Source organism: Pseudorca crassidens, chromosome 16 (assembly GCF_039906515.1).
Source record: "Pseudorca crassidens isolate mPseCra1 chromosome 16, mPseCra1.hap1, whole genome shotgun sequence".
Lineage (NCBI taxonomy): Eukaryota > Metazoa > Chordata > Mammalia > Artiodactyla > Delphinidae > Pseudorca > Pseudorca crassidens.
Genome location: NC_090311.1, coordinates 59,469,019 through 59,613,197, shown reverse-complemented (window position 1 = coordinate 59,613,197; position 144,179 = coordinate 59,469,019). Strand labels below are relative to the sequence as shown.

General features: G+C 37.1%; 1 protein-coding gene, 1 long non-coding RNA gene and 2 pseudogenes across 7 annotated transcripts; 1 reads left to right on the top strand and 3 right to left on the bottom strand.

The window, feature by feature from the left end:
- Nucleotides 1-35,833: 35,833 nt before the first annotated feature.
- Nucleotides 35,834-128,851, bottom strand: P4HA1 (prolyl 4-hydroxylase subunit alpha 1). Of its 6 annotated transcripts, XM_067710594.1 has the most exons (16): nucleotides 128,697-128,833; nucleotides 97,573-97,735; nucleotides 96,217-96,324; nucleotides 95,175-95,271; nucleotides 93,725-93,876; nucleotides 90,648-90,785; nucleotides 77,354-77,593; nucleotides 74,373-74,569; nucleotides 71,460-71,636; nucleotides 69,385-69,455; nucleotides 53,504-53,603; nucleotides 46,919-46,972; nucleotides 41,487-41,552; nucleotides 39,128-39,196; nucleotides 38,533-38,629; nucleotides 35,834-36,938 (listed from the first exon to the last, which is right to left on the bottom strand). In XM_067710594.1, exons 3-16 carry the CDS (start codon nucleotides 96,290-96,292, stop codon nucleotides 36,868-36,870), a joined length of 1,605 nt encoding a protein of 534 aa, XP_067566695.1. In that variant the 5' UTR covers nucleotides 96,293-96,324; nucleotides 97,573-97,735; nucleotides 128,697-128,833; the 3' UTR covers nucleotides 35,834-36,867. The 6 variants fall into 6 exon arrangements, with proteins under 6 accessions (XP_067566695.1, XP_067566693.1, XP_067566694.1 ...); XM_067710592.1 differs by lacking the exon at nucleotides 97,573-97,735 and having other exon boundaries at nucleotides 128,697-128,851; XM_067710593.1 differs by lacking the exons at nucleotides 69,385-69,455; nucleotides 97,573-97,735 and adding an exon at nucleotides 68,284-68,354 and having other exon boundaries at nucleotides 128,697-128,851.
- LOC137209209 (vesicle-associated membrane protein 7 pseudogene) lies at nucleotides 45,032-46,906 on the bottom strand (annotated as a pseudogene).
- On the bottom strand, nucleotides 53,786-59,883 carry LOC137209210 (enolase-phosphatase E1 pseudogene; annotated as a pseudogene).
- On the top strand, nucleotides 127,542-130,446 carry LOC137209211 (uncharacterized). Its single transcript, XR_010935944.1, has 3 exons — nucleotides 127,542-128,143; nucleotides 128,838-129,114; nucleotides 129,925-130,446. It is a non-coding gene; the product is annotated as an uncharacterized lncRNA (long non-coding RNA).
- Nucleotides 130,447-144,179: the final 13,733 nt, after the last annotated feature.

The window sequence follows — 144,179 nt, the reverse complement described above, 5'->3', positions numbered from 1 at the left end:
CCCAGTCAAAATGAAAATGCAGAGCTCCTTTTCAAAAAGCAGGGGAAAAGTGCCATTAAGGGACCTAAAATACAAAGTTTTCCTTTAAAAATGTTTTATTGTGTTATCACTGTTGTAAAATATAATTGGGTAATAGTGATAACTGAGTAACAATTTTTAGTGTCATAATTTTATATAATACGATGTGTAATACTTTATTAATATATGATGTGATTGATCATTTTTCTGACTTGCTTTTCTGTAAATTCATCTATTAGGTCATCAAAATTTATACTTTTAATAACTTCATTTTCAATTCATACAATTGAAAGCAATGTCAATTGCTCTTGGCAAATGCAAGGTCACAAATAATATTTGATAATCTTTAATTTTGAGAAGGCTCTGCTGATCCAGCTCTTACTGGAGCTAGTAATAGTATTTTTCCCCCATTTCTTGATACCTTAAAATTTTTTGTAATTGCAGTAAACTATTCATACTTACCATTTTAACTATTTGTAAATGGACAGTGCAGTGTCTTTAAGTACATTAGGTATACATTCACAATGTTGTTCAGCTGTCGTCACTTCACATCTCCAGAAATTTTTTATCATCCCAGATTGAAACTATGCGTATAAAACAATAATTCCCCATTCTCCTTTTCCTTCAGCCTCTGGCAACCACTATTCTCCTTTCTGTCCATATGAATTTGTCTATACAAGGTACCTCATAGAAATGGCTCATACAATATTTGTCCTGTTGTGTCTGGCTTGTTTCACTGAGCATAACGTTGTCAGGTTTCATCCATGCTGAAGTATGTGTCAGTACTCATTATTGTGAATAATGCTGCTGTGAAATTAGTATACAAATACCTGTTTGAGTCCCTCCTTTCAATTCTTTTGGGTACATACCTAGAATTGGATTTGCTAGATCATATGGTAATTCTACATTTAACTTTTTGAGGAATCATCATATTGTTTTCCACTGTGGCTGCACCAGTTACATTGCCCCCAGCAATGCACAGGGTTCCAATTTCTCCACATCCTTACCAATGCTTGTTATTTTCCTTTTTTTTTTGACAACAGCCATCCTAATGGGTATGAGGTAGTATCTCATTGCCGTTTTGATTTGCATTCTCTAATGATTAGTGATATTGAGCACCTTTTCAGGAGCTTTTTGGTCATTTGTATGTCATCGTTGGAGAAGTGTCTATTCAAATCCCTCTTTGCCTAGTTTTTTTCCTCAGTGTTATTGAGATATAACTGGAATATAACATTATGTAAATTTAAGGTGTACATCATGATGATTTGATACTTATATATATTGTGCAAGGATTACCACAGTAGGGTTAATTAACACCTCCATCACTTCACATAATTATCATTCCTTTTTGTGGTGGGAACATTTAAGATCAATTTTCTTAGCAGCTTTCAAATATATATAGTAAAATGTTGTGAACTGTAGTCAATGTGCTATAGAGTACATCCTCAGAACTTTAAAAAAATTTTTTTTTGGAGTCTAGTTGATTTACAGTGTGTTAGTTTCAGGTGTACAGCAAAGTGAATGAGACATATATATACATATATATATATATACACACATACTTTTTCAGATTTAAAAAAATTTATTGGAGTATAGTTGATTTACAATGTTGTGTTAGTTCAGCTGTACAGCAAAGTGATTCAGTTATACAGATACATATATTCATTCTTTTTCAGATTCGGTTCCCATATAGGTTATTACAGAATATTGAGTAGAGTTCCTTGTGCTATACAGTAGGTCCTTGTTGGTTATCTATTTTATATATAGTAGTGTGTGTATGTTAATCACAAGCTCCTAATTTATCCCTCCCCCTCCAGGTTTCCTCTTTGGTAACCATAAGTTTGTTTTCAAAATGTGTGAATCTGTTTCTGTTTTGTAAATAAGTTCATTTATATCATTTTTTAAAATTAGATTCCACATATGAATGAAATCACATGGTATTTGTCTTTCTGTGTCTGACTTACTTTACTCAGTATGACAATCTGTAGGTCCATCCCTGTTGCTGCAAATGGCATTATTTTGTTCTATTTTGTTTTTTGACAGTCGTAGTCTAACCAAGTTTATTTTTTTATTTTTATTTTTTTAACATCTTTATTGGAGTATAATTGCTTTACAATGGTGTGTTAGTTTCTGCTTTATAACAAAGTGAATCAGTTATACATATACATATGTTCCATATCTCTTCCCTCTTGCGTCTCCCTCCCTCCCTCCCACCCTCCCTATCCCACCCCTCTAGGTGGTCACAAAGCACTGAGCTGATCTCCCTGTGCTATGCAGCTGCTTCCCACTAGCTATCTATTTTACATTTGGTAGTGTATATATGTCCATGCCACTCTCTCACTTTGTCACAGCTTACCCTTCCCCCTCTCCATATCCTCAAGTCCATTCTCCAGTAGGTCTGTGTCTTTATTCCCGTCTTACCCCTAGGTTTTTCCTGACCTTTTTTTTTTCTTAGATTCCATATATATGTGTTAGCATATGATATTTGTGTTTCTCTTTCTGACTTACTTCACTCTGTATGACAGACTCTAGGTCTACCCACCTCACTACAAATAACTCAATTTCTTTTCTTTTCATGGCTGAGTAATATTCCATTGTACAGATGTACATCTTCTTTATCCATTCCTCTGTTGATGAATATTTAGGTTGCTTCCATGTCTCGGCTACTGTTCGCCATAGTGGCTCCACCAATTTATATTCCCACCAACAGTGTAGGAGGGTTCCCTTTTCTCCACACCATCTCCAGCATTTACTGTTTGTAGATTTTTTGATGATGGCCATTCTGACCAGTGTGAGGTGAAACCTCATTGTAGTTTTGATTTGCATTTCTCTAATAATTAGTGATGTTAAGCATATTTTCATGTGCTTTTTGGCCATCTGTATGTCTTCTTTGGAGACATGTCTATTTAGATCTTCCCATTTTTTGATAGGGTTGTTTGTTTTTTTGATATTGAGCTGCATGAGCTGTTTGTATATTTTGGAGATTAATCCCATGTCACTTGCATCGTTTGCAAATATTTTCTCCCATTCTGTGGGCTGTCTTTTCATTTTGTTTATGGTTTCCTTTTCTGTGCAAAAGCTTTTACATTTAATTAGGTCCCATTTGGTTTTTTTTCTGTTTGTTTTTATTTTCATTATAATCTAGAAGGTGGATCAAAAAAGATCTTGCTGTGACTTATGTCAGAGAGTGTTCTGCCTATGTTTTCCTCTAAGAGTTTTATAGTGTCCATCCTTACTTTTAGTTCTTTAATCTATTTTGAATTTATTTTTGTGTGTAGTGTTAGGGAGTGTTCTAATTTCATTCTTTTACATGTAGCTGTCAGTTTTCCCAGCACCACTTATTGAAGAGATTGTCTTTTCTCCATTGTATTAGGTTGGCCTAGAAGTTCCTTTGGTTTTTAAGTTAAAATAAAAGACCCTTTTTTCATTTTAACCAAGAACTTTATTGAACAATGTATTCACTGTTTTTTCCCACTACCTTCTGCCATTTTTCAGGCAACGTCATAATTCCATCTTCCCAAAACTTTTTATCTTTTTGAACAAAGAACCATTCCAGATGCCTTTAGAGTCTTCCAGGGAATTGAATTTTTTCCATTAAGAGAATTTTGTAAAGACCAAAATAAATGGAAATCCGAAGGTGCAATGTCTGGTGAATATGGCAGATGAACCAGAATTTCCCAGCCAAGCTGTGACAGTTTTTGCCTGGTCATCAAAGAAACATGCGGTCTTTCGTCATCCTGATGGAAGATTATGCGTTTTCTGTTGGCTAATTTCGGATGCTTTCATGAGTGCTGCTTTCAGTTGGTCTAATTGGGAGCAGTGCTTGTTGGAATTAATCATTTCGTTTTCCAGAAGGAACTTATAATAGAGGACTCCTTTCCAATCCCACCATGTACACAACATCACCTTCTTTGGATGAAGACTGGCTTTTGGTGTGGTTGCTGGTGGTTCATTTTGCTTGCCCCACGATCTCTTCTGTTCCACATTATTGAACAGTATCCACTTTTCATCACCCATCACAATTTGCTTTAAAAACGGAAGATTTTGTTACATTTAAGTAGAGAATCGCATGCAGAAATATGGGCAAGAGGTTTTTTTCGCTTAACTTATGTGAACCCAAACATCAAAGCCATTAACATAACGAAGCTTGTGCAAATGATTTGGATATTTTGAGTATGTCGGCTATCTCCTGCATGGTATAACATTGATTGTTCTCAATTAATGTCTTGGTTTGATCACTATCAACTTCAACTTGTCTACCTGACCGTGGAGCATCGTCCAGCCAGAAATCTCCAACGCAAAACTTCACAAACCACTTTTGACACGTTCGATCCATCCCAGCGCCTTCTCTATACACTGCACAAATCTTTTCTTGCATTTTAGTTGCATTTTTACCTTCCTTGAAATAGTAAAAGCATAATATGTGGAAAATGTTGTGTTTTTTCTTCCATCTTCAATATTAAAATTCACCAACTTTAAGGTTTTTTTTTAAATGCATGCTGATATGATACCTGTCACAATACAGTCTAACAAAATTGTTTCAAATGAAGTTAAAGACAACTAAGCACTACTAGAGTAATCATATGGAAAAAACCTGAATGAACTTTTTGGCCAATCTAGTATATTCTTGCCTCCTTTGTCATAGATTAGGTAATCATAGGTGCATGGGTTTATCTCTGGACTTTCTATCCTGTTCCATTGACCCATATTTCTGTTTTTGTTCCAGTACCATACTGTTTTGATTACTATATCTTTGTAGTATAGTCTGAAGTCAGGGAGCCTGATTCCTCCAGCTCTGTTTTTCTTTCTCAAAATTTCTTTTGCTATTCAGGATCTTTTGTGTTCCCATACAAATTGTAAAAATTTTTGTTCTAATTCTGTTAAAAATGCCATTGGTAATTCACTAGGGATTGCATTGAATCTGTAGAATGCTTTGGGTCATTTTCACAGTATTGATTCTTCCAATCTAAGAACACGGTATATCTCTCCATCTGTTTGTGTCATCTTTTATTTCTTTCGTCAGTATCTTATAGTTTTCTGAGTCCAGATTTTTTGCCTCCTTAAGTAGGTTTATTCCTAGGTATTTTATTCTTTTTGATGCAATGGTAAATGGGATTGTTTCCTTAATTTCTTTTTCTGACCTTTTGTTGTTAGTGTAGAGGAATGCAAGAGATTTCTGTGTATTAATTTTGTATCCTGCAACTTTACCAAATTCACTGATGATCTGTAGTAGTTTTCTGGTACCATCTTTAGGATTTTCTATGTATAGCATCATGTCATCTGCAAACAGTGGCCATTTTACTTCTTCTTTTCCAATTTGGATTCCTTTTATTTCTTTTTCTTCTGTGATTGCCGTGGCTAGGACTTCAAAAACTATGTTGAATAATAGTGGCAAGAGTAGACGGCCTCATCTCTTTCCTGTTCTTAGAGGAAATGCTTTCAGTTTTTCACCATTGAGAATGATGTTTGCTGTGGGTTCGTCATATATGACCTTTATTATGTTGAGGTAGGTTCTCTCTGTGCCCACTTACTGGAGAGTTTTTATCAGAAATGGGTGTTGAATTTTGTCAAAGGCCTTTTCTGCATCTATTGGGATGATCATATGGTTTTTATTCTTCAATTTGTTAGTATGGTGTATCACATTGATTGATTTCCATATATTGAAGAATCCTTGCATCCCTGGGATAAATCCCACTGAAATCATGGTGTATGATCCTTTTAATGTGTTGTTGGATTCTGTTTGCTAGTATTTTGTTGAGGATTTTTTGCGTCTGTGTTCATTAGTGATATTGGCCTATAATTTTCTTCTTTTCTTTTCTTTTTTTTTTTTGTGGTACACGGGCCTCTCACTGTTGTGGCCTCTCCCATTGCGTAGCACAGGCTCCGGACGCACAGGCTCAACGGCCATGGCTCATGGGGCCAGCCACTCCGCATCATGTGGGATCTTCCCGGACCGGGGCACGAACCCGTGTCCCCTGCTTCAGCAGGAGGACTCTCAACCACTGTGCCACCAGGGAAGCCCAATTTTCTTTTTTTGTGATATCTTTGTCTGGTTCTTGTATCAGGATTTTGGTGGCCTCATAGAATGAGCTTGGGAGTGTTCCTTCCTCTGCAATATTTTGCAATAGTTTCAGAAGTGTAGGTGTTAACTCTTCTCTAAATGTATAGTAGAATTCACCTGTGAAGCATCTGGTCCTGGACTTCTGTTTGTTGGAAGATTTTAAATCACAGTTTCGATTTTGGTGCTTGTGATTGGTCTGTTCATATTTTCTATTTCTTCCCAGTTCAGTCTTGGAAGGTTGCAGCTGTCTAAGAATTTGTCCACTTCTTCTAGGTTGTCCATTTTATTGGCATATAGTTGCTTGTAGTAGTCTCTTATGATTCTTTGTATTTCTGTGGTGTCCGTTATAACTTCGTTTTCGTTTCTAATTCTGTTGATTTGCGCTGTCTCCTTTTTTCTTGATAAGTCTGGCTAAAGGTTTATCAATTTTGTTTATCTTTTCATAGAACCAGCTTTTAGTTTCACTGATCTATTGTTTTCTTCATCTCTATGTCATTTATTTCTGCTCTGATCTTTATGATTTCTTTCCTTCTAACTTTGGGTTTTGTTTGTTCTTCTTTCTCTGTTTGCTTTTGGTGTAAGGTTAGGTTGTTTATTTGAGATTTTTCTTATTTCCTGAGGTAAGATTGTTTTGCTATAAACTTCCCTCTTTGCTGCATCCCATAGGTTTGGATCATTGTATTTTTGTTGTCATTAGTCTCTAGGTATTTTTTGATGTCCTCTTTGATTTCTTCAGTGACCCATTGGTTGTTTAGTCTCCACGTGTTTGTGTTTTCTACAGTTTTTTTCCTGTAATTTATTTCTTACCTCATAGTGTTTTGGTTGGAAAAGATGCTTGATAGTGATTTCAGTTTTCTTAAATTTATTGAGGCTGCTTTATGGTCCAGCATGTGATCTATGAGGAGAATGTTGTGTGTGCACTTGAAAAGAATGTGTATTCTGCTGCTTTCAGATGGAATGCTCTGTAAGTATCAATTAAGTCCATCTGGTTTAATGTGTCATTTAAGTCCTCTGTTTCCTTATGGATCTTCTATCTGGATGATGTGTCCATTGGTGTAAGTGGGGTGTTAGGGTCCTCCACTATTACTGTGTTACTGTCATTTTCCCCTTTTATGGCTGTTAACATTTGCCTTATATATTGAGGTGCTCCTATGTAGGGTGCATATATATTTACAATTGTTATATCTTCTTTTTGGATTGATCCCTTGATCATTATGTAGTGTCCTTCTTTGTCTCTTGTAAGAGTCTATTTTAAAGTCTATTTTGTCTGATATGGGAATTGCTACTCCAGCTTTCTTTTGATTTCCATTTGCATGGACTATCTTTTTCCATCCCCTCGCTTCCAGTCTGTGTGTGTCCCTAGGTCTGAAGTGGGTCTCTTGCAGACAGCATATATATGTATCTTGTTTTTGTATCCATTCAGCCAGTCTATGTCTTTTGGTTGGAGCATTTAATCCACTTACATTTAAGGTAATTATCAATATGTATGTTCCTATTACCATTTTCTTAATTGTTTTGGATTTGTTTTTGTAGGTTTTTTTTCTTCCCTTCCTCTTTTGTTATTTTTGGTTTTCAGCTCCCATGAGGTTATATATATATATATATATATATATATATATAGTTGTTTTAAGTTGCTGGTCTCTGTCCCTTCTAGAGAAGTTCCTTTAGCATGTGTTGTAAAGCTGGTTTGGTGGTGCTGAATTCTCTTAGCTTTTGCTTGTCTGTAAAGTTTTTGATATTTCTGTCGAATCTGAACGAGAGCCTTGCTGGGATAGAGTATTCTTGGTTGTAGTCTTTCCCCTTTCATCACTTTAAATATATCACGCTGCTCCCTTCTGCCCTGTAGAGTTTCTGCTGAAAAATCAGCTGATAACTTTATGGGGATTCCCTTGTATCTTGTTTGTTGCTTTTCCCTTGTTGCTTTTAATATTTTTTCTTTGTATTTAATTTTTGTCAGTTTGATTATATGTTTCTCAGCATGTTCCTCCTTGGGTTTATTCTGTATGGGAATCTCTGCACTTCCTTGACTTGAGAGAATGTGTCCTTCCTCATGTTAGGGAAGTTTTTGGCTATAATCTCTGCAAATATTTTCTCAGGCCCTTTCTCTTTCTCTTCTCTTTCTGGGATCCCTATAATGCAAATGTTGGTGCATTGAATATTGTCACAGAGGTCTCTGAGACTGTCCTCATTTCCTTTCATTCTTTTTTCTTTATTCTGTTCTGTGACAGTGATTTCCACCACTATGTCTTCCAGCTCACTTATTCGTTCTTCTTCCTCAGTTATTCTGCTATTGATTCCTTCTAGTGTATTTTTCATTTCAGTTATTGTATTGTTCATCTGTTTATTTGTTCTTTAAATCTTCAAGCTCCTTATTAAACATTTCTTGTACTTTCTCAGTCTACACCTCCATTCTTTTCCGAGATTTTGGATCATCTTTACTATCATTACTCTGAATTCTTTTTCAGATAGATTGTCTATCTCCTTTTCATTTAGTTGTTCTCAGGGGTTTTTTCTTGTTCCTTCATCTACAACATATTTCTCTAACTTTCTGTGTTTGTGGTCTCCTTTCTGCAGGCTGCAGAGTCGTAGTTCCTCTTACTTCTGGTGTCTGCCCCCTGGTGGGTGGAGCTGGGTTTTGTCCCTCTGGTGGTCAAGGCTGTGTTAAGGGGTGTGTTTTGAGGTGGCTGTGAGCTCAGTATGACTTTAGGCAGCCTGTCTGCTGATGGGTGGGGCTGTGTTCCTATCTTGCTGGTTGTTTGGCCTGAGGAGTTCCAGTGCTGGAGCCTGCAGGTTGTTGGGTGGGGCCCAGTCACTATATTGTTTCTCTTTCTTTTATCTCTTATCTCTCTGAGACACAGTAGTGCATGGAATCCAGAATTATATTATCACAACCCAACTTCCTTTCGTTCAGGTGGAACACATTGCAGTTCTTTTTCTTTTCCTTTGTGCTCAGTGTAGTTTCACTTGTTTAAGGGTACTACATTCAGAGGCCTGTCACCTGGCCCTTCAGAACAGAGTTCCTGGTGTGAAATGGCTCTGTCAACACCTCAGTTCAAGAACTTACTCACTTAGTAACTGAAAGTTTGTATTCTTTGACTGACATCTCCCCAATTTTCCCAGCCCTCAACCCCTGGCAACCACTGTTCTATTCTCCGTTTCTGAGTTTTGCATTTTTAGATTCCACATACAAGTGATATCATAAAGTGTATGTCTTTCTCTTTTTGACTTATTTCACTTAACATAATGCCCTCAGGGTCTATCCATGTTGTGGCAAATGGCAGGATTTCTTTCTTTCTCATGGCTGCATATATATAATTTTTTATTAGGATGTTTCCATATACTGGCTATTGTGAATAATGCTATAGTGAACATGGGGATGCAGATATCTCTTTGATCATGATTATATTTCCTTGGATATATGCCCAGAAGTGGGATTGCTAATCATATGGTAGTTCTACTTTTAACTTTTTGTGGAACCTCTATACTGTTCTCCATAGTGGCTGAACCAATTTATTTACCCACCAACAGTGCATAAGTGTCTCCCTTTCTCTATATCCTTGCCCACACTTAACTCTTGTCTTTTTTTTTCTTTTTTTTTTTTTTGCAGTACGTGGGCCTCTCACTGTTGTGGCCTCTCCTGTTGCAGAGCACAGGCTCTGAGGCCATGGCTCACGGGCCCAGCCGCTCCGCAGCACCTGGGATCTTCCTGGACCGGGGCAAGAACCCATGTCCCCTGCATCAGCAGGTGGACTCTCAACCACTGCGCCACCAGGGAAGCCCTAACTCTTGTCTTTTTGATGATAGCCATTCTGACAGGTGTGAGTTTATCTCATAGTAATTTTGATTTGCATTTCCCTGATGATTAGTTATGTTGAAAATCTTTTCATATGCCTGTCGGCCATCTGTATATTGTTTTTGGAAAAATGTCTATTCAAGTTGTCTATCCATTCTTTAATCTGTTTAGGTGTTCTTGTTACTGAGTTATATGAGTTCCTTGTATATTTTGGATAGTAAACCCTTATCAGATACATGATTTGTAAATATTTTCTCCCATTCTGTAGGTTGCCTTTTTATTGTGTTGGTCATTTTCTTTGCTGTTCAGAGCTTTTTAGTTTGATGTAGTCCCACTTGTTTATTTTTGCATTTGTTGCCTTTGCTTTTGGTGTCAAATCCAAAAATATCATCACCAAGACCAGTTTCAAGGAGCTTACTACCTGTATTTTCTTCTAGGATGTTTATGCTTTCAGGTTTTAGGCTCAAGACTTTAATCCATTTTGAGTTGATTTTTGTGTATGGTGTAAGATAGTGGTTCAGATTCATTATTTCGAATGTGGCTATACAGTTTTCCTAGCACCATTTACTGAAAAGACTGCCCTTTCCCCATTGTATATTCTTGACTCCTTTGTTGCAAATTAATTGATCGTATATATGGGGGTTCACGTCTAGGCTCTCTATTCTGTTCCATTGATCTATGTGTCTGTTTTTATGCCAATCCTATACTGTTTTGGTAACTGTAGCTTTGTAATATAGCTTGGAATCAGAAAGTGTGATGCCTCCAGCATTGGTCTTCTGTCTCAAGATTGCTTTGGCTTTTCACGTCTGTTTTGGTTCTATACAAAATTTAGGATTGTTTGTACTCTTTCTGTGTAAAATGCCATTGGAATTTTAATAGAGACTGTGTTGAATCTAGAGGTCTCTTTGCATAGTATGGACATTTTAACAACATTTATCCTTCCCATTCATGACCATGGAATATCTTTCCATTTATTTATGTCATCTTCAATTTCTTTCATCAGTGTCTTTCAGGTTTCAGTGTATAGATCTTTCACTGCCTTGGTTAAATTTATTCCTAGGTATTTTATTCCTTTTGATGCAGTTGTAAATGAGTTTGTTTTCTTAATTACTCTGATAGTTTGTTATTAGCACATAAAAAGGCAACATTTTTGTACATTGATTTTTGTATCCTATAAATTTACTGGATTTGTCTTTAGTTTTCATAGTTTTTTTGTGGAGTCTGTAGGAGTTTCTACATATAGTATCACATCATCTGCAAATAGTGACAGTTTTACTGCCTCCTTTCCAATTTGGATGCCATTATTTCATTTTCTTGCCTCATTGCTCTGGCTAGGACTTCCAATGCTATGTTAATAAAAGTGGTAATAGTCAGCATCCTTGTCTTACTCTTAATCTTAGAGGAAAGCTTTCAGATTTTCTCCATTGAGTATGATGTTAGCTATGGGTTTGTTGTATGTGGCCTTTATTATGTTGAGGTACATTCCCTCTGTACCCATTTTGTTGAGAGTTTTTAATTATAAATGGTTGTTGGGTTTTGTCAACTGTTTTTCTATATTTATTGAGATAGTTATATGATATTTATCCTTCATTCTGTCAATATGCTGTATCACATTGCTTGATTTGCAGATATTTAACCATCCTTTCATCTCTGGAATAAATCCCACTTGATCATGGTGTATGATCCTTTTGTTTTGTTTTGAGGTTTAAAAGGACGCTAGATTTCACATTTATTTCTGCTGAAATGAAGAAATAATGAAGGCAACTCCTTCTAGGTTAATGCAAGAGACAGCATTACAAATCAATATATGTCACCAACAGATAAAAGACACATGTCTCTGGTTAATCAAAATTCAATTTTTGTAAGCAAAAAACCCCCAGCAAATTCAAAGCAAACTTTTTTTTCTACAATTTTTCATTTACACCTGATTAGCCACCTATTTTTTCTTACATATGAAAGTTTTAAAATGGCATGACTGATATTGTCATTAAGTGGTATCAGAGAATCAGTTTTTGTCAACAGATTAAACATTTGATTCCAGCTTCTGAGTAATTATATATTTCTTCTTTTTCTTTTTTTATTGAAGTATAATTGACTTAAAATATTATGTTAGTCTCACATGTACAACATAGTGATTTGATATTTTTATACATTACAAAATGATCACTATGATAAGTCTGGTTACCATACAAAGTTATTACAATATTATTGACTTTATTCCCCATGTTGTACATTTCATCTCCGTGACTCATTTATTTTTGTAACTGGATGCTTCTGTCTCTTAATCTCCCTTACCTTTTTCACTCATAGCCATACCCCCTCCCCTCTGGCAACCACCTGTTTGTTCTCTGTATCCATGACTCTGTTTCCATTTTGTTATGTCTGTTCATTTGTTTTGTTTTTTAGATTCTACATATAAGTGAAAGCGTATGATATTTGTCTTTTTCTGTCTGATTTAAATTTTACTTAGTATAAATACCCTCTAGGTCCATCTTTCTTGTCTCAAATGGCAAGATTTCATTCTTTTTTTGTGACTGACTAATAGTCCATTGTGTGTGTGTATATATACACACACATACTACCTCTTCTTTATCCATTCATCTATACATTGACACTTAGGTTGCTTCCACATCTTAGCTATTGTAAATAATGTTCACACAGTGAACATAGGGGTGCATATATTTTCAAATTAGTGATTTTGTTTTCTTTAGAAAAAATCCCAGAAGTAGAATTGGTGGATTGTATGGTAGTTTTATTTTTAATTTTTTTAGGAACTGTTGTACTCTTTTTCATAGTGGCTGTACCAATTTACATTCCCAACAACAGTGCACAAGAGTTCCCTTTTCTCCACATCCTTGCCAACACTTGTTATTTGTTGTCTTTTTGATAATAGCCATTCTGATAGGTGTGAGATGATATCTCATTATGGTTTTGATTTACATTTCCCTGATGAGTGATGTTGAACATCTTTTCATGTGTCTGTTGACCATCTGTATGTCTTCTTTGGAAAAGTGTCTATTCAGGTTCTCTGCTCATTTTTGTTTGTTTGTTTTTCTCTGCCCATTTTTAAATCACGTTGTCTGGGTTTTTTTGTTTGTTTTTTATTTTGATGTTGAGTTGTATGACTTCTTTGTATATTTTGGATATTAACCCTTATAAGATAAATCATTTGCAAATATCTTCTCCCATTTAGTAGGGTGCCTTTTTGTTTTGTTGATAGTTCCCTTTGCTGTGCAAAAGATTTTTAGTTTAATATAGTCCCATTTGTTTATTTTGCTTTTGTTTCCTTTGTCTGAGGAGACATATCCAAAAAAATGTTGCTAAGACTGATGTCAGAGAGCATACTGCCTATATTTTCCTTTAAGCATTTTATGTTTTCAGGTCTTACCTTTGAATCTAGTTCATTCTGAGTTTATTTTTGTATGATATAGTGTAAGAAAGTAGTTCAGTTTGATTCTTTGCACGTAGCTGTCCAGTTTTCCCAGCAACATTTATTAAAGAAGCTGTCTTTTCCCAGCTTCCTTTGTTGTAGATTAATTGACCATATAATGTGGATTTATTTCTAGGCTCTCTGTTTTGTTCCACTGATCTGTGTCTGTTTTTGTGCCAGTACCACACTGTTTTGTTTACTGTAGCTATGTAGCATTGTTTGAAATCAGGGACAGTGATGTCTCCACCTCTGTTCTTTCTCAAAATTATTTTGCCTATTTGAGATCTTTTCTGTTTTCATACAAATTTCAGAATTACTTGCTCTAGTTCCATGAAAAATGCCATTTGTATTTTGATAGGAATTGCACTGAATCTGTAGATTGCCTTGGGTAGTATGGTCATTTTAACAATATTAATTCTTCCAATCCATGTGCATTTGCTTGTGTCATTTTCAATTTCTTTGATCATTGTACGATCATTTTCTGAATACAAGCCTTATACCTTATTGGTTAGATTTATTCCTAGGTATTTTATTCTTTTTTGCACAATTGTAAATGGAATTGTTTTCTTAACTCCTCTGATAGTTGTTGTTAGGGTATAGAAATGCAACAGATTTCTGTATTTTAATTTAATATCCTGCAACATTACTGAATTCATTTATTCTATTTTTTTTTTGGTGGTGTCTTTAAGATTTTTTTATATATATAGTATCATGTCATCTGCAAACAATGACAGTTTTACATCTTTCTTTCCAATTTGGATTCCTTTTGTTTCTTTTTCTTTTCTGATTGCTATGACTAGAATTTCCAATACTATGTTGAATAAAGTGGTCAGAGTGGGCATCCTTGTCTTGTTCCTAATCCTAAAGGAAATGCTTTCAGCTTTTCACCCTTGAGTATGACGTTGGCTGTATGCTTGTCACACGTAGACTTTATTATGTTGAGGTATGTTCCCTCTATACTCACTTTGTTAAGAGGTTTTTTTTTTAATGATAAATGGGTGTTCAATTTTGTCAGAAGCTTTTTTTTGCATCTATTGAGATGATCATGTGATTTCTATTCTTCGATTTGTTGATGTGATGTATCACATTGATTTTTGTGTGTGTGTATATGGGGCCATCCTTGCATTTCTGGAATAAATGCTACCTGATCATGGTGTATGATCCTTTTAGTGTATTGTTGAATTTGGTTTGCTAATATTTTGTTGAGGATTTTTGTGTCTATGTTCGTCAGTGTTACTGGACTGTAGTTTTCTTTTTTGGGGGTGTCTTTGTCTGGTTTTGGTATCAGGATGATGCTGGCCTCATAGAATGAGTTTGGAAGTATTCCTTCTTCTTCAGTTTTTTGGGAATAGTTTAAGAAGGATATGTGTGAACTTTTCTTTAAATATTTGACAGAATTTACCTATGAATCTGTCTGGTGTAGGACTTTTGTTAGGAGTTTTGTGTTTTGTTTTTGTTTTTTTATTACTGGTTTATTTTCATTATTGGTAATCAGTCTCTTCATATTTTGTTTCATCCTGATTCAGTCTTGGGAGATTGTGTGTTTCTAGGAGTTGATCTGTTTCTTCTAGATTGTCCATTTTATTGATATATAATTGTTTGTGGTAGTCTTTTATGATCATCTGTATTTCTATGGTTTGGTTATAACTTCTTCTCTTCCATTTCTGATTTTATTTATTTGGGACCTCTCTTTTTCTTCATGAGTTTGGCTAAAGGTTTATCAGTTTTGCTTATATTTTCAAATAACTAGTTCTTAGTTTCATTAATCATTATTATTATTTTTAGACTCAGATTCATTTATTTCTGCTCTGATATTTATTATTTTTTTCCTTCTACTAACTTTGAGTTTTGTTTTTTCTTCTTTTTCTAGTTCATTTAGGTGTAAAGTTAGATTGTTAATTGGAGATTTTTCTTGTTTCCTGAGGTAGGCTAATACTGCTAAAAAATGCCCTTTTAGAATTGCTTTTGCTGCATCCTATAGATTTTTGGATCATTGTTTCTACTTTCATTTGTTTCTGAGTATTTTTTTAATTTCCTCTTTGATTTCTTCAATGACACATTGGTTGTTTAGTAGCATATATTTTAGCCTCCACATGCTTGTTTTTTGCAAATTTTTTCTTGTAGTTTATTTCCAGTCTCACAGTGTCATGGCCAGAAAAGATGCTTGATATGATTTCAATTTTCTTAAATTTACTGTGACTTTTATTGTGGCTGAGTATGTGATCTATTGTGGAGAATGTTCCATGCCCATTTGAAAAGAATGTGTTTTCTGCTGCTTTTTGAAGGAATGTTCTGTATATATATATATATATTGAGTTCATCTGATCTAAGCTGTTGTTTAAGGCCTGTGTTTCCTCATTGATTTTTCTATCCAGATGATCTGTCCATTCATGTAAGTGGGGTGTTAAAGTCCACTATTATTATTGTGTTACTATCAATTTCTCCCTTTTGGTTTGTTAATATTTGCTTTATGTATGTAGGTGCTCCTATATTGAGTGCATATAAATTTACAATTGTTATATCTTCTTGTAGGATTTATTCCTTTATCATTATGTAATATCCTTTGTCTCCTGTTACATTCTTTGTTTTAACGTTTATTTTGTCTCATTGATACCCCAGATTTCTTTTCATTTCCATTTATGCCAAAGGATGGAATACCTTTTTCCATCCCCCTCACTTTCTGTGTGTGTCTTCAGATCTGAAGTGAGTCTCTAGGCAGCATATATATGGGTCTTGTTTTTGTATCCATTCGGCCACTCTATGTTTTTGATTGGAGCATTTAGTTCATTTACCTTTAAAACAATTATTGCTAGGTATATACTTATTGCCAATTCTTTTCTGGTTGTTTTTGTATTTTTCTTTTGTTTCTTCATCTGTTGCTCTCTGTGATTTGACTATCTTTAGTGTTATGTTTGGATTCCTTTGTCTTTTGTGTGTATGTATCTATTATATATTTTTGGTTTGTGGTTACCATGAGCTTCAAATATAAAAGTATAACTATATATAAAAATATGTATGGTTATCTTAAGTTCAAACACATTCTAACAACACTGCAATTTTACTCCTTCCTCCCAACACACACACATTTGGCATAATTTTTTTTTTTTTTTTTTTTGTGGTATGAGGGCCTCTCACTGTTGTGGCCTCTCCCGTTGCGGAGCACAGGCTCCGGATGCACAGGCCCAGCGGCCATGGCTCACGGGCCCAACTGCTCCACGGCATGTGGGATCCTCCTGGACTGGGGCACGAACCCGTGTCCCCTGCATTGGCAGGTGGATTCTTAACCACTGCACCACCAGGGAAGTCCTACCTTGAACTCTTTATTGGATAGATTCCTTATTTCCACTTAGTTCTTCTTCTGGGGTTTTGTCTTGTTCCTTCATGTGGAAAATATTCTTCTGTCTATTCATTTTGCCTAGTTATCTGTATATTTCTATATATTATGTACGTCAGTTACTTTTCCTGATCTTAGAAAAGTAGCCTTATGTAGATGTCCTATGGGGCCCAGCAGCACACTCGCCTCTTGTTTCCAGGGCTGTACACTCTAGGGTGCCCCCTATATGGGCTGCATGGGCCCTTCTGTTGTGGTGAGGCCAACTAATGTGGGAGTCCTGGTAGGCATGGCTGACCCCAGGTCTGGTTGGCTGCCAGGCCCTGACTCATGCAGTGGCTGCCAGATCACTGGTGGGTGGGGTCAAGTTCATAGGCATAGTTCAGGTGCCTATGTGGCCTGGAGGGCCCTGGGGTTGGTGATGGCCTGCTGGTGGGCAGGTGCCACCACAGTTGGCTTCCCAGTATGTGTAGTCATAGGGCTGGTTTCAGCCTGCTGGTGGGTGGGGCCATGTCCCAGCATGGCTGGCTGTGTAGTCAAGGGAATCACAGGGCTGGTGCCAGCCTGTTGGTGGATGTGTAAGCCCCTGGCACTAATAGGCTACAGAGAGGACTCCAAAATGGAGCTTACCAGCACAAGCATCCTTGTAGTAGAATAAGCTCCCCCCAAAATGGTGCTATCAGCATCTATGTCCCCAGAGGGAGCTCCAGTTGGCTCCTGAATCTCAAGGATGCTCTCCAAGATCAGTAAGTGGGTCTGACCCAGGCTCCTTTGAAATTACTGCCTCTGCACTGGAACTCAGAGTGTGTGTGATTATATGCATGCCCTTTAAGAGCAGAGTCTCTGCTTTGTACAGCCCTCTGGCTTTCCTATACACAAGCTCCACTGGCCTTCAAAGCAGGACATTCTTGGGGCTTGTTTTCTTGGTGAAGGACCCCCAGGCTACAGAGCAGAGCATGGGGCTCGGTCTCCCCACTCATCAAGGAGAACTTCTGCAGTTGTGATTATCCTCTCATTTGTGGTCACCTGCCCTGGGGATGTGGTGATTATCCTCCCATTTGTGGTCACCTACTCTGGGGATGTTGGTCTTGACTATACTAAATCATCTTGTAGTGCCTTATTTACATATTTAGTTGTGGAACATCTTTTCTGCTAGGCCTCAGGTCATTCTTATAGATAGTTGCTCTGTAGATAGTTGTAATTTTCCTGTGCCTGTGGGAGTAAGTGTGCTCAGGGTCTTCCTACTCTGCCATCTTGGCCACACCTCCCTGGTGTGTGATCCTTTTAATGTATTGTTGAATTCTGTCTGCTGATACTTTGTTGAGGATTTTTGCATCTATATTCATCAGGGATATTGGCCAGTACTGTTATTTTCTTGCAGTGTTCTTGTCTGTTTTTGGTATCACGGTAATGCTGGCCTTGTAAAATGAGTTTGGAAGTGTTTCCTCCTCTTTGATTTTTTGGAAGAGTTTGAGAAGGATTGACATTAATTCTTCATTAAATGTTTAGTAGAATTCACCAATGAAGCTATCTGGTCCTGGATTTTTGTTGGGGGGTTTTCGACTAATTATTCAAGCTCCAACTAGTAACTGTTTGGGTTTTTTTTTTTTTTTTTTCATATTCTCTATTTCTTCCTGATTCAGTTTTGGTAGATTGTATGTTTTAAGAATTTATCAATTTCTTCTAGGTTGTCCAATTTGTTGGTGAATAATTGTTGATAGTAGTCTCTTATGATCCTTTGTATTTCTATGGTATCAGTTGTAACATCTCTTTCCTCTCTAATTTTATTTGAGTCCTCTCTTCTTTTCTAGGTGAATCCAGCTAAAGATTTGCCAATTTTGTTATCTTTAAAAAAAAAATAGCCCTTAATTTTAGTGATCTTTTCTGTAGTCTTTCTAGTCTGTATTTCATTCATTTTCATTTTGATCTTTGTTTCCTTCCTTCTACTAATTTTGGGCTTTCTTTGTTCTTTTTCTAGTTCCTTGAAGTATAAAGTTAGTTTGTTTATTTGCAATCTATCTTATTTCTTAGTGTAGGCATTTATCACTATGAACTTCCCTCATAGAACTTCTTTTGCTTCATTACATAATTTTGGTATGTTGTATTGCCATTTTAGTTTTTCTCAAGGTATTTTTAAAATTTCACTTTTGACTTATTCCTTGACCCATTGGTTCTTCAGTAGCATGTTTAATCCCCACATATTTATGAATTTTTCAGTTTTGTTCTTGTAATTGATTTCCAGTTATACCATTCATGTCAGAAAAAATGCTTGATCTGATTTCAATATTCTTAAAATTATTAAGATGTATTTTTTTGCCTAATATATGTTATATCCTAGATATGTGCACTTTGAGGAAAATATGCATTGTTACTTTGGGGTGGAATGTTCTGTATATATCTATTAAGTTCCTTTAATTTAATGTATCATTTCAGGGTGATCTGTTCACATTGAAAGAGTTTGGTGACCTATGAGCTTCATGAACTTGGATATCCAAATCTCTCTTCAGATTTGGGAAGTTCTCAGCCATTATTTCAGGATTTTTAATTAATTAATTAATTATTTTGGCTGCATTGGATCTTCGTTGCTGTGCACAGGCTTTCTCTAGTTGTGGTGAGCGGGGGTTACTCTTCGTTGCGGTGCGCGGGCTTCTCATTGCAGTGGCTTCTCTTGATGCAGAGCATGGGCTTCTAGCTGCGTGGGCTTCAGTAGTTGCAGCACGCAGGCTCAGTAGTTGCGACATGTATGCCCTAGAGTGTGCGGGTTTCAGTAGTTGCAGCACATGGGCTCCAGGGTGCACGGGCTTGAGTAGTTGTGGCACATGGGCTCAGTAGCTGTGGCTCGGGGGCTCTACAGTGTGGGCTCAGTAGTTGTGGCACACAGGCTTAGTTGCTCTGCGGCATGTGGGAACATCCTGGACCAGGGATTAAGCCCATGTCCCCTGCATTGGCAGACAGATTCTTAACCACTGTGCCACCAGGGAAGTCCATCGGCCATTATTTCTTTAAATAAGCTTTCTTTCTCCTTCTCTTGTCTTTTCTGGGACTCCAATAATTCACAGACTTTCTTTTGATGTTGTCCCATAGATTAAGTTAGCTTTTTCTATTCTTTTTCATTCTTTTTTCTCCTCTTACTGGATAATTTCAAAGGTCCTATCTTCTAATTTATATCTATTTTTCTTCTGCTTGATCCATCCTGCTGTTGGTGCTCTCTACTGCATTTTTCTTTTACTTACTGTATTCTTCAGATTTTCTGTTTGGTACTTTTTTATGATTTCTACCTCTTCATTAAGCTTCTCATTTTGTTCATGTATTGTTTCCTGATTTCATTGAATTGTTTTTCTGTGTTTTCTTATGGGTCATTGGGGTTCCTTAAAACCATTCTTTTGAATTCTTTATTTGGTAAATTGCTGATCTCCACGTCTTTGGGTTCAGTTACTAAAAAATTATTGTGATCCTTTAGTGTTGTCATGTTTCCTTGATTTTTTTATGTTCCTTAAATCTTGCATTGTTCTCTTTACATTTAAAGCAGGAGTTACCTCCTCTTGTCTTCAATAACTGGCTTCAGGAGAGAAATACCTTCCATCAGCTCTGCTAGAAATTCTCAGCATTTATCAGATTATTTGAATGCATCTGCTCCATGCTACCTGCTCCCTCTTTTGGCTGAATTCTTAAACTCATATGCCTTCTCTCAATCCTGCAATACACTAGGCCTGGTGCTGACAGCCTCCCTTTTGCTTAACCAAGGGCAGACTTAAAACTTAAGTTTCTGGTCTCTCCCTGGCCTGCAGAGTCAGGCTGGCTTTCTGCGAGTCCCCACTAGCCATCTGCCAAAGCTCATTCCAGGTACCATCAGGAACATGCACCAAGAGGCAGCCACAAGTTGTGGGGATATAATGGGTGAGGCATGCAGAGTGCTGGAGTTGGGGGGATCAGTGGGTGAGGAGGCATCCCCAGTGACTCGTGGGTAGGCTTCTTGATGCAGTCCCTGATGTGGCTAGGATCTGCATCCCTTTTATGCTATCCAAGAGTCCTATTTGCCACTCTCCTGGCCTCTTCCTGTCCCCCAGTGATGCAGCTGATAACTCAGTACTCTGGATGAAGTAAGAGATAAATGGGCCTCATTGGCTGTATCCTGTACAGCTGGGAAGGCTACTTTGCCCAGTTTTTAATTGCAATGGTGGTGGTTGTTGAGTTTTAGGGGTTTTTGTGTACTCTGGATATTAGTCTCTTATAGGATTTGCAAATACTTCATCCCATTCTATGGATTGCCTTTTCACTCTCTTGATAGTTTTAAATTTTGCAGAAAAGTTTAGATTTTGGTAATGCCCAATTGATCTGTGTTTTTCTTTTGTTGCCTGTGCTTTTTGTGTCATATCCAAGAAAGCATTGCCATATCTAATGTCATGAAGATATTCCTCTATGTTTTTGTCAATAGTTTTAGCTGTTACGTTCAGGTGTTTGATCATTTCTGCATTAATTTCTTTTAAATTTATTTCTTTTATTTATTTATTTTTGGCTGCGTTTGGTCTTCATTGCTGCACATAGGCTTTCTCTAGTTGTGGTGAGCGGGGGCTACTCTTCATTACGGTGCATGGGCTTCTTGTTGCAGTGGCTTCCCAGAGCATGGGCTCTGGGCGCATGGGCTTAAGTAGTTGCAGCACATGGGCTCAGTAGTTGTGGCTTGTGGGCTCAGTAGTTGTGGCTCACGGGCTCTAGAGCACAGGCTTAGTAATTGTGGCACACAGGCTTAGTTGCTCTGCAGCATGTGGGATCTTTGTTTTTAAAGGCCAGATTTTTAAAAATTAATTAATTAATTAATTTTATTTTTGGCTGCATTGGGTCTTCGTTGCTGCACACAGGCTTTTCTCTAGTTGCAGCGAGTGGGGGCTACTCTCCGTTGTGGTGCATGGGCTTCCCATGCGGTGTCTTCTCTTGTTGTGGAGCATGGGCTCTAGGCACATGGGGTTCAGAAGTTGTGGCAAGCGGGATCAGTAGTTGTGGCTTGTGGGCTCTAGAGCACAGGCTCATTAGTTGTGGCACACAGGCTTAGTTGCTCTGTGGCATGTAGGATCTTCCCAGACCATGGCTCGAACCCATGTCCCCTGCATTGGCAGGCGGATTCTTAACCCCTGCACCACCAGGGAAATCCCATTCTGCATTAATTTTTACATGTGGTATAAGATAAAGGACCAATTTCATTCTTTTGCATGTAGATAGCCAGTTTTTCCAGGATTATTTTTTGAAAGGAGAGTCCTTTCTACCTCTCAATGGCTTTAGCACCTTTGTCAAAATCATTTGACTATGTAAGAGGGGGTTTATTGTGGGCTCTTTATTCTAGTCTCTTTATTCTGGTCTATATTTCTTTCCTTAAGCCAATATCACAATATTTTGATTACTTCAGCTTTGTAGTAAACTTTGAAATCAGGAAGTATGAATCCTCTAGCTTTGCTCTTTTTAAAAATTATTTTGGCTATTTGGGGCCCCTTAAAATTCCACATGAATTTTTGAATGGGTTTTTTATTTCTGCAAAAAAATGTTTTTGGGTTTTTAGTAGAAATTGCATGGAATATATATATCCCTTTATGTAATATTACCGTCTCAATAATATTGTCTTCTAGGCCATGATTAAAGGATGTTTTCCATTTATTTATATCTTTAATTTCTTTTAGCAGTGTTTCATAATTTTCAGTTGAAAGTCTTTTACCTCCTTGGGTAAATTTATTCCTAAGTATTTTATTCTCTTTGATGATTTTGGAAATGGATTTTTTCTTATTTTCCTCTCTCAATTGTCAATTATTATTGTATATAATTGCAACTATTTTTTAAAATTGATTTCATACCCTGCAACTTTGCTTAATCCATTTATTGGATCTAGTGGGGTTTTTTGTGTGATAGTTAGGATTTTCTATATATAAGGTCATGTCACATGTGAATAGAGATAATTTAACTTCTTCTCTTCCAATGTGAATGCCTTTTGTTGCTTGTCCTTGCTGAATTGCTCAGGCCAGGACTTCCATGGACTTCCATGGACTTCCATGTCTTGGCTATTGTAAATAGTGATGCAATGAACATTGGGGTGCATGTATGTTTTCAAATTATGCTTTTCTCCAGATATATGCCCAGTAGTGGGATTGCTGGATCATATGGTATTTCTACTTTTAGGGTTGTTTTTCAAGTCTCTTTTTAAAAAAATTATTTATTTTATTTTTGGCTGTGTTGGGTCTTCATTGCTGCGCACAGGCTTTCTCTAGTTGCGGTGAGCAGGGGCTACTCTTCGTTGCAGTGTGTGGGCTCCTCATTGTGGTGGCTTCTCTCGTTGCAGAGCACAGGCTCTAGGCACGCAGGCTCAGTAGTTGTGGCACACGGGCTTCAGTAGTTGTGGCTCACGGGCTCTAGAGTGCAGGCTTGGTAGTTGTGCCTCACGGGCTTAGTTGCTCTATGGCATGTGGGATCTTCCCGGACCAGGGCTCGAACCCGTGTCCCCTGCATTGGCAGGCAGATTCTTATCCACTGTGCCACCAGGGAAGCCCTATTTTTAGTTTTTTAAGGAAGCTCCATACTGTTCTCCATAGTGGCTGTACCAATTTACATCCCACCAACAGTTGTAGGAGGGTTCCCTTTTCTCCACACCCTCTCCAGCATTTATTGTTTGTAGACTTTTTGATGATGACCATTCTGTCTGGTGTGAGGTGATAGCTCATTGTCATTCTGATTTGCATTTCTCTGATAATTAGTGATGTTGAACATCTTTTCATGTGCTTTTTGGCCATCAGATTTTAAAAATATTGAACCATCTTTACATTCTTGGGATAATGTGGTAATCTTTTTAATTATTAATTCAATTTCTTGACTCGAAATGGGGCTATCCAGACTGTTTCTTCTTGGGTAAATTTTGGTAATTTTTCTCTTTCAAGAACTTTGTCAATTTCAATAAATAAAATCAATTTGTCAATTTGTCAATAAGTTGTCTAATTTTTGATATAAAGATGTTCATAATATTCCATTATCATTTTTTTGATGGGATCATTTTAAAGTCTTTATTGAATTTGTTACAATATTGCTTCGGCTTTATGTTTTGTTTTATTGGCCAGGAGGCATGTGGGATCTTAGCTCCCTGACCAGGGATTGAACACTCACCCCCTGCATTGGAAGGTGAAGTCTTAGCAACTGGACTGCCAGGGAAGTCCCTCCATTATCCTTTTAATGCTTGTAAGAGCTGTAGTAATGTCCCTTTTTTGATGCCTGATGTTGGTAATTTGTTTCTTTTCTCTTGGCTCTTTATCAGTCTAAAGATTTATCAATTTTTATTGATGGATTTAAGAAAATAGCTTTTGGTTTCACTGAATTTCTCTATGGTTTGTATATTTTCCTTTCATTTATTTGTGCTCTTAGTTTTCTTCTGCTTTTGGTTTAATTTGTTCTTCCTTTCTAGTCTTTAAAAAACAAAACACTTTTATTGAAACAGAATTCACATACCATACAAGTGAACAACTTAAAATGTACTATTTAATGACTTCAGGTATATTCAAAGAATTGTGTTTTCATCATCACAATCAACTTGAGAACACTTTCATTAACCCAAAAAGAAACCTAATGCCATCACTCCTAATTTCCCCACCCCAGGCAACCACTAATCTGCTTTCTTTTTTAGATTTGTCTATTCTGGACATTCATATATATGGAATCATACAATATACAGTCCTTGGTGATCAATTTCTTTCGCTTAGTGTATTTTTAGGGTTCATCCATCTTGTAGCATGTATCACTACTTCACTTCTTTTTTTAAAAAAACCTATTTCCTATTTATTTGTTTATTTTTGGTTGCGTTGGGTCTTTGCTGCTGTGCGTGGGCTTGCTCTAGTTGCATTGAGCAGGGGCTACTCTTCATTGTGGTGCGTGGGCTTCTCACAGCAGTGACTTCTCTTGTTGCAGAGCACAGGCTCTAGGCACGCGGGCTTCCGTAGTTGCAGCACCCGAGCTCAGTAGTTGTGGCTCGCAGGCTCAAAAGCGCAGGCGCACGGGCTTAGTTGCTCCGCGGCATGTGGGATCTTCCTGGACCAGGGATCAAACTTGTGTCCCCTGCATTGGCAGGCATATTCTTAACCACTGCGCCACCAGAGAAACTACTTCATTTCTTTTTATTGCTGAGTAATATTCCCCATTGTATAGCTTTTCCAGCTTCTTAAAGTGGAAACCAGGTTACTAATTTTTGGACCTTTCTTGTTTCTAATGTAGACATTTGGTGCTGTAAACTTGCATCTAAGCACGAATTATTTCCATCATACTTACTAAATGTTTTCTCTATTTTTCTAATTGAATACATTTATTTTATTATTACATTTTTTTGGTTTTTATAATGCCTTTAATGTTCCAAGAAAAAAAGGAATAGGATGAAGAACATGATATCTGATGAATACATCTAGCAGGCTCAACTGTTATACAACCTGAAGATTTTAAAGACAAGTTCTTCAAACCAGCACTTCATCAAAATGAGTACATTTCTTTCAGCTGTTCTTGATCAAGTGACTTAGTCACTTGATCAAGAACAGCTGAAAGAAATGTACTCATTTTGATGCGATCAGGGTTTCTCAACCTTGGCACTACTGACACTTGGGACTAATAATTTTTTTTTGAGATGTAACTCACATAACATTATATTAGTTTCAGGTGTACAATGTAATCATTCAATACTTATATATATTGCAAGATGATTACCACAGTAAATCATTAACATCCATCACCACCCAGAGTTACACTTTTTCCATGTGACTTCTTTGTCTTACAACTGGAAGTTTGTACTTCCTGACCTCCTTCACCTATTTTGACCCCACCCCCATCCCTCACCTTTGGAAACCACTAACTCTGTCCTCTGTATCTATGAGTTTAGGTATGTTGTTGTTGTGTTATCTTTCTAGATTCCACATGTAAGTAAGTAAGATCATATAGTAGTTATCTTTCTCTCACTTATTTCACTTGACATAACATCCTGAAATCCATCTCTGGTGTCACAAATGGCAAAATTTACTTTTTTATGGATGATTAATATTCTATTGTGTGTATATATATCACATTTTCTTTGTCCATTCATCCACTGATGGACACTTAGGTTGCTTTCATGTTCAATGCTGCAAAGAACATGAGGGTGCCTATATCTTTTCAAGTTAGTGCTTTCATTTCCTGCAGATAAACAGCCAGAAGTGGAATTGCTGGATCATATGGTAGTTCTATTTTTAATATTTTGAAGAAACTCCATACTGTTTTCCATAGTAGCTGCACCATAAATACACTAATTAAAATTTTTTTTTGGTTTTATACTGTAAATGTTAAAAGTTAAATATTATTCTGTAGTTACTGCTATATCCTATGGGTTTGATAATTAGTATTTTCATCATCTTTCATATCTAACTAATTTCCATTCTGGTGTCAGATGTTCATTCTCTAGATTTCTTGGGAAAGTGTCACAGGAACAATATTTTCTGAGTTCTTGCATATTGATAGATTTGTCTGTGCCCTTTATACTTAAAGGGTAGTTATGCTGGATATAAAACCTTTCATTCACATTTTCTTTCCTTGACTACCTTAAATATATTTTATATCCATTTTCTTCTGTGATAAAGTGTTGCTGTTGACATCTACTAATGATCTAATTCTCTCTCCCTTATAAGTAATGTGGTCTTTTTGCCAAAATGCTCAAAGGAAATTTTTTTGCTCTTTAAAATCTGGTCCTTTTATGAGTATGTATTGATGTTGGTCATTCTGAGTTGTTATTCTCTGGTACACAATGTGCTCTTTCAATATATAGTTTTAAACGTTTTTATTTTAAGAAAGTATTGTGTCCGTCCCAGCCTACTGATAGTGATGCTATTGGGTAGGAATGCCTGAGACACTTGCCTGGGTCCCTATTACTTGTGGGAGTCCCCGCAGACGTTTTCTGGACTGGAGCCAATGTTGTGGCTGGACCAGCCCTTGTGGTTCTTACTATGATTGCAAGGAGCACCTCAGCAAAAACCATCAGGGAACTTTGAAGAACAAGATTACTCAAATATCCTAGAGGGTACACAGCACCTACCAAGGGCCACACAGTAGGTCACGGGTAGAGTAGGAGGGAGGGACCACAAACCTGGTGGTCTGCCTTTATTAAGTTCCGAGGGTGGTGTGCCTGAGATTTTGTGGGTTCACTCTTTATTGGCAAGCTTCAAGTATAAGAGTGGGAATAGGGCATGGGAAGTGAAAAGCAGGTATGCTCAGGTGGTTATTTATCTAGGACACAGGCTTTCTGAAAGCGAAACTTCATGTGTGGGGCAGCCTGATTCCTTATCTAGTTGTTTTGCTTGTAGCTGTGTCATAGAGCTGGCAATATGGTTATTCAAGATGGATGCCTTTGAAATGGATGTCTCAGCACTCAAAAGCTTAATGTCAGGCATACTACAGACAGTTTTCTTGAAATATAACTTTTAAGCATGATTCTCTTTACTTGGTTTTGTTGTTTATTTAGGGATTCCCATTATCTCTGTTAGATCTTCTTTGCTTATTTTCAGTTTCATTTTCTTTTGGATTGTTTTATTAATTTCTTTTTTATTTTAAAAACTGTCCTCCTTTTTATGTTTTATTTATCCATTTATCTGTTGATGGACACTTGGGCTGCTTCCACCTTTTGGCTCTCGTAAATACTGCTGCTATTAAAGTGAGTGTACAAATAAATATCTCTCTGAGTCTCTGCTTTCATTACTTTAGGATATATACCCATAAGAGGAATATATAGTGGCTAAACTATTTTACATTCCTACCAACGATGTGTGAAGATTCCAATTTCTCCACAGCCTCACCAACACTTGTTATTTTTTATTTTTTTATGTTATTTTTTATTTTTTTGTTTTTATTTTTTTGTGTTATTACTTTTTGTGGTTTTGAGTTGCATTTCCCTAGTCATTAGTGATGTTGAGCATCTTTTCATGTGTTGATTAGACATTTGTATTTCTTCTTTGGAGAAATGTCTATTCAAGTCCTTGATCTTTTTTTAAAATTTGGGTTATATTTTGTTGAGTTATGCGGATTTATTTCTAGGCTCTTTATTCTATACTAATTGTCTATGTCTTTATGCCAGCATCACACTATTTTGATTACTGTAGCTTTATAATAAGTTTTGAAATCAGGAAGTGTAAGACTTCTGTTGTTACTCTTTTTCAAGATTATTTTGGCTATTTAGGGTCCCTTTTGATTCCATATTAATTTTATTTATTTATTTGAAGTATAGTTGATTTACAATGTTGTGTTAATTACTGCTGTACAGCAAAGTGAATCAGTTATACAATATATACATTCTTTTTTTATATTGTTTTCTATTATGGTTTATCATAGGATTTTGTACATAGTTCTCTGTGCCATACAGTAGTAGGACCTTGCTGCTTATCTCTTCCATATATAAAAGCCTACATGTGCTAACCCCAATGTTCCAATCCATCCCTCCCACAACCCTCTCCCCCTTGACAACCATCAGTCTGTTCTCAATGTCCATGATTCTGTTTCATACATAGGTTCATTTGTGCTGTATTTTAGATTCCACATATAAGTGATATCATATGGTATTTGTCTTTCTCTGTCTGACTTACTTCACTTAGTGTGATAATCTCTAGTTGTGTCCATGTTGCTGCAAGTGGTATTACTTTGTTCTTTTTTATGGCTGAGTAGTATTCCACTGTATATATGTACCACATCTTCGTGATCCATTCATCTGTTGGTGGACATTTGGCTTGTTTCCATGTCTTGGCTATTGTGAATAGTGCTGCTATGAACATAGGGGTGCATGTATCTTTTTAAATTATACTTTTGTCCAGATATATGCCCAGGAGTGGGATTGCTGGATATATGGTAATTCTATTTTTAGTTTTCTGAGGAACCTCCATACTGTTTTCCACAGTGGCTGCACCAACTTACATTCCCACCAACAGTGTAGGAGGGTTCCTTTTTTTCCTCATCCTCTTCAGCATTTGTTATTTGTAGACTCTTTAATGATGGACATTCTGACTGGTGTGAGGTGGTACCTCATTGTAGTTTTTTTTTTTTTGGAACTCCAAATTAATTTAAATTCTAAATTCCCCCCCCTTTCTGAGCTTGGGCCTACTTCAGGCTGGAAAACTAGCAGCAGTTTCTGACCCCTTTGGGTTGGGTCGAGGAGAGGTAAAATGGGGTAGAGAGCAGTGGCCGGTGCTGCTGTAATTGGGCCACCATGTGGCGACAGTTGTCTGTGGAGGTGGTGTGCACAAGGGGGGCCCTTCTTTTCATTGTAGTTTTGACTTGCATTTGTCTAATAATTAGCAATGTTGAGCATCTTTTCATGTGCCTATTGGCATCTTTATGTTTTCTTTAGAGAAATGTCTATTTAAATCTGCCCATTTTTGGATAGGGTTATTTGTTTTTTTTTTATTGAGTTGTATGAGCTGTTTGTGTATTTTGGAAATTAAGCCCTTGTCGATTGCATCATCTGCGAATTATTTTCTCCCATTCTGTGAGTTGTCTTTTCATTTTCCTTATGGTTTCCTTTGCTGTGCAAAAGCTTTTAAGTCCCATTTGTTTATTTTCATTTTTATTTCTAGTGCCTTGGGAGACTGACCTAAGAAAACATTGGTATGATTTACGTCAGAATGTTTTGCCTGTGTTCTCTTCTAGGAGTTTTATGGTGTTGTGCCTTATGTTTAAGTTTTTAAGCCATTTTGAGTTTATTTTTGTGCATGGTGAAAGGGTGTATTCTAACTTCATTGATTTACATGTGGCTGTCCAACTTTCCCAGCACCACTTGCTGAAAAGACTTTTCCCCATTGTATATTCTTGCCTCCTTTGTCAAAGATTAATTGACTGTAGGTGTGTGGGTTTATTTCAGGGCTCTCTCTCTATTCTGTTCCATTGATCTGTATGTCTGTTTTTGTGCCAGTACCACGCTGTTTACTGTAGATTTGTAGTATCTTCTGAAGTCTGGGAGGGTTATGCCTCTGGCTTTGTTCTTTTTCTTCAGGATTGCTTTGGCGATCCTGTGTCTTTTTGGTTTATATGAATTTTAGGATTATGTTTTCTAGTTGCATGAAAAAGGTCATGCATAATTTGATAGGGATTGCATTAAATCTGTAGGCTGCTTTGGGTAGTATGGCCATTTTAACAATATTCTTCCAATTCAAAAGCATGAGATATCTTTCCATTTCCTTGAATCATCTTCAAATTCTTCTATTAATGTTTTATAATTCTCAGCATGTAAGTCTTTCACCTCCTTGGTCAGCTTTATTCCTAAGTATTTTATTTTTGGGGGTGTGATTTTAAAAGATATTGTTTTTTTACATTCCCTTTCTGATATTTCATTGTTGGCATAAAGAAATGCAGCCAATTTCTGTATGTTAATCTTGTATCCTGCTACCTTGCTGAATTCGTTTATCAGTTCTAGTAATTTTTGTATGGAGTCTTTAGGGTTTTCTACATATAATATCATACCAGCTGCATATAATGATAATTTTACCTCTTCCCTTCCAATTTGGATATCTTTTATTTCTTTTTCTTGTCTGACTGCTGTGGCTAGGACTTCCAATACTATGTTGAATAGAAGAGGTGAGAGTGGGGATCCTTGTCTTGTTCCAGGTTTTATCAGGAAGGATTTCAGCTTTTCACCAGTGAGTATTATATTGGATGTGGATTTGTCATAAATAGCTTTTATTGTCTTGAAATCTGTTCCCTCTATACCCACATATTAATTTTATGATGGGTAAAAAAAATCATTGGGATTTTGATAGGGAATATATTTTCCCATCCTTTTGCTTCCAACTTATGCATGTCTTTAGATAAAGTGAGTCTCTTTAAGACAGCGTATACTTGGGTCATGTTTTTTATCCATTATGTCAATTTACGTCTTTTGACTGGGGAGTTTAATCCATTTACATTTAAAGTAATTACTGCTAGGGATGGCAAAATTACTTTTGCCATTTTTTTTTATATCTTACAGCTTTTTTTTTGTCCCTCATTTCCTCTATTACTGCCTTCTTTTCTGTTTACTTTCTTTGTAATGACACGTTTTGATTATTTTTCATTTCCTTTTGTGCATATTCTATAGATACTTTCTTTGTGGTTAGCACGTGGACTACACATAACATCCTAAAGTTATAACAATCTAATCTGAATTAATACCAGTTTCTGCAACCCCATCAAAAACTCTACCCCTTTACAGATCCACTCCCCTTTATGTTAATGAAGTCACAAATTCAGCTTTATATATTGTACTCATTAACATATTTATAATTTTTTATGCATTTGTCTTCTAAATCCTCTAGGAAAAAAGAGTGGAGTTGTAACCCAAAATCACAGTGTTGATTTTTCTGTTGTTCCATATATTTACCTTTATTATATTTATATTTTCATATGATTTCCATTCAATGTCCAGAGTCCTTTTAACTTGAAGCATTTCTTGCAGGGCAGGTCAAGTGGTAATGAACTCCCTCAGCTTTTATTTATCTGGAAATGTCTTAATTTCTCCCTCATTTTTGTAGAATAGATTTACTATGTACTATGATTATAATATGTCTCAGTGTTTTCTCTGAGTTTATCCTACCTGGAATTCTTTAAGCTTCTGGAATTTGTCAATCCATGATTACAAATTTGGGAAATAACTGACCATTATTTTTTCAAATGATCTCTCAGAAATTTTCTTTCTTCTTCAGGGATTCACATAATGTATATACTGGGCTGTTTGATGGTGTCATGTAAGTCCCTTTGGCTCTGTTCACTTTTCTTCATTCTTTCTGCTCCTTGGACTTGACTTGATAATTTCAAATGACCTGTCCCCAAGTTTGCTGATTTATTCCTCTGCCTATTTGAACCTGCTGTTGAACCCCTCTAGTGAATTTTTCGATTCACTTATTTTTCAGCTCTAGAATTAGTTGGTTCTTTTAAACTAATTTCTTATTTTTTATCCTTTTGTTGATATTCTTATTTTGTTCATGTATCATTTTCTGCCTTCTTTTAGCTCTTTGTCTATGTTCTCTTTCAGCTCTTTGAGCATATTTAAAACAGGTGTTTTAAACTCTTAGTTTAGTACATCCAGTGTCTGTGTTTCTTCAGGGATGGTTTCTTCCAATTAATTTTCTCCTTCTGAATGGGAGAAATGAGAAATGTTTTCCTGTTTCTATGTATGCTTTGTGATTTGTGTGTGTGTGGCGGGGTGCTGAAAATTAGGTACTTTAAAGAGTAGCCTCTCCCAGTCTTTGCAGAAGAGCATATTTTAATCCTTGGGATCAGCATGGGGCTCAAGGTCTTTCTTTGGCACGCATCTTGCCTGGACCCTTGTTGATGCTTTTCTCCATCTCCCCATATACATTCCTGCTTTTTAAAGTCTTGTTTTCCCTAGAAGTCTCATCTCAGCCACTTTTCAGGGCCTTCTATTGTATTCCACTACCTGTAATCTCTTGCATCCGGCTACTCCAGGTCTGTAGTTCCTCTGCAGCTTTAACAAGCAGTGTCTGATGCTTCCCAGGGCTTTCCCCAGCTATACCCTTTTCCTTCTGAGCTCTGAATTAAGTGAAAAAGACCAGTCCTTCACACAGCTTCCAAACAGATTAAAAGGTTACAAACAAGATCTGCTCTGCTCCTTCAGGTTAAAGATAAGAACTGGGAATGGGGCAGCTACTTCCTCCCACCTGTGCTGTACCAGGTTTGGGGTGAGGCAAGGTTAAGTAAAAACACTGTGAAATTTCCTACCACTTTGAACATGGTTTTTTCTTAACTTGGCTTTCACTTGGTTAATTTAAACCTTTGGCTGTTTTCCAGACCTCTATAAAGTTATTTCATCCAGGCTCTAGTTGCTGGTTTCATGTTTCCATGGGGGAACAAAGGTCTGGAGCTTCCTAGTCCACTAGCTTCCTCTAGAACCAATGTTCTTAAATATGTCTTATACCAACAAGAATAAGTCACATTAAGTTTAAGTGGTCTTAGAACTAGAGGAAATGTTGATCCAAATCTATCAGCTTAAGGATAGTATGTTGATTCCTTGATACATTATACGCTAAGCTAATTAATTATTCTGAATTGTTTTTCCCATTATGCCATGACATAAAAAGTCTGCTCCCACTACCCCACCAAGATCCAAACCACAGATATGAAACTCTTTAGTGCTGTTAAAAATGTAGAATCAAACAAAATTTGTACTGTTCTAGAGCAATGCTATTTAAAGCTGGTTCTCACTGAGATACAAGGAGCTTGTACCACAATGTAAATAACACATTGCTTTCTTCATCTTGAAAATCTTGCTATGAAAAAAGTCAACTGAACAAAACCATGTAGTTATTGATGTACTGTATTTACATTCTGATGTAATCTCCTTATCTCATTGTGGAACAGTAACAAACCCCATGGCAACTCTTTTGCAAGCCACACTCTAAGTAGGACTGTTTCAGAGCACTTTTAATTATTGCCTTACTTCAACTTTTCCATAGACTATTTTCCTATAGTTGCAGAAGTAAAATAGATAAAAATCTGAAAGGTGTTTCATGTTACAGAGCCTTAACTTTTGTGCCTTTTAAATGTAAAGTAAAAATAGAACATAACTTACTTTATAGGTGAATTTAATTATTTCATCTTCTAAGAGTTAACAACTGTAAGGTTATTTACATAATATGATTTAACCCATGATATTTCCAAACCCATGTAAAACCTACATTGCAATGGAGCTTAATTACATTTATGACTTTAAGGTAGATATTAAAATAATAATTTTTGCTCTTTGTAGACTTAAATAAGTGAATGCCTTTTCTAGAAGAAATTGACTAAAGCTAAAATTCATCTCCCTAAAAAGCCATGAAATGTCAAAGTGTACATCACTCTACATATTCTCTTTAAAATGTTCTATTCTGAATCTTTTAAAGTGTTTAGCCTAAAACAGATTTGTATTATAAACCAGGCTGTTAGGAATTGGAACAACCAAATGACAAAATTTAAGGATTTTCTTTTTTCAGATTTTAGAGCTCATTTTATCTGTGATTATCTTGTTTTGTACAACTGACTTCAATATAACAGTGCTGCAATGGGAATTCAACAAGGCCTCAAAAAGCAGAATATAGAGACTAGCACTCCTTTTCAGTGGTTCCTTTTATTTAAACTTTTACGTTTGATAAGACTGCCTATTAATTTTTTTTTACAAATTAGTCTTCCTGCATCAAAACGTATATTTAATTGAAGGCTACATTCACACAGAAAGTAAACTGCAAAGTCCTCAAATAAGTCAATAAAGCAGGCAGCCAAGAAATTTACTGTTCTACTAGTTACTTTTGCAAAACTCATTAGTGTGGTAGAATAATATCCAAGGACATTAGGAAATTGGAATATGAAATCTATTTCATTCTGATAAATCTGATAATTTAATAAACAGTAGTACTCTCTAGTGCTGACAGTTCATTCTTATTTCTCTAAGTTACCCAATACTGCTCCTGCTAAATAACAAACTTTTACCCCAGTGAAGTAAGCGCTGCCAAGAGAAGGGATTGGTTCTTGTGCTGCTGGGCATCCAGACTAAGATGTTATTTTTCTTTCTTTCTGCTTTCTCCTAGCAATCTCCATTTCATAATTCTGTTTATTCCTTCTCAAGTGATTTAGTTATTTAATCATGATTGGGTATTTGTTGTTGTTATTTTGGTATTACACTGTAAGTTTCTTAATGGCAGCCATCTAGTCATTCAATTGTTTAGCTCATTAGGCCCTACACATGGGTTGTTCATTTTCAGCTATATGGACTTAAGTGGAAACCTGGCATGGAATTTACATATAACCAGCAACACATGAGTCTGTAAGGATATTTAGATTCTTCTCAGCAGCAATAATATATATCTTATATACACATACATATAAGGTATTATATTTTTATATCACACATATATAAGGTATTATATGTGTGTGTGTTTACTGCTTACAACAACTCTTCTCAATCCTTTTATATTGTAGTAACCATTTTATTATAAATTCACCAAAGTTCATGGTTGGTTGTGTCTTTCATTACTGCATTTACCATCTAGCTTTCTGAAGAATCTTAAAGTCACTTCATTATTTTTTTAAATAATCCTACTAGGTTATTACATAGTTATGACATTTACTTACCCTGCTGATTGAGTGTTCTGGTGGATACTTCAGTTAACTTGGTGATATTGGTGATAACACATGGTTAAAGTTAATCAATGATGAAACTTCCAACCTTAAAGGATGGACACTTAGGGTTGGTGAGGAAACCACAGTTTCCACATTTTCCATGACAGCTCTAGCCCTCATTTATTTTAAAGTTCAGCATAAAAAAAAAGGATTGCAAAGTTTTATACTGGAATTTTTTTTCTCCTTTTCATTTGGAAAGAAAAATAGTTGGTAATTATGAAACTTGGGAGGGTTCTGTAAGACCTAACACTGACAAGAGTTTACCAATCCCTGTGTGGGGTTTGGGGTTGAATATAATGAAATTTGTAAGATTATGGAATATGTTGTTTCCTTGTGAAATAGATATTTTTTATTCTACTTTCTAAAACACGTGGCAATTAAGGATTAGTATCCTTTCTTTGAACACCCATTTTATTTCTTCAATTTTGAATTTACATTGCTTCCATCTAAAAAAGATTTTTAAAAAATCTGTGGTCACAAAATCTGATTAGATTAATGAATTTAATTCTCAATATTTCTTACTAAAATACTTGTGGTGGAACAAAGGATAGTTCAGAGAAATAAAGTTCTCAGTTCACTTTTTTTAAAAAATGGTAAAGTAATACCCTCTTTCCCAGAGAATTAACCAAATTCCTCCTTATTTAAATACTGCATAAAGGATAAAGAGCCCTTATGTGAACTATGATTCACCATAAGAAATATAAAGGTTAAAGGGTCAATTAACATACTTCATTAGGTTCAGAGCTTTCTACTACCATACCATGTATTTGAACAACAGAAAATCTTAAGTAGCATTACTGTAAAAACTCCATAACCATAGTAATAAAGTTGTAGAGCTCCCTTTGAAGGTAACATATTTTGATTGATTAAATATCTGAAAGTTCAAAGAGCCTTAATTGTCTACCATAACAATGTGACTTTAGAGTGAATGAAAATCAGGAGGATAAACCTAAGTCCTAATTCTAAAGAAATAACCTGTTATTGCTATAGCACACATTCACATTTAAATACGAAAAATACCACACAGAAAACGGAAACATTTAAAAAAGATTTAAGATCATAAATAGGTCACTGTTGTCACAACACATTTCAGAATTGAAAAAACAAACATTTTGGCTTTTTAGGAAAAACTCCTTTTATATTAATTCCCTCATCATTGAAAGGACTTGTACATTTTTAAATTTCCAGTCTCCTAAGGCACAATATTTTTTTAATCCGAATGCCAACATCATCATCCCCTGCTGTAGGTAGCTGAAATAAGAGGCAAGGAATTAGCACTAAGAAAAACAGCAAAATTTTTTGGACAAAATCATCAGTCATTTAAGAAAAACAAGAAACAGACTAAGTCATGATCATTTTAGTTAAGAAGGCCCAAGCTTTTAATGTAGGACCTTCTGTTAAACATTTTTTTTTTAATCAAGGTATTGTAACTCAGATTTAATTCACCACAGAGGAGCTATGAAAGAAGGGGTTTGGTAAAATAAAGCATACTTTAAAAATGACTTGGGAGAAAAAAAATCAAATTAGAATAGCATATGGAGGGGCAAACATTGTATGGAACCCACTTTACAGGGCTAATTTATTCCTAGTCTTCAGGCAGATCCAGAAGGGAGTTGTTGAGACTAGGTAAACATAATACCTAGGTCCATACTATACGGCATCTGTTCCTTAATCACACGGACCATTCTAGCCTACCACCCACCAACTGAGATGTACTGAAATACTATAATCAGATGCCTAAATTGTATTTTTTATCCAACCAAAAAAAGTTCTTTAAAATATACCATAAATATAAAAATTCCTCATTTTTTACCTTGCCTTGCTTTGTCCTCTGTGATACCAACTGAACTTTAAGGTTTCATATGTAAAATGTGGTGTTTTAAGTGTTACTTTTAAAAGAAAAAAAAAAACCCCACAAAGTTAGCGATTGTCCACAGATGAAACATAGGATGAGGTTCATGACTGAATCAATCATGGAGTGTTAGTCAACTGTAAACTCTTCAAAGTTAAGACTGGGAAATGTGTGTATCAGACACATCAGAGTACAACAGGAGAGAAAGGGAAGTCTGTCATTCCAATTCCGACAAGGTGCATGGTCTTCGAAATTCCTGTCCACGTTCATGGAGCCATTTATTGGATACTGTGAAAGAAAATAATATATTAATGTCCCCCACTATCTAACTAGTATTTTTTTTAACATCTTTATTGGGGTATAATTGCTTTACAGTGGTGTGTTAGTTTCTGCTTTATAACAAAGTGAATCGGTTATACATATACATATGTTCCCATATCTCTTCCCTCTCTCTAACTAGTATTTAATTAACTCCTAGGAGCTAGGACTATAATGAAGTTTCTACATGGGCTAAAATAGTTCAAGACCAAAACCAGACAAAGACAGATGCTACTTAGGCTGTCTTTTTAAGAACTTCACTAAATGCTGGAAATAAAAAAGATTTTATATATATGTATGTACATTTGAGAATCTGTGCATGTGTATTTCCTAAAGTTTCTAATGTTCAATGTAAGACTTGAGATGTAGGTATAGACAGAACAAAACACTGTTTTACCTGTTTGCAAAATACCACTTCTAATACAAAGACATTTTAAAAATGAACACAACTCTATGATTAATCTCTCGTATTATGTGCTCATCAAGTTTCCTTTGTTCCAAGATACTGTTTTTTAATATACCCCCAAAGGAATTAATTTCTTTCTCCTCCTCGTATATCATAGAACCCAATCAATGGCATCAACATGTATAAGATATTTAAACTAGCACTCATTAATTCTTAACTACTTTGTTTCCTTTCTCAACCTGTGTATCCAATCTTTTATTCATCAAACCCTGTTGATTTTACTTCTATGATCTCTTCAATCTATTCTTTGCTCTCCAAACCTTTTGCTGCTGCCTTAGTCCAGGCTTTTATCATCACCCATTTAGACAACAGAAAACAGCCTTCTAAACTCATCTCTCCTCCACTAGCCTCTCTTCATTCTAGTCCAGTGGTTCTCAAACATTAGTTATCATCAGGGGAGTTCTTTTAAATCCTGATGATCAGGTATCACTCCTTAATCTTGCTATGTCCAATACGGTAGCCTCTAGACACATGTAGCTACTAAGCACTTCAAGTGTGGAATGTGGCCAAGTGACACATACGGAAATAGATACATGGGGTTAAATAAATCTATATAAAAATAAGTTCACCCATTTCTATTTCTTTTTCTTTTTTTTTTTTTTTAATGTCGCCAGTCCTATACTTGCATGAACCTGAGAGTACCTCTCTAGCTTCATATGATTCCTGGCCCTGGTCCGTAACATGCCTGGAAAACTACTGCTCTATCTTCAAGACTAAATATAAAAATTAATTAAACTTCGAAGAAGCCTCCCTAAATGTAAGTAGTTACTGTCTTCTGTTTATATCTTTGTATTAGTATCTACTACAAGAGACAACTGTGAACCCCATGAGAGGAAGATTCAACTTTGAGTCAATTAACGTTTCTTAAATAATGAGTGGAAATAGTGTTAAAAATGTCATAAAAAATCTGATCTGTTGAAAGCAAATTTATATTAAGATAAGAAACTTGCTTGGTTGAATCTCTTTCAGTGTTAAAGTCATATTAGGCAAATCTGTCAGGAGTTTTTTTTCACTTTCTTTTAAGATGTAAATTATAATAATTTTTAAATAAGAGACAAAAATCACAAATTCTATTCAGAGAATATAGGAACTATTTACCCCATTTGTTTCCAACCAGCACTGGACAGGCTGCATGCCGTGTACTATAATCTCCTTCTCCACTGGCAAACAGATTATACCAGAAAACTGCAGTTCCCTGTGGAAAACAATACAAAATTATCCCCAAATAAAGTATCAGGTTATTGCTTTTTATAGTAACTAAATTTTCCTCTGTTCTATGGAAATAATTCTCTATGGCAGCACTATATCTTCCTCTAATATAGTTCTGAAAGTATCATATAATGTACAAAATTTTGGTGATCACATGAAAGCATTAACAGCATTACTTAACAAAAAAGTGTATTTGCCAAAGCTAACACATCTTACAATAGCAAGTATCATACGGAACCCATTTTAGAAATGAAAACTTCTAAATACTAATCCCTGGTTGTTCATACCTCTAGGTACTCACATTGTAAATTGTACAATATCTAAAATCTTCCCTAGACATAATGTAGTCCTTAAGTATACTACCTTTAAAAATGTTATTTACTACTTAGACTATGAAATATAGGTGTATATATTCCTCAGGGAAAAAAATACAGAGGACCCCCCCCCCCCCCGCTCCCAAATTAAAATAACAAGCTAAGCTTACCTTTTTGGGCCAAACACTAGCTCCTACTTCAGGAAAAACAGTGGCTCCTCCTGCTGACACATCACTCATCTAATAAGAGATGAGAGTATTATCGAAAGTGCTGGTAGAATAAAGTTAAACATGCCACTGTGAGGTAGATTTGATACTAAATACTAGAATGAGAATATCTGGACTTCTACTTACATAAATGGGTTTGTGCATGCTAGTCAGTTTTTAAAAAACAAGATGCTATTTAGGTTTACATAGATATATAAAAGCAGAGGAAAGATGGAAGTCAGCAAGGGAGACTGGGATATACTTTGGGATAGCTATTTCTTTTATAGCCAGAGGTAAAAAGAGATGATTTAAAACTGACAAATCAAGTAACATGGGGTATAAATATGTATTCTACAGCACTAGAATATCATCTCCATGGGGGCAGGAATTTTCATCTGTTTTGTTTATTGCTGAGAATAGCCTCAAAACAGTAGGTATTCAATAAATATTTAAATAAGTGAATTCAAACAAAATAGAACTAAACACCAAGAGAAAAGTAATAAACTAAAACCAGTTTTGTCATTTCTCATGGTAGGGTATCAACACATATTAACTAAAAATTAGAAGATGAAAAGATTTATAAAGTTATATTCTTAATGGTGAATTAGAATAAAAACACAAACCTTCGAAATAAACTGAAGAAGCACATGCATAAAATGAGGCAAAGGAAACACAGATCATATAGTGAAGATTTTTTTCAAAAACAACGTAAGTAGAATGTAGAGTCAGACTAATGTATCACAAAGCAAAATCCAACTATATGCTATGTTCAAAAGTCACATCTAAAACAAGTGATTTATAGGCAAATGCTGTACCAAAGAAGAGTTTGATCTTAGTATCAAGCACAGTTTAACGCTAAAGGCATTCAGTGATATAAAGAAGTGTATTTTACCATGATAAATATATAATCGATATCAAAGAGCTAATAGCTCTTAAGCAATGAAAAAATTAACTTCAGAGGAATTTAAAAGTTGTGCTATGTGGCCCATCTGAGAAAAGCATTCAAATAATGAAAAAAATGAATACTAATCTAATAAAAATGCTATATATAACTAAAAGGGGATATAATTATCTAATATATAGTCTGACAGTCACAAATAATCTAACATTTATGGATATTGGACCAAATAATATAGCATCAATTTTCTTGTATTTCTTTGCTTTTTTTTAAAAATTTATTTATTTTATGTATTTATTTTTGGCTGCAATGGGTCTTTGTTGCTGCGTGTGGGCCTTCCCTAGTTGCAGCGACGTGTGCGCCACAACTACTGAGCCTGTGCTCTAGAGCCACAAGCCACAACTACTGAAGCCTGTGCACCTAGAGCCTGTGCTCCGCAACAAGAAGCCACCGCAATGAGAAGCCTGCGCACTGCAATGAAGAATAGCTCCCACTCGCCGCAACCAGAGAAAGCCCGCGTGCAGCAACGAAGACCCAACGCAGCCAAAAGGAAAAAAAAGTTATGCACTGCCTTTTGGGGGATACTTGCTCTTAGAATTCAGCCTCATGCTATGAGGAAGCCCAGTCCACATGCTGGTATTCTGGCCAACAACCAGCCTCAACCTCAGCCTTTAAGGTGACCCCAGTGCCAGCCATCATCTGATTGCAAATGCATGAGAGATCCAGAGCAAGAACCATAAATGAAGCCCAATCAACCTCACAACCATGAAAGGTAAGAATCAAACTGTTACTTTAAACCATTCAGTTTTGGGGTGATTTGTTATGCAGCAATAGATAACTGGGGCAAATGATCAAAGCTTTATATATGAATATATAAACAAACAATTTAAAAAAATGAAGATCATACTGTTTTGAAACTAATGAACAATGGGAGAATGGTTACCCTTGAGGAAAGGGCTTCTAGCGTGCTCTAATGTACTATTTCTTGATCTGGGTGCTGATTATGCTAGTGTTCACTTTGTGAAAATTTATCAAGTTATATACTTATGATTTGTACACTTTTCTGATATATTTATCAATAAATTCAAAAGTTTATTAAGATAATGTGTATATATACACATAAATTCCTACAAATACATAGAGTTGCTTATATACACATTATAGATGACTATAGATGACAGTCCATACTCCAAAATATCACATTGCCTCCAAATACTGGAACTAGGTGTAATTTTAACTTTCTTCTTCAGGTTGTAATAAGTACAATCTGAAAAAGTTATAAATGCAAAGAAAAAATTCTTTACTCAGTTGTAAAAAAACGTTAAACTAGGATGTTAAGAGCTAAACAGAACAAACATGTGAACACATCAAAATAAATGAGTCATGTGATCAAATCCCAACTTAAAAATTTTAGCTATAACTTACATAAAACAGCCATGTAGCAATTCTATTTCCTGTCCCCAGCTCTTTGAAAGCATCTGGCTCATCTTTCTGTGAATAAAACACAACTCAGTGGTATAAAATTCAGTAATGCAAATTCTCCAATGGCAACTAACATCATTAATATGCTGAATATTATGCTAAAAACAGCCCCTAAAGGTTCCTTTATAATGTCCAGTGCACTATATATACAACCGGCATTCAGATATTTGTTGGTTGTTGATTCAACCAGTACACTGAATACTTTTGATAAGACCATTCGGGGGGAAAAAACAGATTTGTTAGCCTATATAATGAGAACCAATATCTACTATCCACAGATTATTTTAAAAATTGACACCTATAGTTTTAGCTTCCAAAAAAGCAAGACATGAGAGTCTCTCAGCTACATTCATTAAGTCAATTCTCTGTGGGTAAAAAAAAATTTACCTTGAGATTTACTTTGAACTCATGATCCATTCAAATGTCACTGCTACTATTCTTGGCTGTCTTTTGGGCTGTCAGCACTTTAATCTGGCTGGAGAATTCACGTCTGGCTATTTAAAGCTAAATTAAAATACAGTATAGTCTCTTGGCATTTTCCCAGAAAAATGAAAATCATGTATTTTTCACACAGAAATTTATACACATCAATCTGTCATATCCTCAAATTGTCCGTTAATGTCCTTCAAAGGATGAATGACTAAAACTGTCGTATACCTATACCACAGGATACTATGCAGCAAAAAAAAGGAACACCCTGTTGATATGTTCTGCAAAAACATGGATGAACCTCAAGGGAATTATGCTGAGTGAAAAGAGACAATCTTAAAAGGATACATGCCGTATGTAATATTTACATAACATTTGCAAAATAATTTTAGTGAAGAACAGATTAGTGGTTACCAGCAGTTATGGATGGGAGGCAGAAGGGTATATGTAGCTACAGAGCAGTACCACAAGGGAGTCTTACAGTGATGGTGAGGTTATGTATCTTTATTGTGGTGGTAGTTACATAAAGCTACACATGTAATAAAACTGTATAGACAGACAGACATGAGTGCGAGCATAACTGGTGAAATATGAATAAGCTCTGTTGCTTGTGCCAACACCAATTTCCTGGTTTTGATAGTGTACTACAGTTATGCAAGACATTAACACTGAAGGCGGTTGAGTGAAGGGTGCATGGGATCTCCCTGTATATTTGGGGGGAAACTTCCTAGGAATCTATAATTATTTCAAAATAAAAAGCTATGAAAAAAAATTTAGTTACATTAATGTGAGGACTTAAACTGTAGTCTTTCACATCATCCAAGATCCTCAGACATTTTTCAGTAATTGAAAACAGATGGAAAAGAGACTAAAAATATATTCTTTGCTAGCCTGCCCAGAGAAAGAGTCTAGGATTCTGGGATTAAACCAGTCAAGGAATGTAACACAATACAGACTGTTTTCTTTCCAAAGAATACACTCTTATTAAAAAATGGTAATAGATCAAGAATTTTATTAGAATACTTGGCACATTCCTTAGAATTCATGTAATTATGATAAATCTTAAATTAAGATTTGGTAATGACAATTTATAGCTTGATATGTTAAAATTACTTAACTTTTTAATTTAAAAGGTTAAATATTTATTGATCTTAAGCAAGAGTACTTGGGCAAGAACAACTTTTTAACAAACTGCTTTAATATTATTTATTCTCCAGCCTCTGCATCTATTTTATGGTTTTTATCTTCCTGTCTTTCAAAATGTATTCCTGTAATTTCTTCAGATTTATTGCCCAATTCACTGCAGCTGTCTCTAATCTGTTTAACTTATACACTAAATTTTAAATTTCAACAATTTTTTGACCTAAAGCTTCTGTTTATTTTTCAAATATGTTAAATCATTTCGAGAATTCAGTAATTTTTATCCTCTTTTATTTTTAAAGTATTAGTTATTTTTTTCTATTACTCTTAAATATTATTAATGCCTTCAGTTTGTGCATCATTTAAAACAAGGTATGTGCTTTAAAAAGAATTCTTATACATAAATAGATCAAGAGATGGTTAAGTAATTTATCCCTAAAACATGCACATCATTTTTATTCACGTGTGTGTAAGAAAGGGAAGTAAGCTTTAAGTCTTGGGATTAAAGACATTTGGAAATTATTATTAAGGAATGCCAAATGTTTTCATGGAACAAATGTGTTTTCCAACAGGAAATGCTGATGTAATTAAAAGGCATTAGTGTTGATAAAGAGGACTGAAAAAACATTTGCACTATACATGATCACCAGGAAAAGAGTTCCAGGGGGTTGAAAATATATGTCAAATAAATGAACCAGCATGAATTGAATGGTACAGATGGAAGAACAGGTTGCAGGTGCCAGATTATGTGACACATATAAATATTCAAGGCACATGACTAGGCTAAACAGGTGACTAGGTTTTACAGACCAATTTGTTCTTTCACTGGGAAAATAGTCAAATGTAATATAATGTCCATTTACTGGCATTTATTGATAAGTAAGTGCAATTAGATCTAGGGCAGCAAATATTGTCCTTTCAGATACACACTAAAAGTACACACTAGCTAACAGATGCCAGAGTAGCCAAAGCAGTATAATTACACTCCAGTTTTTTCACGCTGCAGTTACATGGATGTTAGCTAAAATGTCTTGCATTCTTTCATGTATCATACTGTCTACTCTCAAGTTTCACAAAAGAATTCTTCAAAACTAGGCAGATTAAAGAACTTACTAAACCGCAAAGGATGCTCAAATTATTATTCAACACCAGTCAAACCCAAATCCTGGAGTTGATTGCTGACTATATTCAGTTTGGGCTTTTCCACTGTGGTTCTCTTCTTTTTCTTTGGTGAGCCAGAGGAATGTGCCTCCCCATTCCGTCCACTACCCATTCTATTATCTATACAATTGCCCTAAATATCCACCAAAGAAAAAGGAATACGTAAAAAACCACAACCTTCGACAATATTTAAACCACTGTCTTCTTAAATCAACTGCAATGGGGAAACAGAGGATATCAAGCTCTGCGAGGTTTGTGAATGAAAACTTTCTTCCTAAAAGTTAATAATAGGCAGACAAGGATAATTCTGTTTGCTTCTAAGAGGCTAGCAAAACGTTCCCCATCTCACTGAGATAAAATGTTTAATACTTTACCTGCTTGGGCTCCTAGAAACACCAACAATTAATTACAATTCCCAAAATAACAACAATTCTCCATGTATATTGTTTCCAAGCACTTAAAACCCTTCAAAATCAAAGGACATTAAGATGAGATGTTAGCAATACTATCTGTCTCCTGAACTTTTGTGTGCACAAAGGTCATCCATAATTTCAGTAGACAGCTCATAAGACAGGTGGTTTCTAGCTGTGATAGCTTTGTGCAATTATAAACAAAAATGTATCTATAAGTAGATGACACTAGTTAACAAACCAAAGAAACAAAATGCCTTTTTAAGGCTACTGCTGCAATAAATGGTTCGGTCTGAAGTGCACTGGAATAAACTGGTTGATAGGACAAAGATAAATCTGGAGGCATAGAACAATATTAAAACAAAAGAGAGAAAGAAGAGGGTTGAAAAGACTGGCAGACACCATCTGTCAGTATTAAAAGGCCTGAATCAAACGGATTGCTTTTAACTCCCTGTTCTCTCGTATCCTTGGTTAATGATAACTTTATTTCTTCACACAGCTTGGCCATGTAAATCCACCACAGAGAGGTGACACAATAATATAGATGAATATGACTGATAAGATGATGATGATGATGGTGAGCTTGAGATTCTTCACACACATGGCTCGGGCAAGATTTCTGTTGGTTGTTTCGAAGGTGACAGACGAATCCACGAGATTTTCTGTTTTATCTATCAATAATTCCAATCTTTTGCCTTGCTGAGCCACCAGATCTATGTTTCTGACCTTGACTCCTTTAAGTTCATCCACTTGGGCTTGAGTCTCCATCACTTTATCTAGGCCCTTATTCTCGGAGTGATGCTTCGGCTGTGCAGCCAAGACACTTGAGAACTCACTATTCACGGCATACGGAAGCACTGTTTGTGCTCTTGAACCGTTTGTGGTCTGGAACCTCTTTTTTATCTCATTTAGAAAATTAAAGGCTCGGGAACGCTCAAAATCATCATCAGTGATACAAAGATATACAATCCTGTCTTGGCAGATGTAATGAAACAAATAATTGCCATGTAAGTACGTTAGCTTGTTATTTTCAGAAGGTATCTTAGCCAGAATCTGCTCTGTCACCTCCAGGAAGTTGCCTCCACACCAAGCTTGTCTGGCAAGGATAGTGGTTCCCCTGGCAACAGCGAAAAGAATGGCCATGGCTTCGATCTGATCTGTCTGGGCACCGTGTGAGAACTCGGGGATCAGGACAGAGTTGCGCAGGTTAGCGTGGGCTCGCCAACTGCCCGCTCCCAGAGGAGGCTAGACTGGACCTATATAGTTTTTTTATATTCTGTATCTGATAACTGAAGTATCTAACATCCTGGGGGCATCTGTATCTGTTGGCAGGCCTCTGCTTTCAAACTGCCAGAAAAAGCTCCCCATAACACATCATACTCCAGCTAGGATGCGAGAGGAAACTCTTTTGAAGGGTCTTGACTCAAAGCAGATGATTTTCTAGGCCATTCTTTCTTTCTCTGAAGGTGTAATCCTTTTGGAGATTTAGGTTTTATGCAGGTATCTCAGTTCAGTAGCCTACACTATAGCAGGTCCTCTCACAGAGCTATTAATCCCCAAAGCTCTAGATTCCTGGAGGTACATGCCTCCAGCCTCAGCTTTTTTGCTCCCTTTAAACACTGTAATTTTAGTCTCTAGGTTTTCTCTGTTCAGTTTGCCTTTGAGAATTTCCTTTACTTTCTTCAAAGCTCAGCAATGCATTTAAAAGTATGCTAAGTTCTTTTACCCTGTCTCTAGGTATTTTTTACTGCTTTAAAAGGCTTTACAGAATATCTATTCCACCATGCTTCCACAAATTCCAAATAAGCTATGAATTTTTTTTTTAAAGAAGATGTTGGGGGTAGGAGTTTATTAATTAATTAATTTATTTTTGCTGTGTTGGGTCTTCGTTTCTGTGCGAGGGCTTCCTCTAGTTGTGGCAAGCGGGGGCCACTCTTCATCGCGGTGCGCGGGCCTCTCACTATCGCAGCCTCTCTTGTTGCGGAGCACAAGCTCCAGAGGCGCAGGCTCAGTAGTTGTGGCTCACGGGCCTAGTTGCTCCGCGGCATGTGGGATCCTCCCAGACCAGGGCTCAAACCCGTGTCCCCTGCATTAGCAGGCAGATTCTCAACCACTGTGCCACCAGGGAAGCCCAGCTATGAATTTTTAATACTAAAAGAACAGAATTAACATGTCATGCCTAAGCTTCAGTGGAACTCCTTCATTCGCCTTTTTTTTTTTTTTTTTTTAACTTACCCGTGCAAAATCAAAATGGGGTTCATACTGTCCTCCAACTCCATAATTAGCTACCTGAAGGAGAGAAACAAAACATGAATGAAAGAACTATCAAGATTACTATTCAAAAAAACCTACGAGTCCCATTTTGGCCTCTTATATATCACGGTTAGGTACTTTTAAATAAATGAGAAGCAAAGCATTTTTTAAATCAATAAAGAGTTCCTAAAAAACCAAGGATGAAAAACTAAGGACAGCTACTATACGCTATTTTAGAACCTTAGTTAATACGCTTTTCTTTAGCAAATGTTTCGGGGGACATGCTTTTCCTTAATATATAAGAAACTAAAATCTGAATTTGAATTTTAGAATTAAAAATTTCTAGAATTAGAATTTCAATATTTTTATTATTAATTCTTACTAAACACTTTCCTTGGGAATTTAAATCAAGACTCATGTTTTCCAAAGCCCAAAATGCTGGCAAACTCCCAATCTACTTTAATGAAATCCAGTTTCCTACATATTTTTTTTTCTCTACTTAGGTAAAAAAGGGAAGAAGTTAACACCAATTTAATTATTCCTGTTGGAAGGCCATGACAACTTCATTTGGATGTGACAATGCCCCAGCATGAAGCAGCAAAAGAAAGTAAGAGAAATATTTGGTCTGAGCTCAAGTTCCAGATTTCTTAGTTACAATGCAGTATATGTAACTTTGGATACAACCTCAGTTTTCTTATTTGTAAAATAAGGATAATGATACCTTCCTTAACTCCCTCCCTTCCATCCCAATATGACAAAATGCTAAGAAAATGAAAGGAGAGTGTAATTTAAAGAGCATTATTGATTAAATGAAATGAGTGCATAATTAAAAGTGTTGCCCACAGCAAAGTCCAAGTCCTATGTAAATTGTTATTACTGTGGATATTTTACTTCCTATGTTGTAGATGCCTTCGTTGGGTTAGATCAGACTATTAAGTTAGAAATATATCAAGTAGCCTGAAAGAGCCTGTGAAGGTTAGGCAGGTGAGAATAAATACAAATTAGGAAAGAAAAAGACACATCATAGTTTTTTTAAATAACCAAACGAGTACCAAGGAAGTTGTAGATGACCATGGAGTAAATAACTTAATATAAGCAAATTTAAATTCGGGAAGTCCTGTTTTGCACAGTTTCAAAATGCACAAATCTCAGATACCATGGTTTAGCTAACCCTGGACACCAGACCCCCAACAACACAGTGGACATTTCAGTTACCATGTTACATCATTAACTGAGTAACTGCATAAAGTGCAAACATTGCTACTAGCTCTTCAGTTCACAAATTACTATACAAATAACAGCTACATATCATGATCAATGACCAGTCATGTCACTTCTTTCAAAGTTTATCAGTGATTGGTCACTGCATATCTGTTATTCAGTTCATGCACAGACAGCAAAGCATGTAGTTATGCTGCCTCCTTATTTCCCAGTAAAAACCTATGTGATATTTTACAAAAACAGACAGTTAGAAGAAGAAATTGGCCACCAAAGATACAGTACAGCAGAGAAATGGAAAGCATAATGCTGTAAGTGAAATTCAAATCAAATTTAAATGGACTTGGTTCCAGGACAAGATCGGGGAGTAGAAGGACCTGAGCTCAGCTCACCTTTCCTCTCGTGAAAACACCAAAATCACAACTAATGGCTGAAAAACCATCAACAAAAAAGACTGGAACTTACCAAAAAAGATATGCTACTTCCAAAGAAGAAGTCACAACAAGACAGTAGGAGGGATGCATTTGTGATACAAACAAATCCCGTAAGTGTTGAGTGGGTGACCCACAAACTGGAAAATATTTATATCACAGAGGTTCTCCCACAGGAGTGAAAGTTCTGAGCCCCACGTCAGGCTCCCCAGTCTGGGGGTCTGGCATTGAGAGGAGGAGCCCCCAGAGCATTTGGCTTTTAAGGCCAGCAGGGCTTGATCACAGGAACTCCCCAGTACTGGGGGAAACAGAAACTCCACTCTTGGAGGGCACACACAAGGTCTTGTGTGCATGGGAACCCAGGGGAAAAAGCAGTGACTTCATATGAGCCAGGGTCAGACCTACCTGCTGGACTTGGAGGATCTCCTTGGGAGGTGGGGGTGGCTGTGGCTCACTATGGGGACAAGGACACCGGTGGCGGAGACACTGGGAGTACTCACTGGGGTGAGCTGCCCTAAAGGCTGCCACTTTGATGCCAAGACCTGGCCCCACCCAACAGCCCTTAGGCTCCAGTGCTGGGATGCCCCAGGCCAAAAAACCAACAGGACAGAAACACAGGCAGACAGGCTGCTTAAGCCTTCCTGAGCCCACAGCCGCCTGTAAACACATCCCTTGACACGGTCCTGCCCACCAGAGGGACAAGACCCAGCTCTACCCACCAGTGGGCAGGCACCAGTCCTTCTCACTAAGAAGCCTGCACAAGCCTCTTAGACCAGTCTCATCCACTAGGGGGCAGACACCAGAAGCAAGAGGAACTACAATCCTGCAGCCCGTGGGACCTCAAACACAGAAAGTTAGACAAAATGAGACGGCAGAGGACAATGTTCCAGATGAAGGAACAAGATAAAACCCCAGAAGAACTAAGTGAAGTGGAGACAGGCAATCTACCTGAAAAAGAATTCAGAGTAATAGTAAAGATGATCCGAGATCTCAGAAAAAGAATGGAGGCACAGACCGAGAAGATACAAGAGCTAGAAGATATAAAGAACAAACAAACAGAGATGAACAATACAATAACTGAAATGAAAACTACGCCAGAAGGAATCAATAGCCAAATAAATGAGGCAGAAGAATGGATAAGTGAGCTGGAAGACAGAATGGTGGAAATCACTGCTGTGGAAAGGAATAAAGAATGAAAAGAAATGAAGACAGTATAAAAGACCTCTGGGACAACATTAAATGCACCAACGTTCACATTATAGGGGGTCCCAGAAGGAGAAGAGAGAGAGAAAGGACCTTAGGAAATATTTGAGGAGATAGTAGGGGAAGACATCCCTAATATGGGAAAGGAAACAGTCACCCAAGTCCAGGAAGCAGAGGGTCCCATACAGGATAAACCCAAGGAGGGGCATGCTGAGACACATATTAATCATACCAACAAATATTAAAAAGAAAATATTAAAAGCAACAAGGGGAAAGCAACAAGTAACATACAAAGGAATCCCCATAAGGTTATCAGCTGATTTTTCAGCAGACACTCTTCAGGCCAGAAGGGAGTGGCACAATATATCTAAAGTGATGAAAAGGAAAGAACTACAGTCAAAAACACTCTACCCAGCAAGGCTCTTGTTCAGATTCAATGGAGAAATCACAAGATTTACAGATAAGCAAAAGCTAAAAAGAACTCAGCACCACCAGAACAGCTTTACAACAAATGCTAAAGGAACTTCTCTAGGAAGAAAACAAAGGGCCACAACTAGAAACAAGAAAATTACGAAGGTATCACCTCACACTGGTCAGAATGGCCATCATCAAAAAGTCTACAAACAATAAATGCTAAAGAGGGTGTGCAGAAAAGGGAACCCTCTTATGCTGTTGGTGGGAATGTAAATTGGTGGTGCCACTATGGAGAACAGTATGGAGGTTCCTTAAAAAAACTAAAAATAGAGCTACTGTATGATCCAGCAATCCCACTCCTGGGCACTTAGGAAGCAAACTAAATGTCCATCAACAGAGGAATAGATAAAGAAGATGTGGTACATGTATCAGTGGAATTTTACTCAGCCATAAAAAAAGGTATGAAATAATGCCACTTGCAGCAACATGGATGGACCTAGAGACTGTCATACTAAATGAAGTCAGAGAAAGACAAACAGCATATGATCACTGTACATGGAATCTAAAAATGATACAAATGAACTTATTTACAAAACAGAAACAGACTGGCAGACTTCAGAAACAGACTTATGGTTACCAAGGGGAAAGGTCGGGGGGAGGATAAATTAGGAACTTGGGATTAACATATACACACTACTATATATAAAATAGATAACTAATAAGGACATACTGTATAGCACAGGGAAATCTACTTGGTACTCTGTGATAACCTATATGGGGAAAGAATCTGAAAAAGAATAGATATACATATATGTATAACTAAATCACTTTGCTGTCCACCTGAAACTAACACAACATTGTAAATCAACTATACTCCAATACTAAAAAAACCCCTCATGCTGAGCCCCCCTCCTCCACCCCCCACCCCCCCCCACCCCCGCCAAAAAAGAAATCAGACTTAAATGCAGACACAGAAGGAAAGGCTGACAAGGAAAATGCTTCTAACTTTTGCTGTTTGAGAAACTCTAGATACGCAGTCAGAGGAATGTGGTGAAGGTAAACTTACTAACATAAGGAAAGTGATCATGATGAAAAGGATGAAGAAGATGTCTTAGAGGAAGTGACTGGAAAAAAATCGACAATAAAAGATCCCTCAGAGATATTTAACAACATTGAAAGCACAAAGGATAAAATGTTGAAAGCCGATCCAAACTTAGAAGTATGACAATTTGCGAAGGAAGAGAAAAGATGCTCACTCTGTATCATAAGTTTCACAAATGAGATGAAGGAACATAAACTATTCTTGGTAAGTGTTTACAAAGAAATAAAACACTGTAATCCTCAATATTTCTAATATTTTATAATACTGAGACAATTCAATAGAGAAGACTAGTTTTCAACAAATGATGCTGGGACGATTGGCTAACCACATGAAAAGAATGAAGTTGGACCTCTATCTTACACCATATATAAAAATTGACTCAAAATGGATCAAAGACCTGAATGTAAGAAAGAAAACCATAAAAATTGTAGGAAAAACCACAGGTGTAAATCTTTATGTCCTTGGATTAGGCAATGGTTTCTTAAACACCTTAAGCCAAAGTAACCAAAAAAAGACCTATCAGACTTCATAGAAATTAAAAATATTTTGCCAAAGGACACCATCAAGAAAGTGAAAGACACACCACAGAACGGGAGAAAATATTTGCAACCCATACACCTAATATGGGTCAAGTATTCAGAACACATAAATCACACAACTCAACAATAAAAACAACCCAATAAAAAATAGGCAAAGGATTTGAATAAAAATTTTTTCAAAGATATAAAAATGGCTGGGGCTTCCATGGTGGCACTGTGGTTGAGAGTCTGCCTGCCAGTGCAGGGGACATGGGTTCAATCCCTGGTCCAGGAGGATCCCACATGCCATGTAGCAACTAAGCCCGTGCGCCACAACTACTAAGCCTGGCTCTAGAGCCCGTGAGCCACAACTGCTGAGCCCACGCACTAGAGCCCACGAGCCACAACTACTGAGCTTGCGTGCTGCAACTACTGAAGCCCACGCGCCTAGAGCCCATGCTCCTCAACAAAAGAAGCCACCGCAACGAGAAGCCCATGCACCACAATGAAGAGTAGCCCCTGCTCTCTGCAACTAGAGAAAGCCTACATGTAGCAACGAAGACTGAACAGAACCAAAAATAAATAAAATTTTTAAAAAATGGCCAATAACTCATGAAAAGATACTCCACATCATTAGCCATCAGGGAAACGCAAATAAGAACCATGATGAGATAGCACTTCAAACATACCAGAATGACCTTAATAAAAAAACTGGACAAGAACAAGTGTTGGCAAGGATGTGAAGAAAATGGAACCCTCATACATTGCCAATGGGATTGTAAAACAGTGCAGCCATTCTGGAAAAGTTTGGCAGTTCCTCAAATATTAAAGTTACCACATGACCCAGCAATTACATATGTAGGTTTATACCCAAGAGAAATTTAAATGACATTTGTACGAAAATTTGTAGACAAATAGCATTAGTCATAATAGCCAAGGAGTGGAAACAATCCAAAAGCCCTCCAACTGATAAATAAATAAAACGTGGTATATCCAAACAAGAGAATGTTAATATTATTCAGCCATGAAAAAGAATAAAGTGCTGATACATTCTACAACATGGATATACCTTAAAAACATTGTCAAATGAAATAAGCCAGATACACTAGGCCACATATTGTATTACTCCATTTATATGAAATATTTAGAATAGGCAAACTTACATAGAGAAGGTAGAGAAGCAGTTGCCAGGGGCACTAGGGAGGGGGAATGGAGAGTGACTACTTAACTGAGGTTTCTTTGGAGGTGATGAAAATAGTGTTGATGATTGTACAATCATGTGAATATTAAAATCAGGGTAAATTTTATGGTATGTGAATTATTTCTTACTAGAAAACAGAAAAAAATAATTTATTAAAAAAAAAAAACTGCCATGGCCACCTGACAGGCCTAGGAATGAAAAAAAAAATCACAGTGTACTTAATAAATACTAGTGTTACATATTTTTCATTTCCCTATACATTTATACTCAACAGTAAGAGTTCTTAATGTCTTGACAAAAAATTTTAAAGGTCACAGAACAATTTTTCCTACTGATTATTAAGATCACTGTACATGGTTTCAGCTTATATATTCACTTTTACAGTCTCAAAGTATCATGCAAATTGAGTACTGCTTGTACAGTGACAGAAAAAATCTCATCTGAAGCATCTTTTGAAGAAGTGTAGGTGTGATTACCTACCTGTAATTCCTCTGCTGTGGAGACATCTAGTCCTGTGAGATCTTGTATTCTCATATTAATTCGAGACACCACAGGGTTTTCATAGCCAGAGAGCCAGGCACTAAAAACAAGAAAAAAATTATTAGTTTTACTGATAAAGTTTCAATACATGAAGACCAATAGCTGTCATTTAAAAAGCCCTAATATACAGGCCATTAAGGCTTTATCTATAGGCATTTACTTCATTTGCTTCTTTGATATGATTTTTTTTTTTTTTTTTTGCAGTACGCGGGCCTCTCACCATTGTGGCCTCTCCCGTTGCGGAGCACAGGCTCCGGACTCGCAGGCTCAGTGGCCGTGGCTCATGGGCCCAGCCGCTCCGTGGCATGTGGGATCTTCCCGGACCGGGACACGAACCCACGTCCCCTGCATCAGCAGGTGGACTCTCAACCACTGCCCCACCAGGGAAGCCCTTTGATACGATTTTTACTAATGATGTTGTAATTTTTAAAAGATGTTACATTCTACAGTTAGAGGTTGGAAAGGGAAAAAAACTAATATCATTTATTACTGAGTTTTTATGAAAACAGATGGATTAATGTAAGAAGACTATATAGGACTATCTACACTGAGAATTTTTTTAATTCTGGAAAAATACATACATCAAAATGAAAACAACTGTTCCTTCTAGATAAGGTATAGGAACTGGCCAAGGTGAAGGTCAGGGGTTTTAGCCTGATTTATATAATGCTAATGTTTTATAAGAAAAATTCATGTATTACTTGCCTAAATAAAAAAAGTTTTAAAAGGTACCCAACACACCCAGTAGGATAGCTATAACCAAAAAGGTGTTGGTGATGATGTGAAGAAATTGGAACCCTCATATATTGCCGGTAGGAATGTAAAATGGTGCAGCCACTTTGGAAAACACTTTGGCAGTTCCTCAAATTGCTAAACACAGAGTTACCATATGACCTAGCAATTCCACTCCTAGGTATATACCGAAGAGAAATTAAAATGTGTGGTCATACCAAAACTTGTACGTAAGTATTCATAGTAGCATTATTAATAATGGCCAAAAAGTGGAAATAATACAAATGTCCATCAACTGATAGATACAAAAAATGTGATATATCCATAAGACAGATTATTGTGTCATGAAAAGGAAGTAATGATACATGCCACCACACGGATGAACCTTGAAACCATTATGTTAAGAAAGATAAGTCAGATACAAAAGGTCACACATTATGATTCCATTAATATGAAATGTCCAGAACAGGCAAATCAATACAGAAAGTAGATTAGTGGTTGCCACGAGAAGGCAGTATTAAGGAATGACTCTTAATGGGTACAGGATTTTCTTTTGGGGTGGTGAAAATGTTCTGGAATTAGATAATGGTGATGACTGCAAAGCTAAAAAAGACTAAAAACCACTGAACTGTATACTTTAAAGGGTAATTTTATGGTATGGGAACTATAGCTCAATAACATGGCACAGCAAAATTCAGCTCTCTCCTTTACATATGCTTTTTCCCAGTCTATTAGACTTTTTCTTTCTTCACTTCTCTCATCAAGCTTTGGTCCATCATTTCAACAGTATTCTTTTTTTGCGGGGGGAGGGGGAGCCACGTCATGCAGCTTGCAGGATCTTCGTTCCCCAACCAGGGATCGAACCCGTGCCCCCTGCAGTGGAAGCGTGGAGTCCTAACCACTGGACCGCCGGAGAATTCCCTCAACAGCATCCTTGACTAAAAGCCTAAACTCACCTGTCTGGCAAAAAAACACAAGCCTGATGAATTTCTTTTCTCCAAGCTTATACCTATAACACCAAATCGTATTGGAAAAAGTCATGAGATAGGGCAGATATGTTCCACTAAAAATTCATGAACACTGGGACCTCCTTGGTGGCACAGTGGTTAAGAATCCGCCTGCCGGGCTTCCCTGGTGGCGCAGTGGTTAGGAATCTGCCTGCCAATGCAGGGGTCATGGGTTCAAGCCCTGGTCCGGGAAGATCCCACATGCTGTGGAACAACTAAGCCCATGCGCCGCAGCTACTGAGCCTGTGCTCTACAGCCTGTGAGCCACAACTACTGAGCCAGTGTGCCACAACTACTGAAGCCCGCGCGCCTAGAGCCTGAGCTCCGCAACAAGAGAAGCCACCACAATGAGAAGCCAAAGCACCACAATGAAGAGTAGCCCCTGCTCGCTGAAACTAAAGAAAGCCCACACACAGCAAAAAAGACCCAATGCAGCCAAAAGTAAATAAATAAAATAAAATTAAAAAAAAAAAAAAAAAAAGAATCCGCCTGCCAATGCAGGGGACACGGGTTCAAGCCCTGGTCCAGGAAGATCCCACATGCCGCGGAGCAACTAAGCCCTGTGCACCACAGCTACTGAGCCTGCGCTCTATAGCCCGCGAACCACAACTACTGAACCTGCGGGCTCCAATTACTGAAGCCCGTGCTCCACACCAAGAGAAGCCACTGCAATGAGAAGCCCGCACACCACAATGAAGAGCAGCCCCGGCTCAAAGCAACTAGAGAAAGCCCACGAGCGGCAACGAGACCCAACACAGCCAAAAACAACAAAACAAAACAATCATGAACACTAACTCCAAATGGGCCTTACTCTCGCCTCTATTCTGAACCCCAACCCACCTCAGACTCCTTCACTCAGTGGATTACATATCTCCTATGTCACAGATAAAATAGAAACCATACAATCTTTTCCTTATACATAGTTCATTCTAGTTCATTCCAGTTCCAAGAGGAGATTTCTCTCCATTATCTAAGGCCAATCCTCTGCCTTAGATTCTATTATCTCCTGCCATTTTAGGAACCATAAATCATTGATGAGCCCTTCTCTCTCTCATATAATCAACATCTCTTCTCAATAATTCCTCCCACAGCTTTTAACAGGGCTTAAGACTTTCCCATTAAATAAATAAGCAAAAATTTTAAATTCTTTCCCTCAATTCTTTCTCTCTCCAGCCACCAATTTCTTTCTCCTCCATCTTCAAGTCAACCTTTTCACTGACTCCTCACTTCTCAATCCATTCCAATTTAGCTTTAGTCCCCATCACTCCATCAAAACTGCTCTTGCTAATATCTCACCCATAACCCTACTATGCTCCTAAATCTAACAAGATTTTCCCATTCTCATAGTATTTGCTCTTTTAGTAACATTTCAGAATGTTCATCCTTCTTGAAACTCTCCTCCTGACTCATTCATTCTCCAGGTATTCCTTTAGTCTCTCTGGATGTTCCATCCTGGTCTCCCTGACAGCCTCTCACACTGTATTTTGTCTTTCTCCCAGTGCCCCAGCAGCACTTATTCAACAATGTTTCTTCTTGTCCTAAGGCTAGTGCACATGCTCATCTCTACCCAGAGTATTCTTCTGCTTAACTTTGCAAATTTAAGGCTTTGGATTATCATTTTAGTTGTCTCTTCTTCAGAGAAGCCTTCCTTGACTCCTCCCTGTGCCAGACCAGGTTTTTGTTTTGTTTTGTTTTTGGAACAGTAAGAGGGAAAAGTTTTTAACTAATCACATGAAATTGACATGACATGCTATTATAAGTAAAGGAAGATAAATAATACTGTTACAAAATTTACATTTCTCACATCCCTTTCAGAGGAAAATGCATTAGGATTCCTCTTGATCTGATGGACTGATTTCCGTAAAATTGTTTTTTTTTTGATAGTAAATAACAGTATATTTTCTCAGACTGCTAAGAAGTGGTCAGAAAGGCAACTACAAAATCTATAATGAAAACAACTGACAGGATTAGGGCTGTTTCATGAAATACTAAGAACTATATCTCTTTTTTGGCTGTTAAATCAATGCACCTTTTCACTGGTAAAGCAATTGTTTGCTGTACCACAGAAAAGGTGCACTGATTTAAAGATCTTCTTCTTAAGTAATATACATTCAATTGTTCAAAACTGAAGTGAGTTTTCTTTCTAATGTTGCCCTCTTTTGGAGAACAAGCAAATATCTTTGTCTTTTGTATATAGTTAGGCAAATATTGTGAAATGCAGCTCTTGTGATCTAAATTTTATTCCCTCACAATTAAACGGGGGCAATTAATTATTATTAGGAATAAGCCTTTGAAACACTTCCAGCTTTTAAAACAGCAAGGCTTCTGAATAACTTCTCAAAACTAGCTTTCCATTTTGGTGCATGACCTGATACCTGACACATTTGATCTGTATTTTAGTCATTTCTTCTAATATCTACACTTTGCCTTCAATAAGGGTTAGTGTTGTGGTTTCAAACAATTTTTACATATAATAGAGTAAGTTTTCATTTCACCGAACTGAGTTTTTCCACTCATGTACCTGTGAAAGGTAATTTGAGCACACACATATTTGCATACATATTTGTGTGTATACATATACATTTTTTAAAGTAAGTCACTTTTACCATTAAAATAAAGCTAGACAACAGGGAAACTACGAGGAACAGTTTGTCTTCCTTAGAAATCCTTTTCTAGGCTGAGAAGGGCAAGTACAATTTGCTGAAGGATTTGATGAAGCTCTAGTCTTTTCATCATGTGTTAATCCCACACTGTCATGTCTTATCACCACAGCTACATACATATCCACTTCCTCAGTAGCACTAGCCTCGAGGTGTAATCTTATCATAAACAGGACATTGCTGACCAAGCACTCAATACTGTTTGTAATCATTCAGCAACTCATTCTCCACTTTGCCCAATATTGGTATCAAAGTAACACTGACAACTCACCAATATCTTCCTCTGTACACTGCCCAAAATAGATATACACGTTCATTCAAGCTTCTCCATTTCCTAACTGCTGGAGCTACATCTTCAAAGAATGCTACTTTCATGCACCCAGCTGTGAATGCTGCCCGCCACGCCACGTAGCCCTGAAGTTATTTCAGTACCAAGGTCTTTTGGTCCAGAGACATTTGCCAGCACACATTATCTACCACAGCACGGACCATCTATTTTGCGTCATCCACTCCATTTCCCAGATGCTGTAGGGATCAGAATACCCCAACCCCATGGGAATCCTCTTCAGCCTGTTTCCCCAAAAGACTGAGGTCCTGGGACTTCCCTGATGGTCCAGTGGGTAAGACTCCACACTCCCAATGCCGGGGGCCCAGGTTCGATCCCTGGTTGGGGAACTAGATCCCGCATGCATGCTGCAACTAAGAGTTTGCATGCCACAACTAAGAAGTCCACATGAAGCAACTAAGAGTCTGCATACTGCAACTAAGAAGCGCGCATGCCGCAACTAAAGATCCCACATGCTGCAAACTAAAGATCCCACATGCTGCAACTAAGACCCAGCACAGCCAAAATAAATAAATAAATATTAAAAATTTTGAGGTCCTGCTGGCACTCCTCTTCTTTCCAAGAGGAAAGAAGTATCTTTGTCTCTTTGTTAAGATACTCAATGTTTTCTTTGATGTAAAGAAATTGTTCTTCACAAAACTAATCAAGTGGTACCTTTAATATCTAATGGATCACGGTGACTTTGGTGGGCAGCTACTGGATGCTACTATGAGAATCACCCTATATTGGGAGGTGGGAGAGTAGTGGCACCTGTGCCTGCAGAACGATCGTGGGCGTCTCACAGCCCTCCGTTAATCTCAGGGTTGGCAACTACCTGCAACCTGAAGCACATCAGGGAGACGCTACCTCCATGCACCTGGAAGTGGAGAAGGCAGCCACTCCAATATGTTTTTATAGTACTACATATCCTTCCTTTGTGGCATTTATAACAATTGTACATTAATTTGTTATTTGATTAAGGTAAGACATCTTCATTCAACTACTAGTTCCAAACACGTATAAATTCTGCCTGGTTTTGCTCACCACTATATCCATAGTGCCTGGCACACAGTAGATGCTCAATAAATATTTGCTGAATGAATGAATCCTGAAGATGTCTTAGAACTAATCCAAGATTTATTTTACTTTACCATAAGTATCTGTCTGATGATCTCATGCAAATTTATAGGGATTGGCCAGGTAGAATTCCTCTATGTCACAGAAATAGGAAGGATCCAAGAATTTTATTGTTATAAAGGATGTAGCTGATAAACACACTAAGAACTTATTTCTTCCAATTCTGACCAAGTTCCTGGTAGAACTAATCTCGTATGTCAATGTACCTTTTTTGCCTGGCAACAATTTCATAGATTTTTGAATTTTATAAGCAACCAACTACTGACTTGATTTTTATAGATAACTGCAACACAAGATTGGCAAGTGTTCTAATAAAGTTTCAAACTAAATACATCTTGATAAAATAACTGTTCCTATTTCATCCTGGAACCTATCACCCAAGAGAACCTGGTCTTCTGACATCTTCAACTTTCTTCTCTGCTACCACCAATACTTAAGCATCTATTCTTACATTTTTCTCTTGTAAGAGAAGAGAAGAAGCATTGTCCTTTGGTAGAAGCATTGTCCTTCAGCCTTTCAGAGGCTAGAGCATCTATCTATGCTTTTGAATCTACCTTTTCCATAGGCCTTACTCCAGCAGTTATTGCCTCCCTTTCTATCTTTAATCTTTTCCTTGCTTACTAACTCTTCAGACTGAAGTCTCCTGTTATCAAGAACACATTTACTTTTGCCATTTTAGCAAATTATCATTCCAATCTTTTACTTTTATAGTTTTAAAATTATGGAAGCAAGAAATGCTTGTTATATTCAACAAATGGTTCAGGGACACTGGATAACCATATGCAAAACAAAGAAGATGGACCCCTACCTCACACCATAATAAAAAAATTAACTCAGAAGGGATTAAAGACCTAAATATATAAGCTAACATTACAAAACTTTTAGAAAAAAAATTGGCATACGGTTTAGCTATGACCTCAAAAGTACAAGCAGCAACAACAAAAATAAACAGGACATCATCAAAATAAAACGTTTGTGCCTCAAAAGACATGAATTTCAGAACAGCATTATTCATAATAGCCAAAAAAGTAGAAATAACCCAAATATCTATCAACAGATAAGATAGATACAAGGTGGCATATCCATACAAAAGAATGTTGTTCAGCCATACCTTGAAAACATGCCAAGTGAGAAGCCAGACACTAAAAGTCCGTGTAGTATATAAAAAATATCCAGAAGAGGCAAATCCATAATGACAGAAAGCAGCTTAGTGGTTGCCCAGGGCTGGGGCAGGGAGAGGATTATGGATTAAGTGGTTATGGCTAAGGAGTATAATGAAAATGTTCTAAAATTAATTGTGGTGATGGATGCACAAGTCTCTGCATATACTAAAAATGACTGACTTGTACACTTCAAATGGGTGAATCAATAAAGCTATTTTTTAAAGAAATACTTATTATAAAAATTTCAAACAGGGTGCCACAGTGGTTAAGAATCCACCTTCCAATGCTGGGGACACAGGTTCAACCCCTGGTCGGAAAACTAAGATCCCACATGCCGTGGGGCAACTAAGCCAGCACACTCCAACTACTGAGCCTGCGCACCACAACTACAGAGAAGCCCGCGTGCCTCAAATACAGAACCCACGCTCTCTGGAGCCCACACACCACAACTAGAAAGCCCGTGCGCAACAACTATTGAGCCTGCATGCTCTGGTGCCCATGCACCACAACTAGAGAGAAACCCACACGCCACAACGAAGAGGCCCCGCGCTGCAACGAGAGACTCCACGTGCCGCAACTAAGACCCAACGCAGCCAAAAATAAAATTAAACAAAATTTTAAAATTTTCGAACAGTATAAAAGTGTATGAAGTTCCTTTCCTAGTCCCACTCCTCACAGGTAAACAGTATTAACAAATAGATATGTATCCTCTCAACAGTTTCCCCCGTGTATAAACAAACATACAGAGAGAATTAAAAAAAAAAAGAATCCACCCTTCAATCTTTCACCATAATATACACATACACTTTCTCCCCCTGAAAATACTTCTGACATCTTTCCTAGTCAATACACATAGCACTGCCTCATTTTTAAAAAATTACTGTGGTTAAACAATACACAACATAAAATTAACCACTTTAACCATTTTTTAAAATATGGTAAAATACACATAAAATTAACCACTTTAACCATTTTTAAGTGTACAATTCAGTGGTGTTAAGTACACTCACAAGGTCACACAACCATCACCACTATCTATTTCCAAAACTTTTTCTTCATCCCAAACTGAAACTCTGTACCCATTAAATAATAATGTGCCATTTCCCTCTCCTCCCAGCCCCTGGTAACCTCTAATACACTTTTTGTCTGTATGAATTTGCCTATTCTAGGTACCCCCTGTAAGTAGAATCATACCATATTTGTCCTTTTGTACCTGGCTTATTTCACTTAGTATAATGTCCTCAAAGTTCACCCATGTCATATAGCATGTATCAGAATTTCATTCCTTTTTAAGGCTGAATATAGTCCATAATTTGTTTATACCACATTTTGTTTAACCATTCATCTATTAATGGATACGTGGGTTGCCTCCACCTGTTGACTACTGTGAATAATGCTGTTATGAACATGGGTGTACAAGTAATCTGTTTGAGTCCCTTCTTTCAATTTTTGGGGGTATATACCTAGAAGTGGAATTTCTGCATCATATCATAATACTATGTTTGACTTTGTGAGGAACTGCCAGCCTGTTTTCCAAAGCAACTGTAACACTTTACATTTCCATTCCTCATTGTTTTTTAAACTACTGCTTTTCTTTTTAAAATAAAATACCTTTAATTTCAAAATGACCACGAAGGTCAGTCAATAAAGCACTGGTTAAATAAGGTTGTTTCTAATTTTTCTCTAGTACAAACAATATTGTAACAGAAATTTCTGTATATCTTTGCATACTTATGGGAATATCTCTGTAGGACAAATTCCTAGATGTGGAACTGCTAGATGACTTTTACATTTTTTTTTTTTTTTCCGGTATGCGGGCCTCTCACTGCTGTGGCCTCTCCCGCTGCGGAGCACAGGCTCCAGACGCGCAGGCCCAGCGGCCACGGCTCACAGGCCCCCAGCCGCTCCGCGGCATGTGGGATCCTCCCGGACCGGGGCACGAACCCGCATTCCCCGCATCGGCAGGCGGACTCTCAACCACTGCGCCACCAGGGAAGCCCCGACTTTTACATTTTGATAAATGTCAAATTGCCCTCCAAAAAAGTTTCAGTGATTTATGCTTCTATCAACTGTTTATGAGAGTGCCCATTTCATAAAATCCTTGCCAGTATCAATCTTTTCAATCTTTGCCAATCTTAGAGGCAAAAATATTTTAATTTTTTAACTTTTTAAAAAAAGTTTTGATCTGCACTTCTTGTTATATCACAAATGATCTCAATAGAAGGTTTGAGGCTTAGCAGTTAAGCCTCAGATGAGAGAAAGTCATTGATAACTGCAGCTTAAATATAAACTTATCTTAACTGTGGTTCTGCCATAGTCATTAGAGAGGAAAATGAGTTCTACATAAGAAGTTATTTCACTTAATTTGACTTTTACATGAAAACCTCTCCAAAATATACTAAGATTTTCCTAAGCTGGGGAACTCCATATGTTTAAAACATTTTATTCATCTAGATCCCACCCTTAAAGCATTACTGCTAATCTGTCTTCAACAACATTATTGTAGACCTACCGGGTAGTTGAAGAAATTAGCTCTGAGTTGTTTTAACACTGCTAAAAATTCAGTGGAGACAATGATACTGTAATATGTTAACTGTCTATTCTTTAGGATCTGGAAGTCTTACTCCTACATTAAATTAAGTAATCGGAAATCAACATTCTTTCTTCTAGTACTCAGTGCTTTAACTGAGTTAGAATGTAAAGTTATAATATTTACTATAACAGGAAAAAAAATCATTTGAACAACATTCTTTATCTTTTGTAAAATTATAATTGCAAATGTCAACTAAGTTTTACAGTGTTTTTTCCACAAAACATAATTTAGTGCCAGGAAAAAAACAGAATTCTTTCTCCAGATAATTTTATATATGTGTCCTTTTTTTCCATTAATAACTAGATAACCCAAAATATATTTCTTTTGTTCTTAATGACAGGAACCTGAGAGCTACGTTGTACATGCAGAGTAACACTGCAATATGTTTTTTTCATTTCTAATGAATTTCTACTGTTAAAAAATCTTTATTATTCTTTTAATATATGCTTTTAAAAATATCACTGGAATGCTTTATTTAAATAGGAGAAACATTCTCACACTGCATGACTATATTTCGAATACTAAGGAAGGCATGCTCAAGCAAACAGACACCATTTTGGAGGTTTTGAAGATTGTTATAAAACCTCCAAAGGAAATATGATTAATATAATTTGAATGCCACTATGTGATTTTTTGCAAAGGCAAAAGATAATTCAGGGCCCAAAGTGCCAATTACAGAGGGCAAAACTTTCAATAATTCTCCTCTAAGTGCTTAATAGTTAACAAAGAAAGGTTAATCATCCACACTGGGAATTTATCCAGTCCCTTTGGTTCTTAGTGGGACAATTATACAACACTATAGATCTATCCATTTCAGTTATCTCAATCTGAGAACCACTGTTCTACCCAACAGAAGGCAATGCTGTTGTTAAAAGTTATGCCAATTTGGACTTCCCTGGTGGCACAGTGGTTAAGAATCCACCTGCCAGGCTTCCCTGGTGGCGCAGTGGTTGAGTGTCCACCTGCCAATGCAGGGGACACGGGTTCGTGCCCCGGTCCGGGAAGATCCCACATGCCGCAGAGCAGCTGGGCCCCGTGAGCCATGGCCACCTGGCCTGCGTGTCCAGAGCCTGTGCTCCGCAACGGGAGAGGCCACAACAGTGAGAGGCCCGCGTACCACAAAAAAAAAAAAAAAAAAAAGAATCCACCTGCCAATGCAGGGGACGCGGGTTCCAGCCCTGGTCTGGGAAGATCCCACATGCCACTGAGCAACTAAGCCTGTGCACCACAACTAGTGAGCCTGCGCTCCAGAGCCTACAAGCCACAACTACTGAGCTCGCGTGTCACAATTACTGAAGCCCGCGCGCTTAGAGCCCATGCTCCACAAGAGAAGCCACCGCAATGAGAAGCCCGCGCACCGCAACAAAAAGTAGACCCTGTTCACCACAACTAGAGAAAAGCCTGTGTGCAGCAACAAAGACCCTACACAGCCAAAAATAAATTATTTTAAAATTATTCATTAAAAAAAATTATTACACTTAAAAAAAATCTGATTATCATTCAAAGCTATTTGCGTGGGGGTGGGATGGCAGTGGGATGAATTGGGAGATTGGGATTGACATCTATACACTAATATGTATAAAATAGATAACTAATAAGAACCTGCTGTATAAAAAATTAAATTAAATTAAAAAAAACAAAGCTATTTGCATTGATCTCTATATTGTAAAAATATTAATATATGTTTACACTGTATTTGCTCCTTAACATGGGGTAAATTAAATCTTAAGCATAATAAAATATCATACTGTAGGAAATATGTACTTGAAAGTAAAAAAAATGAAATCACTTCCAAGAAGTGATTCTGATTCCACCAGAATCAAAGAAGCTTTTTCTATCACACTAAGTAGACTGTTTATTTGCATATCTCATTATTTATGTTGCTTTAACTGGACTTATAAGCTCAAATAACTAAACTGTCTTCTCAGAGCATATAACTGAATGTTTACCTCTCAAAAACTAAAATTCCATTTCTTTGATTTAGTCAAAATTATTAGCTTCTCCATTAACAAGTCGTAGTAAATTTTTTTTTTAAATATTGGAAAAGACAAAAAATGATTTGCCAGAAGTTCACAGACAGTCAATAAAGTAAATAAAAACTTTATGTTTTTAAACAGTAATGAATTTCCACACATACTTTGCCCAAGGAAAATTCTATTTGCTAGAACACTGGAACATATTTTTACTTCCACAGATGATGATGCAATCACTTAAGAAATTTCTCAAAATACAGATATTTGAAATTCCCTTCTGACCCTTTCAAAATACAGATGTTCCCAGAGTAAAAGGGATCACATTAACTGACATCAGTACACATAAACTCTTTCTGCTATTTTGCGTTTGAGATGCCTTCTTCAGAGGCATAAAATATGAAGGAAACAGAAAACACTCATTTATTACACTTGTAAAATCTTCAAAATTCAGATTTACAGTGATGGGTAGAAAATGTCTTGACATAGCTATTAAATTTCCAAAACAGTAGAAACTTTTAATTTGTTAAAATATGAAATGTATTAGATATTTTATGGAGCAAATTCCTTCTTTAACAGTTAAGAGCTCTCTCTCAAAATATATATTTTATTTTTAAAAGGGCTGATGAACAATTTTCCTTAAGAGCAAAGATGAAAATCACTGTGCTGTGGAACTCTTCTTTTTACTATGTTGTTTTGAACACAAACACACACCCACACTGCATACTTTGCCAAGCCTGGGTGAATTTATTGTAGTGTTACTCAGTCTTCTAATGCTTCTAATGCTACTGGCTAAATATCTTCTGCTATTATAAATAATATGAAGCATGGTTGGGCCTTTCTCAAAAATCCAATAAAATTGCTTCTCAGAGCTATAAAATTATAATATTTAAAAAATAAGTTCAAAATATTTAGAGGTATTTAGTTCCTAAGAGAGAAAAAATGTTTGTAGACCACCTTTCTGAGAGTAATTTATTTTGACTTGTTGGTAAAAGCCCAATGACTCTGTCGGCTGAATATTTTGTCAAAAGGTCTATTGTTTATATAGAAAATTTCCAAAAATGATTTCTAGAACATTAAGTTCATAAAATTTTGTTTTAAATGATTCCTAAAAACAGCAAAATCTGGAAAATTTAGATACTTACTAGGTTTATGACAGTAAAAATGCCTAGCATCATGTAATCTCTGATAAAATATACAATGGATTTAGTTATTTTATTAAAAATAGATAACGGCTTCATTTTTTTAGACATGAATAAGGTTCTGTAAAATGGAAAATTAGCTTATTCAAAACGAGGGTTAATTACTATGCACAGGAGCATTATAAACCATGGCTCAACATGTCTATCCAAATTAGTTACTGCAAATCCTTACCTTGTATTAGTGTTACTAAAATCAAAATCACATTATAGGAATGTGATTAGGGGCAAGGGGACAGGTAGTGGTATAGGGCAAACAGTTAGGAGACCAGAATATGTGTGTGGGGATGCTGGAGGTTAATATGTGAAGGACATAAAGCTTTGCCTAAAAACAGTAATTAAGAAAATGAAATCAATGCATTCTGTCTAGCCTTTATAGTACTTTTGCTATGACTCATAGCAACAATGTTAACTTTTTTTGTTTGAGTGCCTAAGACAGTTGTTAAAATCTATGTACTCCTTTGCACAATTTTTAGTTGACAAATGAAATTTTTCATCGTAAGAGTTTCAAAGGATTTAATTCTGTCATACTGAAAACAGTGGTAATTTCTGAAAAATGATTACTTGTTTTATGTATCCAGTGGACTCTAAATACCATAATGATTTTATGCCCACCATCATCCACTTTAAAAAATATACATTAATGAAGCATTTTTTAAAAACTTGGAAATTTTACATTATTCTATTCTTTTTTTCCTTGAACTTGCATTTTCATTCCATTTTTATATTAAAACAGTGATTCTCAACAGGGGTAGAGAGGTGGAGTTCCCAGGCATGGTGGTGGGAATTTTGCCTGCCAGGGTACATTTGGCAATGTCTGAAGACATTTTTGATTGTCACAACTGGGATGATGGGTGCTTCTGGCATCCAGTGGGCACTAGAGATGCTGCTAAACATCCTATGAGGCTCAGGTCAGTCAACAAACAACAATCATCTGATACAAAATGTCAATAGTGTTGAGGTTGAGAAGCCCTGCCCTAGAGTGATATATTTCTATGACCAAAAGTCTTTTATTCATCACATTATACCTCTCTACAAGAAAAATATTTATGTAAACTGATAAAAATATAAATTTCCTATAACATAAAGCCCTAAGTGTTAAAAAAAAAAAGTCTCCTAGAATGGGTTATTACAATTATAATTAGTATACATTAAAGAACATGATTAAACAATCATCATCAAATATAAAAAGTGAAAATATATTAAAAGATTCCTAATTAATGGATAAAAGCTTATTCTGTTATTTTCAATTAGGTATTGTATCTGTGAATAAATATTGCTACAATGAGACGGAATTCAGCTCAATGATACTTCTATTTTCATTTTTATGAGAGCTGAGAAAACTTTATGTAAATAAGTAGATGGAAAAGGAGTTCTGTTGAAATAATGTCACTTATTTTGTAAGCTCCTATATGTTATATACACTAATAAGTTACATAGTGACCTTTTATTAAAAATTATTTCAGTGATCTATCAGCCAATAACTTAAGGAGATTCTCTTAAATATTGTTAAAAGCAAAGAATTTGAAACCAACTGACTTGCAGAGGATTTGTTAGGTAATCCTTCAAGGCATTCATTTTCTCACTACCTACTGAGTAACCCAGAGATTTTTCAACCCCTGCTTTACTACAGAGACCAAATTAGGCCTTGTTCAATGAAGACTCTTTGGGAACTTCCCTTACTTTAATATGAGAACACAGCTTCACTTATCAGGTAGGGTTTGGGATATCTCAGCAGGCATTTTAAAATCTAGTAATTTCTATTAACTGCCCCATAACCACGTCCATCATGAAAAGTCAGGCACGGGTGTCATCAAATACCTATGCCTAATACCCTAGTTCTTAGAAATCATATGATGGGTTTTATGAAAATTAGATTCTCAAGAAAGAAAATAGTCCAAATATGACTAAAACTCTTCCCATTACTCCCTTACCTCTTAGATACTCTGTACTGTGCTGTGGTCAATTTTCCAGTCTCAGGGTCATGTACTGTAGCTCGGCTCAGCTACAAAAAAAGAGAAAGGACAAGGACTTACTCACGTAGCAGGCAATTTGGGGCTTTTGTTTTGTTTTGTTTTGCCAAGCCACAGGTGATTGGAAGGGTTCAGATTGGTATGGATGGTAGGTAATGGTTTCGAATCAGCAAAAACATTTAGAAACGTGGCAATAAGAAAAGCCACTTGCAAATCAAGAGAAAATGGGTTGACAGATTTTTGTTGTAGATTGTCCTTTCACTTTTTTTTTTTAAAATCATTTGAAGCTCTATGTAAATTTTTTATAGCACTGGGTTTCACAGGTGCTTTCTCAGATCTAGAAGTTTAATGTTCTTTAAATTATTTGACAAAAGAATAATTAGTGGTCTCTTTAGTCTCTTTAAATTCATTTTTTAAAACTCTCACCAAGCTATAACTGTTGTTAAATCTCTCTGGTGAAGTAAAAGGCAACTAAACTCAGAAGTAATAGCATTTGAAAGACTGAGATCTGAAGCATAACTCTGTTCTTTCCATTGCCAGCTTTTAAGTCAGCAAGTTTTTTAAAATAAAAACTCCAACAGGAGAAATAGATTACTCCAAAATGACAATGTTATTTTATAAGATGCATGAACAAATGCCAATACAATCATCATGAAGAATGATGTGAATTCACCACAGCATTTATGAATATGAGAGAACTACATAAACAAAGACTACTCCCAGATTAATCCAGGCTGCTGCTTTCTTTCCCCCCCTCTTTGGCAAGAAAAAGGAAAAAGAAAACAAGTATAAAAGCCATTTCCTGGATATCTGATTCCTAACCTGAAGAGCGATGCAAAGCATATTAATTCCCTAAAAATAACAGACCAATTAAATATTAAAAACAGAACTTCTAGTTAAAGGGAAAGACCTGTGAAACACAAAGCAGTTTATCCATGCGTAAAAATAGGTGGTGACTTGACTGGAGACTGAAAATGACCTACTTCCCTTAAATGAATAATTCCTGTAGGATGTACAAAACACTCATTAGAGGGCAAAATATGCAGCATACACATCTCTTACCTTTTGCTAATTCTGTAATGTACCGTCTCCAAGTCTCCTGTTATTGGGTTTGAAATGGTGGCTCGCCTCAGCTGTGAAGCCAACCATCAAAATAGTTGCATTATAAAAAAAAAAAAAAAAAATGAATCACATTTATCCAATCAGTCAGAATTCTGGGATTTTTTTTTTACAAAGGAGGCTAAAAAGAGAAAATAATTCCATAGACTTCCAGTCACCTGTGTTTAGCCTTGAAAGCCTGTTGATTTTTAAATATTTTACATTTTTAAAAGTTCTTTAAAATTTTTTGTTTTTGTTTTGTGTGAATGGAGGGTACACAAACAAAAGAGACTGGAAATTAAATTTCTTTCAACGGTCAGAGGACGTGAAGTGAGGAAAAGAAATTTCTAAAATTTGAAGTCTCATTTATAGTTATAAGAATGGCTATTTGCAGTTAATAATCCATTCCAAACTTTTTAATTTTTTCGGTGATGGAAATGTTTGCAAAGATAATGTTCAAAATTTGTTTCAAGGTCATCTTTTCTTCCTGCAAGATATTTACTCATATATTTCACATAAACAGTGAAATAATCTTGGATGAGCACAAAGACAGATGAAAAGAACTCATAAATGTTAAGAAACAGAAAGAGATGACAGCCAAGATAATGATTTTAAACTTTTTTCTAAAACTGAAGGATGATTCAGATGTTAACAAAAGAGTATAAAATTTTTATTGCCATTGAATTACTTGATCAAATAATCCAACTGAGGCATCCACTTTGAAGATTGAGGCCTCCAAACCCAGAAATATAAGACTTGATCTCCAAGCTGAAATGAACTCCTAATAAATATTCTACCAAGGTAATTTTGGTTTACTGACCACAAACAGTGAACTAAAATCCAAAAGAGAATGACAGAATATGATGTGATTATAAGTGGCATTCTGCTTAAGAGATTTATAAGAACTCCCTTGGACAACACCCATACATATTAGACTCGTCTTTTCCATTTAAAATGTAATCTTTAGTAAAAAACAAAAAGTACCCATTTGGAAAAGTAGTAAAACTTAACAACAACAACAACAACAATTCTGACTTCAAGTTTATTCTACAGTACAGATATCCAGACAACTCAACTTTTATGATATAACATGGAACAGCAAACTGTGGTCCATGGGCCAAATTCATCCAGCCACCTGCTTTTAGAAATAAACTTTCATTGGAATATAGCCACGTTCATTTATGTATTTTCTATGGCTGCTTTTGCACTGCAACAGCAGGGGTGAGTACTTATATAACAGGCTATACAGCCTGCAAAACATAAAAAATATTCACTATCTGGACCTTTACAGAAAAATTTGCCAACTCCTGTGTAATAATTGAGCAAAAATATTCCTAGTGTTTATTTAACAATCCCTTTATGAAAATGATGGCGGTTTGTATTTTACTATCAATAAGACCAAACAGATCTTAAGAACAAGCTGATGGAAGGCAAGAGCATAAAGGGCAGTCTTTCTCACACCCCCACAAAAGAAGAATTTCTATGCTAAACACTAAGTTTACAGGATTGTGTTTACAATAAATTGTTTTTCTTATTAAGATAAATGACGTGGGTTGAAGTCAGAAAACTATGATGTCCTTATTTCAGATTAGCAAGATGTTTGTACCCAGCTATATCCTTCTAGTAATAATGTACCTAAACAGGAATAAAAGTACTTCAAGTATTATTTCAGATAAAACTATAGAAGATATAAAAAGTTGGTCTTTGATTAGTCTCTGAGATTAAAGGGCTCCAAAGTACATAGAAAACTTTTTCAGGAAGGTACTGAAACACAAATTTTTCAAGTGTGAATAAAAATCTCATCTATGATTTTCATAAATAAGTGCTTAAAACCCAGTTGCAAGGTATGTTATTTGTGTTGATAACAGAGAACAACTGGTACAGAGCTTAGTTAATGCCATTAGTTTGCAACAACAATATCTAAAACTATCTATGGGCTTATTGCCATGTCAATTATCATTTTTATAATCTTGCAAAGGAAAAAACTGAAACGCCGGTAGAGTAAATTGAGGAGAGAAAAAAAGAAAAAAATTATTTACCCTTGGTTTTGCTAGATCTTTGACAATTTCAATTTCTGCATCAGAAATAATATCATGGAAGCGAATAATACGAGGCTTGTCCCACTCATCCTCCTGTTTGGCTGGAGCCAGAATAAATTTAGGATTCCGGTTTCCATCATGGTAGCGGCAAAAGAGTTTTTTCTGTCTCCGAGGAGTCTAAACATAAAGTTAAAAATATTATAAATATATTAGAGTAATAATATTTTTGATGCTTGTTCCTATGAAGATAAGAAACAATAATCATGCTAGTGTATACACAGAGTATCTGAGGAAGAACACACAAAAGAAACAGTACCCTGCAAATATTCTGCATCAAATGGGACCTTCAGGATTTTAAAAGTTTTATTAATGATTATTTTCTGGAAGAGATGGTAGGCCTTAAATTTTTAAAAGGTGAGGTTTCTCTTTAACTCCTTCTCTCATCAAAATAAAGTTCAGGCATTGTAAATATGAAAGAAATAATAAAATATTTATAGAAATATGAAATGAATGGCCAGCACTGCTCCAAACTTCACAAGGTAACCGGGAAGCACTCAGAAAGTGTCTAAAAGAAAAAAAAAAAGAAAACAAAACAAAACCTAACCAGGTTTTCCTAAATACCTCCCAATTTTAAAAAAATTTAAGGGATTTTTTTTTTTAAAGTAAAGAAGAAAATGGGTAGCTCTGAAAAAGAGAAAATAAGTTATTAAACAAAGAAGCCAGGTGCTTTTACTAGCAGGTATTAAAGACAGAGTGGTCAACAAAACAAATAAAGGCTCCTTTCAATCATCTATGTATTATATTAACTAAATAAGTTATTCCATTGCTGATTCTTCTCTTGATTAAACAAGTATTTCATATTATGAGGTAGGAATAATATTAGTTTTGGTTTTAATTATTAACTACACAAAAACAAATAATGATTCATGTTTATTCTTGTACTTTATTTACCTAGAATCAAATCCAAGGTTTTATATCAAATAAGCTTTTTATATGATGATGAGATGAATTTAACTATTCTGAGAAAAAGGATGCTCCTTTGGCCTGGGGCAGAGTTGACGTGTGTGTGTTACATCAACAAACTGGCAAATTAACAGACTTCTGTTTTTATATCTGTAGTTCTATTTTGCTCTCTTCTTTAAGAGATTCTAAGGGCAATAAAAAATATCTGCTTACTATTGGAAATCTGAACACTGACTAGATATTTGATGATATTATGGAACTACTATGAATACTGTGATACTGGAAATACCATGATAATGGTATTGTGGTTATTTTTTAAGAGTCCTTATCTTTAAAAGACACACTAAAATATTTAGATGTGAAATTTAAAAAAAATGTTTCATGAGTCTAATTTGTATTTACTTATTAGCTCCCAAAGCGAAAGTAAACATGTTCTTCTGGGAATCCACAAACTTATCAAAAATGTCAACATAAATATGATCTACTTATTTGCTGTTACAGGTTAGGCTGTCAACAGTGAGTCATCAAATACCAGGAAGTCATCAACATAAAAAGGTAAAACCCAGCTTCAGTTTATCAGTAGTAGAGAAAAAGGTAAACACTATTCAAATGTTTTCACTTAAAAGTACTCACTTCAAAAATTCACTAACTCCTTCTACGTATGCCCGCATTCAGCTGAACACTAGTACCACATGATATTCCTTAAATAAGGATTCCATGATCAATTAATGTTGAGAAACAAAGTATATCCTATCCATAATGCATATTATCATAAAAAGGATCTGAAAAGTCCTAAAGCTGAACAAAAACTATGTTCCCCACGCTTGAACTTTATTATTTTTGGCCTATTACCTATTAAGTATCCTGAAGCACTGGTAATCTGAGTACGAATACATAAATATAGATATACAATAAACAAAGAGATATTTATAGACATGTTTTAGTATTTTGAAGAATAACTGTTAAAGCCAAAATCTGTTTAAAGTCTTTGTGCATTTTTTTTTTTTTTGTGGTATGCGGGCCTCTCACCGTTGTGGCCTCTCCCGTCGCGGAGCAAAGGCTCCGGACGCGCAGGCTCAGCGGCCATGGCTCACAGGCCTAGCCGCGCCACGGGATGTGGGATCTTCCCGGACCGAGGCACGAACCCGTGTCCCCTGCTTCGGCAGGCGGACTCTCAACCACTGCGCCACCAGGGAAGCCCAAGAATTAGATAATTTAAGGGAAGTGATAAAGTTTTTTCTTATATCTTAATGCAAAAGAGATTTCAGCAATCTTAAATAGAAATAATATACCATTCTAAACCACCCTATGAAACAGTGGATTTATCTATACAGTGATCTCTTTTGGTTCTGCTCCTAGTCAACCTTGACAGGATTGCCTAGTGAAATGTTTTTGTCTATTTAAGAAATATTAAAAATGCACAAAGGGCTTCCCTGGTGGCGCAGTGGTTGAGAGTCCGCCTGCCGATGCAGGGGACACGGGTTCGTGTCCCAGTCCGGGAAGATCCCATGTCCTGCGGAGCGGCTGGGCCCGTGAGCCATGGCCGCTGAGCCTGCGTGTCCGGAGCCTGTGCTCTGCAACGGGAGAGGCCACAACGGTGAGAGGCCAGTGGACCGCAAAAAAAAAAAAAAAAAAAAAAAAAAAAAAATTATCTGATTCTTCACCTTAAAAAGCCTGTTTTAATCTATGAAAAGGGTAATAATTACCAAAAACGCACTGTAATGGTATATGATTCACAAGTTTTGTTTTAAAGCTATTTTACTAAGGTTTGGAGCATACTAAGTGTGACACCTATAATAAAGTGATGTGGCATACTGTAATACTTTATCAATAATTCTGATTTTTATCACAAATTTTAAAAATAAAAGAATTCTGAATCTCTCTAGAACTATGTACAAACACGCACACACATCCACTTCCACACACACACAATTGGCTTTTCCACTTTACCATTTTGATACCCTCCCCACGGCACAGCATTTCGTACTTCTGTCTCTCTGGCAGGTAATCCGCAGCAACCCCTTTTTTCTTCGGTGTGGTTTTCTGATCAGATTGGTCATCTGAAGCAGACTTATTGGCATCTTTTTCTTTAGCCATTATATACTCAAAATATTTTAAGTTACCATTAGCTCTCTGATGTTCAGGATCTATTAGAAAAGAAAGAAAGCATGTCTATGAGTAAGCTTACAGTTGTTCAAGCATCAGAATACAACAATATACAAATTGAGGAATATATAAATTTACCTTCCAAACCAGGATGCTTTTGAGAGTGAAAGGAGGCACTAATGAAAATTATTATACCAAAACAATAGGTATAAACCTGTACTGCCCAAAGCACATCAAGACATATATTCACCCTCTACAAAAAGAGTTCTGGAGATGGAATCAGCCATTTATTTCAAAGTAGCAATTACCGCTTCTACTTTGAGAATGTTCCATGTGAGAAGTTACTAATCAGCTTTGATGTCAAATGAATTTTAAAGTATTACTTATTACACTTATTTGAAGCAATGGAAAAGATTTTTCTGAGATTGAAATGTAATGACCATGAGGAAGACAAGGTATACAGTTCAAAAGCAACCTTTACCGCAGACACATTATAAACGCAGAACACAGTCTACTTCTGAGGGCTGAGTGGACTTCCGTCCCAAAATTCTAAGTGAGATGGAAAAGAGAAACTAAAAATATAATTTTCAAATAAACCAGAATCCACTAACTGCCTTGGAATTGCTAGTCATAATTGTTAGCTATCTTTTAGTAGGGGAAAGGAGGACTACTCCACCCATCCAGGAGAAAAAAAATCCAAACCACCAGACACACACAAATGAAAAAGACAGAACAGAACACAGAAATTTCACTTGTGACATTAATTGAAGTGTTTAAAAAAATCTAGCCTTAGATTTGTAAAATACTTCCTCTTTGAGAAACTGCTCATAATATATGTTGTGATACACACAATATGAGTCTACTTTTGTAAAAGAAAGGGAAAAGGGGGAGGGGGTATACTACGAGGAAACAAAAAAAATTGGTGGGTATCTCTGAGTGATTGGCTCTGAGTGATGACTATTCTGTATTTTTTTCTACAATGAATGAAGTATTTTTTAAGTCAGGAGGAAAAATATCACTAAAAAATACTGGGGAAAAAAGGGTAATTGGATTAATATCTCAATTTATTAATTCACTCAACTAAGAAATAACCTAATTATCAAAAGCTTATTTTCAGGGCTTCCCTGGGCGCAGTGGTTTAGAGTCCGCCTGCCGATGCAGGGGACACGGGTTCGTGCCTCGGTCTGGGAAGATCCCACATGCCGCGGAGCAGCTAGGCCCGTGAGCCGTGGCCGCTAAGCATGCGCTTCCAGAGCCTGTGCTCCACAACGGGAGAGGCCACAGCAGTGAGAGGCCCGCATACCGCAAAAAAAAAAAAAAAAAAGCTTATTTTCAGATGACCAATGTTTTTGAACTGTTCAACTCTCCTAATATACACATATTTACCTATTCATAAAAAGAATTTTTTTTAAGTTTTAAAGCTTCGTTATACACCAAAGACCACATGAATTTTTTTAGCATACAACTCCACCACAGATTCTGAGTTAGTAGGTCTGGTATGGAGATCAAGGAATTTTCATTTCTAACAAGTATCCAAGTAATTCTGATGCATGTGGCCCCTGGCTCATACTTACAGAAATACTATATCTCTGTTCAAAACACTAGTGGTAAAATCTTCATAAGATATCATATTTTCCTAACATTTGAATATGACAATCAAATATATTTCCAGTCTATTTATTTCTATGAAAGAATTTCAACCAGAGGATATAAAATGGGAAATCTCATGCATGTGCCCTCAGGACCACAAAACTTAAGGACTGAGAGACTGATTTCCCATAAATGCCTGATTTTCAGAAAACTGATAATATTGGAATTTTCTTAAATTACAGGGAATTGGTCAAGGGTTGCCTCATATCAATCTTAGGAAATGTTGCTTATGGTTTCCAGGGGCATGAACAAGAAATCACCGAAGTTGAGCTGGTGTTAAAAGTAAGCTGAGGGCTTCCCTGGTGGCGCAGTGGTTGAGAGTCCGCCTGCCAATGCAGGGGACACGGGTTCGTGCCCCGGTCCGGGAAGATCCCATATGCCGCGGAGCGGCTGGGCCCGTGAGCCATGGCCGCTGAGCCTGCGCGTCCGGAGCCTGTGCTCCGCGACGGGAGAGGCCACAGCAGTGAGAGGCCCGCGTACCATCAAAAAAAAAAAAAAAAAAAAAAGTAAGCTGAATTGAGCTTTGTTTGTATGACTGGACTGGTTTTATCTGCTTAGGGAACGTTCAACGCTAGTCCCCATTTGTTTTTGATTTGAACAGACTCTAACTGAACTTTCCCCTGTTTACATTCCCTGCCCATAAACACAGCCTACCCCAATCCCTCAACGGACTCACCTGTAGCTTCCTACATTTTGCAGGTCCTGAATGCAATTCCTCTGCTATTACTAAACTCATGTTTTTGACAATTTTGAGTCTGCCTCATTTTACCTTTTTATTTAGGTTGACATTTCAAATCACTATTTCTGAATATGAAATGCAATAAACCAAAAACTTCCTTCAAAGAACACCAGTCAATATTTAATATGGCAACAGGGTAAACAAATATTTTTGACTGAGTTAGCTAGGTTAGGTCCAATTTTGAAATTCCTGAAGAGTACAGAGCAGAGAAACACAGCTACTGTTGTAGTACTATTAGGTGAGAAAGACCAGTTGCCATTTATTTAGAGGATAAACAGAAAGATAAAGTATGTCTGACAGATGAGCTCCTGACTCGCGACAAATAAAAAGTACCAAAGCTATATGACAAATATATACAGTCACACATAATTATAATTAGTATATCTATATATCGACCAATACATCTTTAACCTTGAATTAGGCCAAATTAACACACCTAGTTCAAGAAGCTTCTTTGTGAGCAAAAGTGCTTTATCCAGGTCTCCCTGCTGGTACACTGCATAGCTCAAATAATCTAGAACAGAGACTTTATCAATTGTAGAAACCTCGCCTTCATCCAGCTGCCTTAGTGCTTGTTCCATCCACAGTTCTGTATGGTAATAATCTGCTTCTGTGTAGGCCACTTTGCCCAACTCAAAACAGTCCTCAACTGTTAGAAATGATTTGTGTTTTACTCCTATGGAAACAAAATACAGAGAACTTTAGGAATCTTAATACTATTATATACTTATTTAGGACTACACAGCTTTCAAAGTACTATCTCCCTCTCATTTGAACCTCACAACAACCTTCTGAGGTAGAAAAAGCAGGAATTATCCTAAGTTTATAAACAAAGGAACAACCTACAAGGTAGTGAAACATGGCAAGGATCACACAGCTGATAGGTAACGTAGGACCTATAGAACCCGAGACTTCAATTATCAGCCATCATACCAAAATGAAGCATCAATTAAGTTGAAGCATGCAATTTTCCAACACAGCGGGAATCACCATATGAGATATATCTAACTCTTAACCAACAATCTGGGCAAGGGATAAATGGACAGGAAGAGAGACAAACCTGTCAATTGATTCTTTCCCCTCTTCCCTTCCCCTACAGTAACCCTTTTCAAAAGCACTAATGGTATGTAATTTACATACCATAAAGTTCACCCAGTTAAAGAATCCAATAGTTTTTAGTATATTCACAGAGTTGTACAACCATCACCATAATCTAATTTTAGATCATTTTCATCACCCCAAAAAGAAACTCTGTAACCTTAAGCAGTCACTACCCATCATCTCCCCTTTCCTGCCCTATCCCTACACACCACTAATCTACTTTCTGTATCTGTAGGTTTGCCTATTCTGGCTATCTCACATAAATGGAATCACACAACATATGGTCTTCTGTGACTGGACTCCTTCACTCAGCATAATGTTTTCAAGGTTCTTTTTATTGCCAAATACTAGTCCATTGGGATAGACTACATTTTGCTTATCAGTTGATGGACATTTGAGTTGTTTCCACTTTTTTGGCTTTTATTAATAATGCTACTGTGAACATTCATGTACAAGTTTTTCTGTGGACACATTTTTTCATTACTCTTGAGTATATGTAGCAGTGGAATTGCTGGGTCTTATGTCAACTCTATGCTTAACATTTTCAGAAACTGCCAAACTGTTTTCTAAAGTGGCTGCACCTTTTTACAATCCTACCAGCAATGTATGAGGGTTCTGATTTCTCTACATCCTCACCAGTACTTGTTATTGTCCACCTTTATTATAGCCATTGTGGGTATGATGTAGTATTTCATCGTGGTTTTTAAATTTTATTTCCCTAAATGATGTTGAGCATCTTTTCACATGTTTATTGGCCATCTGTATATCATCTTTGGAAAAATGTCTATTCAAATCCTTTTGCCCATTTAAAAATTTGGTTACTTGTCTTTTTATTATTGACTATTTGTTTCAAATATTGTACAATTACCATTACTTTCATAAGAATAAGGAAAAATAGAGAAAGAACTATAGAAAGAAATAAATGTAAAAAATATACTCTGAATGATAGCAACCATATAACACTGCATTTTTATAAACAGTAAATCAGGTGAGTTAAGTGGAGACTTTAAGAGCCTGAGTATTTTATGTTTTTTGTGTATACCATGTTAAGTAAGCAACAGAGAGAAAATTACATCTGGACCACATATTCTGGGGTGGTGGGGAGGGAATTGCTTCTGATATAAAACACAGTTGACCCCTGAACAACAAGGGTTTGAACTGCATGAGTCCACTTATACGTGGATTTTTTTCAATAAATACATGTATGTACTGTAAATGTATTTTTTCTTCCTTACGATTTTATTAATAACATTTTCTTTTCTCTAGCTTACTTTATTGTAAAAAATACAGTATATAATACATGTAACATACAAAATATGTGTTAATCAACTGTTTAAATTATCAGTAAGCCTTCCAGTCAGCAGTAGTCTATTGGTAGTTAAGTTTTGGGAGAGTCAAAATAGACACGCAGATTTTCAACTGCTCAGGGGGGTCAGCACCCCTAACCCCAGCATTGTTCAAGGGTCGACCCTACCTAGAAATGCTGAATTAAATGTAACAATTATCCATTTGTACTATGGCCAAGTTCACAGGAATTAAGCAAATTTCTTAGGGCCAAAACCAAAAAGGAACTTGAAACCTGTAGAGGTAAGCAGAGGATGAAGCTGCATCTCCTCTGGAGGCAGTCACTAGATCAGAATACTAGAAGCTTGATTTTTAACCACCAAGAAAGGGACAGGAGATAAAGCCTCAGGCCCATGCAAAGTGACAAAGCAGACCCTTGAAGAACTACATCTTGAATGGGAGAATGAACTAGAAAAAAAACTCTGTCAGCTGGCAAAGAGAAACAACAAAAGAACTTGTTTTTCTCAGTCTTCACTGCAGGTAGGTGAAAAACAATCCCTTAGAACTCCACAGGCACGCTTTCAGGGAGGTTTTCATTTCAAACATATGCTATCTCCATGGTCTGGAAAACTAAAGCCAAGAATTTAACTTAAAGTAGTCGTAGGTTGGTAATGCAATAGGACAACTGGCAGAAGCAACATTTATACTCTGCAAAATGCACCCTCACCTCAGGTTTTGCAATATTCCAACACACAATCTGAAGAAATGCATACAATCCAAAATCACAAAGCACATGATCAAACAAGCCACTATGAGCAAAATTAGCAAAAACTATTAAAAACCAGTATTAGACAGTCTTCAGATGTTGGTGTTATCAGATTAAGAATACAAAACAACTATGATTAAAATGTTTAAAGAATTTTTTAAAAAATAGAAAATATGAACATGTAAGATACCCTAAAAAGACCAGGCAGATTTGAGTGGGGGGAAGAAATAGAACTTCCAGAAATTAAAAATATTATCAATGAAATAAAGACATATTGGTCAGGTTAAACAGCAAGTTAGACACAACAAAAAAAAGAGAATAATAAACGAAGAAGTGAGAACTGAATAAATTACCATGGGATAAACTACCCAGGATGCAGCAGAGAGGAGGAATACATATGAAGTTCTAGTTAAAAGACAAGGAAGAAAAAATAAGAAGACAGAAGACAACAGCATGTGTCAGAAGAAGACAAGAGAATGTGGAAAAGGCACTATTTAAAGAAATATTGGTGGACAATATTCTAGCATTAGAATACATGAAACTTCAGATTCAGGAAGCATAGAGAATAATAAGCCAAACAAAGTACATGCAAGGGCTTCTTAAGGATTTGTTTCAAGGAGGAAGAAAACAATTCCAAAAGAGAAGTCTGAGGTACCAAAAAAAAAAAAAAAAAAAAAGATAACCAAAGAAATTGGTATACATTTAAAGAAAAGTGAGCCATCAATCAGATTGGCAAAAATCTCAAAGTTTGAAATTTTTTGTGATGCTGTGGGGAAATAGGCACTCTCATATATTGCTGCTAGAAATACAAAATGACAGAACCATTATGGGGGGAAACTGGGACAATGTTAGCAAAATTTCCTATGTATTTCCTCTTTGATTCAATGGCATCACTTCTAGAAAAAATATCCCAAAGATCACTTAGCAAAAAAACAAAATAATATATGCACAAGGTTAATGCAAGTATTATTTTTATAAAAGCAAAAGACTGCAAACAAACCAGATGTCCATCAAGAGGCGCCCAGTTAAATAAACTATGGTAACTCCACAAAACAGAGTAACATGCAGCTGTAAAAAGAAATGAGGAGGATTTCTATATAGGATATGAAGTACTATCTAGAACATATCAATAAATTAAAATGCCAAAGTACAGGAAGTATTTATACCATGCTGCCTTCTGTGCTGATGTTGAAAGGAAACAGGAATATATATACATTTGCTTATATTTTCAAAAAGAAACAGTGGAAATGAAAAAGCTAATAAAGTGGTAGTTACATATAGGAAGAAGAAAGGAACAGGTTGAGGAGTACAGAAATGAAAGTGAGACTTCTGTCAGTGGACCTTATTAGTATAGTTTGGACTTTGAAAGAAGATAAAAAGTTCTGCATGACTAAAACTAATATGAGAGAAATGGTGAAGGTGGTCAAAAGGTACAAACTCCCAGTATATGATAAATAAGTCCTGGGGATGTAATGTATAGCATAGTGACTATGGTTAATAATACTGTATTCTATATTTAAAAGTTGCTGGAAGAGTAGATCTTAAAGGTCCTCATCATAAGAAAAAATTTTTTTGTAACTATGTGTGATGGTGGATGTTAACTAAACATCTTGTGGTGATCATCTCACAATACGTACATATCCACGTCATGTTGTACACCCAAAACTAATACAATGTTATATGTCAATTATGTCTCAATTTTTAAAAAGTTTATTTGGGCACCTCTTAAATAAAACATTAATAACAGCATTTTGCAGTTTTAGTTCTCACAGGCTTTTAGCTCATTTGATTCTCATGGCAATCCAATGAAAAAGGTATTATGTCAGACCTCAAAATGGATACTGCCCACTATGCTAGTTACAGTTTCATGTTCCTCTATTGGACAATGTGTCATCATGTTTCATTTGTCAACACATTTCTAAATATAACAGAAACCAAAACAATATAAAGTTTTTGAACAACAGAAGAGGACAAAGATACGATATGAATTAAAAACTGAGCCTGTGATAAATTTGCTTTCAGTGAGAAAGATGTAGAAGAAGCAGGAGGAGGAAAAGGAGGAGGAGAGAAAGAAAAAGAAAATTTTTTCCAACTTTTGATACCAACGTTCAAACAATAAATGTGAGACTCACAGTGGTTTAATGTTAATGTCAAAATATCTTATCTCCTATACCAAGTTTTCTGACCTAAATAAACAAAGAGATAGCATGTTCATGGATTAGAAAATTATCTTTTTAAAATGACAGTGCTGCCCAAATTCTCCCCAAGATTCAAAACAACCCTAATAAAATTTCCTACAGGCATTTTTGTAGAAACTGACAAGCTGATCCTAAGATTTATATGGAAATCCAAAGAATTTAGAATAGCCAAAGCAATTTTAACAAAGAACATAGTTGGAGGACTTAGTCACAAGTGTTCGCAAGTATGTGAAGGAACTGAAACTCTCATACACTGATGACCAGAGTATAAAATGGTACAACAATTTGGTGGTTTCTTCAAAATTAAATATATACCTACCATGCAACCCAGAGAATTCACTTCTAGGTATTTAACCAAAAGAAACGTATGTCTGATATGTCTGATAACATCACAAAGGAAACTGGTAGAAAAAGGAATACAATGGTGTTTTCCTTAATAACTTCTGATTGACTATACTTCAACAAGGCAGTAAATTGGCTAAAACCAGACTTAGCTATAACCTATCCAATGGTGTCAACATTTTTTTTTTTTTAAGTGCTAGCAGAAAAGGAGTTCATGAGAAATAAATTAAGAGGAAATAAAGGGCTTCCCTGGTGGCGCAGTGGTTGAGAGTCCACCTGCCAATGCAGGGGACACAGGTTTGTGCCCTGGTCCGGGAAGATCCCACATGCCGCGGAGCGGCTGGGCCCGTGAGCCATGGCCGCTGAGCCTGCGCATCTGGAGCCTCTGCTCCACAACGGGAGAGGCCACAACAGTGAGAGGCCCGCATACCGCAAAAAAAAAAAAAAAAAAAAAAGAGGAAATAAAATCATGGGCACATTTTGCTAGTGATCAGACATTCACTGTCTAGGGCATAGCATGCCCTGGTCTGAGGATATGACCTGTTACATTCTAGTACCAAGCACAGTCCTAGCATGGAGATGTATGCACTGGAGGATCACATGGACCAATACAATTAAATATTCAAATCATACAACTACCTCCATTCACTATTTTTTTTTTTTTGCCTCCTGTTAGTCACTTATGGATAGTAACTGATTATCAGTGTACTACTAAAATGAAGATGAAGATCCATACTTTGACAGTTACTAACTCTCTACTCCACACTCTAATCTAGAAAAGGATACCAAGAAACTAACTTATTAATAGTTTAACATGACACAATTTCAGAAACAAAAGAAACATACTGAATTTTGACTCTCCTATTATTTTTCAGTTATGAGAACTGGAATACAGTTCCAAGATGAGCTTACAAAGCAGTAATTAAGAATGTTTTTTCTCAGGGACATACAAAAGGCACAAGAGGAGAGTATGCCATTAATACCCGTAGAGAGCACCAGAAATATTTTTTACATGACCTGATATCCTGGCAACATTATCTGAAAGCACAATGGGGATAGTAGAGTATCTTTAGCTATTCTGCCTTGGTAGTTAAAGTATCTCTGGTTATCTTACCTATTGATCTATTCACAATTATCAAAGGCAAAATGCCTAGGAATTGTATTAAAGAAGAAAATGAAAATGAAAATGAAGTGATGTAGCATTTGAAAGGGAAGGCTGCTTCCAAAATAGAGAACATGAAAAGAAAAAGTAAATGGACAAGAAGACAAAGAAAATGAGATAAGGAAAGTGATGTTGGCAGAAAAAGACTATAAAAAACTTTCATGCAAAGCACAAATAGAATTTGATGAGAAAAAAGAATAAGCTGCAAATTCCTTTGGTTCAAAGGAAGTGGCACGGATGACTGATGTTAGCCCGTCAAACCGAATGTAGTAACCCAAATTTACAGTTAAAACTAACACCAAAAAGAGTTCTTTTAATTTATTATCACAATATAAACTATAATATAGGAAAATAGGAATAGGAAATAAAATAGTATAGGAAAATTTACTTAGAAATACGTTTTTTGTGGCTCATCCATAAACTGGGAGATTTAATTTAAAAATTCTTACACTATTATTTATAGGAACATTTAGTGGACAAAACCTTGTTTTGTAAGGGACAAATATGTTTAAAATGCATACACTTGGGAAGTTGACGTCTTGCATCAGAGGCACTATGGTACACTCATAGCTGAGTGCGCTCCAGAGATGTGCAGAGAATCTACTGCTTGGTGTAGTTAACCTTATCAGCTAACCAAGATAGTGATGCAAATGACCAAGAAGAACCTTCAACTTCCACCTGAAGTAAATCAAATTTTATATATAAGACATTTTCTATCTAAAAAGAAAAGTGTAGGGGACACACAGTTTTGAGGGCATTAGCCTGCTGTGGTACCCCCCTTTGCCTGGCAAAGCAATAAAGCTATTCTTTTCTACTTCACCGCCCCCCCACCAAAAGTGTAATATCTCCGGAAGCTAAAAATCTACTCAACAAATCAGGGTTAGGAACAACCTGAAACTAAAGGAACAGTCTATATGAACTGTAAAGGCATCATTAATGCTAAAATCCATTTAACTTATCAGATTTTATATTAAAATATCAAGAAAGCATTTCAAAAGGTAGGCCCAAAAAGGAGAAAGAAACAGACAAAATTAATCAAGGAGTTACATGGCATCAATATAAATCCACTGAAATAAGCATTTCTCTGATTTTGGGGGGAGGGCAATTAAAAAAAACAAATCATCCTTCCCCCTACCCTCATCCCTATCGCTTCACACCTCAACTGCTATAATTTTAAATCTGACAAAGCCAAGTGTTGGCAAGGGTATGAAGAAATGGGAACTCCCATACATTGTGGGTGAGAGTATTAATTGGTACATCTGCTCTGGAGAACAATCTGGCCACATCTAGTAAAGTTTGAGAAGCTTATATCCAAGAGAAACTCTTTTATGTGTGTAATAGACACAAGAAGACATAAAGATGTCTGTTGAACCTTGGTCCTGCAAAAAACTGGAAATAACCTAAGCTACCACTATCACCTCTTACTTAATTTTTACAACAGCCTCCTCCCTGATTTCTTTGTCCCTACCCCCAGATCTGAATCCATTCTGCAGCCAGAATGATATTTCTAAAATGAAAATCATATAACTTCCCTGTTTAAAACTTTTCAATAGCTTCTCATTGCACTCAGAACACTTCAAACTCCTCCACATGACTTACAAAGTTCATCAGGAGATGGCTTCTGCTTACCTATCTAGCCTCATCTCTCACTACTCTCACAAAACCAACTCCCTCCCACTGTTCATGCACTCACCCCTTGAACAAACTACTTGTTAGATATCTGATATAAAATGCTCTCTCCTCTCTGGCCTATATATATGTTCTGTTTGGAATATTTTTCTCATGCCCACTATTTCCCCCCCTCCCCCAATTTCCTAGCTAATTCCTTGTCCATTACATCTCAATTTTAAAAAATATCCTGTATTCCAGGAAGTCTTACTTTATGCCTCTCTCTTCTCAAGTCCAAAATTAAGTTTTCTCCTATGTGCTCCCACAGTATCCTAAGTTATCTGCATCTAGGCATTCATCATACCATATCATAAGATAAGTATCCTAAGGGCAAAAGCAGTGTTACTCATTATCACATCCCTAGTACTTAACATAATGGTTATTATGTTAAGTAGATATTAAATAAACATTAAATAGTTAATATCTATTAAACAAATTGATGTTTTAAACCAGAGGTGAACTAAAAAACATAAGGCAGGACTTCCCTCGTGGCGCAGTGGATAAGACTCCACACTCCCAATGCCAGGAGCCCAGGTTCAATCCCTGGTCAGGGAACTAGATCCCACATGCATGCTTCAACTAAGAGTTTGCATGCCACAACTAAGGAGCTGACGAGCCACAACTAAGGAGCCTGCAAGCCACAACTAAGGAGCCTGTGAGCTGCAACTAAGGAGCCAACACACCACAACTAAGGAGCTGCTTACCGGAACTAAGACCTGGTGCAACCAAATTAATTAATTAATTAATTTAAAAAACCAAACAAAACAAAGTTGTGATCTTCAGAAGTGTTATAATGTACCATATTAGTAGAAACAGAAAATAAAATTTGCAAATTTGTACTTTTTTGGAAGTCCAACTTGATGAAATTACATTGCAGCTTAAAGGAAATTTTATTTAATATTATACCATGGTTAGTTTTTCCACTTGATACTTCACTGCAAATTTAGGAAAATGAGCAAGAAAAACACCTTAACAAGTAACTCATCCCACTATATTTTCTTAAGGAGAAAATCAATTTCAGTATGATGATAGAGGTAATATATTTTATTTCTCTAGTTGATAATGACAAGAAGGTAGTAATGGGGTAAGCCACACACTCACAGAAAAAGTGAGAGATGGCAAAAGTAAATTATCGTGTGAAGTTAGATATTAGTAACACAAGTAAAACTGGAAAACTTCAAATTTTGCAGAAATTAAACAACACACTCTTTAACAACTAATGGATCAAAGAAGAAATCACAGGGAAAATTCGAAAATACTTAAAGACAAATGAAAATGAAAACACAAAATACCAAAACTTATGGGACACAATGAAAGCAGAGCTAAGGGAGAAATTTATAGTTATAACGCTTATATTAAAAAACAAGAAAGATCTCAAATCAACAACCTAAAAGCTAGAAAAACAAGGACAAACTTAACCCAAAGCTAGCAGAAGAAAGGAAATATTAAAGGAGAAGTAAAAGAAAAACAATAGAGAAAATTAATGAAAACAAAAGATGGTTCTTTGAAAAGAATTTTGTCAACAAAATTGACAATCCTTTAGCTACATGGACTAAGAAAAAAAAGATTCAAATTACTAAAATCAGAAATAAAAGTGGGGATACTACTATTGATTCTACAGAAATACAAAAGATTATAAGAGAGTTCTATGAAAAACTGTACACCAACAAACTGAATAACCTAGATGAAATGGACAGATTCCTAAAAACACAAAACCTACCAAGACTTAGAAAAAAATAGAAAATCTGAATAGACCTATAGCTAGTAAGGAGACAATCAGTAATTGAAAGTCTCCTGACAAAAGAAAAGCCCTGGACCTAATGGCTTCACCAGAGAATTCTACCAAACATTTAAAGAAGAACTAATACCAATCCTTCTCAAACTTTTCAAAAGGAGAGGAAAGAATACTTCCTATCTCATTCTATGAGGCCAGCATTATCCTTTATACCAAAGCCAGAAAAAGACACTACAAGAAAACTACAGACCAATATCACTTATGAACACTGATGTAAAAATCCTCAACAAAATACTAGCAAACAGAATTCAGCAGCATATAATATTAAAATGATTATACACCATGACCAAGTAGAACTTATTCCTGGAATGCAAGGATGTTTCAACATATGAATATCGATCAATGTAATGCACCACATTAACGGAATAAAGGAAAAAAATACGATCATCTCAATTCATGCAGAAAAAACAATTGACAAAATTCAGTACTCTTTCATGATAAAAAACACTCAACAAACTAGGAATAGAAGGAAACTACCTTAATATAATAAAAGATATATTTGAAAAACCCACTCAATGGTCAAAGACTGAAAGCTTTTCCTTTGAGATCAAGAACAAGAACAAGGATGCCCACTTTCGCCACTTCTATTCAACTTAGTACTTGGAAGTTCTAGCCAGGGCAACTAGGCAAGAACAAGCTCAAAGGTGCCCAAACTGGAAAGGAAGAAGTAAAATGATCTCTGTTCACAGATAACATTATCTTTTTTCTGCCACATTGCACTGCTTGTGGGATCTGAGTTCCCCAACCAGGGACTGAACCTGCACCCTCGGCAGTGAAAGCATGGAGTCCTAAGCACTGGACCACCAGGGAATACCCAGCAGATAAAATTATCTTAGGTTAGAAAATCCTAAGGATTCCACAAAAAACTTGTTAGAACTAATAAATGAATTCAACCAAGTAGCAGGATGCAAAGACAACACAGAAAAATCAGTTGCATTTCTATGTACCAATAATGAACAATCTAAAAGAAAATTACTAAAAGAAGTCTAAGCATAACATACTTAGGAATTAACTTAACCAAGGAGATGAAAGACATACAGTGAAAAACTACAAAAAAACTGCTGAAAGACAACATAAATAAATGGAAAACACATCCCATGTTCATGGATTGGAAGACCATGATTCATGGATTGTTAAAATGTTAATACTACCCAAAGCAATCTACAGATTCAACACAATCTCTATCAAAATACTAAAAACAGAAACAGAAAAACCCATCCTAAAATTCATACGGAATCTCAAGGGACCCAGAATAACCAAAACAATCTTAAAAAAGAAGAACAAAACCAGAAGACTCACACCTCCTAATTTCAAAACTTACTACAAAGCTACAATAATCAAATAGTGTGTTATCAGCATAAAGACAGACTTACAGACTAATGGAATACAGAGGCAGAAGTAAACCTTTGTATATATGGTCAAATGATTTTTGACAAGCATGGCAAGACCATTCAATGGGGAAAGGATGGTCTTTTCAACAAATGGTGCTGGGAGAACCGAATATCCACATGCAAAAGAATGAAGTTGAACCCTTACCTAATACCACATGTAAAAATTAACTCAAAATAAATCAAGGACCTAAATATAACACCTAAAACAATAAAACTCTTAGAAGAAAACATAGGACAAAAGCTTTATAACATTGGATTGGGCAATGATTTCTTGTATATGACCCTAAAGGCACAGGCAAAAAAAGAAAAATTAAACAAATTGGACTTCGTAAAAATTTAAAAATTTGGATACAAAGCACAATATCAATGGAGTAAAAAGGCAACCCACAGAATAGGAGAAAATATTTGCAAATCATACATCTCATAAGGAATTAATATCCAGAATATATAGAGAACCTCTAAAACTCAACAATAAAGAATGAATAACCCAATTAAAAAATAGACAGGGCTTCCCTGGTGGCGCAGTGGTTGGGAGTCCACCTGCCAATGCAGGGGACACGGGTTCGTGCCCCAGTCCGGGAAGATCCCACATGCTGCAGAGCGGCTGGGCCCGTAAGCCATGTCCACTGAGCCTGCGCATCCGGAGCCTGTGCTCTGCAACGGGAGAGGCCACAGCAGTGAGAGGCCCGCGTACCGCAAGAAAAAAAAAAAAAAAACAGACAAAGGACTCGAATAGATATTTCTTCAAAGAAGATGTACAGGCGGCTGCTAATAAGTACATGAAAAGATGCTCAACATCACTGATAATTGGGGAAATGCAAAACTGCAATGAGATACCACCCACTAGAGTGGCTACTATCAGAAAAAAAAAAAGAAAATAACAAGTGTTGGCAAGGATGTGGAGAAACTGGAACCCTTATGCACTGTTGATGGGAATGTAAAATGGTATATCTACTATGGAAAAGAGTATGGTGGCTCCTCAAAAATTAAAAACAGAATTATCATATGACACAGCAATTCCACTTCTGGGTATATACTCAAAGAATAAAAGACATTGTCTTGAAGAGCTATTTGCACACCCATGTTCACAGCAGCATTATTCACAATAGCTGATGTGTGGAAGGAACCCAAGTGTCCATCAACAGATGAATGGATAAGCAAAATATGGTATATACACAATGGATTATTATTCAGCCTTAAAACTGAAGGAAGTTCCGACGTATACTACAGCCCTTGAGGACATTATACTAAGTGAAATAAGCCATCACAAAAACACAAACGCTGTATGATTCTACTTATATGAGGTACTTAAGTCAAAGTCATAGAGACAGAAAGTAGAATGATGGTTGCCAGGGGCTGAGTAAGTGGGAACTGGGGAGTTATTGTTTAACAAGTATAGCGCTTCAGTTTCACAAGATGAAAAGAGCTATGCAGATGGATGGTAATGATTGTTGCATAATAATGCAAATGTACTTAATACCATAAACTGCACATTTAAAATTGGTTAAGATGGTAAATTTTGTTTTATGTTTTTTTCACAATAAATTTAAGCAAATTATCATGAAATCAGCTGTAACTTAAAAAAAGAGGGTTTTGCCGAAAATAGGTCAGAAAGCAGGATGCTTCACACTGTAGAACACTAAAAATCAGTACATACTCAACATGTCTTGGTTTTAAATTATTGAATATATAAACTTTGATTATCAATTTCCTTATAACTTAACGCACAAATACTGGGTATTCTAAAGACAGACATTTGGAAAACTGGTTGTTTCTTTTTCTTACATGCTAAAATTGCCTACTTAAGTTAGTCTCTATAATTATAAGCTTTCACAGTAACAAGCTAGCAGCTTATCCACAACTATTCAGTCCTAGACAAAGGGTTGTTTTGTCCTCAAAGGCTGTGAAACAAAGTGAAGTTAAAAATCTTAAAATACGGAAGTCTTTTTATACTAACATTGCCCTAATGGACTGAATGGAGAAGCCAAGGGATAGGATTTTTATAGACTACAGTAATTCTTACCTGGAAGATCACCCTTTGAGATGGTATCTGTATCCAAATTGTAGGTATCCTGGAGACGCAACAGAGCTTTGGCTGCCCCAACCTGATCTTCATCATTAGGGAAGTACTGTCTCTGAATGGTTAGGTTAGAGATAAAACCTTAAAATAGGGGGGAAAAAAAAGAGTCTAGACACGGGTATGAAATGTACAGTGTGGGAAATATAGTCGATAACTATGTAATATCTTTGTATGGTGATGACATATCAGAACTAGACTTATCACGGTGATCATTTTGAAATATATAGAAATACAGGATCAATATTTTGTATAACAGGAACATAGTGTTGCAGGTCAATTATATTTCAAAAACAAACTCATACAAAAAGATATCAGATATATGGTTATCAGAGGCAGGAGGTGGGTGTGCAGGGTAACTGGAGGAAGGCTGTCAAAAGGTATAAAGTTCCAGTTATAAGTAAGTACTAGGGATGTAATGTACAACACAATAAAAATAATTAACACTGCTGTATGTTATATATGAAAGTTGTTAAGAGAGTACATCTTAAGAGTTCTCATCACAAGGAAAAGCATTTTTTTCTATTTTTTAAATTTTGTATCTATATGAGGTGATGGATGATCACTAAATTTACTGTGATAATCATTCCATGATGTGTGTAAGTGAAATCATTGTGCTATACACTTTATACGGTACCGTATATCAATTATATCTCAATAAAATTGGAAGAAAAAAGACTTTAGAACCTCACAGACTTCCACTTTCCAATATAGTCTTAAAAGGATTTTTCAAAATCTATTTTATTATAATTTTCCACCATACCATGTGTAACAAGAAAAAATTAAATATACTGAACGAGACTTGACATACCTCTAAGTTGTTCATCTTCCCAAACCATTTTTAATGTTGCTTAAGTAATCTGAGGTCATTGCATAAATTATATTTGTATTAATAGGTAAAGATCAACTAACATAATAGAGTTTTTAATTATACAACACAGCCTCCACTAAGCTTGAAAAGTGAACATTTAAAGATTTGAAAACGATGTTCACTGGCAACCAATTATACTTTCAGATAACAGTAAGTAAAATGTACACTCTTAAAGTTATGTTTTCTTCTTCCATGTGCCACGTATCACATAAATGTGTAAATATATAAAGTTTGGTGGAATTCTTTAAGGAGAAGGAAGAGACATTTATTATATATGTAAGAGTATCAGATAAGCTAGTTTATTAAAATATATTTAGATCTGTTTAATTATTAAATATAGTGTTCATCATCATGGTTTGCACTCTATAAATCCTAATATTAATTTTAAAAGGTTTTACATAAAATACAGCAAAAATAAAACTAAGAAACTAATCACTGGTAACTATATAACTCCTAAGGAGAAGAGATGCTAAATACTCCTTAAGAAATCAATACAACAAAAAGTTATTTAAAATTTTAATAACATGTGTCATCATTTGCAAATCAAAATTAGGTACGAGACTTCCCTCCATTCTCCTTTACTTACAATCAACTATGCATACTTTGATCATCAAAAGGCCAGGCATTTTTATGTTAATTGAAATGTACAGATGAACAACTAGATGGAAGAGGCCTAAGTCCATATTAAAGCATTAGTTTTAAGACCAATTCCTAGTCACAATATCCACATGCAATTTTACAAGCAAGTTTTACAGAAGACTGGAACGATTTTATGCCCCAAACCAAAATCTATGAAGTAACTTAAATCCTCTCTAATAAAAAGAAAAAACGTATATCTACTATAGCATTATGGGATGACTGCCACAGATTAAAACGCCTAAGTCTTAAGGTTTACTTTATAAAAAAACTTAGTTCATACTTGAGATTTTTTTTTTTTAGATTTTTAAAAAAAAATAATAAACAAATGTGTGTGCATATGTATATATGTATACAAACGCATACATATATGATCTTAAAAATGTTCTCATGGGGCTTCCCCGGTGGCGCAGTGGTTGAGAGTCCGCCTGCTGATGCAGGGGACACGAGTTTGTGCCCCATTCCGGGAAGATCCCACATGCCGCGGAGCGGCTGGGCCCGTAAGCCATGGCCGCTGGGCCTGCGCGTCCGGAGCTTGTGCTCCGCAACGGGAGAGGCCACAGCGGTGAGAGGCCCGCGTACCGCAAAAAAAAAAAAAAAAAAAATGTTCTCATGGTGTTATATGACAACAAATAATCACAGGTACTATTTCCTTCTCATCTCAAAGAAGTATTCACAAGTGCTTGCCTTAATTTTTCTTTTCAAGGTTTCCTGTCCTATGCGTAATAGTTTAGTTTACTGCTCACAAATACTTGAAAGCACCCTTGGAGTGCTTTACTACACAGTTGGCTCAGTTCTCTGTCTCTCTTTTTTTTGCCACCTTCAATCATTCAACAAATAAACACTATGTACTAAAGCATAATACCTCTACTTCATTAAACTCCAGCCTTAGTTTTCTGTGTCTGTTACTAAAATATCTAAAAGATCTCAATACTTCAACTACAATTTTATTGTTTCAATTAGAAAGACATTCATTATTACTGTTTGCAGCCTCAATTTTTAAATTTATTGTCTATGTTAAACAAAACAATCCTAAGCTTCAAAGTACTATGTAAAACACAGCTAACATTTTTCCTTATTAGTATCACTCCCAGTACATTAAAAATTGATTAGAAGATAAAGACTTACCCATAAAATTTTTTAAATCTGAAGGTAATCCTAAAATGAAAACAATTACCCTCAGAAATGAAGCTGTATGCCAAATCATTGATTCACTTTTTTAGATTTCAAAGCAAAAAGGAACATGTTAAATGAAGAGCAGAAATTACATTTTAACAATAAAGTTCTATCTTTCTTTATTTCCAGTTTTTATTCATCTTTTTTTAAATCAAGAATTCAGGATGTAGACTAAATTAACTCTAGTCAAATCAAATACATCTCAGCAATAATTCAGTTACAAGGCTGAACACGTGATGTTCTGGGAACTGAATTTATCACTTCTTCTGGCATGTCTACAGGTGGTAGCAAAAAAGCCTTACTTTTTTTTTTGGCTCATTAGTCTTACCATCTGACTTACCATCCGACATATCCTTAAGGACGAGATTCTCCAACTCACTCCACTCAGTGTTCAGACGTTTCATTAACTTAAATGCATTTACAGGGTGTCCAACAAATCCTTCTGGATCTTTTGTTGCTGTGCTGGTTAGCTGCTCTAACTTCTCTGCCCATCTAAAAATGTAAGACATAAGTGGAATCTACATAAAGTATATACACACTCAATGAGGAAGAAGACTAGTAAAGCACTCAAAAAAGATTAGAGGGTTTTGAGTTAAAACTATACTTAAAATCCTTTTAAAAGTAAAATTACAAAGGATTTTTAAAAAGCAAGATTCTCTTACAGATAAAATCTAACTTGGCAAAATCAAAATATAACTACAAGAATTTTTGTTTTAGTTTTGTTTCTCCCAAATGGTTACAGTAAACGTAACCTATCTTAGTAAAAGTTGTGATTGGATCCCTCTAGTAAGAATCTAAAAATTTATTTCCCTACAGGTCCTTAAAGCCAAATAATTGATTATTACAAAGTAATCAGCCCAATCCAATTTCAGTTACATGTTCATTTAAATCAAACTTACAGCAAAATTTTATATTCAGTATCTAGAAACTGTATTTTAAAACAAAAATACTGAATACTTAGCTACTCATTAAACAAAGGCTAGGAACTCTCAGGTCAGAATTAAATATGAACCTGAGTCAATTAAAAATAAATTAGGGGACTTCCCTGGTGGCGCAGTGGTTAAGAATCCGCCTGTCAATGCAGGGTACATGGGTTCCAGCCCTGGTCTGGGAAGATTTCCACATGCCGCGGAGCAACTAAGCCCATGCACCAAAACTACTGAGCCTGCACTCTAGAGCCCGCAAGCCACAACTACTGAGCCCACGTGCCACAGCTACTGAAGCCCGCACGCCTAGAGCCTGTGCTCTGCAACAAGAGAAGCCACTGCAATGAAAAGCCCACGCACAAAACAAACAGTAGTTCCCACTCGCCACAACAAGAGAAAGCCCGCACACAGCAACAAAGATCCAACGCAGCCATAAATAAATAAATAAATTTAAATAAATAAATTAGCATTTAAGGAAAAACTATATCAATTAAATAATACTATACTTATCACTGTAATCTCTAGAATGGAACCATAGGACTGAAGGATAAATAGCAGTGGAAAATTGCTCCAGAAGGTGGCTTGATTAGGGAGGTTAGAAGAGGATAGAAGATATTAGCAACCATTGAAAAAAATTGTCAGTCAATGACCCATACCCATTTATATTCTTATCTCAATCCATATTCTTCAACTGAAGTCTTAGCCTGGGCCTAACTTCTGTTTTCTGTGCTCCTACTTTAGCCATTTCAACTGGCCTTTTAAGACTGACAGAGGGCTTTCACTTTCACTCAAAGAATGTTTTAGCTCTACCAAGAAAACATGAAGGTGGAATCAGAGTCATAATAAGTAAAACACTTTGCTTACTTTTTTATTTGTTCTAATTTGTCCTCTTCTGCCTTAATATAGTCTTTCAGGGAAGTCACCAGATCTTTTTCAGTACGGATCAAATCAGTCATCTGACCTAGAAGGAGAAAAAGGGAAGAAAGTAATCAAATACCCATACTGGTCAAAACAAGTATTTTTGAATAATTTAAGAATGATTGAGAATGCTTCATTCTGAGAGGACTTACCTGGCATGAATCAGATATGTTGGAGAGAGCATCATTTTTTTTTTCTTTTTTTCCTTTTTTAAAAACCAGATAAATAAAAATAAAGCCGGAAACTCTTCTAATCATGTGTTCCAATTCAAATTTTCAAGCTACTTAATTCTGCAAGCTTGGACCATATCGACAAATTGTCTGTCATCTAAAAATTTATTTTTTAATTTCAAAACCTTACTTTCCAAGGATCAATGTTTCTTCTTCCCTACCTCCCCTCTCACCTTTTTGTGGTTTTGAAACTACTTAGAACTAAATTTTTATTCAATAAACAAAGACCACACTAACAAAAAGTATACTTCTCAACTGCAATTCAAATATCCATATTTAGTTACTCATAAGGGGAAAACAGAACTCATCATTTTACATCCCAAAATGAGGTTTCATAACTATAGTACTTGTTTGTGTTTTATTTAGCTCCACAATCATGTGAGGGTAGAACTGGTCAACAAGATGACAGAAAACTTCTCTTTTAAGACATATGAAGTATATGTATAGGAAAACATAAAAGACTAAGTATATACATTAAATGATTTGCTGGGTGGATTCATTACCAGAGAATTTTCTTTGGTATGCTTTTCTAAATTTTCATAAATTTCTAATCTGAAAATGTATTCCTTTTGTAATCAGAGAAAATAATTTAAAGAAAACAATTGAATTTAAAAATGAGAGAGACTTTTAGAGGGGCAGGGACTGAAGTAATGTTTCAGTCTCTGGGAACACAAATGTATTGGTTTTTACTGATCTAAAAAACACTAAAAAATGTAAATTTTTAAATGCAAAAACAACAAAAAATAATTAAGACTTACCAATTGAAGTAAAAAAGCCTGGATCAGCCAAAGACTGGGGAAGTAGAAACCCTACAACTAAAATACACCAGATCATCTTCAGAGGCTTACTTTTACAGGATCGCACACCTGTAAGAGAAATATGGCCATTATTTTTAAAAAGGAGGACTTCCCTGGTGGTGCAATGGTTAAGAATCCGCCTGCCAATGCAGGGGACATGGGTTTGAGCCCTGGTCCGGGAAGATCCCGCATGCCGCAGAGCAACTAAGCCCATGCACCACAACTACTGACCCTGTGCTCTAGAGCCCACGAGCCACAGCTACTGAAGCTCACATGCCTAGAGCCCGTGCTCCGCAACAAGAGAAGCCACCGCAGTGAGAAGCCCACGCACTGCAATGAAGAGTAGCCCGCGCTCACCACAACTAGAGAAAGGCTGCGTGCAGCAACGAAGACCCGACTCAGCCAGAAATAAATTTAAAATAAAATAAAATAAAATGTTAGAATATGCTTAAAGGGAAAAAAGGTTTCAGAGCTTTCTGATTAATCCTCTAAATTGCTAACTTGTTCCATCTTTTCCCTGCAATGGCCTTAAATTTTAAAATAAGTTCAATTAAAAGTTGCAGATATTGGGGTGATGAAAACGTTCTAAAATATACAGTGGTGATCAACTGTTGAAGAACACTGTGAAAGTACTAAAAAGTACGCAAGCGTGAACATGGGTGAATAGTGTGGTATATGAATTATATCTCAATAAAGCTGTTTTATTTTTTTAAAGTTGTACAGAATTAAAAAAAAAATACCAACCAACCCTGTCGATTTAAGCTAGGAATTTCTCTCAAAGGGCCCAATGCTGAGCTTTTTCTCTTATCTACTGTGTTCTATGTAAAAAATCCTTAGCCCAGTACAAAGTTGTGGCATTTTTTCCTAAAACCTGGCAGCAAAGCCCTTCTGTCTTTTTTGCTTTGTCCCCCGTAGGGCTGTCTTTTCTGGAATGGATTCTTCATGGCAGATGCAGATTATCAACTAACCAGTAGAAAGTTTTTTACCCTGCTTTCCCAAAGGCCCTGTTAGCACTCTTCTCTTGCTCCTTCTCCACAACATACATGGACTTTAAGTCCTTCTCCTTTATTACCTTACAGGAAAATAAATTACAACTGCAGTACCATTCACCCCAATAACAGACACCCACTGGTTATTCTGACTTGTCACCCTATTCCTCTTTGGTACAGGCACCTCTGACTCTTCCCAAGTGACTTCTCCTAAAGCAACAGGTTCAAGTCCACATTGGAAAACTCCCTATTACACACATACACACACAAAACACTTTTCCTTAACTTGAATCACTAAAAATAGGTCACCACAGAAACTGACACTGACCTCCTGGAAGTACTCCTAAGTCTCCTCCCTCAAGTCTGCAAACTTCCAGTTACTTCCAGAACCACACAGTAGTGAAATACACTGTTCTCTTGGCTGCTTTACAGTAACTCTTTGGGAAGGCTTCTAGCATGCAGCAGATTCAGACACATCCTCTCCTGGGTTCCTGCCAAAGCACAAGACTTTTTCAAAATCCTGGGCTGTCTGAACAGTCTAGAATTTTCTCACTGTTTAAACAGATTTCTGCCATAATTTCTTCATAAATAAATGTTATTTCCAGCAAATACAAATGCTTTTGCTGTACTAACAGAAGGCTAATCAGAAATGTTGTCTAAACGTTTAACTCTGATGAGAAAGTTTACATTTGTCAGATAAGAGCTTATCATTTTTTTCACTGCTAAAATATATTTTGTCCCTAAAGTTTCTGTCAACTTTTATCATCCTTAAACCTCACAATGAATCAAGAACCATTAGCCTACAGAATTACAAAAAAGAAGCTTGAAAACTGCTTTATTCTAGATGGAATAAAGAGTTATAATCAACAACAAAAACAACAACAAAAGGAAAAGTTATTGGATCTCTGAAAGGAGAGAAGAATTTTTAAACTTAAAAATGATAAGACAACCTATCAAAAGCCAGATGGAATTATATACACAAAATAATTTAGGTTTATGTATGTTTTTTAAAAATTAACTACAAACTAGGAAACTAAAGAAAACAGAGCTCATTTAAGGAACTCCTACAAATCAGTAAGAAAACTACTAAGATGTTAGTAGATAAGTGGAGTAATAAACCAGAAAGCCACAAAAGAGGAACTATAGTTAACTAAACCCCAAAAAAACAAAAACAAAAACTCACTCATTGGTATTCAAGGACACAAAAAATTGAAATAAGATAGCCAGTTTTTGCCTATCAAATGAACAATTAAACAAATTTAACAACTTAATTTAAAATATCTAATGATAGTGTTATATGTCAAGAAACTTAAAGTGAACATATTCCTTACTTGTAAATTTAAATGAAAAACAAGGAGACGAAGGGAAGATGGTGGAAGAGTAAGACGCGGAGATCACCTTCCTCCCCACAGATACACCAGAAATACATCTACACGTGGAACAGCTCCTACAGAGCACCTACTGAATGCTGGCAGAAGACCTCAGACCTCCCAAAAGGCAAGAAACTCCCCACGTACCTGGGTACGGCAAAAGAAAAAAGAATAAACAGAGACAAAAGGATAGGGACGGGACTTGCACCAGTGGGAGGAGCTGTGAAGGAGGAAAGGTTTCCACACACTAGGAAGCCCCTTCGCGGGCGGAGACTGCGGGTAGCGGAGGGGAAAAGCATCGGGGCCGCGGAGGAGAGCACAGCAACAGGGGTGCGGAGGGGAAAGCGGAGAGATTCCCGCACGGAGGATCAGTGCCGACCGGCACTCACCAGCCCGAGAGGCTTGTCTGCTCACCCGCCGGGGCGGCGGGGCTGGGAGCTGAGGCTCGGGCTTCGGTCGCAGCGCAGGAAGAGGACTGGGGTTGGCAGTGTGAACACAGCCTGCAGGGGGTTAGTGCACCATGGCTAGCCGGGAGGGAGTCCAGGAAAAAGTCTGGACCTGCCTGCTTAAAGGAGCTCCAGAGAAGGGCGCGAGCCGCGGCTAAAAGCGCGGACCCCAGAGACGGGCATGAGACGCTAAGGCTGCTGCTGCCGCCACCAACAAGCCTGTATGCGAGCACAGGTCACTGTCCACACCCCCTTCCAGGGAGCCTGTGCAGCTTGCCACTGCCAGGGTCCCGGGATCCAGGGACAACTTCCCCGGGAGAACGCACGGCGCGCCTCAGGCTGGTGTAACGTCACGCTGGCCTCTGCCGCCGCAGGCTCGCCCCGCACTCCGTGCCCCTCCCTCCCCGCCCCCCACCCCCCGGCCTGAGTGAGCCAGAGTCCCCGAAGCAGCTGCTCCTTTAACCCCGTCCTGTCTGAGTGAAGAACAGACGCCCTCCGGCGACCTACACGCAGAGGCGGGGCCAAATCCAAAGCTGAGCCCCTGGGAGCTGTGAGAACAGAGATGAGAAAGGGAAATAAATCTCTCCCAGCAGCCTCAGAAGCAGCGGATTAAAGCTCCACAATCAACTTGATGAACCCTGCATCTGTGGAATACATGAATAGACAACGAATCATCCCAAACTGAGGAGGTGGGCTTTGAGAGCAAGATTTATGATTTTTTTCCCCTTTTCCTTTTTTGTGAGTGTGTATGTGTATGCTTCTGTGTGAGATTTTGTCTGTATAGCTTTGCTTCCACCATTTGTCCTAGGGTTCTATCCATCCGTTTAAATTTTTTTCTTAATAATTATTTTTATTTTAATAACTTTATTATATTTTATCTTATTTTATTTTACTTTATCTTCTTTCTTTTTTTCCTTCCTCCCTCCTTCCCTCCCTCCCTCCCTCCTTTCTTTCTTTCTTTCTCTTTCTACTTCTACTAATTCTTTCTTTCTACTTTTTCTCCCTTTTATTCTGAGCCATGTGGATGAAAGGCTCTTGGTGCTGCAGCCAGGAGTAAGTGCTGTGCCTCTGAGGTGGGAGAGCCAACTTCAGGACACTGGTCCACAAGAGACCTCCCAGCTCCACATAGTATCAAATGGCGAAAATCTCCCAGAGATCTCCATCTCAATACCAGCACCCAGCTTCACTCAACGACCAGCAAGCTACAGTGCTGGACACCCTATGCCAAACAACTAGCAAGACAGGAACACAAACCCACCCATTAGCAGAGAGGCTACCTAAAATCATAATAAGTCCACAGACACCCCAAAATACACCACCAGACGTGGACCTGCCCACCAGAAAGACAAGGTCCAGCCTCATCCACCAGAACACAGGCACTAGTCCCCTCCACCAGGAAGCCTACACAACCCACTGAACCAACCTTAGCCACTGGGGACAGACACCAAAAACAACGGGAACTACGAACCTGCAGCCTGCAAAAAGGAGACTCAAATACAGTAAGATAAGCAAAATGAGAAGACAGAAAAACACAAGCAGATGAAGGAGAAAGATTAAAACCCACCAGACCTAACAAATGAAGAGGAAACAGGCAGTCTACCTGAAAAAGAATTCAGAATAATGATAGTAAAGATGATCCAAAATCGTGGAAATAGAATAGACAAAATGCAAGAAACATTTAACAAGGACCTAGAAGAACTAAAGATGAAACAAACAACTATGAACAACACAATAAATGAGATTAAAAATACTCTAGAAGGGATCAATAGCAGAATAACTGAGGCAGAAGAACGGATAAGTGACCTGGAAGATAAAATAGTGAAAATAACCACTGAAGAGCAGAAGAAAGAAAAAAGAATGAAAAGAACTGAGGACAGTCTCAGAGACCTCTGGGACAACATTAAACGCACCAACATTCGAATTATAGGGGTTCCAGAAGAAGAAGAGAAAAAGAAAGGGACTGAGAAAATATTTGAAGAGATTATAGTTGAAAACTTCGCTAATATGGGAAAGGAAATAATCAAGTCCAGGAAGTACAGAGAGTCCCACACAGGATAAATCCAAGGACAAATATGCCAAGACACATATTAATCAAACTGTCAAAAATTAAATACAAAGAAAACATATTAAAAGCAGCAAGGGATAAACAACAAATAACACACAAGGGAATCCCCAGCAGAAACTCTACAAGCCAGAAGGGACTGGCAGGACATATTTAAAGTGATGAAGGAGATAAACCGGCAACCAAGATTACTCCACCCAGCAAGGATCTCATTCAGATTTGATGGAGAAATTAAAACCTTTACAGACAAGCAAAAGCTGAGAGAGTTCAGCACCACCAAACCAGCTTTACAACAAATGCTAAAGGAACTTCTCTAGGCAAGAAACACAAGAGAAGGAAAAGTCCTACGATAACGAACCCAAAACAATTAAGAAAATGGGAATAGGAACATACATATCGATAATTACCTTAAATGTAAATGGACTAAATGCTCCCACCAAAAGACACAGATTGGCTGAATGGATACAATAACGAGACCCATATATATGCTGTCTACAAGAGACCCACTTCAGACCTAGAGACACATACAGATTGTAAGTAAGGGGATGGAAAAAGATATTCCATGCAAATGGAAACCAAAAGAAAGCTAGAGTAGCAATTCTCATATCAGACAAAATAGACTTTAAAATAGACTCTTACAAGAGACAAAGAAGGACACTACATAATGATCAAGGGATCGATCCAAGAAGAAGATATAACAACTGTAAATATTTATGCACCCAACATAGGAGCACCTCAATACATAAGGCAAATACTAACAGCCATAAAAGGGGAAATCGACAGTAACACATTCAGAGTAGGGGACTTTAACACCCCACTTTCACCAATGGACAGATCATCCAAAATGAAAATAAATAAGGAAACACAAGCTTTAAATGATACATTACACAAGATGGACTTAATTGATATTTATAGGACATTCCATCCAAAAACAACAGAATACACATTTTTCTCAACTGCTCATGGAACGTTCTCCAGGATAGATCATATCTTGGGTCACAAATCAAGCCTTGGTAAATTTAAGAAAATCGAAATTGTATCAAGTATCTTTTCTGACCACAATGCTATGAGACTAGATATCAATTACGGGAAAAGATCTGTAAAAAATGCAAACACATGGAGGCTAAACAATATACTACTTAATAACGAAGTGATCACTGAAGAAATCAAAGAGGAAATCAAAAAATACCTAGAAACAAATGACAATGCAGACACGATGACCCAAAACCTATGGGATGCAGCAAAAGCAGTTCTAAGAGGGAATTTTATAGCAATACAATCCTACCTTAAGAAACAGGAAACATCTAGAATAAACAACCTAAACTTGTACCTAAAGAAATTAGAGAAAGAAGAACAAAAAAACCCCAAAGTTAGCAGAAGGAAAGAAATCATAAAAATCAGATCAGAAATAAATGAAAAAGAAATGAAGGAAATGAGAGCAAAGATCAATAAAAGTAAAAGCTCATTCTTTGAGAAGATAAACAAAATTGATAAACCATTAAGCCAGACTCATTAAGAAAAAAAGGGAGAAGACTCAAATCAATAGAATTAGAAATGAAAAAGGAGAAGTAACAACTACACTGCAGAAATACAAAAGATCATGAGAGATTACTACAAGCAACTCTATGCCAATAAAATGGACAACCTGGAAGAAATGGACAAATTCTTAGAAATGCACAACGTGCCAAGATTGAATCAGGAAGAAATAGAAAATATGAACAGACCAATCACAAGCAATGAAATTGAAACTGTGATTAAAAATCTTCTAACAAACAAAAGCCCAGGACCAGATGGCTTCACAGGCGAATGCTATCAAACATTTAGAGAAGAGCTAACACCTATCCTTCCCAAACTCTTCCAAAATATAGCAGAGGGAGGAACACTCCCAAACTCATTCTACGAGGCCACCATCACAGTGATACCAAAACCAGACAAGGATGTCACAAAGAAAGAAAACTACAGGCCAATATCACTGATGAACATAGATGCAAAAATCCTCAACAAAATACTAGCAAACAGAATCCAACAGCACATTAAAAGGATCATACACCATGATCAAGTGGGGTTTATTCCAGGAATGCTAAGATTCTTCAATATATGCAAATCAATCAATGTGATAAACCATATTAACAAACTGAAGGAGAAAAACCATATGATCATCTCAATAGATGCAGAGAATGCTTTCAACAAAATTAAACACCCATTTATAAAAACCCTGCACAAAGTAGGCACAAAGGGCACTTTCCTCAACATAATAAAGGCCATATATGACAAACCCACAGCAAACATCGTCCTCAATGGTGAAAAACTGAAACCATTCCCTCTAAGATCAGGAACAAGACAAGGTTGCCCACTCTCACCACTCTTATTCAACATAGTTTTGGAAGCTTTAGCCACAGCAATCAGAGAAGAAAAGGAAATAAAAGGAATCCAAATCGGAAAAGAAGAAATAAAGCTGTCACTGCTTGCAGATGACATGATATTATACATAGAGAATCCTAAAGATGCTACCAGAAAACTACTAGAGCTAATCAATGAATTTGGTAAAGTAGCAGGATACAAAATTAATGCACAGAAATCTCTTGCATTCCTATACACTAATGACAAAAAGTCTGAAAGTGAAATCAAGAAAACACTCCATTTACCATTGCAAGAAAAAGAATAAAATATCTAGGAATAAACCTACCTAAGGAGACAAAAGACCTGCATGCAGAAAATTATAAGACACTGATGAAAGAAATTAAAGATGATACAAGTAGATGGAGAGATATACCATGTTCGTGGATTGGAAGAATCAACATTGTGAAAATGACTATACTACCCAAAGCAGTCCACAGATTCAATGCAATCCCTATCAAAATACCACTGGCATTTTTCACAGAACTAGAACAAAAAATTTCACAATTTGTATGGAAACACAAAAGACCCTGAATAGCAAAAGCAATCTTGAGAACGAAAAACGGAGCTGGAGGAATCAGGCTCCCTGACTTCAGACTATACTACAAAGCTACAGTAATCAAGACAGTATGGTACTGGCACAAAAAACAGAAATATAGATCAATGGAACAGGATAGAAAGCCCAGAGATAAACCCACGCACCTATGGTCAACTTATCTTTGATAAAGGAGGCAGGAATGTACAGTGTAGAAAGGACAGCCTCTTCAATAAGTGGTGCTGGGAAAACTGGAAAGGTACATGTAAAAGTATGAGATTAGATCACTCCCTAACACCATACACAAAAATAAGCTCAAAATGGATTAAAGACCTAAATGTAAGGCCAGAATATACCCTGAGAAAACCATAATTCAAAAAGAGTCATGTACCAAAATCTTCATTGCAGCTCTATTTACAATAGCCAGGAGATGGAAACAACCTAAGCATCCATCATCGGATGAATGGATAAAGAAGATGTGGCACATATATACAATGGAATATTACTCAGCCATAAAAAGAAACGAAATTGAGCTATTTGTAATGAGGTGGATAGACCTAGAGTCTGTCATACAGAGTGAAGTAAGTCAGAAAGAGAAAGACAAATACCGTATGCTAACACATATATACGGAATTTAAGAAAAAAAAATGTCATGAAGAACCTAGGGGTAAGACAGGAATAAAGACACAGACCTACTAGAGAATGGACTTGAGGATATGGGAAGGGGGAAGGGTAAGCTGTGACAAAGCGAGAAAGAGGCATGGACATGTATACACTACCAAACGTAAGGTAGATAGCTAGTGGGAAGCAGCTGCATAGCACAGGGAGATCAGCTCGGTGCTTTGTGACCGCCTGGAGGGGTGGGATAGGGAGGGTGGGAGGGAGGGAGACGCAAGAGGGAAGAGATATGGGAACATATGTATATGTATAACTGATTCACTTTGTTATAAAGCAGAAACTAACACACCATTGTAAAGCAATTATACTCCAATAAAGATGTAAAAAAATAAATAAAAATAAATAAATGAAAAACAAGATTTAAAAATTAACATCAACTCTCAATCATTGCTGGTGGGATTGCAAAATGGTACAGCCACTTTGGAAGACAGTTTGGCAGTTTCTTAAAAAATTAAAAATACTCTTACAGTATGATCCAGCAATCATGCTCCTTAGTATTTACCCAATGGAGTTGAATATTTATGTCCCCACAAAAACCTGCACATGTATATTTATAGCAGCTTATTTTATAATAGCCAAAACTTGGAAGCAACCAAGATTTCCTTTAGTAGGTGAATGGATACACTGTGATACATCTAGACAACAGAAAATTCAATGCTAAAAAGAAATGAGCTATCAAGCTATTAGAAAAATAAACATGGAGGAAAGAAATGTGTATTACTAAGTGAAAGAAGTCAATCTGAAAAGGCTACTATATACTGCATGACTCCAACTATATAACACTCTGGAAGAAATAAAACTATGAAGAGAGTAAAAAGATCAGTGGTTAATGGAAGGAGGGCGGATGAACAGATGAAGCATAGAGGAATTTTAGGGCAGTGAAAATATTCTACAATATCATAACGATGAATACGTATCATTATACATTAGTTCAAATTCATAGAACTTACAACACCAAGAATAAAGGGGTAATGTTAAACTATGGACTTTGGGCAATTACAATGTGTCAATGTAGATTCATCAATTTTAACAAATATGCCATTCTGGTGAGGGACTATGCATGTGTGGGGGCAGGGAGTACATGGGACATCTCTGTACCATCCTCACAATTTTGCTGTAAAAAAAAAAAAAGAACTCCTGAAAAAAAATAAACATCATACAACCCTGCTGGAATCTGTATTGAATGAGATTGTTTCTACTACACTCTGACAGAAAGTTATAAATAAATACTAATCAAAACAAAGAGGAGGGCTTCCTTGGTGGCGCAGTGGTTGAGAGTCTGCCTGCCGATGCAGGGGACACAGGTTTGTGCCCCAGTCCAGGAAGATCCCACGTGCTGCAGAACAGCTAGGCCCGTGAGCCATGGCCGCTGAGCCTGCGCGTCCGGGCCTGTGCTCCACAGCGAGAGAGGCCACAACAGTGACAGGCCCGCGTACCGCAAAAAAAAAACAAAAACAAAGAGGGACTTCCCTGGTGATTCACTGGTTGAGAATCCACCTGCCAATACAGGGGACATGGGGTTCAATCTCTGGGCTGGGAATATCCCACATGCCGCAGAACAACTAAGCCCATGCGCCACAACTACTGAGCCTGCGCTCTAGAACCTGCAAGCCACAACTACTGAAGCCCGCACACTCTAGGGTCCACTTGTTGCAACTACTGAAGCCCGCGCCCAGAGTCCATGCTCAGCAACAAGAGAAGCCACCGCAATGAGAAGCTCACACACCACAACGAAGAGCAGGCCCCACTTGCCACAACTAGAGAAAGCCCGCACACAGCAATGAAGACCCAACGCAGCCAAAAAAAAAAAAAGAAAAAGAAAAAAATTAACATTAGAGGGCAGACAGCAGAAGCAAGAAGAACTACAATCCTGCAGCCTGTGGAACAAAAACCACATTCACAGAAAGATAGACAAGATGAAAAGGCAGAGGGCTATGTACCAGATGAAGAAACAAGATAACACCCCAGAAAAACAACTAAATGAAGTGGAGATAGGCAACCTTCCAGAAAAAGAATAATCATAGTGAAGATGATCCAGGACCTCGGGAAAAGAATGGAGGCAAAGATTGAGAAGATGCAAGAAATGTTTAACAAAGACCTAGAAGAATTAAAGAACAAACAAACAGAAATGAACAATACAACAACTGAAATGAAAAATACACTAGAAGGAATCAATAGCAGAATAACTGAGGCAGAAGAACGGATAAGTGACCTGGAAGACAGCATGGTGGAATTCACTGCCATGGAACAGAATAAAGAAAAAAGAGTGAAAAGAAATGAAGACAGCCTAAGAGACCTCTGGGACAACATTAAATGCAACAACATTCGCATTACAGGCGTCCCAGAAGGAGGAGAGAGAGAAAGGACCCGAGAAAATATTTGAAGAGATTAGAGTCAAAAACTTCCCTAACATGGGAAAGGATGTAGCCAACCAAGTCCAGGAAGTACAGAGAGTCCCATATAGGATAAACCCAAGAAGAAACACGCCGAGACACACAGTAATCAAACTGGCAAAAATTAAAGACGAAGAAATATTACTAAAAGCAGCAAGGGAAAAATGACAAATAACATACAAGGGAACTCCCATAAGGTTAACAGCTGATTTCTCAGCAGAAACTCTACAAGCCATAAGGGAGTGGCATGATATACTTAAAGTGCTGAAAGGGAAGAACCTACAACCAAGATTACTCTACACGGCAAGGATCTCATTCAGATTCGATGGAGAAATCAAAAGCTTTACAGACAAGCAAAGCTAAGAAAATTCAGCACCATCAAAGCAGCTCTACAACAAACGCTAAAGGAACTTCTCTAAATGGGAATCACAAGAGAAGAAAAGGACCTACAAAAATAAACCCAAAGCAATTAGGAAAATGGTAATAGGAACATACATATCGATAATTATCTTAAACATGAATGGATTAAATGCTCCAACCAAAAGACACAGGCTTGCTGAATAGATACAAAAACAAGACCCATATATCTGCAGTCTACACAAGACCCACTTCAGACCTAGGGACACATTCAGCCTGAAACTGAGGGGATGGAAAAAGATATTCCATGCAAATGGAAATCAAAAGAAAGTTGGAGTAGCAATACTCATATCAGATAAAATTGACCTTAAAATAAAGACTGTTACAAGAGACAAAGAAGGACACTACATAATGATCAAGGGATCAATCCAAGAAGAAGATATAACAATTATAAATATATATGCACCCAACATAGGAGTACCTCAATACATAAGGCAACTGCTAACAGCTATAAAAGAGGATATCGACAGTAACGCAATAACAGTGGGGGACTTTAACACGTCACTTACACCAATGGACAGATCATCCAAGCAGGAAGTAAATAAGGAAACAGAAGCTTTAAACGACACAACAGACCAGATAGATTTAACTGATATTTATAGGACATTCCATACAAAAACAGCAGATTACACTTTCTTCTCAAGTGTGCACGGAACATTCTCCAGAATAGATCACATCTTGAGTCACAAATCAAGCCTCAGTAAATTTAAGAAAACTGAAATCATATCAAGCATCTTTTCTGACCACAACACTATGAGATTAGAAATCAATTACAGGGCAAAAAACGTAAAAAACACTAACACATGGAGGCTAAACAATACATTACTAAATAACCAAGAGATCACTGAAGAAATCAAAGAGGAAATCAAAAAATACCCAGAGACAAATGATAATGAAAACATGACGATCCAAAACCTATGGGATGCAGCAAAAGCAGTTCTAAGAGGGTAGTTTATAGCTATACAAGCCTACCTCAAGAAACAAGAAAATAATCTCATATAAACAATCTAATCGTCCACCTAAAGAAACTAGAGAAAGAAGAACATACAAAACCCAAACTTAGCAGAAGGAAAGAAATCATAAAGATCAGAGCAGAAATAAACGAAATAGAAACAAAGAAAACAATAGCACAGATCAATAAAACTAAAAGCTGGTTCTTTGAGAAGATAAACAAAACTGATAAACCATTAGCCACACTCATCAAGAAAAAGAGGGAGAGGACTCAAATCAATAAAATTAGAAATGAAAAAGAAGTTACAATGGACACCGCACAAATACAAAGCATCCTAAGAGACTACTACAAGCAACTCTATGACAATAATATGGACAACCTGGAAGAAATGGACAAATTCTTAGAAAGGTATAACCTTCCAAGACTGAACCAGGAAGAAATAGAAAATATGAACAGACCAATCACAAGTAATGAAATTGAAACTGTGATTAAAAATCTTCCAACAAACTAAAGTCCAGGAACAGATGGCTTCATAGGTGAATGCTATCACACATTTAGAGAAGAGCTAACACCCATCGTTCTTAAACTCTTCCAAGAAATTGCAGAGGGAGGAACACTCTCAAACTCATTCTATGAGGCCACCATCACCCTGACACCAAAACCAGACAAAGATACTAAAAAAAAAAAGAAAATTATAGACCAATATCACTGATGAATATAGATACAAAAATCCTCAACAAAATACTAGCAAACGGAATCCAACAACACATTAAAAGGATCCTACACCATGATCAAGTGGGATTTATCCCAGTGATGCAAGGATTCTTCAATATACACAAATCAATCAATGCAATACACCATATTAAATTGAAGAAGAAAAACCATATGATCATCTCAATAGATGCAGAAAAAGCTTTTGACAAAATTCAACAATATATGATAGGAACTCTCCAGAAAGTGGGCATAGAGGGAACCTACCTCAACATAATAATGGCCATATACGACAAACCCACAGCAAACATCATTCTCAATGGTGAAAAACTGAAAGCATTTCCTCTAAGATCAGGAACAAGACAGGGATGTCCACTCTTGCCACTATTATTCAACATAGTTTTGGAAGTCCTAGCCACAACAATCAGAGAAGAAAAAGAAATAAAAGGAATACAAATTGGAAAAGAAGAAGTAAAACTGTCACTGTTTGCAGATGACATGATACTATACATAGAGAATCCTAAAGGTGCCTCCAGAAAACTAGAGCTAATCAATGAATTTGGTAAAGTTGCAGGATACAAAATTAATGCATAGAAATCTCTTGCATTACTATACACAAATGATGAAAAATCTGAAAGAGAAATTAAGGAAACACTCCCATTTACCACTGCAACAAAAAGAATAAAATACCTAGGAATAAACCTACCTCGGGAGACAAAAGACCTGTATGCAGAAAACTATAAGACACTGATGAAAGAAATTAAAGATTATACCAACATATGGAGAGACATACCATGTTCTTGGATTGGAAGAATCAATATTGTGAAAATAACTATACTACCCAAAACAATCTACAGATTCAATGCAATCCCTATCAAATTACCAATGGCATTTTTTTACAGAACTAGAACAAAAAATCCTAAAATTTGTATGGAGACACAAAAGACCCTGAATAGCCAAAGCAGTCTTGAGGGAAAAAAACAGAGCTGGAGGAATCAGACTCCCTGACTTTAAACTATACTACAAAGCTACAGTAATCAAGACAATATAGTACTGGCACAAAAACAGAAACATAGATCAATGGAACAGGATAGAAAGCCCAGAGATAAACCCATGCACCTATGGTCAACTAATCTATGACAAAGGAGGCAAGGATATACAATGGAGAAAAGACAGTCTCTTCAATAAGTGGTGCTGGGAAAACTGGACAGCTACATGTAAAAGAATGAAATTAGAACACTCCCGAACACCATACACAATAATAAACTCAAAATGGATTAGAGACCTAAATGTAAGACTGGACACCATAAAACTCTTAGAGGAAAACGTAGGAAGAACACTCTTTGACATAAACGACAGCAAGATCTTTTCTGATCCACCTCCTAGAGTAATGGAAATAAAAACAAAAATAAGCAAATGGGACCTAATGAAACTTAAAAGCCTTTGCAAAGCAAAGGAAACTGCAAACAAGACGAAAAGATGACCCTCAGAATGGGAAAAAATATTTGCAAACGAATCAACGGACAAAGGATTAATCTCCAAAATATATAAATAGCTCATGCAGCTCAATATTAAAAAAACAAACAACCCAATCAAAAAATGGGCAGAAGACCTAAATAGACATTTCTCCGAAGAGGACATACAGATGGCCGAGAAGCACGTGAAAAGCTGCTCAACATCACTAATTATTAGAGAAATGCAAATCAAAACTACAATGAGGTATCACCTCACACCAGTTAGAATGGGCATCAACAGAAAATCTACAAACAACAAATGCTGGAGAGGGTGTGGAGAAAAGGGAACCCTCTTGCACTGTTGGTGGGAATATAAATTGATACAGCCACTATGGAGAACAGTATGGAGGTTCTTAAAAAACTAAAAATAGAATTACCATATGACCCAGCAATCCCACTACTGGGCATATACCCAGAGAAAACCATAATTCAAAAAGACACATGCACCTCAATGTTCACTGTAGCACTATTTACAATAGCCAGGTCATGGACGCAACCTAAATGCCCACAGACAGACGAACTGATAAAGAAGATGTGGTACATATATACAATGGAATATTACTCAGCCATAAAAAGGAACGAAATTGGGTCATTTGTAGAGACGTGGATGCATCTAGAGACTGTCATACAGAGTGAAGTGAGTCAGACAGAGAAAAACAAATATCGCATATTAACACATATATGTGGAACCTAGAAAAATGGTACAGATGAACCGGTTTGCAGGGCAGAAACTGAGACACAGATGTAGAGAACAAACGTATGGACACCAAGGGGGGAAAGTGGTAGGGGTGGTGGTGGTGGTGTGATAAATTGGGAGACTGGGATTGACATGTATATACTGATGTGTATAAAATGGATGACTAATAAGAACCTGATGTATAAAAAAATAAATAAAATTCAAAAAAAATTAACATTATAATGCGATCATAACTATGCAAGAAAACATGCAGAGGAAATTCACCAAAATGTAGCTGTCTCTGGAGAGCAGAAAATTAGGTGATTTTTTCCTATTTCTCTGCATTTTCCAGATGTCATAGGGTATATTTACTTTAATACTCAATGTTTTTTTTTCTCATCATGTAATAGGTTATTTTTTTTTAATGAAATATAGTTGATTTACAATGTTGTGCCAATCTCTTCTGTACAGCAAAGTGACTCACTTGTATGTAGACTCTCTTTTTTTAATATTCTTTTCCATTATGGTATATTACAGAATATTGAATATAGTTCCCTATGCTATACAGTAGGACTTTGTTGTTTATCCATCCTATATATAATAGTTTACATCTGCTAATCCCAAACTCCCAGTCCTTCCCTCCCCCAGCCCCCTACCCCTTGGCAACCACAAGTCTGCTCTCTATGTCTGTGTTCTGTTTTGTAGATAGGCTCATTTGTGTCATATTATAGATTCCACATATGAGTGACATCATATGGTATTTGTCTTTCTCTTTTTGACTTCACTTCACTTAGTATGATAATCCCTAGTTGCATCCATGTTGCTGCAATGGCATTATTTCGTTGTTGTTTTTTTTTTCTTTAAGCAGAAATTCCTTCCTTCCTCCCTCCCTTCCTTCCTTTCTTTTTGGCTGCAATGGGTCTTTGTTGCTGTGTGCGGGCTTTCTCTAGTTGCGGCGAGTGGGGGCTATTCTTTGTCACAGTGCATGGGCTTCTCATTGCGGTGGCTTCTCTTGTTGCAGAGCATGGGCTCTAGGCATGTGGGCTCAGTAGTTGTGGCTCATGGGCTCTAAAGCACAGGCTCAGTAGTTGTGGCGCACGGGCTTAGTTGCTCCACGGCATGTGGGATCTTCCCGGACCAGGGCTCTAACCCACGTCCCCTGAATTGGCAGGCAGATTCTTAACCACTGAGCCACCAGGGAAATCCTATTTCTTTCTTTTTTATGGCTGAGTAGTATTCCATTGTATATATGTACCAATCTTCTTTATCCATTCATCTGTTAATGGACATTTAGGTTGTTTCCATGTCTTAGCTATTGTGAACAGTGCTGCTATGAACACAGGGGTGCATGTATCTTTTTTAATTATAGTTTTGTCCAGGTATATGCCCAGGAGTGGGACTGCTGGATCATATGGTAATTCTACAATATTTTTAGTTTTCTGAGGAACCTCCACACTGTTCTCCATAGTGGCTGCACCAACTTACATTCCTACCAACAGTGTAGGAGGGTTCCCTTTTCTCCACACCCTCTCCAGCATCTGTTATTTGTAGACCTTTTTTAAAAAAAATGTATTTTTTTTTATTTATTTTTCACTGCGTTGGGTCTTTGTTGCTGCATGCAGGCTTTTTCTAGTTGTGGCAAGTGGGGGCTACTCTTTGTTGCGGTGCACAGGCTTCTCAACGCGGTGGCTTCTCTTGTTGCAGAGCACAGGCTCTAGGTACGTGGGCTTCACTAGTTGTGGCACGTGGGCTCAGTAGTTGTGGCTCACAGGCTTTAGAGCGCAGGCTCAGTAGTTGTGGCGCATGGGCTTAGTTGCTCTGCAACATGTGGGATCTTCCCAGATCAGGGCTCGAACCCATGTCCACTGCATTAGCAGGCGGATTCTTAACCACTGCACCACCAGGGAAGCCCTGTAGACATTTTAATGATGGCCATTCTGACCGGTGTGAGGTGGTACCTCACTGTAGTTTGGATTTGCATTTCTCTAATTATATTTACTTTTATAATGACAAAAATTAACTCTATACAAAATAATAAACCTAAAACATCAACTTCCATATTATGGCACTATAAGCCTTTAATGAAGTGCTTAACTACACTCTAACACAATAAAGTGGCTAACACGTTTGAGCATGTCCCATTTTCTAACTCTATAAACCTCTAGATTTCTCTGCTTCAAAGATTGTTAAGCTTATTTGAAAGCAACCCAGATATCAAGTAGTGAGCTACTGTACATTGTCAGAGTAGCATACTTTTGTATTCTCCTTCCTCCCAGAAATAGACATATGACCCAGGCTAAGGCAGTCATTGACTCTCATTCCCACCAACATAACAGTTGAGGAGTGGGCTTGTGAAATGGTAAAAAGCAGCTCTTTCTGAATTGCTAAGTTCAGAGGATGTGAATCTGGAGCTGCCTGTGACCATCTTTCCCACTTGACAAGGATAGATAGTAACCTAATCTATAAACAGGACAAAGTTATACAGAGACAAACAGCTTTACAAGCTCCACAGTCCTGATTCTTACAATTACTGCTTTGAATCTGTGAGCTATCCCAATAATCTTCCAACTCAGCTAACGGAGCCTGTAAATTCCCTTTTTCTGAAACTAGTTCATGTTGGATTTCTGTCACTTACAATAGAAAGTTCAGACCCTCACAGCATTACTCCAAATTACGATGGCAACGTAAACTGGTTAATAAAAATGACGGTAGCCTACATAGCAGTGGTTCTAAACTTTAGCTGTATCAGATCACCTAAAGGTTGAGGTACCTAGATCATTTATGCAAGTTCTCAGGTGACGCTGCTGCTGCTACTGCTCTGGGAACCACACTTTGAGAACCACAGGATACAACCATCCCTTGAAACCACACAAAAGGCGCTCTCTGCCTTTAAAATATATTTTACTTCAAATTATTTTTTGGAACATGTCATTGAGTTTCTAATTAATCCAGGGAAAGCTTCCTCTAATCTGCTTTTTTTTTTTTTTTTTTGCAGTACGCGGGCCTCTCACTGTTGTGGCCTCTCCCGTTGCGGAGCACAGGCTCTGGACGCACAGGCCCAGTGGCCATGGCTCACGGGCGCAGCCGCTTCGCGGCATGTGGGATCTTCCCGGACCAGGGCACGAACCCATGTCCCCTGCATCGGCAGGCGGACTCTCAACCACTGCGCCACCAGGGAAGCCCTGATCTGTTTTAATACTATGTCTAATCCACATTCTTTCAGAAACCTTAAGTGACATGTTAATAGGCAAGCATATCTTTATCAATCACAGGTTTTTAAAACATAATGGTTTCTCTACTTATGATGTCTCACTTCCATTTATTACCACCTTCATTCAGTTACCAGCTTGCAAAGCAAATCATTATATGCAACTAAGAGTAAAGCATCCCAAAAGACATTAGGGTTTTATTAAAAATAGTGAGATATACTGTGCAGTAGAAGCTAACACAACACTGTAAAGCAACTATATTCCAATAAAAATTAATTTAAAAAAAAAGTAAGACACTTTCTTTCTAAACCCTCAAACAAGCTTGAAATAGAATTTAAATGGGTTAAAGAGGATGCAATCTCCTTTAAAAGAAAGGTAAATCTCAGATCCCTGAGAGGACCTGATGAAAGGAAGGGAGGGAGGGGAGGAAAGGGGAAAGAAAACAAAGCCAAAGAAGAGTCAAAGATACAAAGACAAATTTATACTGATAAAAAATTTAGTGCTAAAACAGTATGGATAAATTACTGATAATATTTTGGTTCTTGGTTAGATGGTAGGTTCATGAGTGTTTTTTATCTAATTTTTATAACACATGTATATTACATGTAATGTTTGATATACATGAATGTAATATTTTTAAAACTGTAAGGAAACAACAACAACAACCTGGGAAACATATTCTCAGGTAGACCTGGACAAAAATAAATTGCAAAGTGTACTATTTATCTAAAACTTTCCTACAGTCCTTCTCTTCCAGGAAAGTCCAGTCCCACATACTCACAGATCAATCAAACCTGGGAACAGATTTTAAAACAGTTCTGCTACATTCTAAATGTTTACGACTTTGAGTTATCAGGATTCACTGAATTGTATGTTCAAGTTATTCAGTGGATTACTAGAACAGGGCATCTGGCAAATAATTCTATTAGCCAAATTTTGGTCTAATATTTTCCTTCCAAGAAAAAAGTTGCAACATTTAAAAGTTTGTCTTGGGCTTCCCTGGTGGCGCAGTAGTTGAGAGTCCACCTGCCAATGCAGGGGACACGGGTTCATGCCCCAGTCCGGGAAGACCCCACATGCCGCAGAGCGGCTAGGCCCGTGAGCCATGGCCAGTGAGCCTGCGCGTCCAGAGCCTGTGCTCCGCAACAGGAGAGGCCACAACAGTGAGAGGCCCGCATATCGCAAAAAAAAAAAGTTTGTCTTTCCCAGACAAATCACTCAAAAATTAATAAGGTGGACTAAAAAATGCTTGTTATTCTAATCTAAACTTTCTCTGACACAAAAAATTTTCCACAGGGCTCCTTCTAACAGTCAGTCTCTCCACACCTTCCACAACTGTTCCAAACTTTCTTTTAGAGGGCTCCAGCTTTAAGTTTATTTTTCCTCATACAAATTCCATATTCAACTGTTGGTTTTCCTGACGTCTGCGTTAGACTTTAACCTTTCTGACAGTTTTTGGTCAACACAAAAGACCAACACACATTCAGGCTTCTAATTCAGGCCACTGAAATGTAGTATACACATTAAGACAGCATGTCTCTACCATATAAGCAGGATGGATTTTCCAAGACAACTAAGAGTGATTACTAATAGAACTAGTTATGTTTCTGTTCTTCCCTATTATCCCTCTGTAAATTGCCATTTGTTTTAACTCTATGAATTCTAGTCATACTTCTGCTCCCAAAGAGAGTGAGATGCATCTCTAGTACACACTTAAAATACGATGGACGAGTGCTTTAATGGTATGAGCAACCTTTTGATCAAAAACTCAGAAATCAGGACTTCCCTGGTGGCGCAGTGGTTGGGAATCTGCCTGCCAATGCAGGGGACACGGGTTCGATCCCTGGTCCAGGAAGATCCTACATGTCACGGAGCAACTAAGCCCGTGCACCACAACTACTGACCCTGTGCTCTAGAGCCCGCGAGCCACAACTACTGAGCCTGTGTGCTGCAACTACTGAAGCCCGTGTGCCTAGAGCCCGTGCTCCACAAAAAGAGAAGCCACCACAGTAAGAAGCTGTGCATTGCAATGAAGAGTAGCCCCCGCTCGCCGCAACTAGAGAAAGCCAGTGTGCGGCAATGAAGACCCAACACAGCCAAAAATAAATAAATTTTTTAAAAAAGAGTTGTTATTAAAAACAACAACAACAAAAAAAAAATACCTCAGAAATCATACTAGCCTCTTTGCCACAACTTTCTGTAACTGGGCAGTGAACCCAGTCTTTGGCATCATTCCAATGGAAAAACAGTTCAGGATTTAATTGAAAAGAACCTCTAAATCAAGATATTGCCCTTAACAGAAAGTGCTACACAGGTTTTCTTTTGGAGATTCTTCCAAAGTTCGAAGTCTTCCCTGTCAGAAGTAATCTGAAGATAAGATGTATTCAAAAACACATACCCGTTTTTCCCTATATGGCACCTCAACCACCCCTACTCTTTCTTCTGGAAACTGCCCCCTTCTACATTTTTTTACTCCCCCAGTCTATCTTTAATTCATCCCCATAGTTTTACCAGTCATGTTATATAGCATGATACTTCTCCCTGACTGAGTAGCCATTCAAAGTTCTTTGCTGGAAAATTTAAAAATGAAACTGAGAAAGAAGTGGCAGGCACTCTTTGAATGCCTCAACTATTTTATAAATAAAGCTCAGGAGAAGTTAGGGACCAATGAATGAAGCTTATCTGGAAAGGTTTTAAAAGGAAGCAAATAACGCAGAGAAGACAGACAAGAGACAGAAAAAAACATTCTCCAGTTATTCTTGAAGTTTAATCACACTCCTGACCTCTGTTGTTAAGACAACTCCCTATCCCCACAATACTTAAATATATTCCATTATGGGCTAATATGAGTTGGATTTCTGTTTAAGCCAGAGTCCTAATTAATATAGTTTCTCTCATAAACCCTGTTGTTAATATTTTTAGAGTCAAACTAAATAACAAGGTAAATAATTCTCATATATTTACCCCTCTCTATTCCCTAGCACCAGAACGTGATATTTTTCAATTATCTTTTAAATGTTTTTCTTAACTTTGGAGGTCCAATACATGCTACTTCTATATCTGAGATACAAAGTTTAAGAATAAATATGATTTTAATCAATTTTTAAAAAAAGATTTAAGTTGGATTCACAATTGAAGTTAAACTCAATGTTTAAAGTTTCTGTTTCAACTAGGAAAGTCAAGTTTCCCTAAACGAGAAACATTTTAAAAATAAATGTAGGCTGAGGGGAAGATTTGAGAAAGAAATGAATCTTATTTATAATTAAAATGGTGCCCTTCTTCACTGACTTTTAAACTGTGTATTTTAAACTGTATAGTATACCTCTCAACTATTTCAAACACTTTAGTTAGTAATGCATACATTTCCAAATACAGGATAAAAGTTCAGGATTCTTGTTCCCAGGGTAGAAAAAAAATTTACCATAAGTGATACTAAGAGTCCCGCAATTTAGTAAAATTCATCAATAATGTCCACTTTTATTTGGTGGCCCCTTTAACTGGAAGCAGAATAAACAAAAAGGTAAGGTATCAAATATGAGGCCAAACTTGACCACCAGCCAGTAATACAAAATCAGCAGGGACTTCCTGGTGATCCAGTGGTTAAGACTCTGTGCTTCCCCTGCAGGGGGCACAGGTTTGATCCCTGGTCAGGGAACTAAGATCCCACATGCTGCGCAGCGCGGCCAAAAAAAAAAAAAAAAAAAGCAGTACTTCAGATGAAAGTACCTTGGATGATGCCTGACACATTGAAGACACTTAAGACATGTTACTTTTGAATGTGGGGCAAGAGCTCAAGAATAGCTGGATATGTTGCCAAGGGTGTCTCAAGGGACGTGGAAAAAGAAAAGACTTGGAGAGTTGTGGGAAGCCCAGGCAACCTCAACCCTGGGCTAAGGCAGTGAGAAGGACCAAGCAGCCCAATCTACTAGCAAACAAATGGACAGTCTTTATAATTTAGGAATTTGAGTGGGAGAAGAAAGTGGACAGAGGCAGTGGAAGGGAAGAAGGAAAAGAAGTAAACATTAAATTATCCATGTTTTCCTTGTTGCTTATAAATGCTGGTATTTCCAAATATTAACATAGTCTATACATTTCTCATTTGAATAATCTACAGTATTTTCTCTTGGTTGTATAAACTGGTTATATTAATGAAACTATGTATTTCATAACATGAATATCAATAAATATTGGTTAGAATATTAAAAAACAGCAGTAATATAAAAAGTAGCTATTCTTTAGAGACTTAAACTGTTTTTTTTTTTTTTTCAATGTATTTATTATTTTTGGCTGCACTGGGTCTTCGTCGCTGCACACGGGCTTTCTCTAGTCACCGCACATGGGGGCTACTCTTCGTTGCAGTGCGTGGGCTTCTCATTGCGGTGGCTTCTCTTGTTGCAGAGCACGTGCTCTAGGCACACGGGCTTCTGTAGTTGTGGCACGCGGGCTCAGTAGTTGTGGCTTGCAGGCTCTAGAGTGCAGGCTCAGTAGTTATGGCACATGGGCTTACTTGCTCCACAGCATGTGGGATCTTCCCAGACCAGGGCTCGAACCCGTGTCCCCTACATTGGCAGGCGGATTCTTAACCACTGTGCCACCACGGATAGAGACTTAAACTCTTAAAACTAGGTTTGTTTTCTAATTTGGAAAGTGCTAAACATAAATATGGGAAAGTTTAAAGCCTGATTTCTAAGTTTAAAGAATATACTTGGATATATATGTAAAAAGTTTAAAACTTTATATAGCAATTAAAAGAACTCAAAAAATGTTAACGACTATCTGAGAGTTGGGATCACAGTCAATTCTCTTCGCTCAACTTCTGCATTTTAATAAACATTTTTAATAGAAAATTTGTATTTCTACAAATAAATAAGTGAGCTAAAAAAACGAAGTCAAAGTAGCAGTGAAGAGACAAATTCAAATCATAGACAGAGATAGCAAAATCCAAACTATCAACCACACCTCTACTAGTTGGCATAATACCACCATCAATCCCTTTTGCTCCAAAACAAATTGCATCTATTTTTGATTTTCAGAGGAAATCCTGAAAAGGCAACTATAGTGTCTTCACCACCCTTAGGATACAAGTGGAAAATAAAATCTTGTACAATATACATTTTAGATTTTTTAAGCTTAAGTAAGGAATATGTGGTGAAGCAAACTATTCCAAAAGCATAGCTTTCAATGAAACTTCATTAAAGACTGAATTTTTAAAGCAAGCTATACTACTTGAAAAATTATCATTTAGAAAGAAAGAGCATTCCCTTTAGAAAAGAACCTGCTCATACAAACAAGAACCAATCACAGGAAGCAACAGAAAAATTATCTCATTTGCAACAGCAACAAATATGTTAATTACCTGGGAATAAACTTAAGAAAACTTTAAATTGACCCTAAAATTAACTCAAAATATAGCAAAGATTATTTTGAAATTTAAAACTATAAACCTCTTAGAAAAAAAGAGGTGTAAATCTTCATAACCCTGATTAGGCAATTAGACATAACACCTAGACAACAATTTCTTAGATATAATACCTAAAGCACAAGAAGCCAAGGAAAAAATTAAATTGGACTTCATCAAAATTTAAAACTTTTGTTCTTCAGGAAAGTGAAAATACAAGCCACAGAATGGGAAAAAAATTATAAATCATATCTCTAACAAAAGTTTAATACCCAGAATATATACAGAACTCTTAGAACCCAACAGTAAAAATAATTTAAAATACTCCATTTTTTAAATGGGAAAAGGATTTGAAGAGACATTTCTCCAAAGAAGATACAAATGGCCAATAAGTACATGAAAAAACACTCAACATCATTAGTCATTATGGAAATGCAAATTAAATACCACAATGAGATATCACTTCACAGCCCCTAGTATAGGTATAGTAAAAAAGAAAATAAGTGTTGACAAGGATGTGAAGAAACTGACACACTCATACACTGCTGATGGGAATGTAAAATGGTGTAGCTACTTCGGAAAACAGTTTTTCAGTTCCTGAAAACATAGAGTTACCATATGACCCAACAATTCCACTCCTAAGTCTATACCCAAAACAAATGAAAGCACATATCCACAGAAATATTTGTATATGAATGTTCATAGCAGCATTATTAATAATAGCCAAAAAGGTGGAAGCAACCCAAATGTGCATCAAATGATGAATAAATAAAATATGATATATTCATACAATGGAATGTTATTTGGTCATAAAAAGAAATGAAGTACTGATACATGCTATAACGCAAATGAACCTCGAAAACATTACGTTAAGTGAAAAAATCTACAGACATAAAAAGTACATTAGCGGTTGCCTAGGGCTGGGGGAGGGAGAGGAGAGTGATTGCTAATGGTTCTGACGTTTCTTTTTGGAGTGATAAAAAAAAAAGTACTAAAATTGATTGTTATGATGTTTACACCAACTCTGTGCATGTATTAAAAGCACTTTAAGAGGTAAATTGTATGGTATGTGAATTGTACCTCAATAAAGCTGTTTTAAAAAAAGAAATCAACAAATTCTCATTTCACTAGGTAAATCCAGGAGTAGGGATGCTGGGTTGTATGGTAAGCATATGTTTACCTTTATAAAGAACTGCCAAATGTTAAAGTCACTATACCATTTGCACTGCCATCAGCAATGGATGAAAGCTCCAACTGCTCCACATTCTTATCAGCATTTGGTATTGTTGTTATTTTTCCTTTTTTCCTTCATTCTTCTTAATGTCTTAATTAATTTTCTCACTTAAGTGTATACTGGTATCTCAGTGTGGTTTTAATTTGCAATTCTGCAATTACTGATGATGTTTAATATCTTTTGGTATATTTATTTGCTGTCCATAGGTCTTTTTGGTAAAGTTTCTACTTAAATCTTCTGTCAAATTTTTATTAGGTTGTTCACTTACTACTGAATTTTGTGAGTTCTTTATATATTCTGGATACAAGTCTTTTGTCAGATATGTGATAGGGGAATATTAACTCCCAGTCTGTGACTTGTCTTTTTACTCTCATAACACGGTTTCAAACAGCAGGAGTTCTTAATTTTGATGAAGTCGAATTTATCAATTTATTCATTTATGGATCATACTTTTGGTATCTAATTTTTTGGTGATTAAAAAAAAATCTTTGCCTGATCCAAGGTCAAAAAGATTTTGTCTTATATTTTCTTCAAGTTATTTTCTAGCTTTAGGTCATATCTCGAGGTCTACGAACGACTTTGAACTAGTTTTTGCACAGATGGTGAGGAATTTTTGCACTGAGGCTATAATAAAGAAAAATATTCTATTTTGACATTTGAGTGCTCATTGCCTTAAAGCCCCACACTTCCCTCTCCCTTTTGCCCCACATCTGAATAAGTCAGTAAGAAAGCCCAGCCATTGCCTCCTTGGGCGTCAGTGGGAAGCTAAAACCATGTAAATCCCACACATGGGAACTATCACACTCCTTCTGGCCACAATAAAAATTAAACCCAACCGCCCTTCTTCACTTTTGCTTCATTCTGGACTAAACCTAAGACCTCTCCGTGAGGAATCCTTTTTCAGTTGACTGTGTGAGTAAACTTTATTTCATATTTCATATCCACTGGTGCCTTTGTGTCATCTGTCCCAAGATTTATATAAATTTCTGGGCAAGACAGTTTTTGCATATGAACGTCTAACTATTCCAGATTATCCTTTCTCTATTGAATTGCTTTAATACCCTTGTCAAAAACGAACTGACCATTTTGTGGGTCTGAATTCTCTGTTTTGTTCCATTGATCTATCTTTCCTCTATCTTTACCCTTGAGTACTGCAGTAATTAAGTTGAAATCAGGAGTTTCCCAACTTTTTTGTTCTTTTTCAACATTATTTTACCTTTTTCTAGTTCCTCTGTTTTTCCATATCAATTTTAGAATCAGCTTGTTACTTTCTGTAATAAACCCTGCTGGGATTTGGACTGGAATTGCATTGAATCTATAGATCAGCTTGGACGAATGGTTGTCTTAACAATATTGTCTTCCAATCCATGAATATGGAATCTCTCTCCATTTATTTAGGTCTTCTTTGGTTTCTTCCACCAGTGTCTTATAATTTTCATTATACAAATATTGCACATGTCTTGTAAAGTTAATACTAAATATTTCATAGGTTTTGGTGCTATTGAGATAGTACTTTTAAATTTTAATTTCTAATTGTTCATTGTTACTATAGAGAAATACAACTGATTGTTATATATTGACCTTCTGTCCTTCAACCTTGCAGAATTCACTTATTAGGGCTGGAGCTTTCTGAACAATCTTTCCGATTTTCTGCATAGACATTCTGTCCATGATTAGAGACAGTTCCTGCTCTTTGAAACACACTGTTAAAACAATGAAGACGGGCTTCCCTGGTGGCGCAGTGGTTGAGGGTCCGCCTGCCGATGCAGGGGACACGGGTTCGTGCCCCGGTCCGGGAAGATCCCACATGCCGCAGAGGGGCTGGGCCCGTGAGCCATGGCCGCTGGGCCTGCGCGTCCGGAGCCTGTGCTCCGCAACGGGAGAGGCCACAACAGTGAGAGGCCCGCGTACCGCAAAAAAAAAAAAAAAAAAAAAAAAAAATGAAGACAAGCCACAATCTGGGAAGAAATATTTCCCTATAACATATGTTACTATTCCATTACTAGATATTTATGCAAGAGAAAAGAAAGTATATATTCCTCCGAAGACTTATATGTGAATTGCGAATGCTCATCACAACTTTGTTTATAATAATTAAAAGCTGGAAACAACCCAAATGTCCATCAATTAGTACATGGGAAAAAAAAAAGTTTTGTGATATAGCCATACAATATACTACTACTCAACAATAAAAAGGAACAAACACATAACAACGTGGATGAATTCCAAAATAATTATGCTGAGTTTAAGAAGCCGGACACCCTCCTCCCCTCTGCAAAAAGTACATACTATTATGAGTCCATTTACAGAAAACTCTCAAAAATACAAATAAATCTTAAGTGTCATAAAAAGATCAATGGTTACCTGGGGATGAGGAAAGGGCAGGAAGGAGCAGGAGGGAGGGATTACAAAGAGTCATGAGGAAACTCTTGAAGGTGTTGAAAATGTTCCTTATCTTGACAGTGTTGACAATCTCATGGGTATGTACTTTTGTCAAAACTTACCAAGTGCACACTGTAAATGTGTGCAGTTTACTGTATATCAATTATACCTCGATAAAGTTGTTACAGTATACCAATTACTTTATTAGTAATCACCCTTATTATGTCATATGTTAGTGTCTTTATTTACCTATAAAACATTATCACTTGGTAGCTATGATTACTGTTCACAAATACCATTATTTAAGATTTTTTTATTCAAACAGTAAATTGAGATCTATTCTCAAAATACCTTTGAGGTTTAAAGACTGGTAAATTTGAGAGTATGCAAATTTGAGAACGTCTTCAAGCAACTTTTGAATATGAATAAAATCTTGTCTGTGTTTAAAAAAGGGGGGGAGGTTGTTGGAACAAGAGGGCAAGAACAAAGGCCATATGTATACAGCAAGTAATGCTTTGAGGACCTAAATTCAACAACTAGGTTTAAGAAGCACTAAAATAATTATTTATTGATCATTGTTTGAAAGAATCAGACCTGAAAATCCAGTTAATATAAGATTAGAGTGTAAGAGAAGTCTTGAGCCTACTTAAAACTAGTTAATCAATATTTACTAAACACTCTCAAATAAAACAATTAAGCATATAAATCTATGTAGCTGTCCTCTATTCTGTACGTTAATTCAAACATGTTATCATGATTCTTCCAGCACAATGTTCAGAACATAGTAACAGATGCTAATACTTAATGATCACAATATTGAATCAAGGAAAACACCTCTTTCTCTCATTCTCTAAAACTAAACATACTTTGTACACAAATTTCCCTTTGTAACAGAAATTATAAGGGCAACAGTGCGAGGTACTGAGGTGAAAAACCTTAAAAAATATAGATTCAGAAAAACAGAAAATAGCTTAAAATAGACATCTGAAAATTAGTGATTAATACTTTACAAGTTTCCATTTCTATTACTTACTCCCCAGAAACTTTACAAAAGCATCTTCTCCCAAAATTTTTACAACACACTTAATAGAATCCATTTCTTCACTGCTATAGACATAACAGAAGATTCTTCCATTTGATGCTTCATCTCAATGTTCACTGTTGACTACTAATTTTGACTACTAATTCTTGGGCAAATTACTTGACTTGGAATCTCCGTTTCTTTATTTGTAAAATGGGGATGATATAAAACCACCTCACAGAATTATTTTAAAGATTAAATTATATAATATTATGAAACAACATTTTATAAATTGTAAAGTGCTTTAGTTGTTATCAGGTTGATTAAAAAACCTTCTCAGAGCCCAATCCCAAAGTTTACTGTAGCTAAACAGGTAGATAAAATAAAGCATTAAATTACAGCCTTTTCTTCACACTACTTATAATGAAGAAATCGCTCAAATGCCCAACAAGAAAGGCTGAGTATATTACTTTGATATATTATAATATCACTATTTAAGTGAAAAATATGTAAACCAAAACATGGACATATTTATATAAAACACTAAGCAGGAAGCGGAAGAAGTCCAAGATAGTGCTCATTCACTGATGACAACTATGTAAGAAGCATGAATCTCTATACTGTATTTTTTGCCAATACACAACCAAATATACTAATAGTCATACTGATCATCCAAAGCAACATCAGGAAAAGGAATGTTTTTCATTATATCAAGTTCAAAACTGCTGGAGTAACCTTAATGAAGTCCTTTGAGCGTCATTAGTTTTTATTGAGGCACAATATTTGGCTAGAAGAAAATTAATGAGAGGATACCTTTATACAAATAAATTTCACTGAGTAGAAACACAAATGAAACTTTAACTAATGAAGCTTTCACAAATACACATACACACTTTATTTGGCTTGTCTCTTACACATTCATTTTATACACACACACACACACACACACACACACACACACACACCCATTATGTAATTATAAGATTCAAGATCTCACTGTCAGAAGAGCAATAAAGTGTAATGCCAAGGGCCTGTTCAATTTACTTTTTCTTTACCTTAAAGTATTTTCCACTTTCAGAGTACAGCCAAAGATATGTTACAACATGTAAGGGGTTGGGGTGAGGCCAGTATGATGTACCATTGCCTAGGCAATTTAGCAATTCAACAATTCTCCAACCAACTTACTTCTGTTAAAACCCTTTTAGCAAGTTTATTAAGGTCATCTATATAGTCAAGTCCAGTCAGACTTAAAAGCCCAGCTCAATTTTCAAAAATATTCAAGAAACCCTGCCTCAAGATACCTAGATGTCCTTACTCCATACCTTTTACTTTTTGGTTCTTGTAGGGTTAGGGTTTTGCATTTTATAGATGCACTTGTGGAGGGAGAGAGTATCTGAAAAATGGTAATTAAAATTCCACACAGATGTGTATACTTGTATTTTCAGACCCAGGGTCCACACCTTCTATCAGATTCTCAATGGATTTCATGTCCTCAAAATAGGTTGAGAACTACTACTATGTATCTCATAGGGACACTTTTCAAATCTAAGAGATGTAATTACATCCCTCCCAGTTAATAACTGCTAAGTAAAATAAGGCATTCCTTCCACAAAAGTGAAGGCTCACAAGCTTCATGGTTGCATCCCTGGAATAAAAGCAGGAGCTTGAACATATTTGCCCTATGAAAGATACTGCTTGTCAGTATACAACCCACTCTGCACTATTAGAAAAGGGTAACATCTCCTTACCAAAAAGCCAAGATTCCCCTGCAACAACCTGGACTACCCTGGTAATACAAAGCTTTCTTTTTTCAATAGTCTTTTACACTGTCTAAATTTTTCTGCAATAAAAGTTGTACACATTTTTTTCATCTTTTTTTGTTACTACTTTAGTTACCAAAATACAAAATGGCCAATAAAATTATCCGTTTACCAAAATCCTTGATTTTCAGTACTTCAAAATAAAACTCATTTTAAGATATCAAAGCATTATTCACCTAAAGACACAGAGTAGTCCTTTTCCTAGTAACTTTTCCTAGTAACTATGTTAAATCTATAAGAATCATTTGTGGGCTTCCCTGGTGGCGCAGTGGTTAAGAATCTGCCTGCCACTGCAGGAGAAACGGGTTTGAGCCCTGGTCTGGGAAGATCCCACATGCCGCGGAGCAACAAAGCCCGTGAGCCACAACTAATGAAACCCGCGCGCCTAGAGCCCGTGCTCCACAGCAAGTGAATCCACCGCAATGAGAAGCCCACGCACCGCAACGAAGAGCAGCCCCCGCTCGCCGCAACTAGAGAAAAGCCCGCGCACAGCAACGAAGACCCAAGGCAGCCAAAAATAAATAAAATAAAATAGATTAAAAAATAAGAGTCATTTGCCATCGGCCATCTAAAATATTGGCAGGACTTAAAGCATAATGTACCAAAACCAAAACTGACATGACTTTCAAAGGTAAATGATGAAACCTATGCTTCCCACAGAAAGAAAAGGTAAAATTTGAAGTTCATCGTTAAGATTTAGAAATCATATTCACAGGCTAAAAGTCAAAGTTAAAGAAAAATTGCTGAATGTCTAAATTTTAAATCAAGGCAAAAAACCTTATTCACGGTTGTTCACTTTCAGCTTCTTAAATATTTCCTCCTTAACGTATCCATTTTTTCCATAGATACTTGATCAGAAAAATCCCTTCTAAATGTTTTATAAATTAAATTCCAGTGTTCCTGCTATGAGGACTGAATATTTCATCACATTAGGAAAAGACTAGCCTCATTCATAAGCTACATCTAAATCTAAAAAGGGAAATACGTTTCTTCCCCGAACCTATAAAAAAAAAAAAAAGGCAAAAGTTGATGAAAGAACACTGCTGCCACGTCTTTTCCCTTCCCCCACTCAGTAGTGGCTATTTCATCCCTTCAGAGTGCATTCCAAGGGAAAGTCCATAGCTCTCAGAGAAACCAGAAACAGTTAAGTCGAAATTGGCAAGCCGCTTTGGCCTTTTCGATCAATTCCTAAAAGGAGATCTAGTTTCTTCTTCATCCCTTTCTTAAAGCAAACAGTGCAAAATTCCAAGTCTTCACCACTCTACCCAGAACGCCTAAATTGTTAGTGTCTAAAAACTGACTGTATTTAATACAATCGATTATTTAGGAGAAATGGTCCCATACTTATGGAACCATTCTTCCTCCCCCTTAAAACATACAGCTGGGGTCCATCCACGTAATTCAAAGTTCTCACACAGCCAAAGAATTCCATTTACTGATGTGGACTTTTAAAAGCAGCAAACTTGGCGGAGAGAAAGAGAGGGGGAGGGGAGAAGCTCATGTGCCTTTAAAAAATTTATGTGGCAGAAGAAGGAAGGAAGAAGACTAGCTTCCCAGTTGACTGGAGGATCTGACAGCCGACTTCCTCAACCCAGCCGCCCGAAACTCGCCGCCCGGGGCTACCTCCAGCTGCTCCGGCAGCACCGCTGCGCGCAACAGATGAGTAAAGCCTGAACTTCCGCGGGTAGGTCCTCTTCCCAGACCCCACGACTCTTCGGCAGGATAAAAATGCCCGAGCGCTTCCCCGTCAGCTATAAGCTTTAAAAACCGCTCTCCATTGCCGCACGCTAACCATCTGCTGCTGTGGAGGCCGAAAACCCTCGCGTACTCCTCAGCTTTTTAGGCAGGACCAGGTAGGAGAGGAGCTCGGAAAACTCAACAGGGTGATTCCTCCTCAGGAAGGAATATTCAAGAAAGTGCTGGTCCCCGGGGCGGAGACTGATGCTGCCGCAGCCCCAACAGTCGGGGGCGCCAACCTGGGAGGCGGTGGGAAGAGGAGCACGGAGGAGGGCAGAAGGGCCTCTGGGGCACCCAGGAGACGCGGGGCGCAGGGCGAGGGGCCGAGTCTCCAGGGGAGAAGGTACTGAGCCAGTAGTAGTAAACTGGGGGAGCCTCCCCCTGCCCCCCGAGCCATACCACGAGAGGGGGCAGGGACCAGACCACCAGAGCCACCCGAGAAGGACCACGGCTGCCCAAGGATTTAAGCCTCAGTCCCCAAGGTCGGAGGAGCGTCTCACCTGGGAAGTGGCACGGGAGGGCTGCGCGTTCTTCAATCCCCGGTCGCCTGCGCTCGGCCGGCCACCTAACCCTTTCCCTCAGCCCGCTGGCGGCGCGACTGGGCAGCAGAGGGAGCCAGTTAGTCCTTTTATAACCTCCAGGCTGCGACGGCTGCGCTGAGGAGGAGGGGTCTGCAACCCTCGCTACGTGAGCTCGATCACACCAGCGTCCCGGCGTCTGCGCAGGCGCCCAGCCCGGGCCCTCTCCGCCCCTACCCGCGGCCCACGCCCCACGCCCAGGACTCCCCACCAGCTGGTGGAGTCTGAGGCCCAGAGGAGGGGCCGGCGGTCGCGCCTGGGATGTAACGCGCCTGCGCGGGGTTCTCGCCAAGCCACCGTCACCGTGGTTACCTCGGATTTGCCCCGCTTCTTTCAACAGGTTGTTTAGCGCCTGAATTTCGGGATCAGCCCCAGTCAGGCCTGAACGACGAAACCACCAGCAAGGAAATAGCTTAAATTTGAGAAGAGGAACATGGAAGCGTAGGAAATAAAGCAGAAAAGAAGGATCGGGTGGAAAATAACACTACATCCTGTATTGATATCTCAGCTGTCTTGGCCCTGAGGCTTTTTGCTTTACTAACCTCCCTCTCTCACCTACACTCTTTTTATGTGAATCTTGCTCTATCGCCCATTTTTATATTTTAACAGTAGATAATAGACTAAGCACTCCAGAGATTTTCTGGGTTCAATTTACGGCTCAGTCCCGTAAAACTTTGGGCATTAACCTCTCCGTATGTCAGTTTCCTCATCTGCAAAATGAAAATGACGGTAGGTACCTCACAGTACCTACCTCATTGTTGTGAGAATTAAATGAGATAATGTATGTAAAGCGCTTAGCCCATGCCTAGCACACAGAAAGGGCTTGGTAAGCATTAGATGGTGTTGTAGCATATAAGGAACCCAGTGTTGTGTTTAGTCTAATATTTGCCTTAGTCATTATAATCCTGAAAGAAGAAAACCTTACTATCAGGGAGCAGACAATGTAGGAGATATTTTTTCCCTTGTCAGTGAAGGGGAAGAAAGACTTCTCTAAGACTTGTTAGTCATTAAAATGTTATAAGTCATAATTCTAGTTATTACTTTAAAATGTATATCTCAGAAGTAACTAAATTTCCTTGTCAATTGCATTATTATGAACTTTCATCAAATCTTTAACCGTGGTCATTTTTAAGTCTTTTGTCATTTACAGACAGTTCTGGGTGTACTCTGATGCTTTTGCAAAAATGTTCCTATAAAAGCGTTTCATCTTCAAGGAATTCATGGAAAAGACTCTGACAAGTACAGGTTTCTGGTAACTGACTATCCTGCTGAACTGAATGAATAAGCATTTTCAGTACTCTAATGGAAAACTGATGCATTCATAAAAGTGCTAACAAAAGATCAAGATAAAAAAATTAATTACATGGGACTGAGTGAACTGATGAGGATGATTATAATTTTTGTGACTTTCTGTTTGAATAATAAAAAAAAAAATCCCACAAGGACTCAGAGGCAAAAAATATACAAATCAATTTTCACTGCAAAGTAAAGGAGCTGTTACAGTGGAGGATTACTGGACTGAATGTCAATATTATGACATAGTGTGAGTGTGTTTCGTGTTTGGTAATTGCAGTCATTGTTGCTTTTGTTGTTGTCATCCATTTACAATGCTTGGTGTCAGTTTATTTATCTCTTGTAAAAATAAAATACAGTGTGTGTGTGTGAAAAAAAATTGTTTCTAAAGTTTTCCATGAATGCTAAAAAGCACAGCAATAATTAAAATTTAACTCTTATCTAGGAGGTGGAGTTGATTATACAGATACAGAAATAGTCATAGAGAGGGTACTTGTGGAAGAGTAGGCAACCAGAAATTAAATACAGTGATAAATATAGTGAACCGCTAATCAGCAGTTTTCATAGTGTGGTCAGGGGGTTCACAGGGCAAAATTATTTCATACTAAAAATTTATTTGCCTTTTTCACTCTAAAGATATTGCATGCATAAGAATGAGAATCTTCTATTAGGCCAGATATTAAAGAGATTTGCAGAAATGTAAAATAATGCCACTCTTCTCACTAAATTAATTTTGCTCTGGAAAATAGTTATTTTTCATTAAAAACTATGTTATTTAACATGTAACAGATTTATTATTGTTTCTAAATGAATAAATAAATATTTTACATATTTGTTTTAACTCCTAATACAGTAAATTTTGATAGGTATTATCCACGTAAAAGCTTTTTGGAGTCCTCAATGCTTTTTAGGAGTGTGAAATGGTTATGAGACCAAAGGGTTTGAGAACCACTAGTCTAAACAAATAGCAGGGAGCCCTTGACACAAACGAGGCAAAGATCTCTTCTTTAAATCTTGGTCTCAAGTGGAGCTATAATCAACGTATCCATTGGCCCTATATAGAGCAGACTCTGAAAATTGCATTTTACCCTGTAAATAAAATGGCTCCAGACCTTGAGGCAGATTTACTGTGAAGCTAAGAAAGCTTCATTTTCAGGGGACTTCATTTGCACTAGCCCTTTCCAAGACCCTGGAAGGTGCCCTAACAATACGCTCACACGTTCATATGCTTTTGTAAAATTTGTGAAAGTAAAAATTTTAATGGCAATCTTTAGACTTCTAATTCTTTCCTCACTGATTTTCCCTACATCACACTTCCCCTTGTCTAGTGGTGTTGGAGTGGCTAGACGGCATTTTTATAATTTAACTGTAGGGAACTTGAGTTAGAATACATTTGGCTTGAGTTTAGTGGGATATATTTTTGTAATTCACAGTCATTCCTAGGTATAGTTAAGATATTTTCAGCTGTCCCAGTGTAGGAGTGGCATCCAAGAATGTACTACCACCCATTGTACTGACCCACCCAGCACTGTAAAACAAAGGTACAGGGCCAGACACCATATAGCTATTTGAATGTGTCCTGTGTTCTAGCATCAAAAATATATGGAGAGGGCTTCCCTGGTGGCACAGTGGTTGAGAGTCCGCCTGCGGATGCAAGGGACACGGGTTCATGCCACGGTCCGGGAAGATCCCCCATGCCGCGGAGCGGCTGGGCCTGTGAGCCATGACCAGTGAGCCTGTGCGTCCGGAGCCTGTGCTCCGCAACGGGAGAGGCCACAACAGTGAGAGGCCCACGTACCACAAAAGCAACAAAAAAAATATGGATAGTGGTGGAGAACCTAAGTTGAAACTTTGGGAGCCTAAAGCTAATCTGTGAGAAATTCTTCCAAATTATTGGATGTATACATTTTAAAATTAAAGATTTAGTGCTTATCAATGCTTAGCCAATAAAAGTAAGTCCTTTTTTGTCAGAATTTAATGAGGCTATCCACAACAAGCTGGTTAGAATGTCATCAGTTTAAAGAAAACTGATGTGCCCTGAACTCTATTAAGTCATACAAATAAAATTATTTGAAATTTTCCGAAATGTGACAACAATCCTAAAACTTTACGTGACATTATCAGTCATGAGTTGTGAAGCTGAAAGAAACTTCTAACCTATCCCTATCAATATCATTTGGTTGCCCAAAAAGGACACTTCGTATCAAATCTACATATGACTACTCAACACAATCATCCCTGCTTAGTTAGAATGAAAACAGCAAATACCTTGGGGAGTAGAAAAAGAATGACATGACTCCCCTCTGAATGGTCAAACATTAGAGTGGAGGTAAACCACCATTCAATCTCTTCTTTTACATCTGAAAAATTAATCAATCAATAAATATTTCTTTAAGAAATATTGAAAGTCCTATATTCTTAGGAAAAGCCTATTATGTAGCCGCAGTAACAACTAATGAGCAGAAGTCATTCTAAACTCAATTAATAGATAAATGGCTGTTCAACCCTATGAACAATCTTCTGAAAAACCAGCCAGTCAGGGACAGCCTCCCACTTTTTAAAGTTAGCCAAAACAGCAACAGCTTTACTCTAGTGAGCACATCTCTGAAATTCCGCCAATTGTCAACAGTCTCTCCAGCAGAGTAATCATGCTTCCACAGCAGACGTCAACCCACTTTCACCTTTGAAAGTCAGCCAATCCCTGAACTGTGTCTTTCACAAAAACAAGATAAGATCAGCAGAGGGACAGTCAAACAAGCATAGTGCTTTTCTACACATAGAAAGTAATAAATCAACGTTTTATTTCACATTTTGAATGATGGTTTCTTCCCTTGACATTGAGCACTTTTGTTGTGTGCCCAACAAAAAAGGCAGCGAAAACAGAAGACATAGACCCTTTTATTGAAGGCACTCATACATATGAAACAATTAGAAATTATTGGAGAGAGTGAATAAGTGTTGAATGTGTTGTGAGGATTATAAAATACTACATACTTGGAGACACTGCTTTGGGAAAGCAAGTGTTCTCCTTACTTGCTGCAAGTAATATTAATAAATCCTTCCTTCTCTGGAAATTAGTTAATTAATTAAAATAAAATAAACTTGATAGTGAGGAGAGTGAATAAAGCTAAATTTGATGAAATAGGTAATGGTGGATAGGTTTTTTACCAGGGGATTAAGATGATGGAGGCAATATTTTAGAAATATTATGCTATGTGAATTAGAAGAAAGTGGCATCTAGATTAGTAGTTCACGATTCATTGAATAAATATTTATGGAAGGCTTACCACTGTGTCCAAGACACTGCCTACTGGGCTGTGGAAGGTCAAACTTTAATTAGACCTTCTCTGCTTTTAAAGCATTTATAAACTTATTGGATAGAGTTAAAACCTACACTTGTGGCAGTGGGAATTCATTCACCCAATAAATACTTTCCTATATGACCCAAATAATGCTAAATGCCGGGTATGTCTCCTGCTGTCACAGAACTTGGAGTCCTTTTGCGGAAACTGACAATACACTTAAATAAGTAAATAAACAAATGTGACAAAGGAAAATGACAAGATGTTATGAAAAAGCATAATAGGAAGGACATAATTTAGATTCATAACAGAGGGAAAGTGTCTCTGAAGAACTGACATAAACTGAGACCTGTGTTAGCCAGCCGAAGTGTGTGAATAAGAACAATCTAAAGAGAGAGAAGAGCATGTGTGAGAATCGTGTGACAGGAAAAGACTTGGTGCATTTGAGAAGCTAAAAGAAATTTAGTGTGATTGTAGTGCAATAAGCAAGGGAGAAACTGGTATGATCGGTATGTGAAGGCTCAATCAGCTGGGACTGCTTAGTACTGTAACAAGTACAATGGAAAGGCATTGAGGTATTTTAAACAGTGAAGTGAAATTACATTATTTATCGTTAACAAAGTAAAAACACAATGTAAAAAAATATGAGTTTTCCATGTCACTTGACATAGGATGGGTCTTAGAACTAGGAGTGATAGGGACTTACTCTTTAATCATGAGTAAGGACATGAAAGTCAAGAGATGAGGTATTATAGAATGTAGCTGAGACTAGAAACCATTCCAGTCACTAATATCCTGTCACTGTGGCACTGAGGAAAGTGGCTGCAATGGCGTAGCCAGACCACCTCCATCATGCGGCCTCAATAGGGACACTCACTGTAGCAGGCAGAATAATGGCCCCTCAATGGCCACATCTGAATCCCTAGAACCTGTGAATATGTTACCTTACATGGCAAAAGAAATTTTCAGGTATAATTAAATTGAGGACCTTTATATGGGGAGATTAGCCTGGGTTATCCAGGTGGGCCCAATCTAATTAAATGGATTTTTTTAAAACTAAGAACTTTTCCTGGCTCTGATCAGAGAAAGATGTGAGGATGGAAGCAAAGTGAGATATTTGATATGTCGCTGATGTGAAGATGGAGAGAGGGGCTCCATAAGCCAAGGAACATGGGGAGCCTCTAGAAAGTGGAAAAGGCAAAGAACTGGATTCTCCTCTAGAGCCTCCAGAAAGGAATGCAGCCCTGACAATACTTTTGGTTTTAGCCCAATGAGACCACTGTCAGAGTTCTGACCTACAGAACTGTAAGATAATAAATTTGTATTGTTTAAGCCATCGGGTTTGTGGTAATTTGTGATAGCAGCAATAAGAAACTGATAAACTTATGTATATGATGACGACTGAAACAGTGGCTGAAGACGCTGACATTTCTCAAGGGTCTGAATAAATTTCCCACTGTTCTCTCCTAGAGGTGAATGTAGTTATTAGGACAGACCCTTTACACCAGATAAGCATTCTTGAAATCATGGGAATTGTCTGAGGAAGAGGACTCCAGAGAGGAAGAAAGATCTTCTCTCAATAAGCACAATAGGAGCATTAAGACCTCTAATTTTAATATTAAAAGGCATGTGAACTCCTCATCTTGTACCCTCATAAGGCAGGACATATGAGTTACATAAAAATTGTGCCAGGGTCTTTAGTTTGGAAAACTGGACAAATAGTGGTAACAACAACCAAAATAAGGAAGTTGGGAAAGTGAGCTGAATTTGTAGAGAAACTAAAGAATTTGATTCTAAATCTTAATGGATTTGAAGTGGCAGAGACCATCATAGGCTACAGACTTACTCTGCCAATTACTAACCAGTTTGTCAATATTAAGCAGATTTCCACATCACTACAGGAACTGTTATAAGGGCTAAAATTCTGACTTTCTATCTACTTGCAGTTCTAATTTAAAATTAATCTGTGATTTCTTTACATTTAGTTCTGCTCACCTTGAGTCAACCATACATTAACTGCACGTATCTTTCTGCTATTAGTTGGGAAGGTAAAGTTACCTCCCCATGGCGTTCATTAGTGTTGTTCACCAAATAATTCTAGGGCTTTTCTCTTCTCAGACAGAAAGGTCTGCTCTTCACTGTCTTTGAAGTTAGTTGTGGCTAACTTGCTTTGGCCAATGAGAGCAACATGTTTGAAAGTCAGAATGTGTTTCACCATGTTCCCTTCCCACTGCTGCAGTTACCCTGGAAGCCTGTATCAAGATGAAATCTTCATCAGTCCAGGTCTCTGAGTTCCTACAATGAACAGAGCCCTAAACTCTCCACTGGTTTGACAGTCTCCACTGGATATGCAGCTTGAGTGAAAAATAAACTTCTATAATGTAAACTTACTAAAGGTTAGAGTTGTTTGTAACCGTAGCATTACCTAGCCTCTCTTAACCTATCAATACATGCTGCTTAAACAAGCCAGCCAAACTTTTCCTTTACAAAACCTATTACTAGAATTGTATTTATTAATTATATTTTTACCTGGAATGGACACTGTGGGATGCCTACCTAGTATTCATTCCTCCCTTTACCAACCTTATTAAGACTTCCCAAATTGTCCAGCCTTTCAGTTTCAGTGTGACTTGTACTTCTGCTTAGGATGTAAAAAACTGAAAGGAATTTTGCTTCCACGTTTACAATGGGAAAAAAGGCAGATAATCTACAAAATCATAAATGTTCTTGAGCATATCATACAGCTGAGGTTGCAAAGCAACCAAGTAATCTGAGTTCCAAGGAGAAATGGAACACAAAGTTTAGCCCTTTGCAGAGTAAGAAAAAACTCAGGAAAAATTTTAACAAACTGTTGAAATCCAAGTATTGTCAGTTGGGAGCCTCAGGCACAAGGGGAGATTGTACTCGCTAGTTCTTCCCACAAGCTTAGTGGTGCTCAGATGAAAGACTGGGCACAGGGCAGGAGATCATAGAGCTCCACTGGATGGTACAGGAGTAAAGGAGGAAATTGGCAGCAGCTAGGAATTGGACATAAAACTTCCCCCCAAACATTTTTCCTCAGGCTCTTCTATCTTACAAAGCAAAAGCCTTAAGCCACTGCATAAGTGGCAGCAAACCCTTTGGCTCCCAGGGCACAGGTTGAAGATTCCTTGTGGGTGGAGAAACTATAAGACAACCCTCTATTCTTGGGGGAGAGGCAGGAAACCCTCTTGGACCCTGGGTCCGACACTGATAACAAGCTGAGTTCTACTACTGCTGAGGAAAAAGCAGGAAACTCTTGCCCAAGACCAACCATAGGTAAAAGGCTGAGGTGGCTGCCTTTCAAGAGAGACTGAAAAAGTCCCACCTCCCAAGGCCCAGGCACACAGGGCCTGCCTAAGACTGAGACTGGACCAGGACAACAGAATCTCCACACACACACAGTCTAATGCTGAGAGTGGAGAGAAAGAGGGCTAAGGCATAAGAATGCAGGGACAATGGAAAGCAGGAACACAGAAAAACTCTCTGGCACATGAGCCCCACACTAAGTAAGCACAAGGGCACAGCACCTTCCTCCTAAAGGAATGTGAAATCTGTGCTGTAATGAAAATAACTATAGCAACAACAAAGCCTCAGCCCAGCTCAACTCCTAAATTAGATTGAGACGCCCCCCTCACCCCGCCACATTAAGAACCTGACAGAAGAGGTATGTTCATTGCAACGTGTGGGCACGACTTAACCGGAAAACAGTACTGCGCTACACACAATGTCCAGCATTCATTGGAAACCCATTAGACACAGGAAACAAAGAAACAAATTAAAAAACCCACTTTCAGGAGATAAAGCAGTCAACAGAAATGGACGTAGATATAAGCCAGATGTTGGAACTATCAGATAAGGACTTCAAACTAACTAGCAAAAAAAAAAAAAAGTGAACAGCATGCCTGAACAAATGGGAAATTTCAGTAGAGAGATGAAAACTACAACAAATAGTCCAATGAATTGAGGCCTAACTTGAATTTTGCTCACTCATTCATTTATTTCTTCAACAACTAGTATTATTTTAATCCTCCCCAAAATTTTAAATTAAAAAATAAAAAAAGAATTAATCAAATGCAATGCTAGGGGAAAAAAATCCCATGATATTCAGAGACGAATAATTCTTTTGATGAACTCATTGGTTACTTGACACAGCTGAGAAAAGAAGATCAAGTCATCCAAACCAACATGTCAACAGAAAAAAAAAAAGTGAAAAGCAAATAGAACAGAATATCCAAAAGCTGTGGAACAATATCAAACAATCCAACGTTTATGTAGCTGGAGTCCCAGAAGAAGAAAGACAAAATGGGGCTTTAGAAATGTTTGCAGAGATGATGGCAGAAAACATTCCAAAAATGATAAAATATATCAAACTGCAGATCCAAGAAACTTTTCTCCAAAATCCGGGGTGGCCCCACCCTGAGAAATCTGATTCACATCAGTAATATGACAATCTGTCTTGCCACAGTGACTGGTTTAGGGATAGGCACTTAACCCAAGTCCCAATCAATTCAAGACATTCCTTTGACCTCAGGAATCGTTTGGTTAGGGGCTCAGACAGTGGGGATTATAACCTAAACTGACCCAAACAGAGTGAAGACCAATACTTTTGCTTCAAGGCTGAGGGTGGACATACTCTCTGGATAGGAACAAGAAAGTAAATTGCCCTAAGATCTGGCAGCCATTCTTCAAGCATGATGGAAGCCAGCTTGAGGACAAAGACAGCACATGAAGTAGGTCAGAGGTGAGAGAAGCTGAGTAAAACTTTAATCGAGTGGTATCTGAGCCCTGAACTACAGTTGGGTGCTTTAGCTATGCAAGCGAATAAGTTTCCTTAGTGTTTAAGCAAATTAAATTTGTATTTTCTCAAATCTCAGTTGCAAGTAACCAAACACATCTTAACTGATGTAGTACCCTACATGATTATGAGTCATTGCGGAGACGGCTCCAACTCAGCTGTTAACTGTTCTCTGGTTTTGAGCCAAATTTCTAATTCCCAAAGGAAATGTAGTTGTTTTCCAAGAGGAAAACAATGATGTCAGGAGAGTACTGCCTTCTACCAAGCAACAGCTGTAACTGGAGGCCTATTTTAATTACTTATTCATTCATTCAACAATTATTTACTGAGCACCTACAATAGGCCAGGCATTGTATCAGGTATTGGAAATATATTGGTGATTAAGGAAGAGTTATTTATTTTGTTTGTGAAACTTACGAATAGCATGAAAGCTGTATCAGACTCCATTTGCTCCTCTGTTTCCATTTCCTGGTATCTTTCCTTAGCAATGTATAACTCATTGAATATAAATAGCTTGAGTCCTAAATATTAAATATTTTCAAATGCTATAGTTTGCAGGGGAATATCCAACAGCTATTCTGTCAAGGATAGGAAATGGATACAAATTTTAAAAATATTTCACTGAAAAAAATAAGTTATATTTCAGAAGAATGCTTCCGTGTATAAACAAACAGCATCTGACTTGGCTGTCAGAAAGATGTGTAGGGCTTGGCCAGTCCATGCATTTCTTTGACCCAAAAAACTTGTCAAGAGCTCAAACAAACCAGACAAGAATGCCAGAAATCTTTACTTGGTGAAGCAAGACTCAAGAGTTTAGGACTCAGAATTCATTCAGTCACAGAATTATAGTATTTGTCAGAAGAAACACTTTTATTTTGGAAGGAACACTGGTAGAGTCAGTGAGCCCAGGTTCTTGTGCACCATTAACAGTTCAGCAAGATGTCCCTCAGTGAATCCCTTTAACTTTTATGCTGAAATTTCTTCATCCACCAAATGGCCATAATAAAATTTGCCTTATCAACCACACAAAGACATTATGAGAATCACTTGAGATAGCTGTTTTGAAAGTTTCTTGGGAAAGTATGAAGTACTGTATTAATATGAGTAACCATCATTGCATGCTGTATAGTATAAAATTTTGTGAGGTTTTGCTTTGTTATTGTTTTTTAATCATAGAACCAACTTGGTGTGTTTTATACCTGTTTCAATGACTTTAAAAAAATTATGAAATGGAACAATTAGTCCTAATCTTAATAAGTATAAGGGGTAAAGACAAGGATGCTTACTTACAGCATCTATAAGCAGTCTATGGTTAATGTTAGTTCTTAAGCCAATCCTGAAGTTAAAGAACACTGCTTCCTATCCTATACCAATTTAAGGAATGCTTTTAATAGAGCTACTGTGGCAGACTGATTGCACTAATAGTCCCGATTCTTCCCTACTTCCTATATCCCAATTCTTCCCTACTTCCCTACTTCCTATATAGTAAAAAATTTTACCTCGCCCAAAGTGAGGTCTGGCTTTTGCCATTTTCTGGGAGGTAATCTCATGTCTGATAGGAGTGTCTGCTTCCCTGAGGGCCTTAGGTCACAGGGGATAGTCTAACAGTGTGATTTAGAGTAGGGGGTGGCCACACCACAAAGACCAACAATGTGATTTAGGGTGGGGACCTTGGGTGACGGATCCCCAGTAAAACTCTGGACACCAACACTCGGGTGAGTCTCCCTGGTTAGCAACATCCTATATGTATTGTCACATACTGTTGCTGGAAAAATAATGCATCCTGAATCTATGAGGAGAGCACAATGGAAGCTCCACATTTAGTACTTCCCTAGACTTCACCTTATACGCTTCTCCCCTTGGCTGATTTTAATCTGTATTCTTATCCTGTAATAAGCCATAACCACGAGTATAATGGCTTTCAGTGAGTTTTGTGAGTCCTTCTATCAAAATTGAGAATGGTTTTCGAAACCCCTTGAACTTGCAGTTGGTATTGGAAGTGAGAGTGATCTCTTGGAGACTGTTCCCTATAACTCTGTAGTTGACCTAAACCCCTAACAACAACTTTTGCCATGAAATCTTGTAATACCGTCCTATTGTAACTCTGGGCCTGACCATATAATATGCTTTGACTGTCATGCAGGCAGAGACTCGCATATTTCCACTTCTGCTTTTACCCTCTGCCATCACTCTCAAAAGAATATCCCCATGCTAGCTTGCTAGAAAATGAGAGACACATGGAGCACAGCCAACTCACCCCCAATGTCCCAGCCAAGAACATTCTAGATTATCCAACAGTGCACCACCCCTAGACACGTAAATGAGCCTGATCAGGGTCCGCAGAAGCACCTAGCCAATCACTCCAGGTATGTGAGTAATAAACCCTTGTTTTATGCCTCTATGATTTTGTGGTTGTTTGCTATGAAGCATTATTGTGACAATAGATAACTGCTAACAACTACCTCCTAAGCTTCCATTGTGAAACAGGAATACAGAACATATGGATACTGTCAATCAGGGGAAATCTCCAAATTCTTTTCATCCAACATTGAAAACTTAATGACCATCTATTTGGATAATCCTTACATTATAAAATATTAGAGCTTTAGGGATATCTCTAACTAAGGCCTATAAAGTGAAATAATCACTAGATTAGGTGACAGAAAAAATTACTTTGGGAATATAACCACACACAGTGTACACTTTGTCTTATACTTAGAACCCCTCTGGATATTGGGGTAAAGATGACACTATACAAGACACTAGAGAAATGAAAGTTAGCTATAGTTATAACCCACTATTGAAAGCCTTTTGCTGAACCTTTTAACTGATAATGAAAATGACAATTTTCTATCTTTTTCTTTTTTAACTTTGCCAACTTTCTGATAGAATTGCTAGTGACTCAGTAAAATGCCCCAGAAGTAGTTGTAAAAATTAAAAAAAAATTTTTTTTAAATGAAAGAATTAAAGCAAAGAGAGTAAGAGCTCAATTAACAGGAAATAGAAACACACAGTCTAGTGACTGCATTATACTAACAAAATCATGTATTCAAATTAATTTTTACCTTGGTATACCCTAATTGTCCTGTTTCATCTTGTCTTCCAGCTGAATATGGCCTTTAGTCTTGGTTCTATTCCCTGCTGTGTGCTAAACATTACTCCATATTTGGGGAGGTGGAAGAGAAGGAAACCTATTGTACTTTGCTCTTGAAGAGAAGCATAAGGACCTCCCAGTGTATATGACACCACTGGCTATGCAGACACACAGGGCTCTTTGCCAGTGGCTCATTTTATTTCAGGGGCCCTCATGAAACCATGAGGTTTCTAACAGGTTTCTAACCTGTTTGCTAAGATCTATTTCTTGTCTCACATGAAATGAGACAATATCCAGCTGTAAGCCTGCTTACAGAATGAACCTGCAATTTCTCTCCAAGTTTGCTCAGGTTCCCCTACATCCCAATATCCATTCCTATAACTGGTCAAACACTGAGTAAATGGGCTGTTGTCTCACATGCTTACACACACACACACACACACACACACACACAGAGACACTCACACATACCCCATACACACATGTACAAGCATAATTAATTTTTTCGGACAGAGACAGCATGTTATTCACCATTGTGTCCCCAATTCTAGCATGATGCTTGCCACATGATAGCTTTTCAATAAGAATATGTTCAATGAATTAATAAATACATATCTCTAAAATACATTGTTACTACTGAGCTCATGTGCCTCAACGAGAGAGCTTGTGTGCCGCACACTACAGAGGCCATGCGCCCTCGAGCCCGCACACCACAACTAGAGAGAGAAAACCTACATGCCACAACTAGAGAGAGAAAACCCACATGCCACAACTAGAGAGAGAAAACCCGCATGCCACAACTAGAGAGAAGCCCACATGCCACAGCGAAGAGCCTGCATGCCACAACAAAAAATCCCGCATGCCTCAAGTAAGAACTGACGCAGCCAAAAAAGAAAAATGAAAGTAAATAAATAAAAATTAAAAATAAAGAGAATTTTCATAAAACAATAAATAAAATACATTGTTACTTTCACCACCAAAAACTAGACTGGGATTCAATGACTTGAGGCTCCATTTGTGCCCTTAAAAGAGTATATGGCGTATGCTAACACATATATACAGAATATAAAAAAAAATCGTTCTGATGAACATAGGGGCAGGACAGGAATAAAGACGCAGACATAGAGAATGGACTTGAGGACACGGGGAGGGGGAAGGGAAAACTGGGATGAAGTGAGAGAGTAGCATGGACATATATACACTACCAAATGTAAAATAGATAGCTAGTGGGAAGCAGCCGCATAGCACAGGGAGATCAGCTCGGTACTTTGTGACCACCTAGAGGGGTGGGATAGGGAGGGTGGGAGGGAGACGCAAGAGGGAGGAGATATGGGGATATATGTATACGTATAGCTGATTCACTTTGTTATACAGCAGAAAGTAACACAGCATTGTAAAGCAATTATACTACAATAAAGATGTTAAAAAAAAAAGAATATAAGGGGACTTCCCTGGTGGCCCAGTGGTTAAGACTCCATAGTCCCAATGCAGGGGGCCCAGGTTCCATCCCTGGTCAGGGAACTAGATCCCGCATGGTGCATGTGAGGGCCTGCATGCCGCAACTAAAGATCCTGCATGCCGCAACTAAAGATCCCACATGCCACAACTAAGGTTCCCACTTGCCGTAACTAAGGATCCCGCATGCAGCAACAAGGATCCTGCATGCGGCAATGAAGATCCCGTGTGCCTCAACTAAGACCTGGTGCAGCCAAATAAATAAATAAGTAAATTTAAAAAGAGTATATGGTATTAAGTTATTATGTGAGTAAATAAAGCCATTGCTTTGAACTTAAGCATGCCCTAGGAAAGAAAATTTTTACCTTATGACCTAAAAAATCTATGAAGATTACAGCTACCTACACCATATTTGTTGTATTTACTAAACATGTACTATAATTGTTTAACATAATTAATGATTTGGTTGAATATTTTTAACAGTTTTATTGAGCTATAATTCAAATAACATAACTTACCATTTAAAGTGTGCAATTCAGTGATCTTTAGTGGGTTCACAGAATTGTGCAACCATCACCACAATCAAATTTACAACATTTTATCATTCCAAAACAACAACAACAACGACAAACCTCTGTTTCCACTAGCAGTCATTCCCCATTCTCCTCCAACATTTCCCCCATCCCCACCCCTAGGCAACCTCTAAGCTACTTTCTACCTCTATAGATTTGCCCATTCTAAACATTTTATATAAATGCAGTATGTGATCTTTTGTGAATGGATTCTTTCACTTAGCATAATGTTTCATGCTTCATCCATGTTGTAGCATGTATCAGTACTTCATTCCTTTATATTGCCAAATAAAATACTGTTTATGGATATACTACATTTTGTTTATCCCTTCATCAGTTGATGGACATTTGGATTGTTTCTACTTTGGGGCTATTTTGAATGATACTGCTATAAGAATTCGTGTACAAGTTTTTGTGTGGACATATGTTTTCAGTTGTCTTGAATATATACCCAGGAGTGGAACTGGTGGGTCATTTGGTAACTCTATGTTTAACTGTTTGAGGAACAGCCAACCTGTTTACCAAAGCAGCTACACCACTTACAATCCTGTAAGCAGTATATGAGGATTTTCTCCATGTGGCCACTTCAGTGGGTATGAAGTGCTATCTCATTGTAATTTTGATTTGCATTTCCCTGATGGCTAATGATGTTGAGCATCTTTTCATGTACTTATTGGTCATTTTTGTATCTTCTTCGGAGAAATGTCTATTCATATCCTTTGCTCATTTTAAAATCCAGTTATTCATCTTTTTATTACTGAGTCATAAGTATTCTTTACAAATTCTGGTTACAAGTCCCTTATCAAATGTATGACTGGCAATACATTTTTTCCCTATTCTGTAGGTTGTCTTTTCAAGTTCTTGGTGGTACTG

Coding starts and splice junctions, on each gene's coding strand:
- P4HA1 (XM_067710592.1), bottom strand. CDS start 96,292: ATGATCTGGTGTATTTTAGTTGTAGGGTTTCTACTTCCCCAGTCTTTG. Junction 46,973..53,503: donor CCACAGCAGAGGAATTACAG/GTAGGTAATCAC, acceptor TCTCTCCTTCAG/GTAGCTAATTATGGAGTTGG. Junction 41,553..46,918: donor CCCATTTTGATTTTGCACGG/GTAAGTTAAAAA, acceptor TTTTATTCACAG/AAAGATGAGCCAGATGCTTT.